Source organism: Dermacentor silvarum, chromosome 5 (assembly GCF_013339745.2).
Source record: "Dermacentor silvarum isolate Dsil-2018 chromosome 5, BIME_Dsil_1.4, whole genome shotgun sequence".
NCBI classification, from domain to species: domain Eukaryota; kingdom Metazoa; phylum Arthropoda; class Arachnida; order Ixodida; family Ixodidae; genus Dermacentor; species Dermacentor silvarum.
Window position 1 is genome coordinate 15,653,912 of NC_051158.1, and position 144,179 is coordinate 15,798,090.

Here is a 144,179-nt window from a genome sequence, read left to right on the forward strand (position 1 = left end):
TAGCAGACGATTTCAGGCGCAGGACAAGCTCCAGGCAACGTCACTCGTCGCTGTAAAATTTGAAGGGGCGTTAGAGGCTTGCACTAAATTAACTTAGGTTGGCAGTCTTTCCGGGACGCCTCTCGCGGGCTCTTATGACAACTACTGCCCATGAGGACAACTACTGTCCGAGCTATTGTGCCCACACTCGGGAAGCCCAGCTATCAGAACCGGACTGGCATCGTTGGAGAAAGATTGAGCCTTGGCTTTGGGGTGTCGGTGCCTTCTTTCAAGACCATGACCGAGCCAGGAAGTAACGTCCTCACGTCTTTATAAACTATATTTTCTTGCACTCAGTAGAAAAGGGTTGATTACTACTCAAGGAAATGAAAAAGTAATGTTCTTCCGTTTTTTTTTTTTTTTGTTTTGTTTTTTTCGCACGAGGGCCTCAGTGCTGGTACGGTAGTGTAACGCCATTAATATCAAAGCATTTTTTTTTCTATGCAAGCGGATTAAACTGAAGAAATATTCTCAAAACTTGCTATAGCTTTAGTACTTGGTTCCTTTATGATGCGATGTGTAGTCTCCATTAACCATAAAAATTAACGGTCCACGATTAGATGCACTCAAAATCTGTGATGGCACAGCGAACAGGTGCGTCCAGACGAGTGGCTAGGTGTATTTTCAAACTGCTCGAGCCACTGTAGTTTAGCAAAAATTGAGAAAAATTGCGAAGATAAGTGTTTGACTCTTTTTGAACACACTGTATAACTTTACTTATGAAAACTTCACTATTTCCAAGCAGGCACCGTCAAAATCCTTGAAGTCATGGCGAACTGATGCGAAAACTTCAAGGCGAAGGCGCCTGTTTTTTAACTGTGAAGCTTTTCTTTTTGTGATAACCCTGCATCGGTTTCTTTCTTTCTTGTTTTTATTTTCTTATTTTTCATTTTATACGAGTAAATAGCGCTGTAAACCAAGTTCTTTAGTGATTCAACCTCCACCTCTCCGATTTCTGTTGCACTCATTTTCTATTTAGTGTAATCAAAAGCCTGTCCACGTAGATTGCATCTAATCATGACTTTCTGCGCATGCTTATTGTTAGATTCGTCATACATTTACGTACAAACGTTTTCACGCGCGTTATTTATTAAACTCGCTACCCGAATGTCAATCTACGCTACATTTAAGGTCTATTGCAGCATAATCTCACTTGAACTCAATTTTGCGACAATGCTGTAAAGTTATAAAGCAATGACTCAGATTTTGAATCAATAACTTTTGGATTGTCGGGTAGCAGGAGACAAGCGCCATTAGCAGGGTACCGCGCAGATGCACCGTAAGGCGGATATGACGTCAATCCCAGACTTGCACACTGCGTGCTGCAGTTATATCAATGGTATTCTTTTATATTTCTCTTTCTTTTTTGCCCTTTTTATTCTAAAGCGTCTTGGATGTGTAGTCAAGTAGCGAGCAGGCATGTACGAGTAAGTTCCGGTGAAACCAGCGCCACCTAGGCTAGAATAGCAAAACCTGAGTCTGAGTTCGACGTCACTTCTGTTGCGCTGTAGTGACAACGCTTCTTCCGGTTTCGGTATGACAAACATGGATTTTTGAGTGTTAGTTCTGGAGCAGCCATTTGCGTTTCGCACATAGAAGTTGGCGCTTTACAAGCTCTTTACCTATGTGCTCTCATTACAAATACTCATTTGGCCGATGCAGAATGTCGTTGCGGTTGATATTTAGCACAGCACGCCGTCAATTTAGCTGCAAACAGCCAGCATCCGAAAGACCATAAGTGCCCTTAGCTACAGTGCAGACTTCAAAAATATGTATACAACAAATTAAGTAACTCCCAGGAAAGAAAAAAAAAGTGTGATAGCAACTTTGCTGCCAACTTTGACGCGAATGAAGTAATAGTTATTTACTCACCAGTGCTTGTCTCATTAAAGAACAAGCATCCACTGTTACACTGTTCTGTTTGCTGAAACAAAGAAAAGAAATTCTTGTGGAACGACCCTGTTAAGCGACTTTCGTTAAGCCCACATAAATTTTCGTCCCTGCCAAACTGACACTTTCTGCTCAGCATATGTCATGCCATAGTTCTAAATGTAGCCCTTTTTGATGATGATGATGATGATGATGATGATGATGGAACTGAACTATGACACGTACTCATTACTCGATCGTAATTGAGAAGTCAGACCAGGGGTATTATTGTGGATACAGTCGAGGAGGAAGGGGAATCTTAATGAAGAGAAAGGGGGAGAGGTCGGAGCGTGTCTGTAGCCCGCTGCTCCTCACGGGGGTAAGGGAGAGTGAGGGACACGGTCAAATTCAGCTATATTGTCTAGTTAGTCATCGTCATGCGACTGTGAACACGTGAATCGAACACATGTTTTCTTTCTGCTATTGTTCATAACGTTGAACGCGGCGCTCAATAGAGTGTGCTAAACGTCATGTATTAATTAATGAGTTCTAATCGTCCCTCCACTCAGCAGTCCAGCTCGACTATAGAAAGTTGATGGCAGCGCTGACCCTCGGCAGAAGTGATCACTGCTGTTCATTGGCCATTACCTCCGAAATTCGCTGCGTGCCGGCTGGTTTCGGGTGCGCGCAAATGTCGGAGGTCATATATTAGGCGTGCACTTTTGCGTCAATTATTAGAAGCGTAGCATCTTCTCCAGTCTAGGGGTGGCGCTGTGCTCAACTAGGTGGAGTGGAAGAACTTCCGAGTCGAGGATGGTTTGAAAATATGAGGGTATGCGTGGTTGACAGCCGCACGTTTTTTTTTTTTTCATTGCTAGTACATCTCTCCCTCCATCTGCTATCTATCATTTCATCTCTTTACCCTCCTTTCCCATGCGTAGGGTAGCAAACCGGGCGCGTGTCTGGTTGACATCCCTTCCTGACTTCCTTCCTTCTTTACCTTCTCCTTGTCATCTCTGATTGACCCCACAGGGCTGCTATGGCCTCTCTGTTTTACTAAATAAGCTAACATGGCTCAATTTTACAGTGTTTAGAACAGCACTGCAGCTGAACGTAAAATGAAATGGAGTTATACAGAACAAAGGAACGAAGGCTCCTACAATAAAATCGTTGGCCCTTCCCCTACCGGAAAATGGGGGAAAGCGAAGCTTGTCCTGGTGCACCTTGTGTTTGACGGTTATGTTTCTTGTGAGTAACTTGACCGTGACCAAGGGAAGGTCAGGTGATCTGCTCGGCGTTGGCGGAGTGCCGCAGCTTCAGCGGCTCGCACCGTAGGGTCGGCCCGTCGACGACGCGCCCTTTCACGGGCGATCTCCCGTCGGCACTCGGCGAGAGCTGCCTGTTGTTCGGGGTACGCACAATGTGCAACCGTCCCATCGGTTTCATCAGACTGAACTCAACTGAAGGGGGCGCAGCGCGCGCGCAACGCTTTCCAGCCATTTCTCTTCCCGGCGGAAGCGAAACTGCTCTGATTCGCTGCGCATGTGGCGTGAGCGCGCGCCTACGTAGCTGACACCGAGCCTAATGACTCACGCTCCGGCGCCGGCGAGCCGCAACTAGAGCCGGAGTTTTAGCGTTACATCGCCGGAGCAGGCTTGCTTATACAAGCTTCGCTTGAAAAATATCGAAGATCAGATAAGTTGAAATCAACAGCGATTAACGGGGAACAAATCAACATGAATTTCGACAGTAACCAGTGTTTCACGCTGGAAATTATATACTGCAAGAAAGAGAGTTGCTTCCGTGATGACCAGTGCTTATATTTCCCCCATTCCATGAGTTTTATCTCGCTTACCCGCTAGCATCCTACTATGTTGTAGTAAATTACTACTACGGGTTATCAAAAAGACTAGTTGCAAAAAGTGTTTGCTGTTGTACTTACGCATATCGCTCCGCAGCTTCCGTTCCGCTCTGAGCCGACAAGGCATCCAAAAAAGCACTGAAATGAGTGCCCCAACATTATTTTCATCCCGCAGATAGATAGATAGATAGATAGATAGATAGATAGATAGATAGATAGATAGATAGATAGATAGATAGATAGATAGATAGATAGATAGATAGATAGATAGATAGATAGATAGATAGATAGATAGATAGATAGATAGATAGATAGATAGATAGATAGATAGATAGATAGATAGATAGATAGATAGATAGATAGATAGATAGATAGATAGATAGATAGATAGATAGATAGATAGGCGACGGCGCTCCAGCGCAGACGCCCTTTTCCTCTCCCAAGCGCCCAGTCGGAGCGGTACTGCTCTCTCTCTCCCTCCTCCCCAGCTCCGACTGGCTCCTAGACCATCTACGCTGTTCTAAGCTCTCCCACTGATAAGTTCTTGTAAGCTCACCCATCTCCTCTCCCTCTACCGCGTGACCGGCTTCACATGCTTCACACGCCTACGCTTATTTCCACTTTGACACTGTTAATGCTGACGCTATAAAGAGAGAGAGAGGTTTATTGAAGAAAGGCAGAGAGGTCGGCTTGAGCGTTAGTTTGCTCTGGCCTGCTACTCTACACTGGGGAAGGGGGGGGGGGGATAAAAGGTTAACACTATAAAGGTTAACATTTGCGGCAGTGGAGCAACCGCAATGTCTGTCACTGTTAGGGCAAAATATACGGCGCGCACCTTGTTCAACCGTTACAGTGCGAGATGACGCCATCGTTCCCTGTGTATTGTACGTTTCTTTACTGGCGTCGCCGCGGACAACGCGTGCTGATCAGTTTACTTTGGACGAAACAGGCGATTAATGCACTCAAACGTGGTATAAGAACTGAATCAACCACGAAATGTGCGCACGTTGTGAAATTTGAGAACGAAATACAGATTGGCTTAACTGCAAGTGTCATGAATACCTGGCGCTTCTCTTTTTGTAACATTTTGTCTAACTCCCCTAACAGGTGAATAAACGTTTTTGTAGGATACCTGAATGAACGCACTAATTAAAATAAATGCAGCAGAAACAAAAACTCAGAAAGTTGAAGTGGTCGTATGCCAATATTCAATCTCGGTAGACACGTACCTCTCTGCAAGGCTCCATTTCGCACCTGGGAGGCAGGAGAAATTCGTCCGAGAGGTCGTTTTTCGTGGAAGCCTCTGTTCGAGGTTCCATGAACTGCTCGAAAAAAAAAAAGTGTTCGTTCCAGTTTCAGTTCAAAAAGACACTAAGAGAAATATTTGCATCAGTTTAGACTAATAAACTATGCTTTAAAAACTCAATATTCGTTAATTTGGCGATGAGATATATTGAGCATTATGGAAAATGAACGTGAAAATTTCACTTTTTTTTTAATTTCGCACCTGTACTCCAGGGATGGTACGTCAGTGTTACGTCATAAATTTCAAGGCATATTGTCGTATTTGGGCGCTTGCTGATAGGTAAATGTTTTTGAACCTTGTAAAGGGTTCTCTCTATCTTTTTTTTAAATGCCAGGTAGTCCCTTATTTACCGATAAAAAATTAACTTGGCTCAGGCAGACACGGTCAAAATCAATGACGTCACGGTGACCTGGTGCGGGAACTTGACGGTGGCATCGCCAGCTGAACGCCTTTCTTTATTGCTCCTGTCGTGGCTTACCAAACTTCTTCTCACGCTAGGAGAGCGTTTATTTGGTATTGCAAATGATAATTAGGGGTGGGATGGATACGGTAAAGACAGGGAATACATTTTTATTCTGAGCAATCGCGCTCTGCGTCTTAGGTGGGCGGCCTCCTTATTCCAGGTAGCCGCTGGCCACGGCCGGCCATCTCCCAAGCAAGTTCGATCAGCCTGCGCTCTCTCTTCGGGTCTGAGTTTATCTTGTTCGGTTAGTGTCGGGTGTCTAAAGAGGGTAATCACCTAGCCAGTGTGCATTTATTTCTCGCTACCTTCGTGTCCGCTCCATCATCATTAATACCTGAATGTGTGATGAGTGCAACGTTAAAGGATAGAAAATTCGCGCAAGGTAGATTATCGCCTAATGACCAGATAAGTTTCAAAACAGTGTAATATACCTTTAGTGTATGGCTCCCACCAGGCCCGTAGCAAGAAATTTCTGTCAGGGAGGGAAGGAGGGGGGGGGGCACTTTCTGAAGGCCTTTAATATTTGAAGAAAGCACCTATTTTTCAGTAATTATTTTGGTGAAAAATTGCAGTATGTACATTATGTGACTTTTTAACTATAATTTTTATTAATAGTAAATTTTTTTCAGTTTTGAGACGAATCTTCCGAATAGTATAATATTGCTATACGGACGATTCGTCTCAATATATTTCATTATTAAAAGTAAAACGGCGTTACTCAGAGCCTAAAATAAAAAGACGAAGAGTGGAAATATTCGTTTTATTGACGCACACTCAAGAAGAGCTTCACCCAGGCGTCTGGCATGGAACGGTACACAGAGGGAGAACTGCTCAGTTCGTGTTCCGTCAGTTGTGCCATCGGCGAGAACGGAGAAAAATCCAGACTTGTTCACAGCTTGAACAATTCCGTCTTGTATTTGCTTGCCGATTATCGCAATGAATTCATTTTGGATCGTTGGGCTTGTGTAAAGGACATTTCCACCAGACGTTTTTATGTGCTCGGCAAGAAATCTGATACCCCCCCCCCCCCCCCCCTCTCCCTGTAGTGCAGCAGTGCTCTAAAGTTTCCGTCATTCTTTGCAGGTTCTTCCAGTGTGAGTCTGGTGCAATCTGTGTCTCCGATGAGCGCGATTTATTGCCGACCACAAAGAAGTGCTGTTTCAATGACTGTCTGCAGCATTGCCTTGTTTTTTTTTTTCGGATTTGATTTTTGCTTGCTGGTTCAGCTGAAGACCAATGTTGTCCATTTTTCCATGAGTCACTTCCAGAAATGACTGGCCATGATCGTTCCGTCCTTGTGGTACTCTGTTTTCGCGTGGTTTTCGAATACTTCAAGGGCGTTTTTCCCCTTCGTAAAGGGTGAAATGACGAGACTCCACACAGTTTCACGAGAACCTTTTCCTGTTCCGCATTTCGAAGAAAATAGGACACAAACCTAAATAGAAGGGTCGCAGTGGCGGCAAAAGTCGGGAGTGCAGTCGCCCCTCTCTGTTTATCCGGCACCGACTGTCGGGTGTGGCGTCCTCTGCTCTTTTGTGATGCTCCGGGTCGCTTACGCGGCGGCCCGCTTGGCTGATGTACTCAGCGCCGTAGGACATAGGCACGGAAAGATACAAATTTCGAAGGTGGGGGGGAAGCGGGGTCGGGCTCCTGCCCCCCCCCCCCCTGGCTACGGGCCTGGCTCCCTCAGAATCATGGAAACCAATGGCACGTTGCCAGGAGCCTGAGATAACTGTAGGGATAGATGATTGCAAGAACGACCCTGCCTTCCCCGATGGTCAGTTAGAATGTTATATGGATTCATCATATTTTTATTAAGAGGAAGTTATGCCTCAGAACCTGCTATCCAATTACATAGAAACGAAAAAAAATAATTGTTTATCTAGGAACCACTGTACGAAATTGGAGGATGTTTGTTGAATTTAAAAGAAAAAATTAGTAGCATTTCCCCTGTCGAGGAAATGGGAATAAGCGAAGCTTGTCGTGTTCGTTCGGTGTTCCTCGGAACGAATTGCCCTGTCGAGTACCACGTTGTGCTCGAACCACAACCGGTCACACGCACTGCAGCTGGCTCCGAAGTTCCGGTTGAGAAACTCGCGTTGAAACCTGGCCGCCGCACCAGGGAAGTTGGCGCTAGCGTTGCCGAGGCGTGCACCACCGTTGTCAGGTCCCTGGAGGGCAAGACGACGCTGACGTTTGGCTTCAACATCGCGTTCTCGCAACTCAGGATCGGCGGCTCTTCGCTGACGTTTGGCTTCAACATCGCGCTCCTTCAACTCGGGGTCCGCGGCTCTTTGTTGACGTTTCGCCTGGGCTTCGGAAGCCCTCATGCTAGAATCGGCACGTCGACGACGAGCCCTTTCTTGAGCACGTTCATTCTGGATGAATTTCCATGAAAATTTCTTCAAAATTAAATACGTCCGTAACGTAAGACAATGAATGGCTCATATCCCCTTAAGCAATGGCTCATACCCCCGTAAACGTGGCCTCCCCATTATGACGACAGAAGTGAAATTCTATGCTGGAATGATTAGCGGCAACGCAGCCACCTGTGAAAGAAGACGACGACGAACGCAGAAGCAGTGGCACGAGCGCGTGCCGAGCACGAGTGCGTGCCGACCACCTGTGCAGCTCTGAGAGCAGCTGGTTTTTTTAACGTTACATCACCGGCGCAGGCTAGCGTATACAAGCTTCGCTTGAAAATGTAACATCAACGGACTCCACGTAGCATATTTCTAACTTGTCCTTACGACTTTTTAATAAAAATGCTTGTACATCGTGAAATTTCGGCAAACAACATTAACATCTTTACAACTCAGCGTCTACAGAATAAAAATGACACCACAATTATGCAAGCTGCGCCTCGCGAGACATCTAAAGCGGACGAAATTCCTGCGTTGTACGCCGCTATGAAGTACACCTCTCATTCGCGAATAGGACTTTTGCAAAGCCCACGTACGACGTATGCAACGCTACTACTTGACGCGAAATGTAAAGTCGTATATCATGTCTGTCTGCACGAGGTGCTGTAACAGACGCAATTTACAGAACTGTCATATCTGTTTTCGGCGAAGAGTCCTCATTTGTAAAGTTTGTGCTTCAAGTATTTTTTTTTTATATCGTGTAGCATGTCTCAGCAATATCGGTAAAATTGTGATGTCCTAAGGGAAAGTTCTCCTACTTGCGTTCGCTAGAATTTACCTTTCCCTCTTAAATGCCGCACATTTCATTTAAATCGGTTCGGCGATTGTCTGACGAGAGCATTTCTCCGTTTTGCATTGAAATCGCTATTCGACAAGGTCCTTCCTGGGAACCGGTTTTTCGTGGTCTGCAAAATTAGGGCATTCTAATCGCACGCCCCAGTGACGGCTCCCTCACAGTCACTTGGGATCAATCTAGAAGGTCATGCTTTTGTGTACTTGAACCGCCGAAATTGATTGCAGTTGCCGGAAAATCTTCATGGCCAGTCAACGACGCCACCACTCTTTATCAGACAAGATAAAAATGCGTCTCACGGGCTGCAGTACAGACACACACACAAAAAAGAAAAAACACAAAGTCTGATCTAGTCACTGAATTCAGAGCAGGGATGGCATTGCGAACCTTGTGAAAATCAGTTATATTGCCTAATTCTGCAACATTTTGAGCCAATCAAAGATGCCGCAGCATAACTCTGGGCCAATCGGAGCTGACAAGAGGGCACATTCGACAAGATAGCCGAATTTCACAATGTCCCGAAGAGCACTGCTGTGCATGGAAACGAGAGAGTGGGCGCCGTGTGCAACGGTGACGTCATGTCCGGGGTGTAATTTGGATACAAAGAACCTCTTGGCAGGACACGCTCCCCAAACATATCACACTTTGCTACATATACCAGGTGTTTCAGCGAAATTTTTTAAGGTTTCCTGTGGCAGATAGCACAATTCTAGTTCATGAGCTGGTCTACTCGAAGAGGCAGACATTACTTGCGCAAAAAAATGTAAACGCATAATCGACTAACAACAAAACATTCACTAATTACGTTTTTAGGGGATTACCTTATTGTAATTTCACAAATTCTAGCCGTGGAGCTCGCAAGGCGGATCCAGTTGGAAAAAATTATCAGGATGACACCTGTTTCGAGATATTAATTCCCGAACTTTGCGGAGAAATGCATTGGCGTTCTAGTTACTTTCCTAACAAAACGTCGTTTTATGCATTGAAGCACAAAAGTAACTGGAACGCCAATGCATTTTTCCGCAAAGTTCGGGAATTAATATCTCGAAACTTCAAAGTGACGCAAGGTCACATTGAAGATCGCACGCAGGTTTCATTCGTTGCAACTGTTACGTGCAGCATGTCGCGTCTGGCGTGTTCAGCTTCTGCGAAAGCCTGTTCCACGCGCCAGATGATTATGATTAATATTTAATGGCATCCTCATTGAAACGAGGCGGTGACAAATAGTCACCTAGCCTTCTTGAGTTACTCAGGTATGCTATACATGTTTTTCATTCTAACATTTTTGTGTTATCTCCTTAATCTCTTTTTTTTTTAATGCGAAGCATTTTTGGCAAACATTTGCTACTTTGACCGTATCTATCTATCTAGCCGCCTACGACTTTGTGCTCTTATGGTCGTTCGTTAACTTGGTATGTACCAAAATTGGCATACTATGACAAGAGTATATAACGAACGTAAATGATGCCATGACATGAATATCATGACATGCGTGTCATGTAGGTCATGAAAAAGCTACCTACGTCTTGGTCATGGTCGTTTCGTTAACTTGGTAGGTACCAAAATACATACATTGTGACAGGAGTGTATGACGAACATAAGTGATAGGTCATGACATGTGTGTCGTGTAGGTCATGGCAATGACCCAGATAGAAAGTTTAACACTCAAAAACTACTCATATGGGTTTGGACGTGGGCAATAAGTGAAGGAAACACTTAGTATTTCCTTCAGCATGGATTAGATGCTGGTAGAAGTAACAGTCATGAGCATGACTCAGCAAAAACGTCAATGACTCAGCAAAAAAATCATTAACACTCAAAAACCACTGGAATTGGTTCTGACGTGGGCACTAAGTGAAGGGAACACTAAAGGACGATGGTAGAAATCGTAGACATGAGCATGACTGAGCAAAAATTACAATGACTCAGCGAAAAAATATTAACACTTAAAAACCACTGGCATGAGTTCGGACGTCGGTACAAGTGAAGGAAACCCTAAAGGATGATGGTAGAAGTCATAGCCATGAGCATGACTGAGAAAAAAACGTCAATGTACTCAACGAAAAAAATATTAAAACTGACAAACACTGAAATGGGTTCGGACGTGGGTACTAAGTGAAGGAAACACTATAGGATGTTGGTAGAAGTCATAGTCACGAGTATGACTAAGGACTTTCGTCCTAAGGTCTCTTACGTGTAGCTAAAGAGACTCCTGAGGACTCATGACATGAACGTCGTGACATGCGTGTCATGTAGGTCATGAAAGAGCCGCCTACGTCTTGGTGCTCCCATGGTCGTTTCGTTAACTTGGTAGGCTCCCCGCACACTGCTTCGCATAAGCATCGATTCTCACAGGGCGTGGGATCTGCCGGCTTTTTTTTTTCTTTTTTTTTTGCAGCATACACATGCCTCATATAGTTCCGAATATTGGCTCCGCTATGTTTTTGTCCTTAGACAACACGCTCGAGCCTCATATAGCAAGGCACTGCCCTTTGTGTTATCGTACAGATTGTCCCAGAAGCAGCTCGCGCCAGCGCCATTCATAAGAAAATGATGGAATTTGTAGTTCTTTTCCTTTTCTTTATTCGCTGCCCTTGGCACAAGGAGTATGTACAAAAATATTAACAATATTCGTGAAACAAATGCATACAGCCTCCGTTTTATGCAGATACTGCAGCAATGAATTCGCGCACTTGTACGTTATCCAACAGGTACACTAAACACGAGTACACGGGTACACTCCGGGACATTCGGATTTAATTTGGCCTCACGAAGTATCTTGCGCTCAATGTGCTTAGTACCAGGACAAAGTCACAAGAAATGACGACTGCCCGCCGTGCACACAGGTGCTGGGCACTTAGGACACTTTGCAAGGTTGTCACTTGCAGATCCTCAGGCGCAGTTGTCGGGGCCACCCCATCCCGAAGCGTCCGAAAACGATTAAACTTCGTCCACCCGGGGAAAGAGGGCGGGACAGTAATCCAGCCGGAAATAATATGCAGCCGTCTCCAGAAGCCGTACGCGCGCCAGCATACACGAATCTGCGCAGTTCAAGAAAAATGCCTTGCAGGTTGTTGTTGTTGTTGTTGTTGTTGTTGTTGTTGTTGTTGTTGTTGTTGTTGTTGTTGTTGTTGTTGTTGTTGTTGTTGTTGTTGTTGTTGTTGTTGTTGTTGTTGTTGTTGTTGTTGTTGTTGTTGTTGTTGTTGTTGTTGTTGTTGTTGTTGTTGTTGTTGTTGTTGTTGTTGTGCGCACACCCCCAGTGGGGGATTGGCCATGAATGGAATGGTTAAATTAGGTGTATAAGAACAAGGGAATTAGCAATTTGAACTTCGGAGCTTAGAAGGTAACATTTTTGTGAAAGGAAAATAGCAATCTCCGTGAAAAAAAGGCGTTGATGCACCCACGCTGACGCCTGGTGGCACGTCTCCTCCATCACGACTACCAACGTCGATGACCATGAGCAACCGTCGTGCATATGGAAGCTGCACTACGCTGCACACGCTAGCACAACGCGAAAGACGAAGCACGTAACTGACACACTAATACAACGCGCAAGACAAAGCACGTAACTGAATCGTCACCGAGTCAAATCAGCGCGTACAGCGCGTCGTAATTGCAGCCTCCGCGATCAACTTCAGAAACATTTTCAGAGCTAATTGCGGAGGCCACGCTCCGCTGTGCTGAGTACGGTGAACGCCACCTAGGTGGCGTTGGTAGTGCTTCTTGATGCCAGCGTCCCTTCGAATGCTGGCATCGAGGCGTCGTAGTGCTGAGACCACCGAAGCGTTCACTGTCGGTGCGCGTTAGTGTCATAATGCAGTACTTCTCTTTTCTGCTCGTAGGCGGCGGCACCGCCCCGAGCAAGAGCGCGGGTACACGGAGGAGTGTTAGATATATAAGGCGCGTCTGTGTAGCTCTCTGCAAATGCGTTTGTGGCGCAATGGGTTAAAAATGAATAGAAAATATTGTTAAATAAATATTTAGATAAATATACAAAAGAAAATATGGTGGTGAGGGCGGACGATCAGTCTAGCACGGTAATCGATTAGATTCAATCATGTTTCACTCTTGCATGGTTTTGTCCTCGTCTTCTCGTGAAGGAGGGCGTGGTGATCCCGCAGGATGCTCAAGATGGGCCACGGCGTGGAGGGGTAAGAAACGTACTTACGGCATCCAGCGTGCGAGCAAGGCTGTGATGGATGATTACACCCCTACTGGCGAGACGCAGTATAGGAAACTGGGTTGCGGTCGTGTCGAGTTGAAATATCAACTAGAGTCCGTAGGCGTCCTTCGGGAAGTCGCGGATCTACGTGTTTTCATAGTGTTTGTGAAGATTGACTCTCCCGATGACTATCAGAAGCATCGTCTGTGTCGTCGTACTACTCACTGAAGCAAACTAAACTAACGTAGTGGCCTCCCGTGACAATGAAAAGAAAACGGCGGACGCAATGGGCTCAAGACAAAAGTCCCGCATTATCATTCCGGTCAGCTCAAATTATGGAACATAAAGGGGGAAAAAAAAGAGAGAAAAGGAACATTATATTCACAAAAGCAAAATAAGACAAAATAAACATACGAGTAGGAAATGTCACTTGTTTATCTTCTTTTCTTTTCAGCGTTCGGGCAAATGCGATACCCTAGCAAGGAGAAGCTACGCTAATTCAGTATATCTTCCGACAAACCGAAAGCGTTGTCAAACTCAGCCGGACCACTTGATACGCGTGTAAAAGCTTTGTCCGCGCAGCTCCCCAACCCTGTTGCTTATCTTGTAACAGTTTCTTTTCTTTTTTTAGTTTCTTTTTTTTTAAACGGGGTTTACTCTGAGCCCTAATCGGCGAGAGAGTCCTAATGTCCACGAAAGTACACTGACTTATCACGTAACGCCCTGCATGACGTGTCCTCCCCTCACCCCCCCCCCCTCTTGCCCAAATGCGCAAGTTTGGCAAAGAAAGCATCGCTTTGAAACAATACAGCAGATGCATGCCTATGTATATTTGTCGTATGTGTGCCCTGTTTTCCTAAGGACGCAGCTGCGCTAATCGATCCAGCGTTGCGTTCTTCTACGGATGACGATAAGGTATTCATGAGGGATCTTATCTAAAGGAGGCTCGAACACGTTGCCCACAACGATAACAAAAGGCTTAGTGATAATAAAGCTTTAGATTGGGGATCGCAAGCAGTTTGCCTATACTCTTGCGTCCCCCTCCCTCCCACCAACTTTATCGGGCATTTTTTTTTTTTTTCTATTTGCACGCGCGTGTTAAAAAATAAACTCTGGAGTTTTCCTTCCCAAGATCGCACCCCGGTTATAATGCACGCCGTAGTGGGATACTGTAACTTCATTTTGACCAGGTAGGTTTCCTTAACGTGCCCCTAAACGAGAGCTTTTACCTGCCTCGAAGAAAATGTGAACTTGCGGCTGTGTTTGGGTACGTGTGTGTGGGCGTGTGTGTGTGTGTACTTATGCAAGCACATTTTCCGTTATGCTGGCATGCCTGGAATGCTCCAAGCGAAGTCAGCTTTTCCTGGACAAGTAAAAAAGAAAGTAATAATAGGTGACAAGCTTAAAACAAATGATTGTAAATAGACGAGTCTAGACCAAGACAAAAGAGGAATCGCGTAGAAGGACTTAAGGTCATCGAAGCCATCGAACTGCAGTGCTCATACCTGGAACGCATGACTGCGAATTTTGTCTATAGAGATTTTGAAACACCGATCAATATACCCACTAACAGAAGCATTGCAATCGTCTTTACTGTATTAGAAGTCAAATCTTTTTTGTGTGTTTGAAATAGCCACAAGCGCAACAAACCTTCAGAATCATATCCATTAACCCGTTGACGGTTCTGGAAGACGGATTATTAGCGGAACAAATAGAAAACAGAAATTTGTACTCCGTATTCGTTCCCCTAACGAAGCTCTGGGATTTCTCATACGCGAGACTCGTCGGGCCTGCCACCTCGCTCTTGAGGAATGCGATTTGTACTCACGTGATCAAGGCAGTACGCTTGACATTGGGCAATCCTGAGAGCGTCCTCGTACGTTGCTGATCCCGGGGCGTCCCAGGACGCGCCACTTCCGGTCTGCGATTCTGGCACGGTCGCGACGGCACACCGTGGCACGAACAAAAGGAACACAGTCAGGCTCACCGAAGATAGCGGCCGTGTCATCACCACAGCGGAGCGATATCAAGAGGTCAAAGGTGCCGCGGACTTCGAGGGGGACGCCGATTAATCGACACGGACCAGATATTAGGCCTAGCGCGAGCGCGCTACACACAAATGCAGCCGACAGCCGAACACAAAGAAGCTTCACCCGCTGCACAACTGCCTGCAGACAACCGTCGTCTGTTTCGCATGCCTCGTAGCAGAAGGCGTTCCACTATCAGTAAGAGAAGCTCGTGACGTCAAAAGAATGTTTTCTGGAAGAGATTGGCTGCCCGAAACGGCGCTTGTTTCCGGTCCACGAATGCAAAACCGGACGCCCAGTGAGGCGGGTACTTTGCCATGTCGCCTGTAAAAGAGCTCAGGAATGGCTTCCCGAGGAAACAACTCGCGAGCGGTCGTTAACACTTCGTCCGCTCGAAACGTTGCCTTCGCTGTAAGACAATGAGACGAAAAGGGAAGGGGGGTTGCAGCTCTTTAGGGGGAAAACTAGTTACGTGTTGTGAAGTTATGCATAGTTGAGTTAGTCGTCTCGTTTCAAAAACTGTGAACCTCTGTTCCTGCTGTCGGGCTCGAGCTTTGTATGGAACTGCGCTGAGCATGATCGCGTGCAGTGACTGGGACCGTCTCTCATCGTGTGCTCGCTACAATGTTGTTGTTGTTGTTTTTTTAATTTCGAAAGCTTGCCCTTAGGCATAATACTTGTTGTTGGTGGTGGTTGTTGTTTTTGTTGCTAAAATGAAGCTTTCTATGTCTCACTGATTCGTCCATGAGCGCCGGAAACGCACTGCTACGCCACGCTATCCAAATGAACTCTATATATCTGCATTGCATTACGCGCGTCACGCAATGCATTCCGGGCCGTCGCCATGGGTAGGCCACGGGTGCCGCACACGGCAGGAGAGGAAGCTGCCATACGCGAACGCAAGCGCGATCATGCCCGTAAGGCCGATCCTGTGTGTTGGCAACGGCAGAGCCTCTGACCGTCTACCACAGCGATCACAAGGCAATACTGTGCAAATGTAGAGTGGTCCGTGAAAGTGTGAGTTTGTGCGTTTAATCAACGGCTACATGATCTAAAATAAAGGCTATGCAACTTAAAGAAATGCGTCTTCATTCAACTTCAACGTTCAAAAAATATAATCCTAAACAAGCAATGAAATCACGTAAGCATCACATCGGGTCGGTCAGCATTTCTTGGGTCCGTTGCGTGGTCGTTTGCTTTGGACTTTGACTTTGATTAAGTTTGAATGAGAGAAAGCTTTGCGTTCAACCATTTTTCTTTGAGAAAGGGGCTTTGGTTTTTTGTTGACTTTGTTATCTTTATACCATATTCTTCCTCATCCCCTACGAAGTGTAGGGTAGAAAACTGAATTTTCGTTTCTGGGTAACCTCCTTGCCTTTGCATTGTTTTTTTTTTTTTTCTTTTTTTAAGAGAAGCTTTCCTTGCCTCTTCGACTTTTCCAGTGCTGCTGCTATCGCTGCCTGGTACACCACGTCGGGAGGTGGTTCGGAGCGTTTGTATACATGGAGGGAACGCATCAGCGAGAAAAGGTGACGCGAGAAACTCGTCTGGACCTTTCCATCACGTCACCACAATGCCTCCGGGAGCTCCCTGGGCGTCACCACAATACGCTCTAGACGGCAGCAATGCGTTTAGCATTGAATAGGTATAGCGACACAACGTATTGCCACCATCGAAAAGATTTACGTACGAGACGTGTACCGCAGTGGGACTACTCTTTCGCGCTTCCCTAAGAGCACTCGGCGCCATCTAGCACCACCACCGCGAAGCCTTTGTGTGTCCTCCGAAATGCATGGCGCTCCGGTGCGTGGCGAACGCTGAGAAACGCATCAAGCGGCAACTGGAGTCCTCTTTCGTGCTTCTCTAAGAACACTCGGCGCCATCTAGTAGCACTGACGAGAAGTCAGGGCGTGGCCTCCGAGGCGAGAAGCGTGGGGCCCAGGTGCCTGCGAACGCTGAGAATTGTTCCCTCGCTTGCCGCGCACTCAGTGGCACCTACTCAGCATCCCAAGTTGGCGAGACGTTCATTGAAGGGCGGCACATACCCAGTCCATTCATGGCGCAGCTCGCTAAAGCGTTGGCGTGAAAGGCGTGCACTTAAAAGCGGCAAATACGTGGTGAATTTGTGGCGCAGCATGGGAATGCGTCGGGTTGCTGTGCTCTTGACGAATCCTTGCGACGTTGGTTCGATTCCGCTCAGGGTCGGAGAAGTTTAAGGCATCTTTCTTTTGTCATTGAAGAGCGGCACATTCCCAGTGACACATACACAGGGACTCAAGTTGGCATCACAGAGGTTCATTGGAGATCAGCACAGACTGAATGGCACATACCCGGTACTCCAAGTCAGCGTCAAAGAGTTTTTTTTTTCAAACAGCGGTACCTACCTAGTCCCACATCTAGAGTGATCGACCCAGGAGTTTGGTTGAAAAGTGCACGTATGTACACACTGCCACATGCTCAGTAACACAAGTTTGCCCACAGTTTGGTTTGGAACCCTGTTACCTCACCACAGTGACCCGATGCGCTACCATTCGACCACGAACCAGGTAGACGGGAAAACGGTTAGATACAAACATAGATAGCACGCTTATAAAGATAGAAACATACATACATATCCCCCGGAAAGTACGTGAACTACCCTAAGAATGCTAACGCATTATTGAACAAATAAAGGCGCCATGGATGACTGCATGTTTAGAAACAGGAACGCTACCCTGACCACGCCCCTTTGAGCGTTTCCTTGCGTGAAGATACCGCTTGAGGCAGCAGGAAATCAGCCGGAGATGAAACGACGTGGTGCTTGACATTTTCAGCCCATCGGTTGGATTGTTTTACAAGGAGTGTAAAGAAGGTCGGCGTTCCGAACCTCTATCACTCGCTGGACCAGGATATCCTTTCCTCCGGAGCTTATAATGTCGCCGCCAAATTAGGGCTTGGAAACCATAGAAGGTCAAGTTATCCATCTATCTCTTGAGAACTTTTTTTTCCTCGCCGCATCACTCTCCAAGCTGCATATTTTAGAAGCAGATGGGCCAAGAGTCCTCTTCGTAAATGTCTCGTTACTCTCCACAACATGGCTGAATCGATTTCCAAAGTAGTTTATGTATAGCTTCTTTTACATGAACTCCAAGCAAGTGGGTCGAGTTGGAAGGCGAGCTGACCCAATTCGACACAACCGCGTTTGCTTGCCGCTTGCCAAGAGGGTGAAGTGAATCAAGCCAAGCCCTTTAAGGTGGACTCGTGGAACTTGCCTGGACCCTCGCTCGACCCGACTTGCTAGCGTTTACATGAACCAAAAGACACGTTTTCGGCCCGACGTGCCGAGGCAGCTCGACTTTATCAATTTCATGTAAATGTACCTTGTGAGTCATTGCTGTCAATTGTCAGAACGTCGTGGGCAGCCATGTTTATTTCAATTACTTTCAAATCATTTTTTATTCATTCAAGAGAAAGGACCACCACATAATACCGGTGTTACACGGGGAACTTTCGGTCACGATCGAAGTCTATCCGGATCGAACTTCTTAATCGCGATTGACTCGCTTTCTCAGCCTGCCCAAATGAACCAATCGCAATTGAGAAACTCGATCCGGATTGGGCTCGATCGCAATCGAAAGTGCCACCGTGTGGCACCAGCATAAGTCTGCTCCACTTATAGTAGGCTGCCGAAGTGACCTGACCCACATCCTGACGGCAACGGACAATTGGCGACAGTTAAAAAGTTCGCAAGCTTTAATTTAATTATATTGTGGTGTTTTAGATGCCAGAATCTCAATCTGGTTGTGAGACACGCTATAGTTGGGGATTTTGGATTTATTTCGTAGAAATGGTGTTGTACAAGGGCTCCGCACAAGACCAGTGAAAAGCTGCTCCTTCGCTCCTCGCACCCGGTGACGCAAATTCTTGTCCTCGGTCATTCCTGGGTCCGCTCGTCTGTCTTTGTATGTATGTATGTTCCTTCCGTATGTATGTATGTATGTATGTATGTATGTATGTATGTATGTATGTATGTATGTATGTATGTATGTATGTATGTATGTATGTATGTATGTATGTATGTATGTATGTATGTATGTATGTATGTATGTACGTACGTACGTACGTACGTACGCACGCACGCACGTACGTACTTGAAAGAAAAAAACGTACGTACTACTCAAGAAAAAAAAGAAGGAAAAAAATCACAGCATATCCACGAAGTGAATGATGATGAGTGGGCGAAGCACCGGGGGATCATTCGGGTAAACCACAGCTACGGACGAGAGATAAAGAGAGCGCGCGTCGGGAACGAGAGAGAAAATTACACCATCTTCCCGTAGGGGAACTCTGAGTAGTATGCGAAGCAGCCATGGGGTCGACTCAAGGTAGTTCTATCAGCTGTATAAACTCGGACATGCAGCAGCACCAGCAACGCGCAGAACTGTTGTCGACGCCGTCGGCGTTTTGCCCGCGTTCGCACCGAACGCGCGCAAAGTGGAACCGGAACCGGAAGCGGAACCGGAAGCGGAACCGGAACCGGAACGCCATCTAGTGAACACTTCATAAAACTACAGGTGGCTACGGACACACAACGCCATCTATTGAGCAATTCATAAACTAGAGGTGGCTACATACTACTACTACTACTACTACTACTACTACGGAGGAGGAGGAGGAGGAGGAGGAGGAGGAGGGAACGACCCACACCCTAAGGAGCTTCGCCCCTAAAAATAATAGCGTGAATAGAAGAGCTGAGTAATGTTTGAAGCGTCCTAGGCAAAGTCGATAAAATTAAAGGTTAATATCTGCACCAATACATTTTCTTTTATTGCGATAGCAATTATATGGACACTCAAAAGCAGATTTCTGCCGTCGGCGTCGCCGTCGGCGTCGCCGCCGCCGTCGCCGTGAGGTTCCGTATGACGTCAATGGAGATGAAATCGTCGCCGATGATAAGTGGTTCTTGAGGGAAAGGGAAAGGTTGGCGCTATCTTCTGCAGCCCTTGAGGGAGCACGGCTCAGCGCCGGTGGTAAGTGGTTCTTGAGGGAAAGGGAAAGGTTGGCGCTATCTTCTGCAGCCCTTGAGGGAGCAGCGCGCCGAACGCTGTATGTGCGAGTGAAAGGGCGCGAGGGGCGCGCGCTTTCACGGGGAGTGAACGCACGGCAGAGAACAAACGCTTGTTCTGTGCCGTGCTCGCTTAAGGGCTGCAGAAGTAGGCGTCTCTTTCCTCCTTTACAATCACCATATATGTAGAGCAAACGCGCCTTCTTCAGACGCGCGAGAGGCCGTGGGGGAGGGGGAGGGGGGGAAAGGGAGGCGACGTTTAGCTGCGGCACCAAGTGCCTATTTATATCAGAGGCTCCGGCAACAGTCACCAACGCCGCACGCATTTTGAGCGAACGCGGGCAAAACGCCGACGGCGTCAACAACAGTTCTGCGTGTTGCCGGTGCTGCTGCATGTCCAAGTTTATACAGCTGATAAAGCTAATATCATTGCTCCGTATAGCTCTCTACAATTTTGCTATCGCAATTGATGCTTCGCCTTTCAGGTGAAACTGCGACAACTTTTTTTTTCTTCTTTGTTTACAGCGAAGCTGTTGGGGGCTAGTTCCCCCAGGATTGTGTCCGCATGTAAAAAAAGCTATCTTTAGTACTTTGGCTCCATATGCGTGTTTGTTTGGCTCCATGTGCGTGGCGGTTTTCCGTCAGTTGTGCCTTCGCACAGGTGTCAAAACGGATGACTAACATGACTGATAGGTCATGACATGAATAACATCCCATGGTCACCAGTTACGTCACGATTAACGATAATAAAATCACATGTGGCGCATACCCGCATTGGATATGCGCGTGTGAGCCAGGGACACGAAAGAAAGGAAGGAAGGAATGAAAAAAAATAAAGAAAGAGAGAGAGAGAGAGAAAGAAAGAAGGAAACAAAAAATAGAGAAAGAAGGAAGGAAGGAAGGAAGGAAGGAATTTTGGCGCTGAGCCGTGCTCCCTCAAGGGCTGCAGAAGATAGCGCCAACCTTTCCCTTTCCCTCAAGAACCACTTATCAAGGAAGGAAGGAAGGAAGGAAGGAAGGAAGGAAGGAAGGAAGGAAGGAAGGAAGGAAGGAAGGAAGGAAGGCAAGAAAGAAATCGCGTGTGGCTCATACCCGCGTTGGATATGTGAATATGAGCCCCCGAGAGCAGCAGCGGGAGAGATTTCGCAGGATCCTGACGCTGCCGTGCAGTGTGCCACGGCTGTGAACGCTGTGGCTCATACGCTAGTCTATGACGATGGGGCGGAGTTGGCGCGTCAAACGCACTACTTTGCCATCGCGCCGGGCGAAAACAAGACGCCGGCGCCCTTGCTCTTTAACAAACATGTCGGATGCGCTCAATATAACCAGTAATGATAACATATAAATTCGCTATAGCAATATTCACTACAGCAGACCCACCATAGTCACAGCTTAGCTGCTTTCCATCTTCACAGTAGTGAAAGGGCTCTGAATTTTTTTTTTATATATAAAACATCACGTCACGTGATGAGCGGCCTCGAAGTTAGGTAAGAGCCTTGTTGGACACGATTTATAAGATACAAACATCCTTTCAAGGTCCGTTTTGCCAAGCGAAGAGCTTAGATGTGGTGGAGCGTTTTCATGACCACCATCAATGCATCACTCGTTCTGGCGTGTGCACGTGGGTAGAAGAGCTGGAACTTGCACATGAATGCAGGTGCTATTCCTTCAGTTAGTATCACATTGTCAAACTTCGTCCTGTGCTTTGAGTTGCGCCAATCAGAGATGACGTATTGGGTAAGGTGCTTAGCCCCACCATGTCGCTGTATCATTTTCGTTTCAGTACCACCTCGTTAAGCCCCGTTTAAAGCGATACTAAAGAGAAAACAAATTTTCTGTGTATTGGTAACTTGCACTCTAACAACAACAAACTACTTTTGGTGTGAAAGGAACCTTAATGAACCAGAAAAAAAAACGCTAAAAAAGAAAGAGAAAAAAAAAGATAAATGGCGACGATGCCAAGTTGAAGTTTCCGCACATGCTTCCCACCATGGTACAAATGTTGGCGCCGTACTCTCGGGCCTATTTCCTTTTTTCTTTATTGGTAAGTATAGACCACGGTGTAAGAAGATAGGTGCTCCGACGGCGCGCCCGCGCTGGGGCGAGAGAGCGGCCACTTCGTGTGACCGGATGTGAGCGCCGCCGCTAGGGGCAGTACGTGTTCATGCAGGAGACCTTGGAGCAGCGGCACAAGAGTGGATAATTTACGACCTCCGTCAGCATTTAAACACCCATACCTAAAGATATGCAATTTTTCGTTATTCTGACGCCAAATCCTGTGCAGGTAGAAGGTTTCATGCCACTTAGTGTCAAAATACCGTCATTTCCAACACGAGAGAGACGCGTCGTCTGCTCGAGAAGACTGCGCGCTGCGCTTGCCGCTGCTAGGTAGCCGCTTCTCGCCGCATCGGAGTCAATCGGAATGTCGGCAGAAATATAAACGGACGTTCCTCCAACCAAATAGAGTCGTTTTAAGCAGGCGAACGACATATATGCATCGAAATAAAGCACCTCTGCCGCGCGTGCCCATAGAAGCGCCAGCAAAGCGAGCGAAATAGGGGACCCCAGAACAGGTGCTGCCCCTTGCGGCAGCAGCGTGCGCAGAGTCACACTAAGTGGCCGCGCCTCGCGCCGCCGTCGGAACATCTACCTTCTAACACCGTGGTATAGACTATACTGTATTGTGTAAGAGCCAAGAACAAAATTTAGCAGGTTTAAGGGGCTATTTCTGAGCCGAAACGACGCGAATACGAAAAAAGTATTTGAAATCCTGAAACACACTGGCGTACCAGCCCTGGTGTTCAAACGAAAAATTAAGAAAAAAATTAAACATTTATCTTCGTTTGTCCTTCTCATAACCGCCCATTTATCGCAAAATTATCCAAGGGACAAGTCTCAAGAAAAATTGGAGGACGCTTAAGCTCCGCCTTTAAGAGTAGAACGCGATAGCGTTATCGGGACCCGTTCGCATCACATCGTTCACATATGGCAAGTAGGCTTCATTCACTGCAACATTGAACGTGGCAAAGCCAGCTTACAAAGACCAAGCTTACACCGATCCCCTTAAAGTCGGATTCATTTTTAAACTGAAATGGATTGCTGGAAAGACGTTTTTCTAGGGGCAATATAAGTGTTCTTATATTAAATTGTGAAGGCCCTAGCACCTTTTTTTTATTATTTTATTAAGTGTTTGCTATTGCCCCGACGCGCGCAGGTCGGGTAGAAATGCTGGAAAAGGGGTTTGTGTTTGAGTTTCCTCGTAGCAGAATTAGGTTTTTCGTACATTCCAATTACAATCGACGCCGATTGGTAAACAATCCGACCGTGAATCCGACGCGGAATGGTAAAGTCGTACCTCACCATTTTTGTGACGAATTTCACCGTCAGAAATTCAATTTTTGTTCACCAAAACTTTGCCCCACGTGGAGGGCCTGCGCGGTCGATGTGGTTGGATGATTTCCTCCGTCACCCGCGATCACACGCCGGTAGCCGACGCCGGATTTTCCGCGACACGGGGCCCTAAACGCTATCGCGTTAAAAATGCTTTATTAGTCGAATTTGATTTTGGCGTTCCCTTTAGTGCGTCTCATACTTTTCGATAAATTGTACGATCACCTATAGAATGACAGAATGACCTCAGGCCCCACTATCTGCCTCGTCACAGTTACCAACATCACGAGACAAGAATAGATTCATCTCGACAAATGCGCGTCGGGTCTGAGGACGCGAGTAGGAAAATGATGTCGTAGATACCTCCTGTTCATCGTCACTGGACGACATGACGGCAGCGCAATCTGGTGGCCACCACTTCCGATTGCCTTCATTGACACCACTGGATTTTCCACTAAAACTTGAGATGCTGAAATTTAGCCCATGTTGTTATTGATTCAATGGCATCTCTACGGATTGAATATTTTCGATATCTAATCGCTGTTATGTGCGCAACTACTGGAAGAACCGATATTACTGCGTATTTATTTTTTATTTATTTATTTATTTCACATACTTTCAAGGCCCGAAGGCGTTACAGAAAGGAGTGGAGTCAAAAAACAAATAATGCAGTAAAAATACAAACAAAAAATATTAACAAATGGCATTCTGAACAGCGGTCTTGAAGTTGGTAGGGTCGGTGATGAGTGCGACTGATGCGGAAAGGCGATTCCAGTCCATGCTTGTCCTAGGGATGAATGAGTCACTGTACCGGTTTGTGCGGCACATAGGCACCCCGACTTTGAGGCTGTGGTCAGTGCGGGACGAAATATAAGACGGAGGGGCAAGAAGGGTTTCTTTTAAAAGGGGGTTCAAATGAAAAACTTTGTGAAAAAGGGAGAGACGGGAACATTTGCGGCGTGACGAAAGATCAGGTAAGTTAAGAGTTAGTTTCATTGATGAGACACTTGCATAGCGAGAGTAATTAGACAAGATGAAGCGTGCACTGCGGTTTTGAATACTCTCTAGAGTGGAAACTAATGAGGACTGAGTCGGATCCCAGATGGCTGAAGCATACTCCAATTTGGAGCGAACTAAAGTTTTGTATAAAGTTAGTTTCAAGGAGGAAGGGGCAGGGCTAAAATTACGGCGCAAGTAACCAAGCATGCGGTTAGCGTTATTAGTAACATAGTCAATATGCGAATGCCAAGAAAGGTTATTTGATATGTGAAGGCCGAGATACTTGCAAGAGGTAACTGACGTCACTGGTGCACCATTAATAAAGTACGTGTGAATGGCAGTGTTACGAGATATGCGCATGACCTTGCATTTATTTGAATTTAGTTGCATACACCAATTAGAACACCACTCAGTTATGCGGTTAAGATCATCCTGCAGTTCTTGGGAATCGGAAGGATTAGTAATTTTATGGTAAATAACACAGTTATCCGCGAATAGTTTTATGGAAGAAGAAAGAACGCAGTTCTTTCTTCTTCCGAAGAAGAAAGAACGCGTATATGGACACTTCAACCGGATTTCTGCCGTCGGCGTCACGGTAGCCGTGAGGTTCCGTATGAAGTCCAAGGGCGGTAAAATCTTCGCCGTGCGCCGTATGTGCGAGTGAAAGCGCGCGGGGGACGCGCGCTATCACGTTGAGCGAACGCACGGCGGAAAGCGAACGCGACCGTGGCGCGGAAGGTCGTGGGGGTATGGGAAGGAGGGAGGCGGGGCGACGCTGTGCGGCGGCACCAAATGCGTATCTTGCAACCGGGCGCAAGGAGAACTGGCCACTCAATCTCCCACGCGAAAGCAAGAAAGCGGGAAGGCAGCGCGGGAGAAGCAAGAAAGCGGGAAGGTAGCGTGGTAGGGAGGGGGGGGGGGGCAGCTTCTACTCTGCCCGGCTGTGGCGGTCGCCCGCACCGTCTCTTATCTCCACACGGTTCTGACCTTTGTATGCGCTGTGCATTCGTCGCTCAGTTTCCGTTGAAGCGATAGTCCGCACCAAGCTTCGCCCGCTGCGGCAGCTGCGCTTGCTGCCAGTGTTTTGACAGTCGTTGTCTGCGGTCATTCAGTGTGATCTATTCATGTTTGCTTGTGCGCGCTGATACCACGCTTGATAATTCATTTAGTGAGCGAATGTGTCCAAGTTTATGCAGCCGATAAAACTACTATCCCTACTCCGAATAGCTCTCTACTAATTTGCTATCGCACTTGGTGCTTCGCCTTTGGGACGAAACTGCGACATTTTTTTATTGGTCCACTCAGCGATACTCGCGCTAATGAATCTGCCATTTCGTTTAAATGCCACCCACAGTGGCCTGGTACCCATAATAGTTTTACAAAATTTAACTGTGGAGGAACTAATGCTAAAAACGTCTTTAGAGCTGGTCAATTGAATGAAGCTGTAAGCGAAGAACAGACAGAAAGCGAATCTGTTATAATAACCGCACTGATTTCGTTCAAAGGGAGTTTCCTTCGAGTGACGCGTCTGTTTCTTTGTTTGCTTGTTTGCAAGAGTGGCTCATACGCGTTTTAGGGGATTGGCCAAGAATCGGGTGATTTAAGAAACATATTATAAGAGTCTAAAAAGAAACACTACTAAGCAATTAAGAATATCTAAAAAGAATGAAGTCTCAGCGCTGTTCGTCGTTGTTGTTGAATATCGAACACATGGATCCTACCCACAATGGGCAAGCTATAGTAAAAAATTAAATTTCAGAATTGCTACGGATGGAGTGGCGTAGAAGGTGAAGTTATCTGTTAAAATGAAGGCAATAATACCGAATCTTGGCCTATGCCCTCAGTGGGTGCGAGCTATGATAAAGGATCATCATCATCATCATCATCATCATCAATACTAGGAAGAATGAATAATCAATAATTCAAAGGTACGCAAATAATTAAATATAAAATTTTAACAGGGCATTCTGTTAGATTCCATTAGAAATTTCTCGACAGTGGACCAAATATCCCTGCGGTCGAATTCCAGAGTGGAGGCCCCAAACAACAGAATAGCAGGTTATGTTAAGTCCAAGCCATGTATTCAAAGAGGGTGTTCGAATATTCTTTGTCTTGCCGCAGTGCAGTGGTGACAAGATAGAAGGAAGTGATGAATTGTTTCTTCCTCACCACAAGAAGAGCAGGAACAGGGGAAGGGGGGGGGGGGGGGGCACCATACCTGACCCGTTTAAGTAAAAGTCCAGGGAGAGAATGCGGCAACGTAATTTTGTGAGGGAGGCCTCAAGCGTCCTTGTGTTTCAAAATTCGTGACGTTGCTTATAATCTCAAAGAGCAACCAGTACTGGGTCTGTTAACGTTTTCATAATTGAACGTATACGAAATCTAGCCACCGTGATGTGTGCTGTCAGAGGTAGAACATCAAGTACTGGTCCTCAAAGCGCCGTCTTTGCCATTGAATTGGCAGTACCGTGTAAAAACAGCCATTTATGACAAGATGCCCAAATCGAACGAACGCATTGCGGATGGACAGGAAGTATCGAGTAAAATGGTTCTAGCATGGGCGAGTCACTACACGCGTAAAGGAAAGAGCAAAAGCATAGTGAATTGATAAGAATAGCCCAATTTTTTTCTAGAATAGTTTATTTACGTAGCGCTAGAATTGCTGCCATAAACCCAGACAGAAAAATGGGCACAAGATCCCGTAACCTTAAAGAAAAGGCCAGTCGAGTGTACGACAAAATATTCCACTGCTAGCCGTTTCCTCGCATTGTGATGCGTCTGTTGGAATGTCTACGTTCATTTCATTTTTTTGTGTGTTTAGACGATCTTGCAAAGGTGATGAAGAAGATGATGGCGATGATGATGAGCGTCCAAGATATGGCACGTACGATGATGATATTGATTACGTTATTTTATGTCTCGTACCCACTAAGGGGATAGGTCAAGAAGCGGGTGACGGGTGGTGGCTTAAGATAATTCTTACTAGAACAAGGGAAGCACCACTTGAAAGAGAAAAAAACGTAATGAGATACTGAAATAACTAGACAAGTATGCGAGCGACCTGTCCGACTAAAGGGAAAATTTTAAAACAGGTTGTAATCAAGAAGAAAAGTCAATGTTAATAAAGAAGTTGGAGAAACCAATTCCAGTGAAATGAATGCTGGAAAGATAGGTGGAATATTATTAGAATAGTTAGCATTGTAATTGTTTTGTGTCAGTTAAAAAATCGAACACTGCGCAACAAATATTTATGTGACTATAGTGTCGAGGCACCATGTGATAATATTACTGGTATACTTATTCTTTACTATATTCTGCAGGGTGTAGCTTCGAGTAATATCTCTGGTTTTAATACAGTCGGCATGATAAAAAGAAGTGGTTACGATATCATTCGCGCGAGCGCGCGGGAATTGGAGAACGAAGAAGAAGCCGATCTTTCTTTAGGCCTCAGTGTAATTCTCAACTGCATCCCTCGTTTATCGCAACATCAGCGTGTTTTGGTACTGGGCTCAAAAGATAAGGTTTCGAGGACGCCCAACCAACCGAACCGTACGGAGGGCTGCGAGCGAAATGAGCAAGCGGGGACGTGGCAACGAGGAGCGACCTCTGCAGGACGTTTCCAGTGGAGGTCGCATTGGCTTCCCTGCCAAGAGGTCGTCCGAGATGCCTACCTCGGCTACAGACCGTAATCTTCCCGACCATAGCGCGCGATCTGCAAATCTTGTGACGCCCATCCAGGACAGGTCATCGGTTGTTGCAGATCCTGACAAGAGTACGTTCCAGGGCAGTACTTCGTGGTCCAAAGTGATGCCCGAGTCCGCACCCAACTTGGTCGTTTCTCAAGGCGTATCCTCTGACCAGCGAGGTCTTACAGCCACCGACCATGAGAAAGACCGCACTCCCTCAAAGTCTACTGACCAGACCACGTCAGTGTCTTCGGGCATGCAGGTTGCGCGCAGGACCAAACGAAGCTCGCTAGCAGGAAAACCGGTTGAGCCAGTTCAACACAAGCCACCGGTCCTCGGAGATCCCGCCAAGAAAGTGCCACAGAACAGCCTCTCGCGGTACGAAGAATTATCGAAGCCACGATTTTCTGCAGGCGTCGGCAAGGATGATTCTGCCGGCCATGAAAACCTCCTCAGCGGCAGAGAGGTGTTCGAAAGTCCGGGCTCCGTCGACCTGGCTGCCCCAATGACCAGTGGTATGCGAGAATTGCACGAGGCTGAACGAGACTCGCAAGTCCCAAAGTTATTAGACCCTGCCGTGGGCCTGTCGCCTGTCCTAGGACAGCCGATCAACAATGTGTCTCTGAGCTCTATTTCCCGGGACAACGAACTACCGAAGCCCGGACGCTCCGGCGTTCACAAAAGCGATTCACCCGACCGGCAGTGTCTCTTAGCCGGCAAAGATGTGTCGGTTTGTCCGGGGTCCATCGGCCTGCTGCCATCGACGACCAGTGTTTCGCGGGAAGGGCAAAGGACTCACAGAGAATCACAGGGTCCTAAAGTGCTAGAGCCTGCCATGGACATGTCACCTTTTCTAGGAGAGCCAGTGAGGAAGGCGTCCGGGGGCTCTATTTCGCGGGACAGCGAACTAGCGATGCCCATACGTTCTTCTGGCATTCCCAACAGCGATTATCCCGAACGGCAATCTTTCCTAGCCGACAAAGAGCAGGTCTTCGCTCGGCCGGGGTTCGTCGACCCGGTGGCACCGACGATCAGTGGCACTCAACTGCACGGGACTGAACAAGACTCGCAAGTTCCGAAGCTGCTGCAGTCTGCTATGGATATACCGCCGGTACCCGAAGAACCTGTCAAGACGGCATCCCAGTACAGTCTTATGCAAGGCAAGGGGATACTCAAGCCGAGACGCTCGTCGGGGTTTACAAAGGACGACGTTCTCTACCAGCAGGGTCTCGTGGCCCTCAACCAGGACGACACCGGGTCCCGTGTCAGGCCCATCCCGAAGGCCGTACCGGGGCGCCACGGAAGCTATCAAGTACGCAAGTACCAATGCACCGCACGTCAATCTAGAACCGAAGCCTGAAACAAAAATAGCCGAAGCAGACGTTGCCTGTTTTGTATGAAGCGCCACGAGAAAAATGTTGTAATACATAACCGTAACCATTATTTGTGGTTGCTGTTGTGCAATAAAGATGTGACGTCGCTGCATAACAGATGTGCGAATTGCGGGATCGAATCCCGGCTACGGCGGCCGCATTTCGATGGATGCGAAATGCGAAAACACCCGTGTACTTAGATTTAGGTGCACGTTAAACAACCCCAGGTGGTCCAAATTTCCGGAGTCCCCCACTACGTCGTGCCTCATAATCAGAACGGGGTTTTGGCACGTAAAACCCCATAACTTAACTTAGATGTGCGAATTGACGTCCATAATTCTCTTTGGAATGCAGCGTAACGTATGGTAGACAAGTTACAATAGATTTGGCGTTCCTTTATTAGTGTCACGTTGGTCGTCCAATTCTGCGTGATTTCTTGCCCCATCACTCGCTTGCGAAAGGCGCCGAGAATAAATGTTGGGCTACCTGATTTATTGGTCGATGCTAACGTTGAAACACGTCTGCATTGCAAGAACCAGGAACAATTAGGAGATTTAACGGAAATCTTGCTTGTATGTGCAATTGTACATTGCGTAGTTTAAATTCTATTCGAAAAAATTCGTGGGGCCGCAACATTCATATGGGGACGGATTACCTGTGAAGCTGTTCAGGCTGCATACATGGGCTGCACATATTATGAAATCATACAGCTTTTTCATACGCCACCACAATACGCACCTCCTGTGCATCTGCCGTAATCGTGGCTGCAGCCGCGCTGGCACCTCCGACGAGCGTGACGTTATAACCACAGAAGCGCAGGCCACGTGCACAGGCGCTGTGCCCACTCTCTTTCCTCCTCTCCCCCTACCCTTCTCCATTGCTCTAGCGCTGTCGCCGCACCTTTTCCCCCTCTCCACACGAACGCGCGTGACGTTGTAACCACAGAAGCGCAGGCCACATGCGCAATCCTGTCCGATCGTATTGTCTCTATTCCTGTCCACGTGCCATGATACGGACGTAAGCCGCCCCGGGGTACCCCCCTTGGCAATGCATGCGGGCCAGCGTATGAGTGGGAAGAGGTAATCAGCTTCACTGTAAAAAGCAATATTCGGCAGAGACCCTTAAGACTGCTTATGTGTGTGAATGCGAAAGCTTTATACCGTTTGTATAGACCTGGGAATGTCATGAACACACTCAATTTATACATTCATGACGTGACGCCACCGCCTCCCCGGTTGTTTGCGTCGTCACGTGCCCAATGACACGCGCACTATAGGCCACACCTTTGGTCAGCCACATGGCTACGACGTGACGTGTGCAATCACGCACGCACTAGGCACACCTTTAGTCAGCCAGAATTGTGGAGCCGCCATTGCGCCGAATAATGAAGAAAGAAAACGCCATTTCTCCGGGGAAGCGGGCTCGTCTGGCACCCCGGTTCGATTCCAACCTATACCGAAATGTACCAAAGTTTCTTTTCAAAGCCATTAATTTACTTTGTTTACAGGAACCTCTCTGAGAAATGAGACGTTAATCCGAACAATTTTTTTACGTTTTAACATTTGCTGAGTCGCCATTTTTGGTGCCATCTTTAGGTTTCGCAGACGCCGAGGGATGTTCGCGTAATGGAACATATAATGCTTTCGGATATAAAAACGTAAGGCATCAAGCATCACCTCTTATTGCTGTTGCGTAAACGGCGTTCGTTGCTTCAAAAGTGGCCAAAGTTAATTTTTCAGTTTACAGTTCTTGTCACACGTTTATCGTGTGCCCAAGGAGGTATAAAAAATTCTGGAGAAGCTGCCGTCTCAAAAGTGAAGCCGGACAGCCGCCATCTTACCATAGGCAAGCAATAACGTTCGGAAATAGCGGGGAATATACGGAGCACTTTCTTCCCACGCCGTGCTGTTTTTAGGCGGATAATTTAGCCGTGCAGATATCGTTGGACGTCTTCCTTTCTGTCACTGGTTTCAGAAGAAAGCCTTAAGTTATTTTCAAATTTTATGGCGCATCATGATAATAATACACAGCCAAAGGTAATATTTTAAGCGAAAGGTTCAAGCTTTTAATTTAAAATTAGCCTAGCATTTTGCAATAACTGACCAAAAGGATGTGAGCTGCTAGCAGATTTGAGCGGTCACGATCCTCTTTCAGAGTAGAAGTATAGGCAAACTGTGGCTTCACATGTGCTGGTAAGAAACTGCGGGGGCTCCTTGTGTGTGCCCGACGTTATTCGTAATTGTTGTTTACAATTTTATTCGCTACCCTTAGCAGAAAAATAAGATATTATTTGTCGCTGCAATGTCCTGATGGATGTCGTTTACACAAGGCGGCATAAATTTTCACTGCGATGTTACAGTTGGAAGCATGTTTCTTTAGAGATATAAAGAGAACAATAATAATGAATATAATCTGCTGCAAGTACTGACCACTTCCAGGCATCTCATTATACAAGCTCCTGCAAAGAAATGTCGCATTTAGGCCCTAAAAATGTAGTAATCTGTTTTCCAGCGTCAACTGCCTATAGGTATTTGTTTAAGTCTGTATCGTAAAAATTTTCGAAAGTTGAGCTTTTCCATCCTTGCTTACATTTAGACGCATTTAGTTTTACAATAGCAGTGTGAAGCTAGTTGGTATACCATGTGTATTTTCAAGTAATTGTTGCTCTCTGATGTGAACATACATAAATATAAAATGTAATATGGGATGTACCGTTCATACTATACGTACAGGAACCAACATCATGCAAGTAGTGTGCCTCGTTTAGCTCCTACAGCTTTTCTGAAATCCGGAAAGCACTCAATATATCAGTTTAATATTTATTTACTGAAATATCAATTTAGGCAGGCTTTACCGAACTAATTTGCTCAGATTTTAACAAAAAGACGCCTAGTACGCCTGTTGAACGTATATAGTTATCCCAGTAAACTGCACTGTTGCAGCCAAATCAAGAGTCTCACACCTTTATTTGCTGTCTCGATGCAGGAGCTAGAAGACAGTCTGCGGACCAGCGACCCGTTTCCAACCAATCTCAATGTCTCGAATTCATTGATGGCCTGTAAGAGCAAACGAGTTTCCATCGATCCACGCCCATCCGTCGATCTGTTCACCCCTACACTGACACCTACCGGGATGATCACGCCACCTCACAGCGCTTCCTCTGCCGAGTCGAGCTCCGCGGCTTTGGATCTGTACAGGCGCTTGAGTAAGACAGTCGTCTCTACCCATGTATACTATTTAATGCGAGTAGCAATCTTTGCCTACTTCTGCCATTTTGTCAGTCAGTCAGTGCAGTGCAGTGCAGTGCAGTGCAGTGGAACTTTTTTCAAGAACATAAAAATGTATACAAACATTATTTGAACCGATAGCCTAAATTGGCTAGTGGCCAGTCCAATACAATATACAGCAAAATATGCACAGGTCAGTTAAGAGGGGAAACACGAAATAAAACAATAAAATATTTTTAAAATTATGTATACATACATATTACGCGTATACATGTAAACTAATAATACATACACTCGTATTTTCAAGCGAAGCTTTTATTGGCTCACAAGTATCGGTGGCGTTGTAGTCATGCAAAAAGTCACGTGTGGCGCATACCCGCATTGGATATGCGGGTATGAGCCAGGGATATGCGCGTATGAAACCATGGACAAGGAAGGAAGGAAGGAAGGAAGGAAGGAAGGAAGGAAGGAAGGAAGGAAGGAAGGAACGAAGGAACGAAGGAACGAACGAACGAACGAACGAACGAACGAACGAACGAACGGCAACTGCGGGGAAAGCTGCGCCGGCGCCGGATCACGTGACGCGCGCGACCAATCAGGGTCGTTTGGTGTATCGCGGGGAGGAAAAGGGAAAGAAAGGGGGTTGGTGCGTGCTCCGCCGGGCTTCCCTCGCCTCAGATCAGTTTCGGATCCCGGATGGGAAGGCCTCGCGTGGTGCTTTCCGCTGAGGAGCAGGCTGCGTTTGAGCAACGGTGCCGCGAACTCGCTCGGGAAAGGGCTCTTCCTCGACGTGCCGATTCTAGGGGAGGAGCCACTCTAGGAGCCAGGTTCAGGTGAATTCTAGGATCCAGGTGCAGTGCGCGTTATCGGTTGTGGCTCGAGCACAACATGGTACTCGTCAGTGCAATTCGTTCCGAGGAACACCGAAGAAACACGCGACAAGCTTCGCTTAGCCCCATTTCCTCGACAGGGGAAGGGATGCAGATTTTTTTTTTTCACATACGATGGATATAAACGAGAGAGATTGCGCGCATCGTGCGCTCTGCTCGGGAGAGAGAAAGAGAAAATGAGAGCGAGAGAGAATGCGCGTGTCGAGCGCTAAACTCAGGAAGGAGAAAGAGAAAATGAGACCGAGAGAGAGAGAGAGAGAAAGAAACAAATTGTAGCAGCACCAACGAGGCAACGCACAGAGGGCGACGCCATCCGCGCTTCTCCGTTTCCCCGCATTGGCTCCGAACGCTCGCGGTGGCGGTGTCCGTGACTGCAGCAGGAGCCTCTGGCGGCAGCTCGGCCGAGCTCCCACCATCTGCGCGCTAATGCGCATGCGCCGTGACGTCATCCCGGCGTGTCATCTGCTGCGCGCCGCCCGTACACTGAGCATATCTTTCGCCCCACTTCCCCTACGTGTTCTCAGACTGCAAGTGCTTCGCGAGGCGTTCCCCGATGCCACGGACCACGAGGAAATGCAATCAGAGCTTCACCGATTGCTGTTCGCCTATTTTGATCCCTTCTGTTGCGAAGTTCGACCGTTTACATTTTTACGTGCAGGATTAGTAGAGGGTGTACACGCATTCTGTCCAAGACGCACGTCGGGCCTTTCTTAGATGGTCTTACGAGCTTTGAGGGTATCGACGGGTGCTTTCTGCGGGAACAGCGACAAGGTACCATCGCGATATTGCTTACCTTCGAGCGGGAATTCCACTTAAATTTAGTAAGTGCAGTCGGTCAGTTAGCCAGTCGGCCAGCCAGCCAGCCAGCCAGTTGGTCGGTCGGTTGGTCGGTCGGTCGGTCGGCTCACTCTGCTTTCTTTTGTGCAGGTGATATGCAAAGAAAAAGCTCTTCTACCCAGCCACATTTCGAGTCGGGAATGACTGCTGAGCAGAACCCTGCCGACTTCGACTCGGCAACAAGCAAGCCATGGATTAGACGACAGGCATTGGCAGTCCGGAGAGCTGTCATGTCGCGGCCCCCTTGGACCTCCTCGGACAGGTGGTGCTCCGATGCTGTTCCACATATCGTAAGCTGCTTTGCTGTACCAAAAGCAAAAAAATCTTCAACTCTAATAACGTCACTATAGCGTCCGTCTTAAGTCTTTCTTCCGCATCTAGACACCGACGCGAGGTACATCCCCCCCCCCCCTCTATACCTTTATTTTAATTGTTTCTTATTTACATAGAATACTTTTCGTCCATCAGTGTCGCCGCTTCGCCACCGTCACACAGGCGCTCACTGTGCATTCAGTGCCACCCTGTTGCGTGGGCCCGCAACCCCTCGTTTGCGAGAAGGCGAAACAGCGCTGAACAACAGGACGAAAGGAGAGCACAGACACGGGCGCTGTCTGTGCTCTCCCTTCGTGCTGTTGTTCAGCGCTGTTTCGTCGTCTCGTAATCATGAACCAGCCAGCCCAAATGCGTGCCCTCATTTGCATTACAACAGAGTACTACTGATGACGTAATAAATCACGCCAGCTGCCAACACCTCAGCTGCCTTCCCCACACGTGCAATTATTGCGCGCTTTGTCTTTACTGCTCTGGATCATCGGTGACGTCATCGCTCACGCCACGCCAGCTGTCGATGGTGCACTGATGCCCTACCCTCCTCCTCCTGGCGCTTGCGACCCCTCCACTAAACCAGAGCGTTCTACATGTGACGTCAGTGCCCGTGCGGACCAGTCAGAACGTTGAGAGGCCACTGTCTCTTCTCTTAGGAGGGATGGGAGTGCGGCGCTAGCGACAGAAATTGTTGTGCATACTCGTGCCTTCTTAAGTGGGCTAACACCATGTCCTAGCCATCGCTATATCAGTCTTATGAACGTACGTGCCCAGTCCCTCTACTACTCGCATAGGAATTCAATTTCCGATCGACGTATGCGTCTTCTGGTTTGCCTTTTACGCTAATCGATTCGCCCAATACATTAGACTATTTATACGTAACCGTGTTGGCACAGAACTAGAACAAAACGAACTTGAGGCTCCAAATTTTGGTTAGATAATCAAACAAATCAATCCCCATCGTTTCGCAAACGGGTTCCCATTCGTAATCCGTGCTAGATACGCTCATATGGGTCCAGGGACATTGCGGCGACCAGGCAGATTGCTAACATATCGGAGGCGATATTTAAGTGAGTGTCAAAATATGGCTATGCTCAAGTTACCTATGGTTGGTAGAAATGGTGGGAAACGTGCATTTCACTTACTGCAGAGCATACAGAAAGGGATAATAGTGCTGAAATAATATTTTCCAAAATCAAGATTTCAGAGCACCCTGCAGTCTCAGGTTTTACGGATCAACCCAGATAAGTGGGGTTTTATGGCGCAAGGGCCAATAATGGCCTGTGAGCCCCAAGCAATAGTATGATGTAGTCGTTTATGTGGTCAATGACAAAAGGTAGATTTAACGTGGCTGTACGTGGGCCTAAGAACAGTCGCCGTAAACTACGCAACTTATATACGTAATAAAATAATGACGATGACCGGTGAGGTGTATTTTGAACATAAAACTTGTACTTTGAAGAGATTATATGCTGAAAGAATAAATGCCAGTAGCAATATTACCTCACCAGGACCCTTGAACGCAAGGGCTTGGATGCACGTACTATACCGGATGCAACTAATGCAGCAGCAGCAGGCTCTGGGGAAGAGGCTGTGCAATTTCACTGTTCTACTGATAATGTGCAGTGCACGAATGTTATTCAAAAACTTAAAGCAGATTCGGTGTCAAGTAATGGGTTTGTGCCAAGAAACATTGGTGAGTGTGATGGAAGCTTGTGCCTGAGGAGCTGGTAATGGGATACGCTACCCATATGCTCAATGATAGTGCATTTTACAGCGTAAGCCGTTATGGGCTCATTCCAATAGCCGTTTCGGTTCGCGATGGTGTCCGCCGCCGCCGTTGGGGACCGTAACCGCTATCGCCGGAAATGCGAAAAAAAGTACCCGGTTCCCGCTGGGATCGAACCCGCGCCCGCTGCGCGGGAGCCAGATCCTCTTCCACTGAGCCACGCAAGCGCTAACCGAACGGGTAGTGAGAAAATGCCCTATAAACGTTCCCTAGCCAGGCGCACAGGTGCAGACGACCCAAGCCTCCGCCAGTATGGTGGCGCCATCTAGGTAAGTCGCCTGCAAACGCAGCGTGCGCAAGCGCAGACGACGAGATTCGATTCAGACGAGGCGCGCAATCAACGCGCCACGTATTCTGGATACCACTTCGGTACACGTTATGGCGTCTCCTCTCAAGGTGCGAACCGCTGATGAGGAAGCGAATCGTAGAGCTACGTGGGCGGCTACAACCAGACATCATCGGACTCAGCAGACTGCTGTGCAGAGAGCATTACAAGCCGCGTGTCCCCGTGCTAGAACGAATTCAAAATAGGGTAAGCCGTTTCATCTTAAACGATTACAGCTACCAGTCCAGTGTAACTCAAATAAAACTTAAACTTTCAGTACAATCCCTAAACACTTGCCGAGACATTGCCCTGTTAATACTGTTTCACAAATTCATTCATTCCACTCGAGCACCGGCATGCTTGAAACGACCCTACTCCATGTCACACAGGCTTCATAATCATTTCAGCTATGCCCGCATTCACGGTACTACTCAAGCATTCCAATACTCTGCCCTTCCTCGTGCCGTCAGGTTTTGGAATTCTCTCCCGGATACCTTCGCATGCCTGTCCAACCATGATTCATTCCGCGACGCCTTGATAGACTATATGTCTAATAAAATGTGAAATTTCATGATTGTCGCACCACGCATTCTTGTATTTACACTACGATCTTGCACCTTATTGTAGCGATAGTACAGTTATGACGCCGTGTTTACTGCTATATTACTATGTCGGGTTAGTACTCCGGTTGAGGATCCGGTTGTGTTATGTCAATTGCTTCTGTTTTATGTATGTCAAATATTCTATGCATTTTCTGTGTGCTTTCTATGTACTGCCCCCCTTACTCAATGCCTCAATTGATGCCTGTAAGGTATTTTTAAATAAATAAATAAAATAAATAATTGCAGCACTTTTTTACGCTTCTTGCAGCGACACTAAAGCCTTGACGGCGCTTATAGAATCTGTAAATAAAAATGGGCCTCCTGTGGTTTTATTTGATGGACGTTTTTCAGAGCCGACGTGTTTGTTAATCTAATGTATTGTCAACAAAAATTATTGCTATATCTATAGAGATTTTATTTGTTGTCTAGTTCATTGACTGCCCTAAATGTTAAATAACCGACCCACGCTACTCTTGAGAAGGTTCTGGAGCCCTACCTGTGTAAAATAGGATGATATACTCGTATATTCGTAACAAACAATAATGATTTCTAAGAAATATTAACAAGATGAGAAAAAAGCCAGAAGTACCCGTTTACCTATCTTCCCTCTCTGCACATACTATGTCAGCGAGGAAACTCGTCGCAGGAACGGATTCCGGTCAGGAGCCTAAAAGAAACGCAGTCGCCGACGGAGCTAAAAACGAGTCCGCCGACGCGGACAGTGGGTTCATCCATGCCATCGTGGCCTCTGCGGCTCAAACACCGATTCCCGCGCCTGGTGTTGGCGGCCATCGTGGTGCCCGTGCTGGCAGTGATGGCCGCGCTTCTGCTGTTCGTGGTCAACCGAGTCCGGCACCCCGCAGTCGTGGACCGCGGCGTGTGTCGTACCAGCGACTGTGTCCAACACGCGCAACGAATCGTGCGCCGAATGAACACCTCGGTCAACCCTTGCTACGGTGCGCGGCGTTTCGTTGGTTGGTGAATCTTGTCTCGCTCGTCTGCACAGTGGCTGCCGTATATGCGGAACACTAGACGTTGAGGCACTCAGTTCAAACAAGGCACGTGAGAGCAAGAGAGAGAGAGAGAGAGAGAGAAAGGACAAACAGCTAGGGACGTTAAGATACACCAGAGAGTTCCAAGATAAGAATAAACTTACAATGTGCTCTTTCAAAACTCTATTTTGTTAATTTCGCGGCAATGGCTTGAATATTACGAGAGAAAATAAGGGTCTGCGTTCCATGCATTCTTTAATTTCGCGGTGAAATCTCAGCGTGCGTACGTCACTTGTGACGTCAGGGACATTAAAAAATACTTCCTGGTATTTTGGCCGTGGTGTAGCATTAGAAGTTCTTCAAGCTCGCTAAATTCAGTCTTTGGTTCCTCTTTAACGCGGCGTTGTCCAAGTTTGCTGATAAAAAGCACACCGCACATGTTCGCACGCTGTTTGTCCGCTTTTCAAAGGCCATCGACTTTGTTATGCAGAGCAAGGTACTAGTAAAAACGAAGCTCCATTTCCAAAACTCTGAGACTGATAAATTGGAATGGCAGTTCTGTTAACTGCGCGTGTCATTCATTGCATTTAATTCTGCACAGAAGCGATTAACTAAAGTTGGGTACGACGCACGCCGTAGTGGAGAGCTCCGGTACAGTTCTGGCTGCATGTGGTTCTTTATTGTGCACCCAAAGCGCCATTACAGGAGCGTTATTGCATTCCGCTCCCACTGTAATGCGGCCTCCGCGGTGAAGAGTCGAACCCACGTCCTCGTTCTGCGGCAGCAGTAGACCAAAGTCACTGAGTAACCTTAGCGGGCTGCCCGCGGATTCACCTTGTCGAACGGGTTGCCCTACGCAGATTTCCACGCTTACGTGTGTGGCTCATCCGGGACACTTGCCACGCACGTTGTCGACCAGGCTCGACCGGTGACGATTGCCCGCGAGCAAGGCCGCGAACTGGTCGCCGCGCTCAACCACTCGGCCAGCGCCTTCTCGCTCGCGTACACGTCTGCGGCCGCCGTCAAGGCACTGAGGGCCCTGGACGCGTGCCTCGATCGCCGAACTGCGGACACGGCCGGGCTCTTCGCGGCCTTCATGCGCGAACGGGGAATCCCCTGGCCGGCATCGTCGGACACCCTACTCAAGGTATATTTGAGTTAAGGGCGTCTCATCGGGCCTGGGCAACACCAGCTAGGCAGTATAAGGCCTCCACACTCTGTTGAATGTCGTCTTACTGCCTGGCCCGACTCGCATGTAGATTCAGATTGGCACGCTCGAAACCGACATCACCTGTTCACTCCGATCCACGAAGTCATGCTATCTGGCCCGAAATTTCCATTTCCAACCCTAGCGGGACGAAAGCGGTGACGTCGAAATCACCGCGGCTTACTCGAGAGGGTCCCCATCAGATTCTATGGCAGTCGGGCCAGACAGCATGACGTCATGGAGCGGAGTGAACAGGTCTTGTGCTGTATAGGTGGCGTTGTCGAAACGCAGCCGTGCCGAATATTACGTCCCTGGTTTCGTCACGCTGCGCTTGGCAGTGGATATTTTGGGCCAACTAGCATGACGTCACGAAACGTTGTGAACGGCTGGTCTGGGCAATGCAATCAGACGAGCGCAGTGCATGCTCAATTTTCGTTCCGGAGTAGTTCAGTTGAGAGGCAGCGTTATTTCTTCCGTCTTTCTTGTTGCCACCTTTTGTATACGCCTACAGTTTTGAAGATCCTGGTCCGTATTTTCTCAACTTTTCCATTTTTAATTATCCTTTTGTTAGCACGCAATGTACAGTGTAGGCGATGGAGGAGAATGAAACATAAAAATTTATTATCTTACAAAATATTGTCCCATGATTCAAATTTGAATCATGCTGCAATATCCGAAACACCTGTTCTTGCACCTATTCTAGTACACGTGGTTTTGAGAGTTGCCAGGCTGAATCAAGGTTATGTTAGAGGAGAGCACACGTACGAGCCCAAGAAGTTCTCATTCCCTCTTTCTTCTCCTAGCTATATTAGTCCGTAGTAAATGACGGTGATCGAGCATAAAAACGAAAAAGAAAAAAAAACTACCTGGAACCACCTTTCTTTGTTTCCGAAGAACTGTGGCGCAGAGTTGTGGCGCAGAACTGTGGCGCAAGACTTCATTGATTCATCCGGATCTGAAAGCAATAGCAGCAGGCTCTCACGGCAGACATTATCATCTTGTCTTAGGAGGTTAAACCCCAATATCATATCTATTCTTCTGTACTACTGTAGTAGAATGCTCAATCTATATGTCCATCGCCCCCTGACGTAGCGCGTGCAAGTTCTTGACGTCATCATGGAGCTGGTCATCAACTGGCGCGCCGCGCTCTGGTTCGACGTGCGCGTGGAATACCACAGCCTAGACCATGGGAGCCCCGTGATCGCCGTTGGCGAGGCTGCACCCTGGCTCTCTACCGCATGGAGCAGCTGTCCGAGCTGGACGAACGCGCGTGCGCAGAGACGGTGCGCGCTGTGGCAGCTGTCATTGCGGGCGGTACGTTTGTGATCAAGTTTATAGCGTAACTAACTGTTCAATCCGGTTAATGCGACCTCGCACAGTGTGACTTTTCGCTTAAGAGAAAGCTTTAGCTCGAGGGCTCCTATCTAACTACATTGTAAAAGAGAAATCGTCTTTCTCGGCAGCCACTGCACCAAATTTGTTGAGATTTGTTGCATTTAAAATGAAGAGTTAAAATCTACTGATTGTTGTAAGCGAAACATTGATTTAAGCCGTCGGTCGTTTTATAAAAATTGTCCAAAATTGCAAATTTGTCAGAGAACAAAGCTATCAGGTTTACAACTCTAACTCAGCAATCAAAAACGATATCACGCTTTTGTAAATTGCACCTAATAGTACATTGAAAGCGGACAAGTTTGATCTATTATACATCGCTATGCAATATTAGATACTTATGTGAGTATAACTGTTTTCATAATCACGTTGAAAGCACGACGTTGATAGTTTCAACGTTTGCTATCGCTGCCATTGCTTCGTCTTCCGGGCGAAACTGCGACTTTCGTTTTTAAATATATTTTTAACATATCAGACCAGACGAACCTCGCGGACGCTGATGTATACCAGCTTCTCTCGGACGAGTCGCCTATCAGAAATTCCCTGCTGTCTCCCGAAGACCCCGAAGACTACGACTCGATGATCCTGGCAAGCGCGCTCTACGAGAAGCTCAACGGGAGCGTCCTCAATGACGTCACCATCGGCGAATGGGCGGATTTCCTCGACAGGCACATGAACATGTCGTCCGACACCAGAGTCCTGCTGACCCGCGAGCGCCGGTTCCAGGCCGTGGCGAGCCTCTTCGGCAACTTGCCTCCCGCCCGACTGCTGGACGTCGTAGGATGGACGCTGGCCTACACCTACGCCTGGGTGGTCAATCCTGAACTGGACGTCCTCGGCGCAAAGACCGGCTCGGCGGCTGACGACCAACTCACCGCGCATGTCCTGTGCTTCCTGACTGTGCACGAGTCGTACGGCATTGCTCAGGTATAGCGCCTGTCTGTTGTACCTGTCTTCTTTTCGTCCTCGTCTCTCTTGCACTGTTTTTTTCTTCAAGTATGTTACACCAACTCGCCCACATCAAGCTCCTTCTGCTTCAGGTATAGAAAGCTTTATTTTCTACTCATGGGTGCCGCCATCTTGGGCTCTTACACGAACAATTTCTCAGTTCTTGTACGCAGGGACGTCAAAGGAACATGGTCATGAAACACGCAGCGTACCCGTAGGAACATTGTCTTGAATACTCGTTGGGCTGTAGGGCTGGGCATATTTTGTTACAGACAAGGAAGAGGCACCGTTATGATTCCGGGATGGCGGCACAGATACGTTTTAGTAAAATATCCTGTCCGCATATTGATACTCATATTTAAATTCCTATGACACTGAAAGGAAAGCTACAGGGGAAATGCTTCCGCAGATATGATTGTTACTGCGCCAAGTAGTCCGGCAGGGTCTGACGGGTGCTCTGTTTCAGTTTCTTGAAGCAGGCACTGACTCAGCTTGCTGTAGACCCTTGTGACAGTGCTTTTGCAGCAGTGCATTTGCGAACCCTAAAGTGTACGGTCGGGCATTTTTGGCAGCCAAGTTTGTAAAAAAATAGTAGTATCTTATCCATTAGTCCGGCCATAGATACATACATGTTGTTGATCAACGACATGCATACCTTGATATAAGAAATAAGGCTCTTGATCGCGCTCATGCATGTAGTTTTTTGTGGATTTATCCGTAAAAGTAATTCGTCAAACAATATTTTACTGGAAAAACTGCTGACAGCCTGAGGGTATACTGTATGCTTCAATGATCACGACCACTGGCGCCGCCCAGTCCGAGGCGGAGATTGGCTCGATTGTGCCTTGAGACTGGAGTTTGTCGAGTTCTCGACATAAAGCGTCTCGCAATGGAAATGGCACTTGCCGGCACTTCAAAAACTTGGGTGTCGCGTCTTCAGCAAGGTCAATGCGTGTAGGTGGCCCTGAATGTCCAGTGAGAGCTTCATTGAACACCGCACATAACTTGGCTAATGTAGCGTCGATTGTTGTGCCCGTGAGATTTTTCAGTCCATACAGCGTAATTCCCAGTTTTTCGAACCAATTTCTTCCTTACAAGCTGGCTCCAACTCCTCCAGCCACGAGCAAAGGTAGCTGTGCTTTGTTGTTGTTGAAACATTGATAAGCACGGAGCCTATTATTTACAAACATTCTCCCGACCATGTCCATTGAGCGAGCTTGCGTTCTCTTAACACCGGAGCATTGTCAGGCCAGAGGCGAGCGAACGCCGCTCCACTTATTATAGAAAACGCTGCTTCCGAGCCTACTTCCATATTGAGTGGCCGACCAGACAGTCGCACTGTCGCGACGAACCTAGCTGTGGTTGTCATCTCTAGTCCCGTGTGAAAAACAGTAAGGAGGCCGCCTTCCTGTTCCTCTAAAACTTAGTCCTCGCCTAAACACCGGCTTCCTTGGTACTTCTGTGGTTTAGCCTTTTTCGATGGGCAAGCTTTCGTGATGTGACCCTTTTTGCAGCATAAGTTACACGTAGCGTTCTTGAAGAAACATTTGTCGGCCTTATGATCTGCTAAGCATCGGAAGCACTGAGGTGCCTTGCTTGTAAAGCACTCACGAACATTCTGATAATGTACATCGAAATTGTCGGCCTGTTGTTGGCTGCTTTGAATATCTCTGCTGATACCTTGCTGATTCAGCAGTCAAAACGAGCTCGTATGCTTTCTTAAATTAGCTTATCCTCAGCTAGCAACTATTGTTGAAGATGACATTCGTGGATCCCACATACAAATCCGTTTTGTAGCATAACTTCCAAAGGAAGTCTTGTACTCCCTGCTTGAGACTGGACTTCCGCACTTCCGCCCTACGTATCAGGACCCATCGTCGTGGAGTCTGCGTTGCCAAAGTAGCAGTCCTTTGCAAAAGTTCGCAGAGCTGTCACATATGCTTTGACGATTTCATTAGCAGGCTGGTCACGTTTCTAGAAATGATATCGTCCACGTAACTCGGAAGGCCGAGGGTCGAAGTGCAGGCTCAGTAACTTAATGTCCACAAAATCTACATCAAAAGGTTTCCGTGGTGCCACTAGGGCCCTCAGCGTCTCGTAGGTCTGCTCACCGCAACGCGTGAGGAGAACCGCTCGCTTCTTGGAAGATTCGACGATGTCGTTGGCTTCATAGAACTCTAGGTGCTCTACCCACGATGACCAGTCGGTGCCCGGACACAAATTCTGGTTTCTTGCCTTTAGGCATCGTCTTCAAGGAAAACTTGCTTCGCGGGGTCTCGTTCCCTTGTCGCCAGTATTGTAAAGTGCCTTTTATTGCTTTTTAGAACGCTGCAAGGCAGGCTGCGTCGTCACGAGCTCAGAGTCCTTGTTCGCGCCTTGTCCCGACCTCTAGGACAGCGACACGTCTCTGTGGGTCTCGCACTCGACTCTTCCCACTCACTGAGTAGTCACGTTGTGCTCGCGAGTCTTTCGACGGGCCTTCTGGGCGCGGGCTCCTTTTCCAAGCTTATCACCTCTGAGGAAGCCAAGTGCCAGGCCGGGGTACGCTTGTGCCCATTGTGGCCAACCGGTGGGTGCCCGGCGGCAGCGAGATTGTTCGGCCTGTGGAACAGCTACACGGCCTCGCATGCGATGAAATTTGAATGTAACAGTAACAAAGTCTTCGGCGTGTGCAACAGGAGACTCCTCAGCTCCTGATGCAACATCCTTTAGATAGCTGCCTTCTGTTCCAATCTGATGGTCTTTCGCTTCCGCTTTCCACTTGGCTCGTCGTCGCAGCCGAGTAGCACGCGGCGCGCGACACAGCGTTCCGCTGTGTGATCGGAAAGGCAAGCGAACTTCGCCGCGTCAGCTTGGTTTGGCTGGCTCGAGACCTCCGAGATTGCACAGGTGAAATGCGATCTCGGTTGCGATCTCGGAGCCCATGCCGCAGGGAGAGGGAGAACTGAATGCACCAATCTTTCGCACCGCCGCGCGTAGCCACGCAGGCGCGCAGGCGCGACCTGTGCTTGCACTCCCGATTAGAGCACTGCACGGGCCGATTTTTTCAGCCCGGGCCCGGCCCGGGCCCGTTTTTACTTTGGGCTGCCCGCCCGAGCCCGATCAAAACTTCTATGGCGAAACCCGGGCCCGGCCCACCACCCCTTTACCTTAGGCCCAACCCCGACCCGAGCCCGGCTCGAAACCGGCCCGAACCCGGCCCGAGACCAAAAAATCCATGTTTTTCAGAGTTGAGACGCCCAAGAATAACTCGCTGCACGTTACATGCACACCACCAGAAAGCCCGAGCCCGGCCCGGGCCCGCGTCAAAAACCCTGAGCCCGGCCCGGGCCCGGGTCAAAAAGCGCACGCCGTGCCCGAGCCCGGCCCGAGCCTGTGAAAAAATTGCTCTACCCGGCCCGGCCCGGGCTTTCGGGTAAGCCCGAGCCCGTGCAGTGCTCTACTCCCGATATTGCGCCTGGGGTATCTTGGAGGCCAGGCCCAGCTGCGCCTGCTTGCGCGACGTGACGCAGAGAAAAACGTGCAACGGTCGCGTATTTTTCGGTTTCGTAGACCACTCTAGTTCATTATATCCATTGGCACAACAGTTTAACTTCGTTAAGTCGATGTTTTAAATGCATGGACCTCTATGGGGATTTCAAGGAAAATTTCAGTTACTTCGTTGTACCCATTATTTCCTTATATCCTGCTTCGTTATAACGAGGTTCGAGTGCAGTTCCTTGAGACGTTTGGTAAGTGCGTCACGTGCCAGTTTCTCGTGTTCTTCCTCGTGACCGCTCGCGCTTTGAGGCGCTGTGTTGGATTGCACCGTCTCCGGGATCGGCCTACATTACTCAGTAATTTCATTATAGCAGCTAACGCTGTACGTACTGCGAGACGCTGTACCGCCTTCGTGATCGGCCGATGTCGGACAAGTTTCAAAATTTCATCGCCCAAGTGCCCCCCCACCAGATGCCATCGTCGTTTCACACTCCATCACATAGCCATAGGTACGCACGATTCTATGACAGGCAGTCACCGAAGACGTCACAATCCATGTTTCGCTCGCTTACGCTCCTAAATACCTCTGCAGAATCCAACAACTGGCATGTCGCAGGCTCGCGTCGAACGGCCGGGGTAGAAATTATGCCGTCGACGCAATGCGATCGTCGTCACCGTCGCGTGGTTGCTGTCGTCACACATACGCTCGCGTCAGACCGATAGCTGTTCGTCATGAACACGTTGCTCCACCTGGTAACGCTTTGCGTAATCCCAAAGGATGATGGGTAGCCAGCCACCCGCAAAATGCCTCACAAAACATCGATTCCCAGATTGCGTGGAATCTGCATCGTTGTTCTTTTTTCCTGTGCTCTCGAAGGTGGCGCCGTTCTTCCTGGATGCCTTCCCGGCCGAGGAACGTTTCAGCGTGGAAGCCGTGGTAACACGGACGGCACAGGCGCTGACTGGCATGTTGCGCTCATCGGGCCATCTCACCGACCACACCTTGGCACAGGCGGCCATAAAGATCGAAGAACAATCAGCCGTGCACCCGTGGCCGCTCAAGGCATTCTTGCGCCTTGAGGTGTGTACATGTGCGTTTGTGTGTGATCCCGAGCTATTCTGTTTATGTACATTGTAGTGTCATAATTAATAATAATGTTATTATTACAATAATTATTATACAGTGAATCGCTGTGTATAGCCGGCACAATTTACTAGAGATTGAAACTTTGAAGTTGGAACCCTGTTAGCGAGTGTGCGTCTGTGTATGCGAACGTGCTTACGCGTCGAAGATACGTCAACGAGAGAATAGACGAGACAAACGTAGCGCATACTTTTACATCTGCGCGAGTACACGCTCGCAATGCTCAACCAACTTGCCAAATTAAGCGTGTCTATCATTGTATGCATTTCACACATGTCTGTGTGTGCGTGTTGGCGTTTGTTCACACTTCGTTCGCGTGTATGCGGCCGCCTTGAATCTCATGTCAAAATTAAAGTATGGGGTTTTACATGCCAAAACCACGATCTGATTGTGAGGCACGCCGTAGTGGGGGACTCCGAAAATTTGGACCACCTGGGGTTCTTTAACGTGCACCTAAATCTAAGTACACGGGTGTTTTCGCCGGGATTCGATCCCGCGACCTCGTGCTCAGCAGCCCAACACCATAGCCACTGAGCAATCACGGCGGGCAATCACATGTCAAACGCCTATATACCATCATTTGTCCGTCGCCGAATCTGCGTGAGTGAAGTTCATCGCTATTCATGGAAAACGTCAAATTCTACGACTTTTATAAGCAGGTCTTTGATTTAGGCATTCAGCCCCTTTCAATTGATGGCTTTCACGTCACGTCACGCACCCACTTTATCACCGTGTCGGTGCACCAACATGGCGACTGTGAGCACTTCAGTTCAATCCATCTTATTGAAAGCTTTCACGTGACGTTACGGACCCAGCTTATCATCGTGTCGGTGCACCAACATGGCGGCTACAATGACGTCAGTGCAAGCCATCTATATAAAACTAGAGACAGCGCAAAATTACAGAGAGCGCTAGACATCTCAGAAAAGTGAAGCATTGAATTCATGCTTCGATAACCGCACGAGTGTGCACGGGCAATTGCGCAAGCCATGCGCTAACGAAACGCCTAAAGATCTACGAACACCAACATAATGCAAGTCGTAGTATACTTCTACTGTAGAGCAATCGAAGCGTGGGTCGATTACGTACAAATGATGACGTGATGACGTCATCGCAATTGATGACCAACGAAATCTTAAAAGCCAGCGAGGGCGGAAACTACGCGAATATCAACGAAGGCAACAGTGATGAAGATCCCGTAAACGAACGAAGCATTTCGACGGCAAGGGAGGCGATAGCGGCATTCGATGATATGCAGCTTTACTTTGCGTGGCTACGGTGTTTCGCTGCGCAGAATGCCGTGAGAATCCCGCGCGATAAGGTTGGCTGTTCCAACGCCTCCTAATTACCACAAATTAAGGGCCGTGCACTCAGATCCATGACGTCATTCTATCTTGGCCGACTGCCATAGAATCTAATCTTGATGCTCCTGAATAAGCCGGTATGATTCTGACGTCACCGCTTTCGTCACGACGGGCTTGGCAATGGGAATAGTAGTCCAAGTAGCATGAAGTCATAAAGCGGAGTGCACAGGCCTGCTATCTAGAGGCGTTGGCTGCACTCGCACATTCTGTCAAACTGTGCAGAAAAAAAAAGAAATTAGCAACTTATTTCAATGTCCCTCTTGAATTCCTATTAGACAAAGGCTTTCTTTTATTGAAAGTGCTTAGCCAGCTCTTGTGTGAGCAGTAAGGTGCACCACCTTTACAACGAAGTGACCTGAATAATGAAGAAATTGGGAGGTCCCGAGGCACTTCGTTCTGAAGGCGTTTGACTGTACTACGTACTATATGCAATAACTGACATTGCGACGCTCGAGTCTTCATTGGCCCATCCCAAAACACCCGTGTGCATTTGTTTCCATGCCTTTCCCAAGATTCTGGACCTGCTGTACAGCGAGTTCCCATTGGAGAGTGCGTCGTTCTTCGCCGCCTGGGTGGAATCTCGCAAGGCGCTCAAGAATGCTCTCCACAAGCGCTACTACGGGGCATTCATGCTGGTCAGGTAACTACGGCGTGGAAGAGGAAATTGTTATCAACCAGACTCTGGCACGAAGCTATATACAAGAAGAAAGCGGCGCAGTTGAACAAATATTCGTCTTTGTCCTGCGGACCATCGTACGGTGATTGCAAAGTATATGCTTACAGTCGGCTGGATGACAGTGTTTCCCTTTCGTGGTCCTTCCTCCACTTTTGGGGCTGATTTGCCAACTGTAGCGTGGGTTCTAACACTTGCAGATTAGTGCCACTTGCTTAGCGGCTGCGAACCTTATACATTGCCTTCCGTGTCGTCCAGCATAAAATAGAGCGACTAAGAAAATCATATTACCCGTACTCCTTTGCCTTGCGCCACTTACTGTCCGAGCGGGCCGCCTATGCATTGCATGACATCGTATTAAGCGACTATTCTTCATCATCATCATCGTCATTTATTGTTCCCTTAAAGGCCCCTGCTTGGGGTATTACATAAGAGGGGGGGGGGGGGGGGGAGTACACATACAAAATACACTAAAGCTGGTCAGTGAGCACAATATCAAAGCGGGAAAAACACATGAGAAGTCATTCAATTAATAAAAATCAGTTGTAAAAAACAGGGTAGGCATGGTTTAACAAGGATCACTAAGACTTACTAGAAAAAGCGTATTATGCACAGTATACACACGGCGGAGCGAAATACATTTCAAGAACAGCTGGTATAGAGGATCGAAATTTTAAAAAAGCATGATTGAAACAAACAAACAGAAAGAAAGGCGAGCTGTAGTTAATACAAGGATTACATAGGTTGTGTGGATAATAAATCACGAAATTTTACGTGATCACGTTCAAGGACGACCGATTCGGGTAGTTTATTCCATTCCGCTATCGCAACAGGCAAAAACGAGTTGTTAAAGGCGTTAGTAGAACCGTGAAGATGCTGAACGCTCAGTGAATTGAAAAGACGTCGAGAAGTGCGGATCGGCGGGCGAAGGGGCGATCCATGTAAATGCGGAAACGTGTAGTATAACCTGCGAAATAAGCAGAGTAGGGCAATTCGACGTCGGTATGCTAGGGAATAGAGACTGAGGGAGTTTATTTTACTTATGATGTGCTTGTAGTCATAATTATAACATATAAATCGTGCTGCGCGGTTTTGGGCTGCTTCAATGGTGTTATAGTGGCTCTAGGGTAGAATGGCGTTTCTGTATATGCTCCTGGTGCTAGCCTAGAACAGGGAGCCTAAATGAAATCGTGCTTGACTTTAGGCTCCTTAGCCTAGATAGGTCTCTAGATAAAACTTGTTTTACCTGAGAACCTTAGGTTAGAACCATTGCGAGCGCCTCCATGCCGCAGACAGCTGAACGCGATCCTCGCAGACTGCACGTACACTACCGACTCCCAAAAGACAAGATTAGATTAGACGGACGGACGGACGGACGGACGGGCGGACGGACGGATTTGTTATTTGATTGCTTATTCGTGACACGTTTTCTGTTTACTATTCATGTTTCAATCTGTATTATCGCTATTCCAACAGCGCTGATCCTCGCCCCAATGCATTCTCTTCTCGTGCTCCCTTGGTCCAGGTACCGGTGGCGTCACTCGCGAGTTCAGTACCTGTACTCGCTCAACCGGTTGCGTTTTGGCCTCGCCGTTGTGTTCCCGCCTTCACACCTGCGTCACGGATCTCAGGCCATGACGTACGCGGGATTGGGATTCCAGCTGGCGCGTCAGCTGGTGCGAATCGTGGACCAGCGTGGACGCGCCCTGGACAGTGACGGCCATCTGGTCTCCTGGTGGAATGAATCTGGTGGTGTGCGTAAATACTATGCCACTTGTTTTGCTAGAGTATTTTAGCGTAGAGCTATCGTTCTAATGTTAGTGCGGAAAACGCTCGCGTGGGTCGTTGCTTTGGCCCAAGAACCCCACATGGTCAAAATTATTCTGGAGCACGCCGTTGTTGCGTTCCTCACAATCCACTATGCAGTTTCAGGACGTTAGCCCCCTATTCAGAAACGCGCCTTAAGTTGCAGATCATGCTTGACTTGATAAAGATAACGCCTGACGGGAATGTGCCCAAGGAAAGGCAATGAGCATTTTTAGCACGTTTACACCAGGCGTAAAATTGACCAAGTCCAGCATATACATCAACTTGAGTCGCATTTTTGAATGCGGGGGTAAGTCACACAATGTCTGTACCTACGTGGCAGAACACGGTTCAAGTTCGGGCGCCGGCATAACGTGCGAAAGTTGGTCGCATCATACATACATTAAATGATTCTAGGTGAGCGCTCCTGCTTGAAAGTGAAGCCAGTTCGCCGTAGGTAGTAGCCACCACCCCGGCACCATCTAGCAGCCATTCCTGTCCAGTAGCCGTGGTGTCGGTACGTTGCTCCACTCAGGAGCTTAGGGTGGGGTTTGGAACAGGACGGGTTTTAGGAATGTCTTGGTATATGCCGGGGCATGTGCAGCAGGGTGGGTCGCTCGTCGCAGTGCAGGGACTCGGGTGGGCTGCGGCAAAAGTAGATGCACTAAGAGTAGAAAAGGGGTGTTGGGGAAAGTGATGGTCTGCAGTTTTCACCATCGACCGGTCCATCGGCGAGTTGAGGAAGGATGAGTTGGACGGTAGCGTTGGTAGAGTGAGGCGTGGCTCGTCAATGTGAAATCTGTAGCAGAGTCGTCCAAGGCGACTCGGTGAGACAGTTCTCGGTACAGAGCGTCAGAACGCGTCCAGGCACCCAGACTAGTAGAAATGTATGTGAAGCGGACGATAGGAAGGATTCATGTATGAACGTGTACTGATAGGATTCAAGGTGTTGGAAAGAAAACGCCCAATAGTCACCTGGGATTAAGCAAGAATCTTGAGAGAGGTGGTGAGAGAGGTGCAAAGGAAGAGAGAGAGGTGGCGAAAATATTTTCTTATATTGATCGCACGCTCTTCCAAGGTGAGGAACATTGGCCAGTCCGCCTTTCAAAGCTGCGTTATAGATGAACTTGAGATGAGAGTTCTCTGGGAGGAACAAATACAGGGATCCTATAGAGTCCAATACAATACCGTGACTCCGCTACCCCGCCTCTCCATTTCCCCAACTTTCGTCCTTCTGGCGGGTGCCTGTGAAGAAGGCACGAACGACGCTGTAGCCGTCGTAACTCTCGTCGTAGCTAGCTTGACGGATGCTTCCGATGGGCCACATGGAGAACGGCGCATATGGTGGGAAAATTGGAGACAGAACAGTGTGCCACGCGCAGTAGGGAAAATGTCTGCAACAGTGAGGACAGCTGGACTAGGCAAGTAGCCAAGGGCAGCAAGACAATTATGTTCTTGGCTCGTGGAATGCAGCGCGTAAACTTGAGGCCTGGTTGGCTTCTTTGAGTCCCCACAGAGTGATAGTCACCCCGAGGCGCTCTAGGCTGCCGGTATAGGTGCGCGCATATAGTAATGTCAAGAGCAAATTGCTGCGTCCGCACGGCTAATGACTACTTGCCGAGTGCACACCGACACATCCGTCCGTCACATCAGCCAGATGCCTCATAGCAATAACCTATAGAGTTAACCAATAAATGTTCTACAAACATTTCTCAGCAAATCTACGGGGAATTCTAAGATGGTCTGTGCTCAATTTTGGGTGAGTGCGTTTAAAAAAAATGTCAGTTTCGCCCGAGAGGCGAAGCATCGATTACGATAGCAAATTTGTAGACGGCTATACGAACTAAGGAAGGTAGTTTTATCGGCCATGTAAACTTGGAAGCATTCGCTTACTATAACTAAATGAACAAGCACGGTGTCACGCGCGCACAGGTAAACAAATGCATATCGCTCGATGACCGCGCAAACTCGCTGTCAAAACGCTGGAGGAAGGAAGCGCGGCACAGCAGCGGGCGCATTGACCTTCGTACCGTCTATCGCTTCAACGCGAACTAAACGTCGAAAGCACAGCGCAGGCTAAGCTACCGGCACTACTTGTACTTGGTCCACATCGCAGATCGCTTTAAAGATGAGGCACGCGCAGGCGCGGACTTCTTTCACGTCGCAGATCACTTACAAGATATGGCGCCGGCGCGGCCGCGCCGTAAGCAGCAGCTGCCGGAGTAGAACCCCCACCCTCTCCCCCCCCCCCCCCTACTTGCCTCGCGTGCGACGAAGACAGCGTCTACTTCCGCGCCGCCTTCCTCCTTCGCGTGCGCGAGATCGAGCCGCGATAGTCGGCTCACACTGGCAAGCTTTCACTCAGAGATACAGCGTACAGCGCGCGGCGACGATGTTACCGCATTTGGACTTTATAAGGAACCTTATGGCGACGACCACGACCACGGGGACGACGACGGTAGAAATGCGCTTGGAGTGTCCATGCAATTGCTATCTCAATAAATGGAATGCGGACAAGCAACACACGACGTAAAAAGTTCGAGCAGAATATGCTATACGCTGTCTAATACGTCAGGTTGAAATATCGAGCACACTATAGGGCAGTCTTCCCATCTTGCAGCACGCCGAGTGCCGCCTGTCCACGGCGACCAGCCCGCGAGAGCGCCGCGCCGTGGCCGACCTTTTCGCCCTCGACGTCGCCCTCGCCGCCATGGAAGACGCCGCCAGGGGGAACCTCTCTCCGTTGAGGCTCAAGCACCTGGAATCGATGGACGCGGTGCAGACGTTCTACATCAGCTATTGCAGTCACTACTGCGACAGACAGCCCCTGCTTCACGCCCGCTCAATGTGCGATCTGGCCATCAACGGCTCCGGATTTGGCACCGCTTTCGGCTGCGAAGCATCTCCTGGAGATGCTCGACAGTGCCTATTCGTCTGACTCGCTTGGCTTTTACGATGCGCCAGATTGTTCCGCCATTGCGAGTGTCTTTATAACGCCACAGTTTCAGTATGAGTGGACTTGGGCTAACGCGGTTTTACCACGCTGATTTTGGTGCGGCGCTATGCCTATGTAAATTTAATCTCGTGCTTCGCTTCAAAAACTCTGATTCATGCCGTGTTAAAGTGAAATCTGAAATGACTATCTGGCCACTCGCACCGCTATTGACGGAAACGTACAAATGCCTCGCGCTTCAATCGTACAATCGCTCACCAGCATTACCTATCCTCACTTGATCAGCTAACATTGATGACTTCCGAATCGTTTGTCGCACTGTAATTTGTTACGAACATAAGTCGTAACTGTATGTGATCTATGTCGTTCGTTCTACTTTACAATTGTTCGTTTATTTTCCATGAAGTAGCAGAACAATTTCGCAGCGTCATTAACTTCTCTCTCACGTGAGCGGACCGTATTTCGTCACTGCTGTATTTAAAGTTTGTCCTTTTTCAAACTATTTGTGAGAAAAGTACTTTTCTCTCTTATCCCAGAGTGCTGTCGCTGATTTTTCAGTTCGTCACACAGTAACATTTCGCGCTAAAGTTGTCACGGCGAAATTATGCCAAAAGCTATTTGTAAACACATGAGTCGATATCCATAGTTCAATGCACTGAGCACAGAAAAAGACTGCAGCGTGTCCTGATAAAGTCTGCGCGTTTTCTGTGCTTTATTTTATCCGGGCTAAAGTGCTATGCGCGATGAACTTAGCTTACAGCTATTGCGTCATACTGCTGTGTCCAAACAGCTGTGCTGTCATTCGGCCTTGGCACAAAGCTAACCTTAGTGGAATGGTTTTATAAGACAAGGGTACGTTTGCTGGAACGTCCTAAGTGGCGCTGCACAACAAATCATGTATCGCAGTGGACCGGCCCTACTGAACTATTCCGTATGTCATTCCAACAATTCCGTATATTATCTATATAATTCTTACGCAGTCTATACTGACACGTGTACTTATATTTTTCCTTGGACTGTATTTCACCGTCTAACTTAACGATATACCACTCAGCGCAAGACATGCTTGCATGATTTGGAACTCCCTTGAATGTTATTGTTGATTCTATCTGGTGTGTATGTTCTTGCCGAATTTTGCGTAATCAGATTGTTTGCGTGACACGTATTGTGTAGTACTTTTCCTGGAAGGCGGGCGCCAGCAATTATTATAGAAAAAGAAATTCAACAAGAGGGGACAGTCGGCGAAAACTGGCCACAGGAATACGTCACGCTAGTATTAATGCCGTTCGTTAGCTGCCTCGAGCATCGGAAAAAAATAATGTGAAATTAAGTTACCAGACATTGCTTTACTTTTTTTATTCTTTCCCGCTCAAACTAAAAAGCAGTGCGTGTAAATGAAGTTACACCAAGGTTGATCCAAATAGGTCGCGAAGCTTCTGGTCGCGAACCTCATAGAAAAGGCCGGCCTAACCCTTCTCAACGAGCCGGCCTCCCACACGAGAGTCGGTGCGAGCCCCCATAGCGATACCACACCGGACCTAATGCTGTGTAGGAGCGCCGGCAGAATCACCTGGGAGAACACCTTTGAGGAACTGGGGAGCGATCACAGGATCCTCGGTATCGCCCTAGGAGAGCCTCGCGCCAATAAGGGGAAAAAACACTGCGCATGGTTAGTGTGCTATTGCATGACAGTATAAATAGCGATGCTTTCTGGAAAGAAAATAAACTGTTGGAAGTTCAGCGCTCTGTTCTCTCTTCTGTCCCCTCTGGTGGCCTTGCGCTGTTAACGTACCTTGAAGGTGTAAAGAAGGCCTTCGACAGAGTCGAGCACGTGGTAATCCTCGAAAGAATCACGCAACTCTGCCTGGGCGAACGAACGTACAATTACATAAGAAATTTCCTTACAGGAAGAACAGCCAGAATCAGGCTGGACGAGGAGGAGAGCATCCAGGTGGACATGGGCAGCGCGGGCACACCGCAAGGATCCGTCGCGTCACCGATGCTCTTCAATATCGTCATGATCGGACTATCGGAAAAATTGGAGCGAATAGAAGGCATTGATCGCGCAGTTCATGCAGATGACTTTACGATTCGGACCACGAAAGACGCGAGCGAGGGCGAGATGGAGAACAAACTTCAAGGGGCGATGGAGGCAGTCGATAATCATTTGGAGGGCACCGGACTAGAATGTTCGCCGGGTAAATCGGAACTGATACTCTACCGCCCCAGGAGGCTGGGCGGTAGAGTAGAGATACCCATGGTCCACAAGGTCGCAGTCCTGGGTCTCTGGATTTAGGCCAGGAGAAGAAACGCGCAAACCGTAGCGTGCCTGGAAAAGAAAGTGACGGCGACCGTTAGACTAATACAGAGGGTCTCCAACAGCAGAAGGGGCATTAAAGAAAGAAATACGGCTTGTCCAGGCGTTCGCGATCAGCCACATCGCGTACGTGGCGGCGTTCGTCCACTGGAACAAAGCTGAGGAAGACAAGATCGACGCAATCATTAGAAAAGCGTACAGAACGGCACTGGGTCTCCCGCAATACACAAGAAACGAAAGGCTACTACAACTCGGGGTACATACCACGCTGGACGAGATCGCGGAAGCACAGAGGGATAGCGCAACTCGAAAGACTCTCCGGAACCAAGGCGGGCAGAGAAATCATGAAAAACATCGGCATAAACTATCACAGAATGAAGGGCCCCAAGACGCCGATTCACACGGGCGTCCGAGCCGCAATAAACACGGAAAACATCCAGAGGAACATGCACCCTATGCACAATGTCGAGAGAAGAATATGCCGCACGAAAACGATTCTCTAAAACCACGGCGCGCGGGAGGGGGGGTGCTCTTCGTAGACGCCGCCTGATACCCCCGAAACCGGGTCGACAATGGTGGTGTCTTCGCAATGGCGGTCGTAGACAGGAAAGGAAAGACGATGACTGCGGGCTCCGTCAGGACCAGATCGTCGAAGGCAGCGGAAGAAACGTCGATCGCATTGGCCATTAGGAACTTCACAAAGTGCGGGATCTCCACGGAGGCGTCCAAAATCCTGAACCGCAGAGCAGTATAACTTCAAAAACGGCAAAATCACACCCAAATACCTCAAATGGATCCCGGTACATACGGGGCAAGTAACCACAGAAGATCCGAGCACCCCTCCAAACCTCAACGAGAAGGACCACCGAGCCAGGAGAGAACTAACCCACCGCGGCTTGGACAGTGATGGCCCGACACCCCACACCCTCCGCGGAGGGGTGAGGACTGTGGCGGGGGCGATGGAGAAGACTGAGGAGGCGACGACGACGAAGTAGCGATACAGGAAGACAGGGACAGACTAGTCCCGTACCACGACATACTGACACACTGACACACTGTAAGAAACAAATAGAAGCGTATACCCGCAACCGCACAAACAACTAGACAGATCTCAAGAAACAGATTGGAGAAGGTCGCAAACCAGAACCTTCAGAAACCCAGTGCACTTAAGGAGAGTAAATTCCAGACAATACCCAGAAGTGAGCTGCAAGCTCTGCAAGCACGAACACGCAGACATGGCACACGTCTTATGGAAATTCAACAGAGATCAGAGCAATATACGCAGAGGACAACATAGAACCGGACCGTCTCGAGGAGCGATGGCTAAGCGCTCTGACTATCTCAGATCTACACGACCAACTATGGGCAGTCCAGCGGGCCCGGGCAGCGGTGGAAAGGCCCACCGCCTCACCACACGTACTGCCCGGGTGGCCTGAGCCCGGGCCGGCAACCTCGCAGGTGCTTTTATCAATAAAGGTTTTTTTTTTTTCTTTTTTTTTTTCGTCCGTCCGTTCATAACGCGAGCCAGCTAGCGTTCAAAACGCGCGCGCCCATACCGAAACCGGAAGTGGCGTTCAGGTATAAGTGCCGACGGCTTGGTACGCTGCCGTCAATTCGGCCGCTGAGTTCTATGGGAGTGTCCGCGCTCGTTGAATTTCTTTCTCTATGCGCTCTAACTTTCGACGAGTCATGTATAAAAGCCTACGCGCTTGACACGCAGATCAGATTTTCGACGCTCGCCTAATGTGTTCGCCGCTATCGTTGTGTTGTAAATGTCCCTTGCTTTTAGGGGCACAAGTTCGCCCAATAAAGAGTCAGTTTCGCCATTCACAGTATCGCTACTGTGTTCTTGACAGTCGCTACCACGTGACGATATGCACTCCATACAAGTTCCGTGTAACTTGTATAACAATCATACGGAAACATGAACTTATCGGGCTGCATAGGGAACGTTTGAGTAGTGCGCGCGCGTCAGGCCTAACCAAGGAGTTTTTAAAAAATTGGCTAATAAAGGCGATGCAATCGCTTCGGTACCGGCCGTGGCCGCTTTTAATTGGCGGCTAAGGTGTTGCGCTGCTAATCACGAGGTCGCGGGATCGAATCCCGGCCGCGGCGGCCGCATTTCGATGGGGGCAAAAAAAAGAAAAAGAATGCCGGTGTCTCCTGCATTATAAAGATCCCCGGGTGGCCAAAATTTCCGGAGTCCTTCACTATGGCGTGCCTCGATCAGAATCATATCGCGGTTCTGGCACGTAAAACCCTAGAATTTTTTTATTATTCACTGTGGTTTGAGAAAGACGAGAACAAAGATCAACACGTGCAAAAGGCAGTTGCGCGCGCGGCTGCACGATTCTCGTTCAGGCCGATCCACTGAGCGAAGCAGCTGTGGTACCGTGTTAACAACTGCCAGGAGGTGCAGTGCCGTCCCGTCCCGCATCCGTAGGCACTCTAGGAGTCACCATGCATCCAAACGTGTCTCCACAGCCTGCCTCTGGCGCCGGCACCCCGGCCGAATCCGCCAAGTAACGACGTCCTAGCTTGCTCTTTAGTTGCGCTCGTTGAGTCCTCCAGATATGCGCCATCGTTTAATAGGGCTGTTCGACACTTTTTTATGAAAGCTACGGAATGTGTTTCGTTGTAACGCGCACATGGCCCTATATATGTATATATATTTTTTAAATCCTCCGTATCCGACGCACTGTGGGAATCGGGTTAAGCAAAGCACTGTTCTGTCTGTCTGTCTTTTTTTTTTTTTTTTTTTTGCTGATTGACGCTGACTTGCGCCAACATTGACGCCGAATTCGGGGGTGTTCAGTGCTTGGCGCAATACGACAGCGGTGAACTGATATTTAACATTAATTTGGGTAGAGCCTTCAGTGTTTTTCCACACAGTACCGAGAAAACACAAATCTAGACGTCTTTGCTTGCGGCGTTGTTGGCGCCAATGTTCGTAACCAGCGAGAGGATTTGCGCGGTTACCGCCTCACACGGCATATCGCGTCATGGCGCAACTGCTGATGAACTGGATGGCCGCTTGTGCATAGTGTCATCTTGACGTTGCGGCGCGGATATGGTGAGCAAGGGCGCGTAAACAGAGAAGTATGAAACACACTGCTTAACTTTTACGTTTGTGGTGCCGCGAAATGTAATGACAACTTAGTTGTTAGAGCTCACAATAAAAACTACCGCGGAATAAGGCGCCACCGTGCGAGCGGCGACGCAACGTTTGGAGGAATGCATGGCCTCCGAGAACCTGCAGCGCGCGGTGACAGCTCGTGCGACCCGATCTCGGAGACTACGATGAATGTGCATCTTGCCGTGCAGCAAGCTAGCGCCTACTGTGTTTTTTTTTTTTTTTTTGTAGAGAGAGAGAGAGAGAGATAGAGATTGTAGATGGAGAGGAAGAGGTGCTCTTTTGTGCCGCCCTTTAGGGCAACCAAATGAAAGGGGAATACTGCCATCCACCCGTCTCAAGCCAACACCACGTAGTGGTATGGCTGTAGCACGATGCTATTAAGGAAACCCCGTAATTATATGGGTGTCTCAGAAGAAAAAAAGCTTCGTGGTTGAAGAAAAATTGGTCTTGGTCCAGGGAATCGAACGCGGGAATAACGATGTGCAGGGGCGGACTCCCTATACTATTTGAGCTAACCATGTAGTAGGCTGGCAGCTCGCAGCGCGAAGGCGAATCGGTCGAGAACTCGAAGCACAAAGACACTTGATATGTCCCTATTACCCAAGTTATCACCAAGTTATCCGTATAACAATTCCACTAACTCTGGCACGCCAAAATCGGCAAAAAAAAAGAACGACATTCGTAGTCTGTGGGTGTTTATACTGTAGTCGCGTCAATGGCTCGAGAAAAGGCGGGTGGCGTACTGGGCAAAAGACGTTCAACGCTGCCCAGCCCTGTGCCACGGCCGCTGGACAAAAAAAAAAGTGACCTTTTTTTTATCCAGCGGCCGTGCCTGTACGAACATGGTACAATGGCCTCATATTTGCACGCGCAGGAGCGGCGTCGCGTCGCAGGACAAGAAGGGAGACGGAGGAGGAGGGCAAGAGGAGAAAAAGTCTAGCCCGCTGATCACCGAGGAGCCCAAGCAAGGAGGAGACCAGGCCGGCGAGGGCAAGGAGGGCAAGGGATTCATGGAAACATTGATGGGCTTCAACCCGGTGCGCGCTCACTGATCCATTGATTTCGTTACTAGGCTCAAAGGCCAACTGCAACGAATTTTCACTTTGGCTAAATGTGTCGGGAGTGGTGCGTACGTCGTACAGTAGTGCAGAATAATTCTTGGCAAATCTACATGCAGAGCTGGTAATTCTCTCATTTAGTTATTGGCTGCAATTAAAGAGCTCATAAGCAGAATCACGCACGCAGCTGGTCGTTAGCGGGTATGATGCAAGTCCCAGCACGTCGCCTCCGTGATATTGAACGCGCCGCGGGCATCCCCGGGCGTCACTTAATCTCTGAGGTCATGCCGGGAAGCCGCACTGGTTCTCAACCTTCTGGATCGTTTAATACTTCCGGCGAACGGTAATGGCGGAACATTTTAGAGCGCAGCTCTTAGGCGCTCCCTCGTCGGCGTCCCACGGCGTAACCGAGCGAACGAGCAAAGCGAAACATGAAAGGGCGATTGCGGAGCGCAGCAGGGAGTGAAAGATGGCGATAGCGAAGAGAGCGCGATGAGGAAGGCGGAGGAGGATGGTGCAGCGGAACCATGAGGCTAAAAGCGGAGGAGCAGGGTATGGCGAAAGCGTGAGAAAAAGAGTGTAGTGCCCCGCAAGACGGGCTTTGCGGCGACGACCACTGCGAGATGGCGCCAGAGTAGCGCGCCTTCGTCTGTTCACCGATGGCATGCGGCGAGCGCGTCCACCGATACCATATATGGAAACAAAGCGCTGCATGGGCGGAGGTCTGTCTGCGGCGGCTGCTGCGAATCGCCCCCATGCGCTGCCACTCGCGATCTCCCGATTTGCGAGGCAGTCGCGCCACACTTCGCTCTGTTTGCGATGTGCCGCACGAGACAGCTTGTCCGCACCAGCCGATATATAGAGAAATGAAAACACGTATACAGCTGCGCTCAAATTTTGCATTAGGGAGTATCGTAATCATGTTATTTTTTTTGTGATATCAAAAATGTCTATTTCTTTCGAGATTACTGTGACGTATTCACTCGTATTTCATACGAGAAATTTTGAAAGAAAGTATTGCTCTATTGCAGACTATCTGAAACTCGGCTTATTATGCGGTCCAAAACTTTTGTTGCGGTTGGTTTAAAAGCAGTGAGAAACGCCGCGTGCCCGCTGAACGCCAATATATTGCCTGGCGGACTGATCTGTGAACCTTAAAAATAAATACTAAATATATTTACACTAATAGCAAATTATTTCGTAACTCTAGTTTTGTTTCGCGGTAAGAGGTTAATTACTCTAGAAAGCGGAAACCAGACTTTCATTATTTTGAATTTCGCGCTCAAGTCCCAGCACCGGCTCTTCACTGTGGCGTCAATGCATCTTTGGAAGCGAACAGCGCGAAACAGACGATGGACAAAGATTCAAACACGAGTGCTGTGATGTCTTAATCTTTGTCCGTCGTCTGTTTTGCGGTGTTCGCTTTCGAAAATGTTCATCTGCCAACTCGCCCAGCTAGCTGTTTTGATCCAGTCGGTGTATGTAGTCGTACTTGGGCCGTTGTGGACGCTGCAAATAGTTATCTAAACTGACTATGGTAATGAATCTTGGGATACTTCGCAATGCAATGTTGTTTCTTTTTACCGATAAAAGATTAGGTGACGCCGAAGAGAAGCCGTCAAGATCCTTCACGTCAAGACGAGCTAAGTCACCACTAATAAACAATATTCACATTCTAGTGCTCACAACATTAAAATATGTCCGTCATTACACCGCACATGCCATAACGTATGATTCATTAAAACATAAAGCGAGCATTATGCAGAATTACCTGAGCATGTTTGTTCTCAAATTCAGGCTCTTCGAAGCATACACGATCATGCATTATTATATAAAGTTTAGAAAGTCTTCATTATTATCCAAATAATATCTCTGTGCACCTTCGCGACAAAAGCGTAAATGCGTGCCATCTGCAGCGATGGCAGAGCAAAAACCGAGCCCTTACTTGGTTCGAATGGTCGCGGCAGATGAATTGTGGCAAGAACGATTCATGCTCGTTTGTCGGTTAGCGTATGACCTGTGCTGCCTTTATCAGACACTAAAATCTCTTCAGGACCAGCATCCTCCTTTTTTTCTGTTTTTTTTTTTATTTTTTATTGCGCTCGAAATGCACCAAATGTCACGATGTCAAGATTCCAACAGACCAGCTCTCTGTCATAAGTAACTGTGACTTCAGGACTTGAAAACCCAAAATTTAGACAGACACTAACGAGTAACGCTTAATCTGTTGAACTATTAAAAATTAAGAGTTCAGAATAGTCAATAATTTTCAGGCAAAACATTGCTTATTGGCAAAGAAAGTGAAAGTCAAATATTCCCGTCTTGAATGTAGTGCCTCAACTCAGGAGCCCGTGCGTCAGTTGACGTCACGAGTTTCAAGGTACGTGAGCAAGTTTGGGCCGGTAATTTATGGGGTTTTACGCGCCAAAACCACGGTCTGATTATGAGGCACGCCGTAGTGGGGACCCTGGAATAATTTGGACCACCTGGGGGGTCTTTAACGTGCACCTAAATCTAAGTACACGGTTGTCATCGCATTTCGCCTCCATCGAAATGCGGCCGCCGTGGCCGGGATTCGATCCCGCGACCTCGTGCTTGGCAACCCAACACCATAGCCACTAAGCAACCATGGCGGGTATGTTTGGGTCCTTCATGGTGAAGAAAATGTTCGCGAAAATGAATAGTCCAGGCGTTTGGGGACTTCAGAGTGCAATGTGCTGTTTGTTCGTCCGTAATACCTTACTATTCTATGGACCGGATGCTCTGGCCATCTGTGACGTCAAACGGTGCGAATGCGGAAACTTCAGGGTGGCGTCGGCACCCGTATTTTTCCATCAATTCGCAGCTCGCCTATGTCCGCCGCCAGAAAGTGGAGAGGAGGGACTCCCTTGAAGTCCTGCGGTAAGTCTCGGTACAATTATGGAACAGTTAAGCTTGCAAATTACTCGATTGCAGCTATTTAGAACCATTTCGAAGCCAACAGCACGACGGAGTACGCAGTGCAAAGAAAATTTACGAACTTGACCTAACCTAACCTATCCTCACCATGACGGTATGGCTGGGCTGCAGTGGTGGTACACACCGTAATACTAACACGAAAAAAAAAAAAGAAAGAACAAGTGGCGATCACATCGACCTTGCGCACTAACGGCAGTTTATCGCGTATACGTAAACAGTTATTCGTGCGCAAGGTCATTGTTCGTCTCTCGTCTTTCGTGTTCGTGTTCCTGCGCGTATCATGCACATTTGCAACGCTACCGTACACCACACAGTCATGCCGCACCAACTTCCGTCGAAGCACTCCTAGGTGTGAACTAACCAGCTACGTTAGCTTACTTCGGCGAGCGTACTACGTGTGGCCATAGCAGTTACGCTGGCTGTGGTAACAAATTTCACCAGTGTCACTTATTCGCGCGAGAGGTGATAACTAGAGACCGGAACTTTAGACAAAATGCCAATTTTTCTTCGTTACGACCTTATTGTGCCTGTTTAACATGTAAAGCGTTTCACTTAATTTGGGCCAAACCTTAAACATATGCAAATGCTACGTAGCTGGACAGAACCGAGATAATGTTGTTTGTAGTCGCTTGGACATTATCATTAGATAAAAAGTGTCAATGTGAAAATTATAGAGCAACATGAGAAACTCCCGATACAGTTTTCTGTTGCTCAATACGTGCTACATAAAAGCTAGGTCACAAAAGTCTGCTGCATTAATGTGTTTTCTTTTTTCCTTTTTTTTTTTGTTTATTTGCCGAGTGTAGCAAGCGTCGTATGAACAAGGAGGACACGGCCGAGCCGTTCCCTTTGCAACAGTGCCTGGCGTTCGGCCTCACCGCCATCTTGGTGATCATCCTGGTCATCTACGTGGTCGTCGGATCCTGTGAGCGAGCCCTGCGCGGGCTGTTGCTAACTTGCTGCATTCTTCAATCGTGTTTACCAACGAGACAGAAACAAGACGCAAAGTTGACAGTCACTTTAGCTTTAGCGTACGCTAAAGAGGGTGTAGGCGAGAGCCTGCGTGCTCACGAGACATTCATTATTTGACATTCTCATTGGAAGGCGTTACGACTTCCTATCGCTTGTTTTCTTCCACAACGTCGTGGATTCGAGTGTTTTAATTAACTCTACCTTAACTAATTGTACCTTCATCAACTTTGCCCTAATTAACATCAAAGGTCGTGGGTTCAACTCCCAACAAGGCCGTGGGATCGAATGCTTCAATGAACTCTATCTTAATTAACTGTGGCTTAATTAACACCAAAGATCGTCGGTGCGACTCCATCAATGGTAGCAGCATCTATTATGGTGCCATTGAATTTTCCGGATGGTCAAATTTTCGACCCATGAGCCATCTAAGGCTTTCGCCTTAAAAGGAGACGCAGACACCACGAACGCTGGACTGCAACTGAAATTTACTTCACGCTGACCTGGCCTGAACCAAAAGCGTACCATGCACCGCGTACGCATGTGGAAGCAACGGCAGGGCTAGGAAATCTTGCTGGTCCCAGCCGAAGACGTCAGTGCAAACCGCTCGATAGCACACGTGTCTTACGTATACGTTCAAATCAGAACACAGCAGGTCGGCTTTGCGGGGCTTTTGCATTAAAGGCGAATGTGATAGATGCGTTAGGACTGCTTCTGTTGACATCACACAGAATGAAATGACGTATCTAAGCCTTGAGTGGTGCATGTGCCATAAGAGCTGTAGGCTTTATGATTCATGCTTGATTAGCCTAGTGGTAAGTAAATTTCATTTGTATAGTTCAGCGTTCCTGCGTCTCCTCTTTGAGTCCGGTTTCTATCGTGCTGGTAACGTGAGTATACAACCAAAATGCGCTCAGGTCTCTTGGATTTGTCGTACCAGACTGTCCAGGACTACCCGAGACGCTCCTCACTGGCTGAAATCACCGCTTCGGGCAGTCCGGGGCAGTCCAGGGCTACGCATCAAAGAGCCCCAGGGAGGCCCTTATAGTCACTTGTCATATTTGCCCTGCTTCAGCAGCGTCGCGATTGCTCCAGCGTACCAATGCATACATTAGGTATACGTTCAGGACTTGGACAGGCTGTTAAAGTGCGCGTCTATAGGGGTTGCAGATGATCTGTGCACTTAGCAGGTATGGACGCGTGAAAAAAATGTTGTTTACCAGTTGATGGAGAACCGTGTCTCATTGGGCCGCCGCGAAAACATTGAACAAGCTAAGAGTCTTTAAATCGGAGGGCAGCGCCCGAATGTTGCGTTCAACGTTTCAGTAATATCATTCTCGTATGCGACGCTTTGTCGTGTAGGTTAGGTTAGGTGACTGTATGACTGTCCATTTAGCGAACAATATGGTACGCGAAATTCTAGGGGTTTACAGCCCTCACGAAAGTTAACTGGCCAAGAACATAGTTTCTTACAGATAGCTAACTGGAAACTCTTGTTCTAGTGTACTACAGAAGCTGAAGGCATGATGCTTCAGCCATACAGCATGGGTATGGCTGATCGACGAAAAGGGGAGAAGAGGCTGGGCAGTCGGCATCCAGGCACGCACAAATTTCGGAGATGGGGGAGAGGGCAGGTGTCTGGCGTGACCCCCCTAGCCAAACCCTTGCTATAGTGCGTCGGAGCCATAGCGTTTCCTACTAAATTTAATAGAAGGAACTATGGTGTTGCAATCGCGCAGCCACATTGGGAATGATGGGACATGGATTTGTCTGATTTTCGTGCCTGTTGCTTCGGACGTTCTTGTCGTTATTTATTAGCGCTTCATTTGCCTGCATTGACCTAAACTTCGAAGCAGTCTTATTTTCTGAACGCTAGAAAGCACTACGATTTTGTGTGCACGCACAATTGTTGATCATTGTTTCATTTTTTCTTGAACATAATCAGTTTACGAAGTCAAACAGCCGTCCGAAGCCACAAGAACAAAGCTCAGGCAAATCCAAGCCATACTAACCATCACTTCCATTCTATATGAACCGCCATGCTTGCAGAGACGCAATCGCCAGAGTTCCCACTAGGAATTTTTGTACTCTACGCTTCGAGCAGACGCGTCCGTAAGCTCAAGAGTCTACTGGGCCCTGTGGCGGGGCCTAAGGAGAATACAAGGGCAAATTCAATTCATACTCGTAGGATACGCGCACACATTCGCAAGTGACCAAGGTCGTCTAATTCTCTCTCTTTTTCCTTCTGGCGTCGGTGACCTGCTGTGTTGTGATGATTGATTTCATTCATTCATTCATTCATTCATTCTCAATGAATTACCTTTATACACAGCGTCAACTGCTATTAGCTCCTCCTCGACGCCTGTTGATAAGGAGCCACCAAACGATCCTGACAATGGTACGATGTTTGTTTATTGTAATTTTTTTATTATGTTGTTATTGTTTACATCCAAACCAAAACATTATTTTTCTATTTAGAACCCACTGCCACGCTCAATATGAGTTGGAACATGATGCCCGTGGTCCAAGGTGGTCCGAGACCGCACGGGGGTGACACCAAGTGAAAAATTGATGGATTAGACACTGTCCCAGTCACGGGTGTTTAGCGGCGCCGCAGTGCAGTTTCAAATACTGCGCCTCGTCTCAGAGCCCTTTGTACCACGATTACTGCGCTGCAGCTCATATTGAGCGTTAAACTACTTGTTAAGCAAAGTAGCTTGTAGCACATAGCACAACTCCGCCTGTGGTCACATTAACAGAAGGGCACGGTGTAAGGTTTTACTCAACTCCTAATGATTGAGTATTACAAACATACCCGATGCGCAGATCACGCGTTGACAGTTGTGTTCGCTTTTCGTGCACCTTCACTTCCATTTTCCTTATTCCTACATTTCTATCGAAAGCCGCAGTTACGTGACTGATTTACATGGTTGGGGCTAACGAAAAAAATCAAGACCGTCATTTCCCCTTCTCGTTCTGTGCTTCAAAGAACAAATACAAAAATAAGTTAAGCTGTATTAGTAAATTACCTTTCTACACAATGCCAACAACGCTACTCTTGCAATGGGAAGAGGTTGTAGTAAGCCAGAAAAGACGCGTGAACAAAATACTGGGGTGCTATGCAGGATGCCCCGAGTTTGACGAAACTCGGGATCTTCACGAGCTCTGGCGACGCCCCAAGATCAAAGAACAAATGGTAACAAGACGAAGTTTGTCCATCGGCACACCTCCAATTTCATTGGTTTATCTAGATTCACTCTGGGTGGCTATTATTCCTTGGGCGTTGCCATATGGGCGGTCGACAAACTGGGGCTCACGTGATCATACGGTCGGTGCATGGTCGTGCCTTTTTTCACTTGTTTGTCGTTCCACCGAGTGCAATACAGGCACAAGCAAGTTATAAAATAAATTCATTTAGTACAATAATATTAGTCACATTAACGTGGGTTGTAAGCATTTTAATGTTTCCACGATGTACACGGAATGTGTATTAGACTAATTTGTATTTAAATACGTTTCGCGTTATGCCATGAGGGGACGCTCGCCCCCCTCTTTTTTTTTCTGGATTCGATTGGCACGGCTCGATACGTGCTTGCTCTAGCATTTCCGAGCACCGATTGGTGTGCGCTTGCTTTTCTCACTGGGTTCCCAACAGATCGTTCGTTGCTCCTTTGCTCTTGATTGGATTGGTGCGGCTCGCTACGTGCTTGCGCTCCCATTTCCGAGCAGAGATTGGTGTGCGCCTGGTTTTCACACTGGGCTTTTAAAAGATCGCTCGTTGCTCGCGCTAAAGGAAAGCTGCGAGTAGCGCGCGCATCCAGCTACAAGACGAAGTGAGCGTCGGCTATATATAGCGCATAAGTGGTTTGCCGCGCGCTTACCGTGTAAGCACACAGGAATGCCGGAAAGCACACATACAAGGGTCAGAAAACTACGCTTTATTTTCTTTTACTTTGCAATACACCTCCATACTGGCAAGCGTCGAGCGATGGCTTCTAACAACCGCAGGAAAGAGTCTTTGTAGTGGCTATCCCGAGCGATCCGTGGCTTCTAACAAACGCACGAAAGGGTATTTGGAGCGCACGTGGATGTTGACTGCCACCACATGCATCCCAGGTGGGACTCCAGCATCGGTGCAGTTACCCTGTACCCATCGCTGACGAGGGAGTGCTCCACTTTTTGACAATAACTTTCTTTTTTTGCGTGTGAACGCCCGTGATGGGGTCCACAAAGTGCACGCTTTGGTTGACTGTCTACCAATGCGGATTGAGGCATAGCCCCGTTAGCATCCACTAAATTTGGGATACATTTGTATGCGGCCAATTCGTCACTATGAATAATGGTCCCCGGTTGAACATTGGCTGCAATAATGGCGCCTAGCGTCGCCGCCTTTCGTCGGTAGACTTTGAAAGTCGCAACACCCCTCTGGTCGCGCAGAACATGCCGAAGACCCATGGGCCCCCAACTTTAACACCACCGTAATTTTGGCGGCTGGCGGAAAGTTGTCGCCCGTCATTAGGCGGCCTCGATTGTATACTTTTTCTCGCCGCGAAGAAGGCACTCATCAATTTGCGCTATCTACCCGGGGTACCAAATGGAGGTCGCGCCAGCAGCTCGTCCCTCGCGACCTTACGGGGATAGTTCGTCCTGTCGGCGATGGTGTGCTCCTATAGAGGAAACAAGTCGCCGGTCATCTGCTTCAACAGCCATATGTCTACGCTTTTGCTCACGCAGTACGTGAGCCAAATCATTTGCCGCCTGGAGAGGTGGTCGTTCGGATGGCCGAGGCGGTCCGTGTTGGCGAAGTAACGTCCTTCGCCTCTCTGACCGTGCAGTGCAGCTTTACCGTGTAACTGCGAAAACTGATTTCGGCACCTGTTGCATCGGAAGGCAGCCCGGCTTCCATTCTGAGTCTTCCAATATAATGTGACCACTTCGCCTACGCAGGTTGGTTGGCCCGGGTTGAACCCCAGGTGCTCACAGGTGCCCCAGTACTCCGATGAGGATGCCGGACCTGGCCTGGGGCTAGGGCGCGGTGGACGAGCAGCGCTTGAAACAGGAGAGAGCCGAAGCGATCGCAAGAACTTTTCCTCCGCAGCCTAGTCACATCAGTCTGTGCTCGGAAAGCATAATATGCCCGCCACGCAGTCTCCGCAGACAAGGGCGCTCGCCTAACTCGTCACACAGCCAGCGCACTGACGTTTTGGAAAGGCAAAAACGACGCTGAAACTCTACGTCGGTCATGTAGCTGAACGGGTCCAGATGGTCATATTTACGCTTGCCGCCGCTGGATGCGATGACACAGGCTGCTGCTGCCGCCGCCATGCTCCCGAGTTTAACTCGAGGGGGGTTTCGCGATGTACGAGTTTGGCCCGAGTTCGCGTGTCAATCAAAACCATAGGTCACGCCCCGAGCGAGGCATGTAACTCTTGTGCGCGCCCACCACAGTTGGGCCACGCCCAACTTATTTTTCGACAACAGCGACGTGGTGCGGAACTGAGAGGCATTAACAATCTTGACCGGCGAAATAAAACACGCTCAACGCACTGTAATCGGTGATGTACTCAGCACCACTATATAAAAAGAGCGTCGACTTTCGCTGCCTTATGCATATGTCTTCTTGGGCTGTGATGACCCCACAACACGGTTCATTGCCTGCGTTGTGGCTACGTAGCGCACAGCAAATAATTATCCGCACGTCACTGTAGCTGCTTGCAAGGCGTCGATGAGCCGTGGTGGACGACGATCTTGAGCAGTGCGTAGTGTTTTCCAACGACTACGTATCGCAGCTGTCATTTGAGATGGCTGCTCTGTCAGTGATATAGTGCAGCAAACACGGTCAGCGGTCAGCGCAAACACACCCAGTGCAATGGCATTTTGTCATCACAAGCACGGCACACTAAACAATTGCAACACCTTCCTGCGTTCGAAGTCTAATTTCCTAACTGCACACAAGAGCCCTCATCCACCAAAATGCGATTGCTGCGCTGTCGTTACGATATCCATCTGCAATCGCTGTTAGCTCAGCAGCAGAGGCAATCGGCAAGCACATTGGAGTGAACAACACACTCAAATTCTGCGCACATGCGCACGGAGGCACCTTCAATGGACAAGCGGTGACAAGCGACGAACTGTGTCGCTGGACAGTACGCTCGTGTTCGCAATGCATCGCGGAGACTTCGAGCACGCAGATAAACTGGTGCATTTTCATTGTGCTGCGTCACTACGGACCCAGAATACCGCACAGCCATTTTGCAGCGACAGCCGTTGCTCCTGTCTCTTTGGCTAAAGTGTCGTTTCAGTTGGTAAAGCGGCGGCCTTAATAGCCGCCGCAGTGAAGCACCTGCGGTGAACAGCCATGCCGCAGCGCTGCGTTGCCATTCCCCTATTAGACAGGGAATGGGCAGATCGTTGTCATGACTGACTTTATTGAACATAGCACTGCAGCGCCCCTGGCGACTGCTCACCGCATGAACTCCCTCGTGCGTGTGACCCTCTAGAATGTATCCGCTTGTAAGCTTTCGCCTCACTGTCGCCACTCGCGGCAAAAAAGTACAAAATTTAATAATTCATTATATGTCCGTTTGTCATCACAAATTTACAGCATTCAAAACAAAAAAACTGATACTTTAAGAAGTAAAATGTTGGTTATTTTATTTGTTGTATTTCAAAGTATTCGATTGAGGGAAAGTATAGGTGCAAGAATGCACCGCATGTGCCCTGTTCGCATTCGACGGAGGATAGAAAGATAATGCCCGAAAAAGGAGGCACGCCCTTGACGCGCCCGAGAAAGGCGTGGCAAGCGGCTCACGGCAAGTGTGCAGACAGACAGCGGGACAGTGACGGTATTGCTAAATTGCGATAATACGTTGATAACAATACGCGGCGCAGGCGCGTTTTTTTTTGCGCAGTCCTCTGTGCTTGAAGCCCGGCAGCACTGTGCCGCGCAGGGTGCGCTCATGTTGTCATACGCGGCTTTATCTCGACATTTCTTTTTGCCTGCTGTTATTGCACGTTCCTTGCTATCTCCGTTCACTGACTGCCATCGAGCAAACTCGGGTAAAACTCGGGTGAACGAGAAACTCGGCGCATCCTGCATAGCACCCCTGGTGGCGACACCACCGTGTAGTTCCCACACAACACCAGCTCGCCCGCCATGACGTCACAAACTTGGCACCGTCGGCTGGGGCCTAGTTAAATATTGCTAAAAATTTACTACATTGTATTGTAAACGAGATAAAGACTGAATTTGGACAGTTTCAAGATTTTTGATTAAGGCACAACGCCCCAAATACCTAACAATACTTTCGAATCAGCTATGTCACAATGACGTTGCGGCGTGGAGCTTTATCGTGAAATTCGAAAAGTGTAAGATTGCCTAAGCTTCCCATAATAACCCTCTTTCCGTGAGATTAACGGAACTAGAGTTTTGAGAAAAAAAAGCCCAAATAATCAAGAATGACTAAAAAGGACTTAAGCGTCCTTTTAAAGATGGCATTGGGTATTTGTACACTTTTGGAATGGAGTGCACACTTCTCTTTCTTTCTCTGAAGGACTCTTGCGTTCGTCATAACCAGTAACACTGGCTCTTTTACAACTTTTTTTCAGATACGTGAGTATTTTTTTCCCTTTTGCCATCTATTAAGCAGATGTATTAGACGAAACGATATGGTAAGTGTCAGTGTTCGGCAGGAAGCCTTATTTAGCGACCATCGGCAGCAAATTAATGGTGGTTTGATGGTGGCGATGACGTTGTACCTGCACCTGCCTATATCCACCCGACAGTAGCACCACTGTACCACCGCTGCAGCCGTGCCAGTTGCAACCGGCACATCTGCAGTGGTGGCGCAAAGGGAGCCGCATATAAGCCGATTTGTTATGTGGGTGACGGTGGCCCACCCAGAATTTTTTTCGGGGAGAGGTGGGGAAGGGGGCGCGTGCTTGGTGTGCCACTCAGTAATGCTGTCCTGCGTGTGAGCTATTGGGCTAGACAGCAGAAATAGTCACTTAATTGCGGGATTTTTCGCCTAGAAAGCTTCACTTCAAAAAAATGTCACCGACATTGACAAGGAGCCAGTTGCTCTCTGTTCAGCGATGACCCAAGGAAGCCTGTCGCTTGCCTGTCCGGTATTACCTGTAGCTGTAGTTCCATGTTATTTTTTTTTCTATTGCGCTAAGCGTGAATGCCAACAATCTTTAGAAGCCTGGCGAAGATGGAAGTTGTAAGCAGCGTGAAAACGGACGACGACGACTACGAACAATCACATGACGAGTGCTGCCTGTATCGACAAAAAAGAGTATTCATGAAAACGTACTAATATGATTACGACATAACCTACACCTAACCTAACCTAACCTCAGCCTAAAAATAAAGCTTAGCTAACCTAACCTCACCTAATCCTAAACACAACCTAAACCTAACCGGAAGAAAAACTTAGGTATCTTGAGGGTTGCAAAAACAGAAAAATTATGAGTCATCAATAAAAACTATTTTCCTTCTTTGGTCGCCATAGTCCGCGTGGACGCTGTTTACAGCGAAGGTCTCCTGCCATAATATTTTGAGAAATGTGTAGAGTTAAGAGTTAACCACATCCATGTAGTGAAGTACATCGAAGCCTGTCGGATTGAACGTTGCCTTGCCTTGCAGGGAGGACATCGTGGTAAGCAAGACATTTCATTTATTTCAAGGAGAAGCGCGCTCACAATTTTCTATGTGAGACGAGTTAGTTGATAGTGCCCCATGGATTGCGTCACACGTCTACGTTAGTTCGTCAACGCTGCGCTAAAATTAGAACATTTCAGCTTGGCTTGCACGCACTATATAGTTCTATAGCTGAGACGTGGGGCCTACCCCAAACAAAGTAAAGGCTGGTCACCAGTTTAAAAATATATATAATTTAGAATTGTGACCTTTATCACCGCGAAACAGCATACAGGGTGTTTCACTTAGCTTGGGCCAGACGTTAAAAATATGCAGACGCCACGTAGCTCGACAGAACCGACGTAATGTTGTTTGCCGTAGCTTGGATATACTCAGATTGTATATTGCATTGCGCCAACGACTATTTCGTTACGTACCAGTGCGTCTGACAAGCTAAGATCCGGCAGCTATTGCCCCGTTTTGCGCGAAGCCAGAGCGAGAATGCGAAAAGAAACCGTGTGCAACGCGACAACCACGCCTTGAAAGGGTGAAAGTGCAAGGAGAGCGGAAAACACGTCATCTTGCCGGAAGCAGCCAAAGCAAGCACGAGCTCCCATATGCATACACCGTCGCCTAGAGTGCAGCGCGTAAAGCACACTTCCTCATCATGCACCTGGAGTCGCTTCGGCCGTTAAGTTTACTTAAAGCGCGTTCTACCAACTAAAGAGTTAAGGAGCTCGAGCTCCTTAACTTAACGCGCCCATTACTTTTTGACCAGAACACTGGTTTGGAGTGGTATGGTTGGTATACATAAAGGGAACTTAAGAGGCCGGTAATGAACGCAGCGGAAAATGAAACTAACGCCCGCGTGATGCCATCATCAATCGTGTTTCAAACGGGGTGCTCGTATTAATATCCATCTATCTACCGCCTTCATCTTCTGCTATACGTCTGCACTACGGCTGCACTTCTGCTATACGTCTGCACTATATGTCGGCACTGCATTCGCAGGAAGACCTTATGGGTCCTCCCGCCCAAGCTGTTGCAGACGACGCCCGCGAAAGAGACTTGGTGTTCCTGCTGGCCGACTGGAATACGACTACGGCCAAAACCGCCACGTTGGCCGTGAAAGACACGGCGGCGGATGAATTGAATGACGTTGACGACGAAGGTGTGTCAGACGACACAGGGAGGACGACGTCATAGCCCCCTTAGTTATCCAGGACTCTGCGCGTTTTCCTCCCTTCTAACGAAGAAATTTCCAGTTCTTCGATCACGTGGCAGCGACTCCTGATTTCCTTTCCTCTAGCGATACGAACCGATCTTGATGTTTAGCATATCATACTTGTCAAATTAAATATTACTATACATGATTCGCAGTAATACAGTAGGACCCTCCTGATGCTAACCTCCCACCATTGGAGTACTTTTGCAACAGTTCACGATGTACACGTGTAGATAGAATAGCGTGTAGGTTCGTTGGAAACAGTCACTTCTTGTATCTTGTACAATATTTTATTTTTGTGTATATGTAGCTCCTGATATTCTAAAATATATTGTTTCACTCTTCCTTTAGTTCGAGTGTTTTTTGTCTGTTACTAGTGTACAAACCATTTCATTTTTGAAACACTGTTGTACATGCCACTCCTGTTGTTCTCCTGTAGATAATTGCTGGCATGTGAAATGAATTGCTTGATCGATTAATTTGATTCGCTTTAACGTCCAAAAGCAGCACCTGAGACACGGCATATATTAATCAACAGGTTTTTTTTTTTTTAATCAAGGTAGTCAACGCTAGCGCCAACTCCCCCGTTGCGACGGCCACGTTTCAACGCGAGTTTCTCAACCAGAACTTCGGAGCGAGCTGCAGTGCGTGTGACCGGTTGTGGTTCGAGCTCGACGTGGTACTCGTTAAGGCAAATTATCATGCTGCGGTGCTGAAGGAACAGGGTTTTTAATGCGATTAGCATTCTTTAGTATGTGACACTCTTCAGTGAACCTCTTTCACGCCAACTTAGGTCCCAGGGTTACGGTGGCTAGATGGGTAGGTGTGCCGACCGGCGCGTCTGGAGCGTAGTTCACCACTTCTCCGCGTCATGACGCAAAATTGGCGCTGCGGTCAGTAGAACGGTTCCGCAGCGCGCGTCGTCTGCTACAGGGGGCTGGCAGCGAGCAAACAAATAAAGCCCGTATTTTAATAGTTGTATGTCGTCTGTTCGACTCAGTTTCAAAGGTGAAGAGCTCCGCGTCTCTCGTACTGTTGGCAAGTTCCTAAGCGATGTGGAATGTTCCAGGTCGGAAAAATGACCAGCGAGATTAGCGGCGGCATTGCTCCACCAAAGAAGACCACAAAGGAGACTTACTGCTTCGCTCCGAACTGCAAGTCGGGCTCTAATTTTGTGAGAACGACATCGAAAGTGTTCCGCTGTCTGACAGCGGAAATGTTCGCCCCGGGCTGCTCAGTAGCTTGCTCAGTATCGGCGACGTTAATGAGCAAGCCGTACACCGAAAAGCGTCCGTCTATGAGCTCCTCGACATTGGAAATTTGCAAGCCGCACATGAAGTGCTTAGCGCCTGCGATATCGAGCACCGCTGTGCTGCTACAGGGAAAAGAAAAGTGACTCTAAGCAGGCTATGTAGCAAGGAAGTTCCTGCAAAGAACCAAGTGCTCCGATTGCTCAGGGACATTACTGATTTCAACAGAATGAGTAGGTCAGGGCTGTTGCTCCCTTTTGAAGCACTAAAAAAATGGTAGCATCGCTCGAAGACGCCTTCAAGCTGTGCTTCAGTTTAAATGAGTTACGAAGGAACAGTATCGCCAACTTTACATTCTTTCTGCAGGTGAATATTCCGAATTTGATCGGCTGTGAGCGGCACAAGAAAGAGCTCACAAACGATGTTGTGAAGTTCTATTCAATTACACGCCTTTACTTTCTTGTCAAGGACAAGAACATGGTGCGTGAAAGCAACAGGGAGAAGAGGAATCACCTGAAGCGGAGGCGTGTGCTGTGAATAATGTTATGATGTGGTGGACCAACGTTGCGACCTTGCTGGCGCTAGGCTATTTATGTTGGTGCGTCAAGTTATGAGAGCGTTTCTTGTATTTTAAATATATTCATGAATCTAGCCCAAGACGTATTGCTTCATTTTATTGCAACTAAACAGTGAACCATATGCACTTACCAACACAATTCGTCTAGTAACAATTGAAATACCGCAACTGAGGCAGCAATAAACACAATAGCTGGATTTCTCAAAATTAAAACTTTAGAACTCCCTAAATATCACGTAAACACGTTTCCATATACCGTATAAAACCACTGCAGTTTTGTTTTATGCATGGAAAAAAATGCATCTACGTACTTAATGCAAGGGGCTGGAACGCCACATTTGTACCAATAAATGTGACCAATCGCCAAGCTAGAAAATTTACTTCAGCATATCGTGTCTTCTGAGTAGACGACAGTAACGAATTCCCCATTCTCTCTTTGCTTACTCTGCTCGAAACGCCATTGTATAACGCGTACTTCAAAGCTAGAGCAGAGGCAGCGATACTATCAAACACGCTGCTCGTCTACACAGCGCAGCCGACGTGGCGCGCAGCTCAGCCGTTCTACTGTCCGCAGCGCCACTTCTGCGTCATGATGCGGAGAAGTGGTGAACTACGCTCGGTCGGCACACCTACCCATCTAGCCACTGTAGCAGGGTGTGTGCGCCACTGTTCAATTAATTAGCCTCTTTAACGCAAAATTGCCCGACTGGGTATGTGCCGTTATTCAATGACACGCGCCGAGCGTAGACATCACGGCGGCGGCACTAGATGACGCAGTGTGTCCATGGGAAAGTGCGAGAGAGGAGCTGGGTTGCAGTACGCGCCTCATAGGGAGTGGCAATGCGCTGTGGCGATACTTCGCATCAAAAGCTAGTCGCATTAACATCGACAGTCGTGCCGAGATGCTTCTGCCGCATTTTTTACAGCGAAGCTGTTACCTGCAGCTGGAAAAGGAGTTGGTCAGATCATCTTTCGCACAGCGCCGGCTGCGACCGTAATCCACCTTATGGCAAACACTGTCCGACCAGCAGGAGTCTTGAGAAATTCAATTAGTTCAATAACGCACTCGTATTACAATCGGAAGATGTCATGGCTGTAGCTTGTGTGCACGTTTTCTGACGCAATTTACTTTAAAACGTTTAGTTCACTAAGGCACTTGCGCTTGGCGGACGGCCGGAATAATGAGGATTTATGCTTCACTTCCGCACACGTGCGTGCTCGTTACGTACGTCGCTTGTGCATCGTCGTCTAACGTCTGCACCAGCTTCGCTGCACATTCATTTTCACGGGGTGGAATGGAGGCGAATTCTTTCAAGCGCAGCTTGTGTTGCCCCACAAGTGTCGTCGGGTTGTGGAATCGAATCGCCGACCTCCGGGTTGCGAGACCACCACGCTAACCGATTCAGCCACTGTCGGTTCATCACACGATCCCGAAGCGGGGTTTTATACGCACAGGTGTTCGGCACGCGCTCGTGCCACTGCCCCCACTTTCGTCGGCGTCGTCTCCTTCCACAGCCTGGCTGCGTTGCCACGTACTAATCATTCCAGCGCAGAATTTCACTTCTCTTCTATCGCCGTAATGGAGAGGCCGCGTTTACGAGGGTATAAGCCATTGTTTAAGGGGGTATGAGCCATTCAGTGTCTTATGTAACGGACAGATTTAATTTTGAAGAAATTCCATGGAAATCGGTTCAGAATACACGCGCTAGGGAAAGGCCGCGTCGTTGAGGTGCCGATTCTAGCGTGAGGGCCTCCAAAGCCCAGGCGAAACGTCATCGAAGAGCCGCGGACCCCGAGTTGAGGGAGCGCGATCTTCACGCCAAACGCCAGCGAAGAGCCGCCGACCCTGAGTTTCAGGTACGCGATTCTGAGGCCACATGTCGGCGTCGTCTAGCCCTCCAGGAACCCGACAAAGGTGTTAGACACCTCGGCAACGCTAGCTCCAACTTCCCCGGCGCGACGGCCAGGTTTCAACGCGAGTTTCTCAACGGCAACTTCGGAGCGAGCTGCAGTGCTTGTGACCGGTTGTGGTTCGAGCTCGACGTGGTACCCGTCAGGGCAATTCGTTCGCAGGAACCCCGAAGAAACACACGACACGCTTCGCTTACTCCCATTTCCTCGACACAGGAAGGGCTACTATTTTTTTTATTAATCTACCAATTACATACCCTGATGGAACTTCTGTTTCTTTTTGTAAGCAATAAATTTAATTCAAATTGTTTCAAAACAGGGCTTTTCATTTAACATAAGATCGAATAGTACTGCAGCCTGAGCTAAACGCCCCTTGAATTAATTCTGCACGACATTTCGCCTCGATTCTACAGCAATCGTAGATAAACGCTCGAAAGTGGGTTTTGTCTACGCATTCATATTTTCTGTCGCATCGCTGTCGTCATCGGGTGCACCCTCATACTAAAATTTACCTTCGATTACCCCTCAGTGGGAAAGGGTTGTGGGGTGTTGCTAAATGTAAGTTTTTTGTCTTTTTTTTTTTGACCATAAGTCACGCATTTTAAACACGAAGCTTCCTTTGCAGACATCCCGCTCTGCATCCGCCTTATTTGGGGTTTTGCAGTTCGGCCCAAGGTCATGAATGGTGCAGTGCATAACCATACGTGTTACACGAGGAGGGGACGTGTTCAGTGCGTCAACAGAAATACTGCACGAGGGCACAGACCGCATAGCACGAAAATAAACAATTGCACGCGGTAAGTGCGTGTGTGAAAGGTGTGAAGCCTTTAATGTATGAATCTTTAAATGTATTTATACATGTGTCGTTCTCATCTGTGCTTTCACCTCCTGTCAAGTTTCTTCTGTCGACGAGCATCGTGGACATCACCTTCATACTCAGCTAACAGTGACAGGAGAAAAAGCTGGGTTCGTGTCATCCGCTGCTGCTAGCTGCTACCTCGTTAACTCAAAACAAGCTTCCCGTGATTTTAACAGTGTATTGGATATGCTTTTCTTTGATAATTTATTCTTTTTATTTATTTATTTATTTTTGTTTTGCTTTTTGTTGCGACGGCAATTATCCGAACACTCAAGCCGCTCTGGGTCGTCACGTCCGGCCTTTGATCGGCGAAATAAAGTAAGAGAAAAGAAAGGGGAACCCAAGTGTCGACGCCAATTGCGTCGACCTGGATTTTTTAGCGTCGACGCTTTGTTGACTATCTCTTTTGACCGAGAGGCCAGGCGGGTCGATCCCGAAGGTTGTGCCGTCTGTGGTGCAATGTGTTTCGTATTTTATTACATTTGCGCTAATTACGCCCATGCCGTTAATTTTACTTACTGTCAGACTAATTATCGCTTCGTGTAGGCACCGCAGAAGCCGCCTTCAAGACACCATTACCTTGCGCGAGCTCAGCTTAGTTCAAGCGAACTTGCTATATTTACCAAAAGCGTGCTTTACGGTGGCTTTGCCTCAACATGTATACATATACGGCGGTGCACCCTTTACAGGGGTATAATACAATTCGCTTGTTCTTTCACCATGTGGAGGCTAATTAAGCCCGTACTGTTAACTTTACCTACTCGGCTACTGATTCGTGCGTCTTGTCTTGTTGAGACCTACATTGTTATATCGCTTGCGAGTCGCTACGACGATCGGGAAGCGCGACACTGCTGTCCTCTGCTTCTTTTTTTTTTCCAAGAAGTGCAAGATTCCCAGAAACGGCAAACCCGCATCATGTAAGCTAAGATTTCGTCTTCAATAAGGATACTGCTGGTATATTTAAAGGCGCTGCAAACATACCACGATTAGGGTGCATCGATGCCCTCCTCGCCCGCCATCCGTAACTGGGGAGGAGGTGCGCACTCGGGCATTCTAACAGCAATGTAACTACTACAGCTACTACCTCTACTGCGACAACTACTATTACTACTATTTCTACTACTACTACTACTATTACTACAACAACAACTTCTACTACTTTTAACTACTACAACAACAACTACTACTACGACAACTACTACAACTACTACGACGAAAACTACTACTACTACTACGACAACTACTACGACAAAAACTACAACAACTACTACTACAACTACGACAACTACAGCGACAACTACTACTAATCAATCCACTTCGATCGCAGCGCCGCCACAGTATTTTTCCACGTCGGCCGCCTCACTGGAAAGCATGCGCCGCCCCAGCCGCTCGTCCCACTCGACCGTATTCTAGTACTCTACCTCAATGTAAAAGTAGCGTCACGCTTTGAAGAATGCCGCCTCCTCCTCGCACGCCCTGTCCGAGGCCGACGCCGCGTCGGTATTGGCCCAAGGCATCACGTGGGCCGTTGCGCCGCCCTGCGCTGGCTGCGTTTGTTTACGATCACGCTTCATCGCCATTTTCGCCTGAGAATTAAGCATCTACCGACTGGCGGGGAGCACATGTTGGCGCCTCCACTCTTCCATGTTGTTCCTGTTTGCGAACACTTTGAACTAAGTTTTGCGGCAAGTATGACATCGTTTCACGGCATTTTTCATCACCATGACCTGATGCGCCTTCACATGCCAAAATAGTTTCAGCAAAGGCAAGAAGCTTAATCGTTTTGTACGCCAACAGGCTTGAATTCGCGGGCACGTGCAGCTGCGTGTGAAAACGTGATTACGAAACGTTTTACGATTCAGCTCAATCCCTTTGACATTTGAGGATCGAGCATGAAAACTCATCTTAGGAAAGCAACTCTGCCTTTAGTGGTTACTTACAAGCTTTCTTTAGAGCGAACAGCTTTGTTTGCCTCTTTTATTCTTGTTCGGCGTTGGCGGCCGCCCGGTGGATTTGCTATACAAAGGCACCGATGAAAAGCGTGCGTGCTCTCCCGAAACGGAGTTACTGGGTGCGTTCGTCGCCGAACGACAGCGTCATAGGTCTTTAAGACGTACGTGCTAATTCGTGTGAGCTTTAAATATGCGAAGGTTACGATGCGGGGGTGGAGCACTCGCAAAGAAAACATGCGGTCGCCCGCTCGTTCACTGGCTGGTTTAGTCGTCGTTCATTTAGTCGTTTACTCGTTCGTTCAACTATTAGTTCATACGGCCACTATGTCTCTGAGACGCACTTGCTGTAGGACACTAAGGCTGGTGCGTCCGTGCCCTCAGCCAGTCTTCGAGTGTCATAGCTTATACGCGCCGCGAATTCAAGTGGCAAGGACGGAGCGAGCTATTTAGGTTACTGAGGGTTTGCTGGAGGCCACGATGTTGGCATTCGATCGTAAACGTGGTATTTACAACCATTCGCAACAAGATCTTGTGACACGCCTTTGACAAATGTGGTGCACGCGATACATTCGGAATCGTCATAGTACAGCGTCAGCGCTCGTTTAGATATGTATAAAAATAGTTATCAAAACAAGAAAAAGAATCTGCCGTCATTGAATTTGCATATATTGTCACGTAGTAGTTGCGGTGAAGAAAACAGTCACAAGACTGCGAATGACGAAACGGACTTTTTATTGGGCGAGCCTGTGCCCACAAAAGCAAGTTGCACTCGAAGCACAAAGATAGCGGCGAACACAGTCGGCGATCGACGAAATCTGAGCAGCGGCGAAACGTGTCGGCTTTTATACACGAGTCATCGAAGGTTCTAAAGTAATCCCTGGTGCCAGCGTCACTTCGAGAAAGTACTAGACAGTTCGCGTCGCTGATACAATCAGATTAAATAAGCGTCGGTGACAACAAACAACGGATAGAAGCATCGATAACGTTCGAGAAACTTCCAATACATGCAGGCGCGTCCTGCGCCGAGCGATAACGTTCAACATTTGTTAGCCGGTGAAAAGTGGTCACCGGTGAAAGTAAACAAGTGCACGTGTCTATATATAACCCTCCGTATAGAAATCCTATGCTATACACAAAGTTACTTGGATCTAGAACGCGAACGCGTAAAGCGCACCGCATTGCTATTCGTGCATTCACTCCATAGAGAAAGGAATTCAACAAGAGCGGACACTGCGAAGACTCGAGCCCGGTGGCCGAATTGACTGCAGCGCGCCAAGCGGTCGGCATCAATCACTTCCGTTTTCCGTTTTGGGCGCGCGCATTTTGAACGTTAGCTAGCACGCCGGCTGCCCGCCCCACCCCTTTTCTTTTTTCTTGCTCGACCGCGCACGGCCTGTGCGGAATCGGTTTACTATTTGGTAAAAATTATTGCGAACGATGTTGGCAAGTCCCATCGAATCTGTGCCACGTGCAATTTCACAAAGTAGACGCAAGACCCCTTGTGAAATGAGGAAATATTTAATTTGCTCTTTATAAAAGCTCATTCCGTGCTTTTGTGCGTTCATCCAACGTTGTGACCCCAGGTAAGCAGTAGTTCCCCTATGAAGCTCCACCAGATGGCATCAGCTGAAAAAAAAGTAAATTACAAGCATGTAACAGCATTCATTTTTTCTTGCGCTAAGTATAGTAGGACGCCACAGGCATGGAACAGACTTACTTAGCGCTAGAAAACACACAGGGATGGAACAGACTATACTTAGCGCAAGAAAAAATGAATGCACACCAACTAGCCCAATTCATAGCTCTTCTAAATGTAACAGCATGTTACAAGCATGTGTCATTTTGGTATTTAGACATAGGAATACTGCGTGTAGAGGCGAAACGTGCGAAAGCGGTGAATGGGCGGCATTACAAACAAAGCAATTCGCTTTTATACATGGCGTAGAAAATACCCGACTCATCCCAAATACCATAAAATATGAAAACATCTGATTTCCAACACACTTCGCCGCCGCGAAGTGAGTTCGCCGAACACACACGCCGGCGAGTGCACTCTGCAGTGAGTGTCACTAAGCGTTCCCGTGTGGCAGCCTGCGAATGACACTAGCCGGGAAGTGCACTCGCTCAAAGTGCACTTTACTTTGCCCGTGTGGCACGGCTATAAGGTTCATTACACGCCAAACTAACTTTATCACCACGGCCGCTAACTGCGTCACAGCGCGCTGTGCGGCCAGCGTGCCTCAAAAGTACCCCAAGAAGTAACTAAATTACTTTTCAGTAATGTCTGGAGTCAGAGAAAGCGGCACAAACTTCTAGCAAGATGCAATAGACTACGCACCACGGCCGAGGTGGTTCTCGCTAAGTGCGTCACAGTGCCCTGTGCGGCCAGTGTGCCTCAACAGAACCGAAATAAGTTACAATAATCCCCTATGAAGCATCGGAAACATGTCCCAGCACGATTCGTTAACTCAAATTAACTGCGCCAGGACGGCCGAGCTGTTTTTCGCTAACGGTGTCTTAAGTCTCGGTCCCGTGCCGTATGCCTAATTGCGTCGTAGACTGTGAAACACAATTCTCACTTTGCCGTAGTTCAATAGTGCAGCGGTGTCTTGTCCCAGTGCAGAAGGAACGCAAGAATACACCGGGAGCCCAAGAAACCGGGCTACATTAAAGAAAAAAAAAAAAGGAGACAGACGGGTCGCGTGCCATCGTGGGCGGAGCCACCGACTTGACCTGAAGGAGCCTTCGGCTCCCCCTGGCCAGTTTCTCAGGACCAATAAGAGTTCTTGTTTCTTGTCACTGTCATTGTCAGACGGGTCGCCGCGGGCGAGTGCTCAAACGCGTGCGCAGCCGTCCTCGCTAGCTTCAGTGGAGTGTCTGGCGGATGACGCATGCATCTGGCACGTCATTGGCCTGTCGCTAGCTAACGCAAGAAAAATAAGTCGCAAAGTTTAAGTTCATTTATACGCAAAACGTATTAGTTTTCGCGGCAAAGAATGAAAAAAAAATTTAAAAAATGTCTGTTAACTTAATTTCACTTTCTTTTTTTCTTTCGATGCTCGCGGCAGCTAACGTTCGGCATCAATACTATAGCGTGACGTGTTTCCTGTTGTCAGTTTTTGTCAAGTGTCCCCTCTTGTTGAATTTTTTTCTCTATGTTAACTCTGCGAAAGGTCATCTCCCACGCTCAAGCGGTGTAGGTGGCGCCACGGTCGAGGACGGAGCGCGAAAGACAGGAGAAAGGAGGAGGAGTGAAGGTGGAGGAGGAGAGGGTCGCTACTTTCCGAAGTTTAAGGGGCTTTATATCGATGATATGCGGCCGCTTCTCAGCCAGGCGAGTCGGGCTGAGTCACTTGCGTTTCACGAGATAGCGATAACGCGGCCTAGAGCGTGCGCTGATAATCACTGGTAGGTCGTGTACGTTGTCTCAAGCTCTAAAGCAAGCGCGTAGGCGCCAATATACGATGACTCATTCCGTTTCCCGAGGACACGCATCCTAGCTTATGAAGCAGACGACAGCTTGTGCGCATGCAGACACGGAAGCGAGAAGCGATTTTGATGGAATAATCGTACGCTTAGAGCTAGCTACTTATAGGAGGATGTTATTCTGCATGATCCGCATTCTAAATGGGGCAAGCGGCGGAAAGCGGTTTCGAGGGGAGGGGGGTGTTCAACCTTGGAAGGAATGTAATAAAACCTGTGAGATGAAGTTAGTCACGACAGCTGTGCGGTATACTTACGACGTGCCTACGGCGATACATACACGACTGCAGAGATGGGAAAGAGCTAGGCTTTAGGAAAATACGTTAAAGAAAGAAAATAAATGCATAAAGCTCGTCGATAAATGCACGGTCGCGGGAAGGGTCTTGGAGTACACCTCCTTACATTCATTCATCCCAAGAAACGGAAGCCCTAAATGTACACGGGCCCGGCCTTTCACAAACGGAGTCTCGTTTGTCTGTTGATTTCGTTCACCTAATCCGCAGTTACTTACAAGATAGAAAACAAGTCGTTAACATTTCGGGGTGCTACTCTAAAGCTACTACTAATATAGGTGTACCGCAGGGGTCCATATTAGGTCCCCTACTTTTTCTAATTTATATTAATGATCTGCCTAGTTGCCTCTCCTCATCGAAGTGTATTCTGTACGCTGATGACACTACTATATTTAATTCTAACAATTGTGTAAAAACACTAACAAGTAAACTAAACGAAGATCTTCTGTCAATCTCCGCGTGGTGTGACCAGAATAAGCTGCAGATTAACCATAATAAGACCAATTTTGTCGTCTTCACCTCGCATCAGAGATCGCCTGACCACCGTCAATCCATTTCCATCAACAATCACCTAATCACTGCAGTTCATAATTGCTCCTATTTAGGTGTGGAATTCGATCGCCACCTTAAATTTAATCTTCACATAGCTAACGTAAAAAAGAAAATGGCATATGGAATACGCGCTCTAATTAAATCACGACCTTATTTCTCATTTTCTACTCTAATGTCACTGTATTATGCTTTCGTTCATTCTCATATCAACTATAACATTGAATCATGGGGAAACACTTATAGCAGTCACCTAATGTCATTGCAAGTCATTCAAAATCGAGCTATTCGTCTAATAACATTTTCATCTCGTAGCATTAACGCTAGTGAGTTATTACATGCTCATAACATTTTGAATGTGACTGATCTTGTTAAATACAACCTCGCCATTTTTATTTTTAGGGCCATAAACAATAATCTTCCAGTAACCATCATACCAACGACGTCTCTTATTAATATAAATAATACTAGATTTGCAGACAATATGAACTTTATATTACCCAGCGTTCGCACCAACTACGGCAAGCAGTCATTACACTTTTCAGCTATATCCCTCTGGAACACATTACCATTTCCTTTAAAATTGTTGAAATCTCACCGGTTTCATACTGAACTTAAGCGCTTTCTTTTAGCTTTATCCGACTCCCATTTTTCGGTGTAGTACGTTTTTCTTTGTTTTTTTCAAACTTTTCTATATTTATTTCCTGCATTCTTTTCATCGCCTTGGAAAAGCACCCTTTGTAGTTCTACCTATTATTCAGTGATCTGCAACCTTGTTCTTATGCATTAACTGCTGCATTTTTTTTATTTATGCCTTGTCTTTCAAAAAAACCTGTATTATCGTAAACTTTACATGTTGCCATTGTTTGTTTGTATTAATAATTCTTGTCATCATGCATAGGAGGTCCCATTTCAGTTTTTAACTACGGGACCTCCTTCTGTATATACTTACCATGTAATTAACCCCGTTTTTTGTATTGAATAAACTGATTCTGATTCTGACCTTGCATATCGGCCTCTTGCGTCCTCTGTGAAATTCCCCGAGGTGAATTGTCGCAGTTCTGTCCTCTTTCGTGATCCACTCGAACCGCGTCGGTCGGTTGTAAGACGTGTCTAACGCGATGGGGTGGTTTGTCTCCAGGTTGTTATTTCGTTTTATTGTTATCCCCTTTCCCGTTTGCGGGTCGTCGCTATCATCTGATCGTGCTTGCTGCGCGAATGCGTCTTACTCGGAATAAATCTGTGCAGTGCCGCTCTGACAAGACATGGCATCAGTTAACGAAGCGAGCGTCAGCGTAACTGCTCTGGATTCTTACGATCGTGACCGGTGTCGTCTGCAGCTGAGAGCAGCGTAAGCAGACGACACTGCAAAACGAGCGCCCGCCTTATGGTAATGTCTTGCGCGAATTAAAAGTGAGCTGGACGAAGATATTTATGTATAAATTTCTCCAAAGTCTACACTAACGAGTGTAATTAAGCGCAATTAGCAAGCGGCGCAGAATTTTCCACGGCGTTCTAGCAAGCGCGCATTGTATCTCAGCGGGCTTCGTAGCTTCCGTAACGCTGCGCACTTCTGTTTGCGCAGGTATGGAGTACAACCGCTTGCATGTTCCTTGGTTGTTTTCATTCTTGTTCATGTTTCTCTTTTTCGAGTGCGTTTGCACTTAGCCAACGCAGGTACCTCTTGCCACGGTAGCAGAATATCGTGAAAGTGCCAAGTTACTGCTTCCCGTCAAGAAATGGCGCCGGATACTCGAAAAGAAGAAAAGTGGTAAACAATATCACTTGAGTCGGAATTGCCTTCTGCTCGGAGCAGCAGAAGAGTTATTATTCCACGTCGTTTCGTCTGCGGTCCGGATTATAGCAGCGCTTATCGGAGGTGACACCCGATTAAAGTGATATTACGCGGTTCCCACAGCATGTTTCTCTTGGGAAAGCAAGAATTCAAACTTACGGTCCTCGCACACATCTGAGATGTGGATGCCCTTGTAGATGTGTCTCACAGCGTCTCAGTGTTGTACACAAATAGAAGCAAAAAAAGAAGAAAGAAATAAAAAGAACAAAACCACGCGTGGACATTTTTTTTCTTGGCTACTCTGCCCTATTCAATGTTAATTGCACATGCCTTTAATTGTTTTGTTAGTAGACATGTAAAGCTGTCTCTTGGCATTTCGGAACTATATGGAAAAAAAACGAAAAAAAAAAACATAAGCGCGTGGACAATTTCTGGGGGGGAATCGTGCAGTGTTCATTGAAATTGTCATGGCTATAAATGTTTTGTTGATTAGACACGCAGCTACTTCTTCCTTACCTGCATGCTTGCTATCGGGCGTGTAGTTTGGAGCTAAAATGAAAGGCTGTTTTACCCTGCCCTAAATTTGGCTCCCATGCTAAGCAGCCGCCTTCGTTGGCCGTAGGCATTGAAGCGACGACCTCGTGCTGAGCACGAGAACGCCATAGTTCAATGAGGCCACTGCCGACAAGTCGCCGTACAAAGCAAGAACAAAATAATATTTAAATCAAACTACGGAAAAAAATTCAGAAGAAAACAAAATTAAGCCCAACATCAGCCAAACCATAGCGATGGAAGCAGGCGGTGGGATCAGATGCATTAATCTTTGGTAAAGTTTTGAACGAGGAATCGATGTGTACTTAAACTAACACATGCATGCTTTGTGCTCAATCAGGCACGTCAGCACTTTCCTCTAAGTACACTGAGAATGTTATATTTTGCACATACTGTGTAGAATCATGGGGATATACGTATTCTTCGTATCTAGCACCACTCATCACTTTGCAAAAACGTGCCCTGCACATTTTAACCTTTTCAAACTGCAGAGACCATACTGCACCACTGTTTCACGAACTACAGGTTATGCCCTTTATCGTTGCACGTGACTGTCAAACAGCACGTGCTATGCCTACAATTTTGTCGAGTAATAACCCGCTTCCCTCCACCATCTTTATCCCCCCCCAAGAGACACACAAGAAGTCAAGATAACCATAATTTCAACATACCATCTGTTAACAACTTATACAGTAAGCGACTGTTAGCTTATACAGGCACAAAGATATGGAATGCTCTCCCAGTAGAGATAAAAAGAAGCCCGAATTTTTCTCGCTCACTGAAGGACATTATTGCTAAAAACAATTTTCAATTTCTTGCCGAATTGTAGTGCTGTGAAAATAGTGTGCTATGTTGTTCTTGAAATACAGTGTACTAGCATTTTTCTACTCCTGCTATTGTATGTACTTTTGCGGATGTTGAAAAAAAAAGGGAAGACACCGATTCGGTTTGATTTTTTATTTATTGGTCACTTATATGATTATGATTATTTTTGTTGACTGTTATTTTCATGTAATCTATCTTTCATTTTATTTTATTATTTTCATGTAACCCATCTTTTATGCATGTAAAAGTTCAAACATTATATTCATGTTTTATTACTGGCGCCTGGGTGCTTTGATTTTGTGTACTTATTGCATGGGCCCGAACTAGCAAATTGCTAAGGGCCCAGATGCTTTTGTCACCCGTTTTTGTATGCATCTCTCGCAAAATAAATTGAAATGAATGAAAATGAATGAAGTGTTATTTGTGATTAGGTGCTTTGTTGAAAAATTCGTCATGGTAATTCTTTTGGTTAAGAAATCTTCGTGCGTGAGAACCGAAATCTCTTGCGATGTCTGTTCGCCGAGTCATCCAGTGTATGGGAAGAGCAGCATTCTTTTAACTATCTTCATTTTTCGTCTTTCTATTGCGTTGCTAAAAAAAAAGAAAAACACTCGTGTAGATGTAGATGCGCGTTGAAGAACCCCTAGGTGGTCAAAATTAAACCGGAGTCCCCTCCTACACGGCGTGTCCTTTAATCAGATCGCAGTTCCGGCATGAAAACGCCAAGAAATTTAATTTTTTGTTCGAAGAGAAACAGTGCGGCAAGAAGCAGGCGACGACGTGTACGGCGAACTCGAAACATGTTACGACGCGCGCTCGTAAGTTGCAAGTCATGCTCGCGGCCGGTGCCCGACGCGAATTCCAAGGCGTTCACGGAACCGCGAAGATTCCGTCGGCGAGTTTCATAACGATAAAACGACGGCGACAGCGCTAACGCCATTGCTGTCCACGAACACAGTGGATGCATGTGGAAGCTTCTAGAACATTCCGAGTTCGGCAACTGTATGCCAGCTACGGTTTCTTTTTTTTTTTTCATTTTATTTGTTCGTTTGACTTCACCATCACCAGTCACGCCGAGCGCAGTGATAACGGTGGCGCGGCCGCTAGCGAGCCAGTGACGTTGTTCGAGAAGAGACCAATGAGAGAAGAAAAGAAACGGCCGGGCGTATCAACGCATGCGCCAAAGTGCTTAGCATCGTGGTTGTCGTGGTCATATAACGAACATCCGGATGCTCGGGCCGCCATTTTGCATTTTTCTGTCGACTTCGATGGGCCTCGTGTCGGCTGCCCTCTGCGTCGTACCGTACCCCGCGGTCCTGCTGCTCCTCATTACGCGCTAACGGTGGCAGCGCTTGACGAACTCGGGCCAGACTTTGGAAGAACTATGGCTTAATCCCCCAAGGACTGCAAAATGTGAGGCACGCTTCGAGAGACTTTGCTGCCTCCTTCTCGGCAATTCGTCGTGCTCCTTTGCGAACTCCCGGAATATATGTGACGGCCAGCTGGCATTTCAGCCCTTGGGGCATCCCGGTTAAGCCGGCGCAGCGTATAAGTCGCAAGTCATGCCTGCCGAGGACTCGTTCTTTTGTTTGTGTGTGTTCCCATTCGTCGGCGACGCCTGGACCACGCCTGGACCATGAACTGTGGAGGAGCAACTCCGACCATGGCTGTTAACGGAGGACCTTCGCGGCAACCCTTCACGGCGAGCGTCGTCACGGCGAGCTTCCAGACGTCGAGCGTCGTCAGCGCTCACGAGCTAAGTCCTATAGATGGTCCCCAAGCTGGCGAGGGTGGCGCACGCCTTAGCGAAGTTAACTGTTGAGTTCCACTAGTTAGCGCTCGCTGGGATTGTATAGCTACATTTGAAAGTTACGTAAAGTTTTGTTGCTTAACTGCAAGCCCGAGGAGTTTCGTGGGCATGGCTGCGACCACATGGGTCTCCCCCGTGCCGGAATCGAAGAGGACGGCCACCGTGTTCGGGGTGGCGGCGTGTGTAGCTTCAGGCTTAGCTGACACACAGCTTAGCTCACACTAGGCAGGCTAGCTGATAGCGTCCTCTTTTCGACTGCGGCAAGGACATGGACCCGTTCCGAATTGCACTGCGACCCGACCACTATTTCGGGACAAGGTAGCCCGGGCGCGTCAGTGCTACCGAGCGAAATGTGGAATCGGGGGAGCACTCGGAATTACCTCGCCAGCTTTTAGCTACTAATCCTGCTTAACGCAGCCCTCGACGCCGGACGTCGCCTTCGGCTCTCGTCGGAGCTCGGCCGGGCAGCAGCGACAGTAAGCGGGCCGTTTCGTTGCCGTTGTTGCTGTTCGTTTTTTGTTTTCAGTGTGTACTTACTGTCCTCGCTGTCTTTCAGAGCATCACTCGCACCGCGGTCTACCGTGTTCCCTCGTTGGTGTGGTCTTGCTGGTAGGCGAGACCAGGGTCATCACCCTGCACTACTACGGGTAAGTACCACGTACTGATGACTCGTACTATAGGGCTACGCCCTGGAGTGGTTAATAAGCCTCGTTGTCGTTTCAGGATCCCAACGTTTGCTTGATTGCGGCCCACGAGTAGGAAGGATATCCAGTGTGCTGCTCCACGTTTGCCATCCTCCCAACGTCCTCGCACGGGAGATGGCCTTGAGCACCACTCGTACCGTGGCTGGCCGCGTGGGCTCCATTGCCTTCTACCACCCATGGCGCCCTGCTGGCAGACGGGACTTCCTTCGGAGCCCTGCTACTACTGGTAAATGTCACTTACACACGATTCGTTCTACCGCTTATGTCCTCTTAATATCATAATTATTTACAATACTGGCGCTATCGACTGGGTGGATAGCAGGTGGGCATACTGCGGGCACTTTCGCGCTCAGTAGGACCTACAGCGCTCGGCCGCTTTGCCACGCGCCTTCATATTGTAGCGCCTACTTAGCGCGGCAGTACATTAAAAAATGAAAATTGAAGAAAAAAATATTATGCGGAGCCCAAGCACTATTGGTATCGATGTAAGCGAATCAGTGTGCTATTTGCGTTGGTTGACGATAATTTTCGGTGATGTTTACGTCGAATGTTTACGTTCTTGAGCGTTCAGTGTGATACAAGAGTGGCGAGTTCGTATTAAACGTCACCTTGCGTATGTCTGTCTCCTTTGGGCGCAGGACACAGCAAGACGTGTCCTATTAACAATGTCGCTTGTGCGACATCGTTAATAGCCGGCGAGAAGGTTAGCGTAGTCATTGTCTCACAACTGCGCGTGGCAGAAGTGTTCCTTTAAATGAATTACGGGTATCTATATGCCAGACCCACAATTTTAAACATACCTGCACAATATTGTGGCAAATATTCACAACGAGCGAGTGGCCATGAAGTGGGTGGTGCAACGGCAATTGCCCAGAACGGGGAATCGCCAGAGATGCGGCCAGTGCATTTAAATAAATACTAAGTGAAAGAATACAAGTCGATTAATGTAACACTTTGCGTAGCACGGGTGTACGCCTGCTTCCATTGCGCGATAGACGCGCAATGTGAGCTATATACAGGGTGCTCGCGCGCATAGTAATGCAGCGTAATCTCTAAACGCACGTATAAAATTTGTGGCGTATTCTCGTCGGAATCTGCATTCATTCTAAGAGTCATGCTTTCTGGGTAGCTTGCGTGGATGGAATCCATGAGCGTTTATAACTGAGTGCTGACCAGTGAGTTCACCATGCTCTTTTAATGATACCTAACGTCTTGCATATGAGTTTATTTAATCCAATGAATTCATGGCTTATTTTTCATGTGAGCGAGCACCACGGCACGCCTATAAAAGCACTGTAGCGCGCTTTTAAACCGGATGTGTTCCGCTATGTATTTTAGTCCTTGTGCAATTATATTCCGAGCCGCATTTACTACTTGGGAACAAGATCAGAAAGGATGACTGCGTGTAGTAATGTTTTAAAAATTACATCAAATGGCGTATTCCAACACGCCAATTTCATACACAGGAATTTATGCACGCGGCACTATAACAAAGGTCTCTTCAATGCTTCGCAGTCGCAGTGAACATCGCATAGTGCGCTATTTATTTACGAAATCTTGTCGCTTTGCTGCAGTTCTAGTAGGGAACACTAACATTTGATCGCATGTCTGCGTTGGTTGCCGCAAACATTCAATTTTTCGTTCAGTGCGGTGATACGTTGCTAATCAAGGGGGTGTTCAGATGTGCGAGTAGATTGTGTATGAAAAAAAAAACGTTCAGTGGGGTCCCATATCGATTGCTAAGACGACTTTGACGGTGAATTTAATGCGTTGACGTCATTTCATTTGCGCTTGTTTGCTTATGTTGGTTAATTAAATTAAATAACCATTAATTGGTCGTATTTCGGTTTAATTGTTTTCTTACTTGGTGTCACGGAGTCTAATTGATCCTTATTAGTATGTACTGCTCTTAACTCTTAATTATTCTTAATTTGGCGTGACCACATTTATCACGGAGTCTAAATTGATGAGTATAGTCTCTACTACTGTTCGCAACCCTTACTTTTAATTAATCGTAATTATTCTTAGTTACTTAGTAATTCATTTTAGCAAGCCTTTAATAAAGGCGTGTGATGTCTGTATTGGTTTGTTAATTACCCTAATTACTTTGTCTTTGGGTCTCTTGAATTACTCTTAATTTTACGCACTTGGTGCTCAATTCACTTTTAAATGCTTTATTGAACGGTAGAGGTGTAGTATGCCACTGTCCGTTTTTTGCTACCGCAAGTGTTGTCGACGATGGCCACCATCCGCGACTAATGAGCCAGTTAAGCCTTTCGATTTAAAAGGCGCCGATGCCTGTTAACGCGCACGCACGGGCGCTTATGCTCCATCCCGTACACACACACGCGCGCGCGCGCAGTTTTACCGCATTCGTACAGCCCCCCCCCCCCCCTCCTCCACTTATGACAACGCTAAAAGGCATCCAACGCTATTCTTTTCGACCAAGGCAACACCTATTTAGATGTACTGGGGAGCGAGATGAGCTTACTAGGGAGACCGCGCATGCGTAGACCCTGGCACTAGTGTTTTAGCTGAGCGCTTGCTGTCCGCTCCGCTCAGACCGGCATATGCTAGCAAATGCCACAACTGCTTAGCTGGAACGCTATTGCGCTTGCGCACAACGCTCATAGCGGCATCGGAACGAAGACCGCATCCCTCGCTCCGCAACAAAGCCGACTGAGCGGAGCGTGACAGCGTCTCTGCGGCTTGGCCTCTTCGTCGTTTTGCAGCCGAGTTGATAGCACGTCGCTCCGTCTCGGCAAGCAAGACACGCTTATCAAATTCAAAATCTACGCAGTTCCCTGCAGTATCTCAGAGCGTGAAATCGGAGCGTAAGCGGCGCTCTACTAAAACTGTATTTCACCGGCGCGCTCCGCCGGCGTAAGGCCACCGGTGCGGCGTTCAGAGTTATTTTGTGGGCACCTGTACAGTGTTGCGCACGTGTAGCTGTTCAGTTTCGCCAGGTAATCCAACGAAATAGTTTGTGGCGTGCTTTTGAGCAGCCCAAGTCGCATCGAACCGCTCCGCTTGTCCCACGCCCGCAGGCAGAGCCGACGCGAACAATAGCTGCAGAGCGTAGTTGAACGGGTTAATTGCGACCCGAGTGCTGGTAGCGCTGCTAATGCCCATGTCTTAACGCGATAGCGTTCAGGGCCCCGTGTCGCCGAACATCCGGCGTAAGCGCCGGTGTCCGCGGCCGAGAAAGTAATCCCCAATGACGCAGGCCCTCCGAATATATTTAGGTACAGGTATATGGCACGCCTTATGATATGCGGTATATGCGGGCTATATTGCCACACCATTCTATCGCTAATGTTGCTCGTACCTTGTCTTGCATTCTTGACAGAGCTATTCCTCGGAATATTGAGCATGACAGTCTACAACCAAATGTCATGAAACCAAACACCCACAGCGCATGCCTTTTATGTTAAGCCTTCTCAGGCTGAAATATTATTGAACAAGGAATTAAACCAGCGAAGACGCATACAGAGCAAAGAAGCGCGCAGGAAGATCCTTGCTGAGTCAGTTGATAGTATAACCCGCATCGTCCTGTGCTATTTGTTCTGCGTATGCATCTAGTTAATGAGTTTAATTCCTTGTTCAATATGTACCAACTTGCCCGGTACTTGACGTCACTGCGTCCATGCCTTATTGTTTCAGAATCTTGACCTCTGCTTTCGGTTGCGGCCCACGATCGAGTAGGATGTCCAGTGTGCTGCTCCACGTTAGCCATCCTCCCGACGTCCCCACGGGAGATGGCCCTGAGCACCACTGCGGCCCACCGCGCTCCATCGCCGGTGTGCGGTCTCGCTGGCTGACGAGACTGCTCATCGCCCTGCATTACTACGTGTAAGTACTCCGTACCCATGACGTACTGCGGCTGTCCTCGAGTGGTTAAACATACGCCTCGTGGTTTTATTTGCAGTTTTTCAGTGTACTCTTAGCTTCTAGTTACACATATTCGCTTTATACTCATTTGTAAAGCAGATATACGACCAAGGGGAAAAGCAACCGAGGAAAATCGGCCACTAAATATGCTTGTCTGCACCTGACTGGGCCCCTGTCCTCGATATTTTGTACACTCGAACGAGAATGGTAACAGACCATTGTCACTGAAATAAACGTAAATGGAATAGAAATTTTGATGCGCTCTAGCAAAATCAAAAAATACATACAGAAAATGCATTTATGAGGTCGAACACCATACATCGAATACCTAAATAACTTAACATTCTATAAACAATTAGGCAAGGAACACAGGCTAACCGATTCTTGCGTAAGTTGAAATACTCTGGAAAAATGCCCTGGCATAAAAAAAAAGGAAATTGCCAAGCTGTGTAATATCTAGACCGCGGGACAAGAATTATCAGGATTGGTCCTCCTCCTGATCCCTCCGAGGTAGCTTTCTGAAATGTCTTGAAGGGGGAGGGAGGAGGAGGAGGGGGGGGGGGGGGAGTGTTCGTGTAGCTATATCCAAGTACACGAGTGTTTTCGCATTTCCCCACCATGGAAATGCGGCCGCCGTGGCCGGGATTCGAACCCGCGACCTCGTTTTTGGCAGCCCAACACCATAGCCACTAATCAACCATGGCGGGTAGCCTTTTGATAATAGTTGCGCCCCATATGAGAATACAATACAGCATCTGTGATTATATCAAAGAAATATAGGTTTGGCCTCAGCTAGTTGGTATTTGGTGTCATCCAAAAAAAAAGCGCCTATTATGCGTGACAGCTTCACGTTTAAATTGTTAACATGATCATTCTGAGAAACTCGTGAAGAAACTCATGAAAAATAAAATACAAAAATATTATACTATTTGCGCGTTCTATTATTCATATAGATATAAAGATTAAAAGGATTTACTCCAGTGCTTCGAGACCTAAATTCGTACTCGGTTTAAGTGACATTCAGTAGAAGTTCGTTTACATCTAGCAACTTCGCCAACTCTCTTAACCACCTATTTGCTTTTATCTCTGTTAATTCATCACCAGAAAAGAAACATTCATGTCATCCGCGAACAAACGCAGTTATTCGGTGAGTGGAATAAGTGATATCATGCATATGTAAAGGAAAACCAAAAGCTGCCTTAATGAGCCTTGTGGTGCGCCTGCAGTCACTGAGATTAGCCAGGACGATCAGCCCAGTGTAAAATATTGCTTACCATTTTGCAGATAGCTTCTCAGAAGCCCGCAGCCTCAAATTCCATAAGAATACAGCTTACTGAACAGTACTCAGACTGAATCAAAGGCTTTCTTAGGTCCAGAAATATTGCCACTGTACACAACCTTTGTTCGATATTTATAAGCTCCTTTGTTTGCAGTTCATCTCAGTTGATTTATCCTGTAGACAACGAAGCTACGGTGGCGAAATTCATGCTTTTTTCAAAATCCCGAGTAATATTCCGCGCAGTTAGCGTTCACATATATTAGTGGAAATGCTGAGTATGAATATTGTTACAGGATCCCAACGTCTGCTTTCGATTGCGCCCTGCGAGTAGGAAGGACAACAGTGTGCCGCTCCTTGCCATCCCCCCAACGTCCTCCCCAGGAGATGGCCTTGAGCACCACTCGCACCGTGGCAGACCATGTTTGTTACATTGCATTCCCTCACCGATGGCGTCCTGCAGGAAGACGGGACTTGTTCCTACTACTGGTGAGTATCGCGTACAGACCACTCGTGATTAGGCTCTGTCCTCGAGTGGTTATTAATAATCCCTCTGTCGTTTCGTGTTTCCAGTTGTTCGTTTTCAATGGCGGTGCACGAAGACAATCCAGGCAGTGTTTCCAAAAGGTGGGAAATTGTTTCTTGACGTCGGAAATGTTTTGTCCATTTATTTGTGATGCAGGGTACCAACAGTGGCAATAGTAATTGCTTTTGTTAGTAGCCAATCGAATTCAAGTCAATGCGGCATGCCCTAACCGTTACAGACGCTGTTCTGCATAGTTTCTAAATGTGAACATCGTACGTGTGGCCAGCTTTGGTTAAGCTTTGTACAGCTGACAGAAGTTCCAAAGACAGGCATTGCATAAGGCTCACGTAAGCGACTTTAGGGAGTTTTGTTTGGGTTGCAGTGCAGGTTATAAGACCGAATGTTGGAAGTGTTAGCGACGCTGCTTGGAGGGTCCTTTATTAAAAGGCGGAGTTGCTTCAGTTAAGGGCGACTACTAGATTCATGCCTTTTGTGCCATCATTGGGTGTTCAGCAGAAACGTACCCATGTATCGAACTGAATAACAAGTGATATCCTATTTCATTTTCTCGGGCAAGTATGATGCTTGAAACGTACTTCCCGCTTCTGTGAATTTACGGATTGCTTAAGATAATAAAATGCTTGAAAGCGTGAACGTCTGGCAATAACGCTTGATTTCTGATGTTTGAAAGATTTTTATCAAGGCACTGCACATGGTTTCGCAACTCATTTTAAACAGCCGGACACAGAGGAGCATTTATGTGGGACTCAGTCAAGCTTGGTTGAAATTTGCTTGTTGAATGGCCGTTAATTTCTTTCACGTCAGTGTGGAAGGAATTGATTAAGTGCAGATGCACCGAACGTGACCTTCTCGCTGCTCTTTTTTTTTCTCTGAACAAATGTGTTTGTGATAAAGCAATGTGAAATTTAGACCACAAATGTGGCAGAAATACACGTGACAATTTGGCTGCACTGCTTCCAGCACTAACCTGGAGAAGTATGTTCTTGCCTACGTTCCAGACGAGATCACATTGAGCAGCAATCGTCCCATGGCTGTCCACCTGAGCATATTGGCCGACAACTGTGGACATCGAAGTCTGAGCGGGGCCACAAACCGAGGACCTGCAAAGCAAGCCCTCGTCACAGCGAGCTTCTTTCTGCGCGACGAGCTTAAATGCTCATCAAGTAAGACAGATGCCAGATGTTCTCCAAGCTGGCGAGGATGTCGCACGCTATTGAGAAGTTGTCAGTTGAGTGTAGCTGTATTCGAAAATTACGCAAGTTTAGTTTAGGTTATTAATTGTAAGCCCGAAGTTTGTGGGCACTGCTGCGGCGACATCGGGTCTTCTCCGTGACGGAATCGATGAGGACGGACCACGCCCGTGGTGGCGGCGGGTGTAGCTTCAGGCTTAGCGAATTGCGGGTAGGCTTAGCTGACGCCCGGCAGGCTATAGCTGACAGCCGTCCTCTTTCGATTGCGCCAGGGACATTAACCCGTTCTGCATGTCCTTGCGACCCGACCACTATTTCGTGACAGGGTAGCCCGGGCGCGTCAGTGCTATCGAGCGAAATGTGGATTCGTGGAAGCAAACGACATCCGGAATCGCCTCGCCAGCTTTAGCTGCCGTGGCATCGCACGTCGCCTTGGGTCTCCAGCGGAGCTCGGCCCTGCAGTAGCTAATGTAAGTGGTCCATTTCGTTGCAATTGCAGCTGTTCGTTTTTGGCGTTTACGCTCCCCCCTTCGTTGCAGAGGATGCCCTTGAGAACCACACGTCGATGACCTTGAGACCATGCTCGCTTCGCATTCCCTCGCCGGTGGTCTTGCTGGTGGACGATGCTTTGTTCCTCGCCCGGCACAACTCCTGGCAAGTACCTTGAACACTCGAATCGTACTATGGCCGTGTTCTCGAGTATTTAATAAGCCCCGCGTGCTTTCAGGTTCCGACCGTCTGCTTTCGACTGCGGCTATTCCCAAGGATATCCGGCGCGCTTCTGCAGTCTAGTCTCCGGCCTACGCTACAGAGATGCATTTGAGCTCTACTCGTCCTACATGGCCGGCTGTGTTACGTCTGCGTTTTCTCGCCTGTGGCTTCCTGCTGAGAGTGTCGTTCGGCTCAGTGCGGTAGTTCTGGCTAGAACCACGTACACTTCAATCCTACCACGGATGTGTTCTCGCGTGGTTTATCAGCCCTGCGGCATTTCAGATTCCGAACGTCTGCTTTTGAATTAAGCGTCGCAGAAGTTGTTCCAATGACGGCTCTTGTTCGTTGCTGTCGGTTGCCTTTAATATGCAGGCTCTCGAGGTTTCGTTTATGCTTGGGAAAGCTTCTTTCTCCACGCATATTTTCCAAAAGGCTCTTAAATGACGCTCTCCACGGAAAACGATGTCGCCTTTCCTCAGTTCCTGGTGACATTTCTGAGCTTTCATTTTCGAACCTCTAAATGCTTTCGTGTAGTCGGAGGACCATATTTTTCAGGCTCCACGTGGTTTCCACATTTATTAAAGGCTGCCGTCCTATTCATCAGTCTCCTCCCAGTCTTGTTTCCGCCAGTCGGTTCCGAAGGAGTTGGCGTATAGGCTCTCCAGGTTCATCGTAAACCTATGTTAGCGACTGGTTGTTCATGATATCTAGTTCGTATGTTAAGGTATATATTTCTCCAATATGCGGTGCGTACACATCGGCCAATCGTTTTTCGCAGTTGACTTGAAACTATGGATTAGCCTTTCAGAGAAACCACCCCCCCACGGAGCGTTTTCCAGATGAAATCGTCACTTGGAGATTGGTGACGAAATCTCGAGCTGTTTCGCGATGTAATGTAGAGACCGCATTGAATTGTCAGCTTCATGAAAGTCTTTCGTTGTCGTTGAGCGCGTTTCTTTTCGAGCCAAGAAGCGCCGAAAAGCTTGTATAAAACTGAGCTGAAGCGTCTCAAGGTTTCCAAGTGTGCAGCTCTTGTCACGGCACATGTGAAAATTACTACGTAAATTTTGAGTGTCAATTTTTGTTGTAGTGGCTCCCAGAGCACCGGTGAAATGTAGGCCAGCTGTTTCAAACGGTGCGGTCTTCGTCGCTCTATCGGCAGGAAGAGGTACTTCCTGTTACAATGGTCTGAAATTGCACCGTCGCCACACAACGCACTGTCATGTTACGTCTTTCACTTATTTTCGTCCTCTGATTACCCAAAATCTGGTTCTTACGAGAGTCAGTGTCAGGCACTCAGCCGTGACAAGTTTGTCCATATACGTGTCGAAATTGTGTCGACAGATTTCTTCCATGTAATTGATCTGGTGCTGCTCGTCTTGTCATATGGGCCCTACCGAAGGCGCCCTTCAAGTCTCAACAGGCCTCCTTTGTCTTAAAGCATTTGGCATTCGCGTATGGTCTTGCTTGCTGAATTTCTTCAATTCTCTTGTAATTTTGGTCTAGCGAAATGAGACGTTTCGGCGGTATTTCGTCTGCTTTTAGTGGACCGTTGAGCTTGTCTTCTAATATCGTTTACGCGACGAAACATCCACGCAGTTACTCTCGAAATATACAAGTAACTGCCGAATCTGTCAACTTCAACTCCTCGTCTTACGATAATGTCCGACGTAAATGTAAGACGTGATTCATTGTCTGTCCTTTCATTGTTATCCGGCTCTTTGTAACACGGCTTTTTTTTTTTGTAGCACCTCTGATTCCTTCCAAAATTTTGATGACGAAATCTGTTATACGGTGACACTTGTCAGATCTGCTGTTTCTTCATTACTGCTGGTGTAGCCCCCTTTTTTGCCATTGAGTAATCCAGCTCATTTCTACGAGCATGTTCAATGGACGCTTCAGCGCATTGTTTCTTTATCCAATGCAGCACCTTTGTAGCAGTGGTTCAAAACTTTAGTTTGTCAATTTCTCGTTTTGGATTGTTCTTGATGCAGCTCCACATAACATTGTTGCTCGCAAGTTCTTTATTTGCGAGACTGACAACGGTCTTCATTAGAGCTACTCTGTTCTTTGCCAGAATCAGTTCTGTACGTCTGTCTCAGAACTGCGTACTCTGCACTTGCATACGCCACCGGCTTGCATCCCAGAAAATGTTAGTGCTTATGTTTCTTGTTGATATGCTCGGTAGGCATTTAGTCTGATATTTTTTTAACTTCCTCGATTCATTCCTACATAGATCATCTATAATCGGCTGGAAAAGGGTTGTCCCAAGTTATTCCGGTTTTTCCCAGTCATTGAATACCGCTATTAGCTGTTACAGTGAAGGACGTTAGGAATTCCAGCGGACCAAATACTTTTGCCCTGACTTGAAGTCGTATGCGTTTCGTGAGCATTTCTCTCAAGCCATTCGCCCATATTTTGATGGTATAGCAAAATATCGTCGGTCTTGTCCCAGTTCATTCCTTAAATACTGGTCTCGCTACGTTAGAACACCAGCTTCATGGGCATAAAAAAAATTCTTCAGTGATTGATGTTCATTTCCTACGGTTCATTGCAACTCGGCGAAAATTATTTTTGCTTCTATGTACACACATTTTGCCTGGTTTTCTGCTCATCCAAGCATAACGTCAACGCAAATCGAATTGCTCCTGCTGTCATCGAAAATGAATTGTTTCGAAAAATCATTATTAGTGTTCTACCTGGATTCAAATTTACTATTGCTTGAAAGTTTCTTTTCCACGTCTCCTGCCATTGCAACTGGGATGCTTCGAAAATTAATTACTGTTAGTACATCTGTATTCAAATTCCCTCCTGTCTGAAGGTTTGGAATGCGTTTTCCATGTCTGCTATCATTGCAACCATTGCAACTCAGTGGTTTCGAATTTTCATTCAGTGTTTGTATATCTGGATTCAAATTTTTTCTTGCTTAATGTTTTGCATTCAGTATATTCCTGATCTGGACCACGAGGCGTCAAATACTATGCTTTCTTCTTTTCTAGGTCTTCTCAAGTTGCTTGATGCAGCATATAGTATTTAACGCGTTCATATTCTTCCGACAGCGCTTGTTGTGCCATTCCAGGCGTGCAATATCTTGCATTGCAGTTGTACATTCCTCTCGGTACTGAATTTGTTACTCTTTGCGTGGGAGTCTCGTCTCTCTCCATCCTGCTGAACAGTCCTTGTGGATGATGTTGTAGGAGGACGCGTCGGCCGCTAAGGAGCCGTGCCGTCGTCCCTACCTTTACTTTGACAGAAGGGCGAAGGCGGCGAGCCGAGTGGCGGCTGCGACGACCAGCGTTCAGGCTATCTTCTAGAACGACACTGCGAGTGATGATGATCCTTTATCATGGCTCGCTCCCACTGAGGGGTGGGAAGAGGAGGAAACAACTTTAAGAGAAATTTCAGGGCGTTGTAGGTGGCCCTTGTCTGCGGCGACCTCTTCCGCCCAGGCAATGATTCCTTCTTGTAGCTTCTGGGCACCGTATTAGGGTCTCCTATGTCGTTTCAGAGGGAGCTGGCAGCTCTCTGGGTGGGGGAAGGCCCTCGCATTCCCAGAGGATGTCTTTGGTTTGCTATGGCATTTTTGGCGCAGTTTTTGCATATTGGGTCAACCTCCCCATCTGTAAAGATCGCTAAATGATGAGGGGGATAGGCCAAGAATCGGGCGGCAGTAGGTAGCTAAAGTGCCGAGCTTGCGCCTCGAGCACGAGGCTCTTTATTCTCTTCGTTGACAGACTGAGAGCGCTGACCAAAGCGCTCCCCATTTCGGCGTCGGCGGGCGCTACAGGGCCCCCGTCCAGACGCAACGTCGAGATGGGGAAGCAGTGGAACCACGTTTCAAGTGTCCGTGGACAGTCCAAGTTGTTAACGTGAAGGCATCGGTTCGCCACCACCACTCAGCCGGACCGCACTGGGTGCTCTTCAGCGGGCGAGGGGTTCACGGAACGGATGCTGTTTGCCGGAACGCGTCTACCCGTCGATATGACGGATGCCACATGTCTCTTGAGGATGGGGAAGCCTGTAAGGCGAAGGGTGCGTCGACGGTGCCAGCGCGAGCGTTGCCGAAGGCGTATCGCGGACCACACTATTACATGGCGTGTAGGGTGCGCGCACGAGCGATAGTGTTGCCCTGGACGGGTCGCGACGCGTGCCTTGCAGGTGGACGCGGCACACCCTGTCGGGAGGCGACAAGGATCGGGTGCAGTCGGCGATGGGGACGCATCGTGAGGAAGCCACGGGCCGGCCGGGCAAAGTGGGGTCAGGGGCCACAGGGGTGTCTGGTGGTTTGAGGACGCCTGAAGCGGAATGCAGCGCAGCCGCCACTGCGACATCGCAAAAGCCGCGAGCGGGACGAGGCCGTGAGGCGCTCAGCGACGAGGCGCGAATGTCCGCGCAGGCAGCACAGGTGAAGACCCGAATGGGCTGGATAGGTGGAGTGACCTGTGCCAACTGCGCTGAAGACTGCGCTAACCGCTGGAGATATGGCCCGTTCGATGTCGGGTGTCCACGGTGGCGATAACTGGCAGGGTCGGAGGCAGGGAGATCGGCACGGTGCGCAGCTCGCCCGCCGGCTCGGAGTCCTGCTCAGTGGACGGGTCGGGTGTCGTCGGCGGAGCGATGTCGTTGAAGACAGACCCGATGGCGTGCGGCACGGGAGCCGGCGTTGGGTCGGCGATGTCTCCACTGCCACGTGTCATCGTCGGTGGCAATAAAGGCAATGAGGTGGCCTGAGGACGATGGCATACGGGCGCAGGAGCAGGCGCGCTTGGTGCTGGCCGCGAGGGTGTTGGCTGAGATGAATCGCGTACCGTGTGGTCAACCTCTGGAAGAGGGCGGTAGACAGCCTCAAAGTTGAGGACGGACTGCCCCAGTTCGTCGTACGGGCGCATGTCTGGCGATGGAACGCCGAGGAGCTGGAGAGCCAGCGGCAGGACGTCGAGGAGTACCGCCTACTTGAACTCGTGGATCCATATGGGGTTCAGCTCCAGAGCCGCCTCGAACTGGGCGAACCATGCGCCGACGTAGCTGGACGAGAACGGCGGCAGTGGTGGGTTGTACTGTTGCTCCAGCCAGGTGGCCATGGCAGCGTGTCGCTCGGTGCAAGGCGCGTTCTTCCGGGTCACCACTATAGGAGGACGTGACGGCGGCTAAGGAGCTGTGCCATCGTCCTTACCTTTGACAGAAGGGCGAAGGCGGCAAGCCGAGCGGCGGCTGCGACGAACAGCGTTCAGGCTAGCTTCTAGAACGGCACTGCGAGTGATGATCCTTTTTCATGGCTCGCACCCACTGAGGGGGAGGACGAGGAAACAACTTTATAAAGGAAATTTCAGGGCGTTGTAGATGGCCGCTTGTCTGCGGCGACCTCTTTCACCCATGCAATGATTCCTTTTTGTAGCTTTTCTTCTGGGGACCGTATTAGGGTCTCCCATGTCGTTTCAGAGGGAGCTGGCGGCTCTCTGGGTGGGGGAAGGCCCTCGCATTCCCAGTGGATGTCTTTGGTTTGCTATGGCGATTTTTATCGCAGTTCTTGCATATGGCTAAGCGATGAGGCCAAGAATCGGGCGGCAGTGGGTAGCTGAAGGGCCGAGCTTGCGCCGATCGAGCGCGCGCTGCGCCTCTTTATTTTTCTCTTGACAGACTGGGAGCACCGACCAAAGCGCTGGTGGGTGCTACAATGTAACTACATGGCCCAATTCAAGCATTGTTTTTCTGAGGAGTTATGGCAATATTTTCCATTTTCCACAACTTCATCATTTCGTGAATTTCGTCAGTTTCTGCGGCGTGAAGAACCGTGAAGGGTTTCACGTTTCGTACTTATTCTACACCACATGGGCCATGGACAATCCAGTCAAGAATGTTTTCCATTGTGTGTTTAGTCATTTTACCCCTTTTGTTATCGGTTCCCAGTAAAAATCAGATCGAAGAGTCTCTTGCGTTTTTTCAGTTGTCATCCGCAATCAATATTCCCATCCTGTTCGTATATAAATTTTCGTTAAGTCGACGAAGTCGTCCTTTTGATATTACGTCTATTTCAATGGCCTTTATTAGTTACTAATGCACCGTCTAGATTTGTTTTGATAAAGATTTTACTACAGTCCTCTCACTTTATCTTCGTCCAAATGCTCCCAGCGTGAGTACCTGTGCGGTCGAATTTACAACCTAGTTTTCGTGCCACACAGGCCCATGTATTCTTGTTGACTTCCACATTAAATTCTTGCATCCTCTCCTCTATTTTAACATTCTGCCCATGCTGCGTCCGTGTATAGAACTGAACGGTATTCTTGCTGTTTAGGAGATGCTAGTTGCCATCAGCCACATCGCACTTTCTTTTTGCATCGTTTTACTTGCTCTCGTTCATTTTCGTTCTACACATTTCATTTGGCTTCGCAACGCTTGCAAACTACGGTTGCATTGCAAGATTTTGCACTATATTTTGGTCTCGCATACCGGGAGCATGTTTTCGTATAGAAGCTTCTGCTTCATGTCCTATATTGATCGGCGGCAGTCTTCAGTGAAGCGGTTTTTTATTCGCATAGCCACATAATTTTGGGATTGAGCTTTCAAGTCTTGCACGTGAAGTTTGGTCTATAAACCCATTTTCTTTGAGCATTCTTCACTGCCTTCGGAATAATGGAGTCACTCGATGCACCTTCTTGCAAAAATCTGTTTCGTGACTCTGCACTAGACATTCCTTTGTTTCTTCCTCGTACGGACTGTTCAGTGTGCCCGGAGAAGCTTGAACTATCTTTATAAAACTTGCAGTCCATGAATGGTTCTCGTGGCGTCCTACGCTTCCAAATTGGCATCATCGTTGGAACGTACAAATCTACATTCACTCCGAGCGCTTTCACTGCAATCATGTGTACTTAGACCGTCTGGCAGAATCCTCGCAAATCTTTGAAGTCATCGGGATTCTTGACTGGTATTTACTTGATCAACGCATTCATGGGAGTTTCCTTTAAATGTTCATTACCGTATTCTTCCTTCAAAAGCTACACAGCTGTCTAGTAATTATCGGAGTACTGCCGCCCTTAAATCAGTGCAGCTAGCTGCCTTGTCATCAAAGGCAAAGTATTGGAACTTGTGGCACATTCTGTCGAAGACGAATTGCGCTTTCAAACGGTCTCCACTGTCTTTGCCACATCAACTTGTTGCCATCAAACATTAACATCTTTAGGCAGTTTCACTTAACTGCCATGATCCGGGGACCGATTGACTGACACTGACTGGTTACTTTCTATTGCTGCATTATCGCAATCATTCGTCGTTTGTCAGCTTATTTATACTGGGCTATCTTTCAAATTGTAATTGCCGTCATGCCGTATTCTACTTTCTAAAATTTATCGGACACTGTTTCCTTCATGACGAACGTCTCCATCTGTGAATTTGCGGCTCGGCAACTGTTATGCCCTTGATTTGACTAAGGCTCGGGATTACAGAACCTACGTCGTCTCCATCGCTCACTTTTCTTTCTGCCTCTAATGAGGTTCATTATCTCCATCCTCAGTTTTCCCTCGTTTGCGAAACCTTTCTATTCATGTTCAAAATACAGGCTTGCATTCACAAAGTAGCGATGGCTTCTATTCTCTTTTGCGGTGGCTCTCGGCTCCACTCTAGCTGTCATGCCAATCGCATGACAGCTAGCTTTTTTTTTTTCTTCACTGTTGTCCTTGGTGGCGAGTCAATTGCGGATCACAAGACACCCAGCCCACTCCTACATATTGAATCTCCGGTCTACGCTCCAGAGTAGATTACATCGCGCACGAGCACCACCCGTTCCAGGAGCGACTGTCATCACTTCTACATTCTCCCGCCGATGGCGTCCTGCTGCCAGACTCGACTGTCCTTCTCACCCTGCACTACTACTGGTAAGTGTCGTGCACAGAAAGCTCATAATATTACGGCTATATCATCCAGTGGTTGACAAGCACTGTGTCGTTACAGGTTCTGAGCTCCTGTTTTGGATTGCGGCCCACGAAGGTACCCAGCCCGCTCCTGCACGTTGACTCTCCGGTCTACGCTCCAGAGGAGATTACATCGCGCACGAGCACCACCCGTTCCAGGAGCGACTGTCATCACTTCTACATTCTCTCGCCGATGGCGTCCTGCTGCCAGACTCGACTGTCCTTCTCACCCTGCACTACTACTGGTAAGTATCGTGCACAGAAAGCTCATAATATTACGGCTATATCATCCAGTGGTTGACAAGCACTGTGTCGTTACAGGTTCTGAGCTCCTGTTTTGGATTGCGGCCCACAAAGATACCCAGCCCGCTCCTGCACGTTGACTCTCCGGTCTACGCTCCAGAGGAGATTACATCGCGCACGAGCACCACCCGTTCCAGGAGCGACTGTCATCACTTCTACATTCTCTCGCCGATGGCGTCCTGCTGTCAGACTCGACTGTCCTTCTCACCCGGCACTACTACTGGTAAGTGTCGTGCACAGAAAGCTCATATTACGGCTATATCCAGTGGTTGACAAGCACTGTGTCGTTACAGGTTCTGACCTCCTGTTTTGGATTGCGGCCCACAAAGATACCCAGCCCGCTCCTGCACGTTGACTCTCCGGTCTACGCTCCAGAGGAGATTAGATCGCGCACGAGCACCACCCGTTCCAGGAGCGACTGTCATCACTTCTACATTCTCTCGCCGATGGCGTCTTGCTGTCAGACTCGACTGTCCTCACCCGGCACTACTACTGGTAAGTGTCGTGCACAGAAAGCTCATAATACTACGGCTATATCCTCCAGTGGTTGACAAGCACTGTGTCGTTCCAGGTTCTGAGCTCCTGTTTTCGATTGGGGTCCACAAGGACACCCAGCCCGCGCCTGCATATTGGCTCTCCAGTCTACGCTCCAGAGTCGATTACTTCGAGCTCCCCTCGTCCTGTGACTGACCATGTTTGCATTGCTACATTCCTTCGCCGATGGCGTTCTGCTGGTATACTGGACCTATCCTGGAGCCCTTGCACTTTGGTAAATATCACATACGCACGCCTGTACTGCGACTGTGTTCTTGAATGACCAACAAATAGGCCTTGTGTCGTTTCAGGTTGCGAGGGTGTTATCGCTTGTGGCGCGAGATAATTGTTTCAGCACGCTCATTTACGACAACACTCCTGGCCTGTCCTCAAGAGCGACAATCCAGCCTGATCGTCCTGCCGCAGACACAGCACGCTTGCTCTGACATGTGTAAGCGTCGTACGCCTCCGTCTTGGCGGTGTCCTGCACGGTGTTGGCGGCGTGTTAACTGTTCTGAAGGACTGCTTGTCGTCACCGTCCCGCAACCGTCCATCGGATGTACTTTAGTTTCTGTTGCGTTTTTTTTTACCTAAACAGATTTAATGTTTCGTTTAGCAAGCTTTTCTGATTTGAAATAGTGATACGTTGCTCAACGAATGGATGGCGCTTCTAGCAATTAAAATACGAAGCAGAACAGTAAGGTCTGGTTACGTGGACACCACCCAGTTTTCAGAAGGGTTGTTGAAGTCTTCATGATCAGATCTGCAAATTTTTGGTGGCGAGAGTAATGGACATTCATCCGCATTGCGCACTATCGTAGTAGTACGTTGATAGTGTGTGTGTGTGTGTGTGTGTGTGTGTGTGTGTGTGTGTGTGTGTGTGTGTGTGTGTGTGTGTGTGTGTGTGTGTGTGTGTGTGTGTGTGTTACCCGTTTGCACGCGATTCGGTTGGTTCATTTCTTATGTGCACACCGTTCGCTCGAGAACAAATCTGCGACAAAGCTTCGCTGCTCTTCGGGATCACTTCGAATTCGTTACATTTCGGTAGCATTTCCAGTGTCACCGTTGTATCCACAAAACCCGTTGATGGTTCACTTTTTCTCGGTTCGTCTCGGTTGAAAGGAGTCTAGTTTGATGGTTTACTATCATCCATGGACATCTGCTTTTGGATTGGTTGAACGACTCGTTTCTTTGGTTTTGTTTCTTGGGTTGATCTCGGTGCTCGTTTCAGCCTTCAGCGAATTCGTTTAGGCATTCTTCTCATATCGGAAACGAGGGCTTCGTACACATTCTCGATTCTTCCACGTCGCTCATCACTGGCTCAAAAGATCAACATACCGCTACAAAAGCGCACAATGCCAACGAATGGAAAAGAGGAGGGTAGTTACTCTCGCCAACAAAAATTTCCTGATTAGCTCATGATGGTAATGACGACTATTTTAAAAACTGGTTGGTGATAAATATCGCCATGCTCGCTGTTCCTACTTTTGATGTGCCTGAATCATTAATGATTTTATGGATGGGTGACGTTACGGATATGAGCATCCTCTATGAAATAATGTGGTGCCCATGCCGTGCGTTGTCTGATTCACTTACCGACCCGTAAAAACTGCGGTTCGTAAGATATGTGAACCGTGGAACCTCGCAGAAAAATGTTGCCATCGTAGACACAGGAGTCTAAGCAGCGTACTGCTCTATGACGAGGCAGAGTAACATGCATCACTGCGTGGTCTAACATTTGTATTGCCTGTCGTTTGTTCATCGGACAGTGCTACCCACTGTCGCCGCTTGTTCACCTGTGCCTAATTAGCGCCTTAGGTTGATTAGTATTGGTGTACATAATTATAAAGTACTGTGCAAGATTAGTAGGAACGGTGAACCGCCGTGGCGCCCTTGACGCGTCTGTGATGTCGTTGTCTGCTAACTGTAGAGATTACGCACTGTTCTGTCATTTCGTGCTTGGAGTATACCGCTTGAGCAATTGTCAAACGACTGCTTCAAATGGGCTGCCTGCATTTATTTTCCCTTATGCCAAATCATGCGTAATCGCGTCTAGACAAGAAGTGCACGAGCGCGCGCAATGAAATCTTTAAAGGAATGTCCGCTTTAGTTGTATGTTTTTAAGCGACTAGTTTACCAGTTTCCCTTCCACCTTTGCTTTACTGTACGCTGTGTTAATACCTTTACACTGCTCTTCGAGTTTATTTGAACGAGTTCCCTTGAAATAGTGTTTGAATTTGATCATGATTCCGCTGTTGTCCTAATGTCGCTTTAAGGACGCACACCTTGAGTTATTACGTTCAGTGTTATCAGTAACCTCTAATAACCTTGTCTCCACATTGCTTGAAAACTATATAAAAGGTGAACAATGTAAATGGCAAATAATTACCTGTACCGCTGTGATGGGAAGTCGGGAAACCACGAATGCGCGATGCTGCTCAATGTCGTGCGCATTTTTTTTTTCTTGACCCCGAACATGCACAAGGCTTTATGAAGCCTTTCTGTAAAAAGTGTATTTTTATTTTCATCGATTATAACGATAGTCCTGCAATTACGCCACACAATACTGCAAAAGCTGTTTACAATATGAGCAGTGTGGAGATTTGGACTTAGTCACGCAGAAAAGCTCAAAACAGCACTCGACAGTTTATAATACAATAGTGATGCACGACATTACTGCACATCGAGAGGCCTGTGTCATATGAGAGGATGGGATTCGGTACATATAGGATCGTCGTGTAGAAATGTTTGTCCCTTCTGTGCGTTTCACACCCAAGTGAGCAAGTTCGCATACTTGCATGTTTTCTCGTTTCCTAAAACAAGAATCGGACTAACATTCCTTCGATCTCCATGCGAACGTGCTGTACAACACTTGCTCGTTTAAAAAAAATAAGTTATAGGGTTTTACGTGCCAAAACCACGATCTCGTATGAGGCACGCCGTAGTGGGGGACACCGAAAATTTGGACCACCTGGGGTTCTTTAACGTGCACCTAAATGCGGTCGCCGTGGCCGGAATTCGATCCCGCGACCTTGTGCTCAGCAGCCCAACACCATAGCCACTGAGCAACCACGGCGGGTCGTTGCTCGTTTCAGGCAGTTGTAATAGCTTAAAACTGTAAAACATCTCTGCTATTCCTTGGCTTATGCTGTTTCACTTTCATTTGGTGTGTGTGGTACGACAACCGTGTTTTGCATTTTTTTATACGTTAAAGTATCTTGAAGCTGAAATTGTGTATGCTATGTACGCCCTGTTATATATTTGATGTGTTTGTATTCAAATGCCTAAAGGCTTATTCCCATTCTGTATATTAAATGCATTGTACGGTGCTCTCTGCAGCATGGTGAATTCCAGTCAGGGTGGCATTGAGTCGCTTTCAGTTTTATTTACTTGAGTCTTCTTTTGCGCCGATTGTATTGAACATGCATTGCATTAAACTGCACCTTGCGAATCTCCTGTCAAAATAAGACTTATGTTCTCCGTCTCGCTAACTCCATGTAGTGAATGGACTGTCGTGTCAGCCAACCACGATGTCGCATCCACTGCCTGTAACTGGTCTCGAGACACCGACTGAATGGGAGCTTCACGGACGGGTTAGTATATCGCACAATCGGCGAGGCCTGCTCATTTCTCTAGAACAAGCCGCCGGCTCCTGGATGAAACGAGCACTATAAGGCGTTAGGCTTCTCTGTACTCTGAGTAGTTCATTAGTTTGCAGGCATTTTAAAGACGTCTCGGCGAGCTACGCCCACTTTTACGTATCTGGTATGGGCTTCTAGCCTATTTCATGCCTGCATCCCGGAGATAGTACTCTAAAAAAAAAATGTTAGCCTGTCCCAAAGGTCGTGTGGTCTGTTTGTGCAACAAAAACATTTCAGTAGTCCGACATTCCTCCTCTCGCGAGGAATGACCGCGATAGTACCGTGCGAAGTGACTTGGCCACATTATCACCCCTAACTCGTTCAGGAAGGCATTGTCTTTGATCAGCGTCAACTAGTGGTTGAACTTTCTCATGCGTAGCGTTATAAGGCGAGTCGTTCGTAAAATTCCATCTGAAACCAGAAAGCATTTCCTGATAGGGCGAGCAATCTGAATCCAGAAAGCCCCTGCTCCAATACAGCGCGGAAATGGGAAGTTTCGGCCCATTGTGTGCGCCGTTGATAGCTGCCATCCAGAGTACAGTGGCCAACGACACATTGTCCGCGATAACAATAGGCGTGTCTGCGCAATACATTTAACGAGCCCGTGCGCTACGCCGTTTGCCATAGGTAGAAATGAAGCGTTTAGCCTAAACAGGAAATGCATAAGCCTATACTAAAAAGTGGATAGCAAGCAGTACGGGACGCCCTGGCGAGCCCCCCTACCTGTGAATTGAAGGGGACTAAAAAACTTAAGGATGCATTAAACAGGCTAATCTGTGTTCGGCACTAATTATGTGCATCTGTGTGCTCGTACTCGTGCATATATAAATGCATACATCACCATAACCCCCCCACACATCTCCACGCATAGCCCCCTCCGCACCACGCCGACCGCGATATAATGCTACGCATAGTACGGGCAGTTTCCGGTCAGGGAGGTTGCGCTTAACTTTTTGTTGTTTTAGGTCGATAGATGTTTCAACAATGTACGGGCTCGGCGATTGAAACGTGATGCTCGTGTCATCGACACTTTTTACGCCACCAGTGGGCGCTGGAGACTCCGAGGGCCTGCATTTCTGTATCGCATGGAAGCGAGAACCCTAGTAAAGTATTGAGTGCATTTTGCCCCCATCGGTCCAAGTATTACGTTTCAATCACTGAGCACTGTACGTGTAATTTATTACTAGAGTAGTTTTAGATTGTCCGTAAACAGATCAATTGGTACCACATGCCAGGTTACGGGAGAGGACGTCAGCAACGCTGGTAACGCCGGTAACGTCACCTCGCTAGCATTTTTTTTAACAGGGAGCACAAAAACCTATCGATGCCCTAGCCATAACATGCTTCTTATGCCGATGCAAAGCATTGGTAGACATACGCATTAATAAATGGTTGTCCTAGTTTTCTTCGACGAGAACATTCACGCAACACAAACGTTTCAAACGCATTGTAGTTGGACACAGTGTCACAAGGTGTCGCTACTGCTGACCACGGCAATATAATTCCCCAAGGGGACTCAGGGTGTTGAAAAATACACTTCCACCCCACACCTTGTCTTGTTTACACGTGTACTATTGTGAGCAGTAGGAGTTGGAACACCTGGAGCAGCGCGTGCCAGATAGCCTCAAAGCTAGAGTTATTGTATATGCTACCAAAGGATAGAAAGCATATACAGTAACTCTACTCAAAGCCAACTGACAGTGACACGCTGCGGCCTTCGTCGAAAACAAAGCGGAAAGGCACGGACTAACTGATGGCACATTCCACCTGCATGTCTAGAATGCAAGGAGCCTCTCTTCTACAGTTGACTTCTTTCTGGGGTTTTACGTGCCAAAACGAGTTACGATTATGAGGCACGCCGTAGTGGAGGGCTTCGGATGAATTTTGACCACCTGGGGGTTTTTTAACGTGCACTACAACGCAAGCACACGGACACGATTGATGCCCGCTGTAGTGGTGGAGTCTCGAATAATTCTGACCACCTGGGTTTCTTCAACGTGGCGCCCAATGCACAGTACGCGAGCCTTCTTGAATGCCGCCCTCTTCAGAATGCGGCTGCCGGGGCCGGAATGGAACCCATGACCTCGAGCTGAATAGTGCAACGCCATGCACGGTAAGTCGATATCGGAAAGGCTGGTAATGACGAGGTGGATGTGAACGTAGATGTAAACGGGGGCGGGCTTATCGTGCACGTCAATGTCGCTTGCACGAACTCTCGTGTGGAAACCGCTAACACTCGCCAAGTTCCGTATATCAAACTCCAAGATTTATGACGCGTGCTCCCACAGGCGCACCGGGGGCCAAGCCGTGCGCCTTAAATCCAGCAACCAGGTTGGAACATCGCGGTCATTAACCCGCGGTGCGCACGCAGAACGCGCTAGACAGCATGCGTGCAATGTGGACGTAGAGTTTGCACGGACGTCATCGCGGACGCCATCTTTAGGTATCAACAGTTCGAGAAGCGGCGTAACCAAGATACGTGACAGCACGACAGGCGCGTCTTGCGTCGAACGTCAAAGCGATAACAGGGATAAACCTGTGAAAAACAGTCGCCGTCAAAAAAGTAAAACAGTGTGCGCGTGATAATACGGTGCACCGACGTCATCGTAGCCACCATCTTTAGGTACTAGAACGGTGGGAGCTGCCTCCGTGACGTCACATGAAAACTGTCGTGTCTCGGCACTTGAAACGCGATACTCGGAGCACGTGTCATCCGGCACTCCTTGAATCACAGGTGAGCGCTGGGAACATCGAGATGATTCTGGTATATATATTCTTACGGTGCATTCGGACAGGACCGTGCGCGCAAGAGAGTGACAACATGAAGGCGAGAGCCTTTGTGACACATTGTGACTGCATTTGGTTCCTTGGGGATCACGGTGGAGAAAAACGCGCCGGTCGCAATGCGGTCTGAGTATCACGCTTCAATCGATGAGCACTGCAGACAGGCAGTATCACACTTATCAGTGGTGGAGTGGGTAGCTGCGGACTGCACCAGCGTCCACGGCTGCTACCTCGTGGTAGCTGCTATAGGTTCAACACATGTTTCTCTTGCAACTCATGGAAGCTGCATTCGAAGGGACCTTGCCTAGTTTCATTGCGGCGTCGGCCTTAGCTTTTCTTTCTCTTTTTGTGCTCAAGATGGCGACCAATTCGGCTGACATATACCACTATAGACAAGTGTGATTTCGTTTGTACAAACTATCTTCGTGTTCAGTGGTTCAGTGTTCGTGTTCAGTTAATCCTGCGTCATTTCGCATACTGCGGACACCACTGTTTCCTATACAAAAATCACTGAGGCTAACTCTGGCACTATAGCGTCTACGTGGTGCTGCAGATGTGGTGGCTGAACCTGCACATGTATACATGAATGTCCCTTTTGGCTTCAAACGGCTTCGCGACTCAACAAATTGATCATTTTCAACGAAATGTTGCGTGTTAAATGGGATAATCCTATGATTGAGCACTTGGATGTTTTGAAACCAGAGCGTGTAATAAATTACGTCACAAGAACGTGTAAAGCTACAGGTGCGAAGTTTACATAAATTCGTGTACTAGCCGCGAGTCCCATGGTAGCTGAGCGACCACAGTGCCAGAACTTCCCCTGACGATTTTTGTAGGAAATTTCCTAAGATGCCATGTGCACTCTGTATCAAAACTAATGGGCTGCATGATCGGAAAGCTTAGCTATACGCCCTTACCAACCTGTATACTATCATCCACAAACAACCAAACATTGCACGTATAACTGGATACTATGTGCAAACCGATTCACACCCTTAACGGTGTATTATGTCTAAAAATTGCACCTTAACACTTTTATAGGTACACGGGTGTGAGTTATAGATTTATTTGCACCCTTAAGAGTGCAAATCGGTTTAGATCCTGCGATCGCAGACGGCCCTAAAGCTATTGTCTTCTCAGTTGATCATATCTTGTCGTTAGATCGCTATGTCGGAGCGTTATATTGCAAATTGTCACCAATGCCTTTTTTTAAGTTTACCTCTGAAGAGAATACCCAAAATATGCGTGCCGGATAGGAAGTCGGCTGCATGTGGAACGACATGGAAGTGATTTGAATGCTCCTTAGCGCCCTCAATCGTACATTATATTGCACATTAACCTCAATCCTTTTCAAAGTTAATTCGGAAACCTTTACGCGAGATAATGATATTGTTAGATGCCTGCGGAAGTCTGCAGAAGTGCTTTAGGTAAGACGAGTTTGACCAGCTAAACTGAAATATGTCACAAAAGGAGACAGACAAGACGCCTCTAATCTATCAACTTTATTTTCGCGCATGCGGTTACATGTATAGTGCGCACGCAAAAAAAAAAGAGCTAAAAACATAAACGGCGTCTGCACGTCGTATATCGGTCACGCAAATAGAGTCGATGCGCGATCGGAAGCCAGAATGACCCGTTCTTTCGCAAGTTATCTAAGATCCAGAAGGGGTACTGACACGCCTGCTCCCTTCCTTAGAACTCTGAATGGCTTCCAGGATTTCCCGTTTTTGCTTGCCGCTGCTCTTTCTTTAAATCAGTCACCTCATAAAAATTGGTTTGGCACGCACAACCTCCGCAGTCAGCCGCTAGGTATATATAGTGTGCTGTTCTCTAGTCTGCTCATTGAGGCATTGTCCGGTTTATCAGGTACCGTCAACCGCAAAAGTTTACGTGACACAAAATCTGCCAAGAAGCTGAATTCTCGCGAGGCGTGGTCACACAGCCTTAAATCAAATGTTCAGGCACGTAGTAGCCTTCGCCACCTACACAGTGATTCATTAAATTGGAGGTACCATGCCTTAACAATGCAGTAATTCACATTTTCAGGGGAAACCGCATCCCGTTAACTTTTGCGGTTGACTGTTCATCATCATCATCAGCATATTTATGTCCACTGCGGGACGAAGTGGACATAAATATGTGATCCCTGTGATCTCCAATTATCCCTGTCCTGCGCTAGCTGATTCCAACTTGCGCCTGCAAATTTCCCAACTTCATCACCTCACCTAGTTTTCTGCCGTCCTCGACTGTGCTTCCCTGCTCTTGGTATCCATTCTGTAACCCAATGGTCCACCGGTTATCCATCCGACCCATTACATTGCCTGCCCAGCTCCATTTTTTTCTCTTCATGTCAATTCGAATATCGGCTATCCCCGTTTCTCTCTGATCTACACTGCTCTCTTCCTGTCTCTCAGCGTTAGGCCTAAGATTTTTCGTTCCATCGCTCTTTGTGCGGTCCTTAACTTGTTCTCGAGCTTCTGTGTTAACCTCCAAGTTTCTGCCCCATATGTTAGCACCGGTAGAATGCAATGATTGTACACTTTTCTTTTCAACGACAGTGGTAATCTCCCAGTCGGGATTTGGTAATGCCTGCCCTATGCACTTCAGTCCAATTTTATTCATCGATAAATTTATTTCTCATGATCAGGGTCCCCTGTGAGTAATTGACCTAGATAAACGTACTCCTTTGCAGACTCTAGAGGCTGACTGGCGATCGTGAATTCTTGTTCTCTTGCCAGGCTATTAAACATTATCTTTGTCTTCTGCATATTAATATTCAACCCCCGTCTCACACTTTCTCGGTTAAGGTTCTCAATCATTTGCTGTAATTCGTCCCCATTGTTGCTGAATAGGACAATATCATCTGCAAACCAAAGGTTGCTGATATATTCGCCGTTGATTCTCACTCTTAAGCCTTCCCAGTCATAGGGCTTGAATACTTCTAAGCATGCAGTGAATAGCATTGGAGAGATGGTGTCTCCTTGCCTAACCCCTTTCTTGATAGGTATCTTTCTACTTTTCTTGAGGAAAACCAAGGTTGCTGTGCAATCCTTGTAGATATTTGCCAAGATATTCACGCATGCCTATTGTGCTCCTTGATTACGCAATGCCTCTGACCGCCCGATTTTTACGAACTGTCGTCTCCACCGGCTGGATCCTACACTGAGGCTGCAGATTCCATCGAACTTCCTCCGCCGCGATGCAACTTTACTTTGCCGCCTCTGGTTAGGGATGGCTTTTACCAAAGCGTACTCATTCCTTTTGGGCATGTCTCACACACCAATCTGTGACTCGTGCAACTGTGAGGAGACGGTGGAACACGTGTTTTTGTCATCTTTATGAGATCGAACGCGACGTTCTCCGGAGTGTGTTAAACCGATTAGACAGCAGACCGTTTTCAGAGACATTCTTGGACCGTGGCCCCACGCATCGCAGGCTTACAAAGCGACGCGGGCATTGTTACAGTTCATGAAGTCGACTGGCCTCAGTGACCGATTGTGAAGTGTTGGACAACCGCACGTGTTCATACTGAGAGTACTTTCTTCCCTCTCTCTCATTTCTTTTCATCCCTTTAAACCCCTTCCCCTGTGTAGGGTAGCAAACCGGACGTGCATCTGGTTAACCTCCCTACCTTTCCTTTCTTTTTCCTCCTCCTCCTATGACTGCGGGTATCTCTACTGAATCAAATCTTTTTTCATAATCTATGAAAGCCATATAGAGAGGTTGATTGTACTCCACAGATTTCTCGATTACCTGATTGATGACATGGATAGGGTCCATCGTAGAATATCCCTTCCTGAAGCCAGCCTGTTCTCTTGGTTGGCTGAAGTCGAGTGTTGCCCTGAATCTATTGGAAATTATCTTGGTGAATATTTTATACAATACCGAGAACAAGCTAATGGGTCTGTAATTCTTCAATTCTTTAACGTCTCCCTTCTTATGAATGAGTAATGTTGGCGTTCTTGCAGCTTTCTGGTACACTTGAAGTCGTGAGGCATTGCGTTTAAAGGGCCGCAAGCTTTTCAAGCATTATATCTCCTCAATCTTTGATTAAATCAACTGTTGTTCCATCTTTCCAGCAGCTTTTCCCCTGGTCATGTCTTTCAAGGCCCTTCTAACTTCATCGCTAGTTATAGAAGGAGCCTCTGTATCCTGTTCATCACTACTTCGAATGAAAGTAGCTTGGCTACTCTGAGTACTAAACAGGTCGGTTTAGAATTCTTCCGCTGCTTTTACTATGTGATCAAAATTACTGATGATATTACCCTGGTTATCTTCCAGTGCATACATTTTGCCATGTCCTATGCCAAGTTATCTTCTCGCTGATCTCATACTGCGTCCATATTTTACTGCTTCCTCAATATTTTCCACGTTATAATTTCTGATATCCCTTACTTTCTTCTTGTTGATCAGTTTCGACAGTTCATCGAATTCTATCTGATCTCTCGAGTTTGACACTTTCATGTTTTGCCGTTTCTTTATGAGGTCCTTTGTCACTTGAGAGAGCTTACCTACTGGTTGCCTTGGTGCCTTACCTCCCACTCCCATCTGGACATAGACTCTACCAATTGTCCCAGGTTGGTGTGAAAGAAGTTAGGCGCGCGCTCACACACGTATATACTCACGCACGCACTCCTCAAACTGGGTGAAGTTTCCAAAGAGAGCTGAATTTCCAAAAATATCAGCAACCTTAACACTAGTAGTACTCACCACGCCATGGCCGAGCAATGCGACTCCGACCGCGGCGGTTGGCAGGCGGTGGGTTGCGACATCTCCTCGCAGCCGATGGGCATTCGTGGTCCTAGTTGGCCTTTACCGTTGGACCTCCCGCTAAAGGCTCGGTATGCGGTGTACTGTGCGAAAGGCATGATTGGTGACGCAACATGGCAGTGTAGGCACTGGATATGCGCTCATGCTTCGCGGGGGCGTGCGAGTCCCTCCTAATTGCGGTATGTTCCTTTCTAACATTCACGTGGCGTAACCGCTGTTGACTAACAGCTGTCATGACATGTGTGGTGGCACGCGGGCATGCGCTGTATGGCGATGTTGTCATGCACACCGCCGGTCGGGCATCGGTGGCGTGAATGGAAATTGGAAGAATGCTGATCCTATAGCCGCTCCGCAACACAAGCCCATTTGCAATAATATTAGCCTCTTCGGAATGGTGCCCCCAAATTTACAACAGCGAAAAACGAATTTTCCTTGAAACGTGTTGCATTACGTGAGATTGCCGCGGATGAACACTGTGGACTTAGCCAAGTCTAGCTACAATCGCTTTCTTATCAAATAGCTTTATTTTGACGTCCCTGTTTGACCTATTCCCTGTTTTTGGTCGGTGGGCGGACATTCTCTATTGATAGATCGAGAAGAGGGTAACCCGTGGGGAGGAACAGAGGCTTTCATGCTGCCGTGGCACTCATTCGGCAGTAAATAGGTTTTCATCTACGACGCCTTCCATGTGGTACTACATATTTTCGACATAAATATAGGAAACTTAGTGTTGCTTAGAATTACGGAGTACGTACCTATATCTTTTATATATGACGTATATATGGCCGCGAATGCGACCCGCCATGGTTGCTTAGTGGCTATGGTGTTGGGTTGCTGAGCACGAGGTCGCGGGATCGAATCCCGGCCACGGCGGCCGCATTTCGATGGGGGCGAAATGCGAAAACACCCGTGTACTTAGATTTAGGTGCACGTTAAAGAACCCCAGGTGGTCCAAATTTCCGGAGTCCCCCACTAAGGCGTGCCTCATAATCGGATCGTGGTTTTGGCACGTAAAGCACCGTAATTTCATTTTTAATTCCCTCGAATGCGAGCCATGGAAAACTCTATGGTTGCCTTTGTACTGGCGTCCGCTATGTGCGAAACTCACTATTGACATGCGGGCCCTTCCTATCAGATATGAACAACTGCTTATTTTCAGGTCCCATGGTCTTGCGAGGTGTCGGGCGTGACTTTGTTTACTCTTCACTGGCATTAAGGTGTGTCTAACTCTTAACTTACTTTCAGTTTTATGTTCGTGTCGGTCAATTATTCGCCTAAGAGGCCCCTGTACTTTGCACGTGCCACCGGCTTTACCGGCCATACAGTTCATCTGCTCTGATTAGTCAATTACGCAGTATTACCTTCTTACCAATGCGAGCTACATAACAGAGGCGACCTGATGCGCCTCGACTTATCATGTCTACTAGAAGATGGCGCCACTTGCCGCGTAAATAGGTGTTTTGCCCCTCATTCAAACCAGGCTACTGATTAAAGAAGAGAATCCAGATATCGTATTACAAGAGACGCATGGTCTAGCAAGATTATCAGGATACAAGCCGATCGGCAGTGCTGAAAGGGATACAAAGGCCTTAACCATATTAGTGAAAGGAAACCTCACAATCGTACATCATATAGAAATCAAATACATAGACAACATACTAATAGAAATAATGAATAATACCCACTAGAAACACGGCAGATAACCTCTTTATTCTTAACGTGTACAGCAACCCAAAGTGCAAAAACCACAATTTCCTAACATTAATTCGAAAAACTCTTGCATTCTCGGGAAAACGGGCGTTGTTAATAGGAGGAGATTTCAATGCCCAACGCGCGGCATAGGGATATAAGGTTGAAAATCCCAAAGGTCGAAACCTCCGGCTAGATGCGCAGCAGGAAGGCCCAACTCTAATAACAGATCCGACAACCCCAACAAGAAGAGGTACTAGCGTATGCGCAGACACAACGCCAGACCTAGCATTTGCCAAGAATGTAAGAGAAGCACAATGGAAAAAACACACTACACGACCTGGGTAGTGATCACAATAGAAATAGCAGTTAAAGCAGGCCCGCGCCAAATTAAAGGCAGAAAGCTCAAAATTGTTGATTGTGAGAGAAATGAAGAAGTATCAGGGGGAACGCCTGCGAGTAAATAAAAAATATCGAAGAATGGACCGAAAATCAAAAGAATGACGTAAGCAAGGCAACACAAATGGTCCCGCCTGAAGCGCAACTGGATGCCATAGACAGCAGGCTTCTCCATATGTGGGATGCGAAAGAGGGGCTACAAAGGAGATGGGAAGAGCAGAGACATAACAGAACACTCGGAAAATTGCCGAGCCAAATAGAGAGATAGAACATGCACAACACTTATGCAGACAGAAATGGAAAGAGACATGTAATGACATGGACAATCAGTTGGGATTAGCAAAAACATGGAATTTACTCAGATACTTGCTCAACCCGGATGAAACCAAAACAGCATACAGGCAAAATATTATTAAAATAATCCATGCCTATAAAGGAACATAATGGGACCTACTAAAAGAAGTAGAAGAAAAATACATTTCGCAAGCAGAGCCGATTGCACATCCAAATTGCACCGGAAGAACCAACGAAGATCTAGACGAAGAGTTCAGTGAATCATAAATAAGAGCTGCGCTGCATAAACTCAATACCAAATCGGCACCCGGACCAGACGGGATAACGAACAACATTAGGAAACCTAGACGACGAGTCTATAACAAAACTAACAGACTATATTAATCAATGCTGGAAAGCGGGCCAAATTCCAAAACAATAGAAGACAGCGCAGGTCATATTAATACCCAAGCCAGGAAAACGCCTACAAGTGGAGCATCTAAGACCTATATCACTCACATCTTGTGTAGGATAGCTAATGGAACATGCAGTCTTAACGAGAATTACAAATTACATGGAAGACAAAGATCTACTCCCCACCACAATGCTAGGATTTAGAATGAACACCTCTACCCAAGATGCATCAAATCATAGACGACCCAAATAGATCAACCAGAGCCATTTTTGAATTGGTTTAAAAGAGGCATTTGATGAAGTGTCGCACGCAACAATACTCGCAGATTAAAAGAGCTAAGCTTAGGAGAGAGAATATACAGCTATGTTCGAGACTTCTTAACTGGCAGAAAAGCAAAAATCAATATAGGAGATTTGGAATCGGAAGAAATAGCGCAAGCAAGCCACAAGAACCAGCGATATCGCCCATGCTCTTTAATCTAGCCCTAATCGGATTGCCAACCAAACTAAACGAAATAGACGGCCTAAATCACACCTTACACGCCGATGACATCGCCATATGGGCGAATAGTGGCAGTGATGGGCAAATAGAACAAACACTTCAGAACGCAGTAGAGGCAATATAACGATACTTAGAAGGGACCGGGCTGGCCTGCTCGGAAGAAAAGTCGGAATTATTACTATATAGGCCCACACGAAGAGGACGCAAACCAAATAACAAAACTGATTGAGCCAGAAGAAGCAGAAATACAACTAAGAACTGCGGATGGAACACTCATACCTAAAGTGGATAAAATCAGAATACTAGGACTAATAGAGGCCAAAGGCAACAACAGGGAAACAATCGGGAAATTAGAGGGAACGGTTTCTCAAATAATGAGATTAGTCGAAGGGATAACTAACAAACACAACGGAGTGAGAGAAAAGACACAAGAAGACTGGTACAGGCATTAGTTCTAAGCAGAATAGTATACGTAGCACCATACGCAGATAATATGTGGCTGAAAAGAACAAACTCGAAAGTCTAATAAGGAAAGTATACAAGCAGGCATTAGGACTACCAATAAACACTAGTACAGAAAGACTACTAGCATTAGGACTACACAACACATGGGATGAACTCATAGAAGCTCAGCGCATATCCCAGTATGAAAGACTGTCTAAGAGCAAGACAGGAATAAGTATCTTGGAAAGATTGGGTATTCACTACCACACACAACACGGAGAGAAGAAGGAAATGACAAGAGAGATCAGAAATATGATAATGGTCCCCCGCCCCTGCCAAATAACATGCATCCCACACAACATGAAGGACGATGACAAAGCCGAGCCAAGGAGATACAGACAAGATTTGGACAAAATCGGCAGTTTTTGTAGACGCTGCTAGACTCAAACACTGGAAAGAATTCACTGCAGTCGTAGTAAATCACCAAAAATAATTTGTAACAAGCGTCACAATAAAGACAGTACATACAGAAACAGCAGAAGAAACAGCGATAGCACTTGCAATAACACAAACTGAAGCATACATAATAATCAGTGACTCACAGGCAGCAATTCGCAACTATGGAAATGGCCGAATCTCCCCAGAGGCACTACACATAATATTGAAAGGAGCCAAAAAAAAATAAAAGACAAACATGTTCAATTACTGTGGACACCTGCCCATACTCCGACCTCGCCGGGGGACTGCGGAAACAACGAGGCGGCACACAACGCAGCTCTAGGGCTAACCGACCGAGTTACGACAAACATTGGTGCCGTGAACTCGGGGGCCACCGAAGAAGGTGAGGACGGATATTATGAGTGGGGAGACTGATTGACCAAATACGAAGATATAGCAACACATTATAAAATGCAGAGGTTTATTTATCCACCACCTCATCAAAAACTAAATAAATCGCAGTCTGTCCAATGGCGGCAGTTACAAACGAGGACATACTGTAATCCAGTAATGCGGAATATACTACATCCAGACATATACACGACAAACGAATGCAAGTCATGCGGCTCAAGAGCAACTCTTGAGCCTATGCTATGGGAAGGCCAAGGGATAACGAGTAGCAACGGGGGGACACCCTCTAGCGAAAGCCTCCACGCGCGTTGGTGTGTTGTGCTGCTCAGCTCAGCCCCAGAAGTGAGCGAGTACGGACTTTATTTAGGTCCTGAGGGGAAAGAATTAAAGCGGGGCCGGAGGCCCCGCCAATCAATCCGGTGACTCCACGCAGGTCGGGGCCGATAGACAGAGTTCTTCGGCGACGGCCCGGGCCCTCTGGACAGCCTTGAGCTGAGCGATGAGCTCTGTGCGTCTAAGCGCCGTGTCCCAGGAGGACTGGGTCTGTGGGCAGTCCAGCGGGCCGACGACGCCGCCAGAGCCCAAGGGCTCGTGGTAGACGCCTAGGCAGGGTGAGGCCCACCCTATTAACTTGCCGGACAAAAATAAAGTTTTAGATGCGAGAGCATCTTATGCTCGGGGCAGTGTCCGTTCTGCGGCGTCCGCACCCATACTGCGCATGCGCAACTCTCCCTCGTTCTCCTCTCCTACGCAGGTGTGCGCTCTCCTCCCCTCTCCCCTTCTCCGCCACAGGTGCGAAGCAGCAAATCATTGCATATAGCTCTCTCTCTCTCTCTCTCTCTCTCTCTCTCTCTCTCTCTCTCTCTAAGGGTACGCCGGTAGGCGGCGCAAGTGTCGCGGCGCAGTACAAAGCGCACGTTCGCTGTGCTATTCTAGCCACCATAACTGTGCTTCCGTCATTCTCTCTCTGTGCAACGCCATGAACAACGTCAACGTCGGCGCTAGTTGCAGCGGCAGCGCCACCGCCGCGAAGCAGAGGAAGGCTCGGGAAGCCGAACGAAAACGTCAGCGTCGGCAAGCTGACCCCGAACTCGACCCTCTGCAGCAAGACCCATTGACGCTACACTTCACCGACCACAAAGCCATCGTCTTCAAGTTACCACGCGCACCGACGCTAGGAATCACATACGATCTCTAAATAAAGACGCAACAGCCCCGTACAAACGTCTCCTCTCTTCTCAATACATTCTCTCACTCTAACTTTCATTGGGTTGTGTTGCCAAGTGAAACGAAACGGAAACTCGATGCGCACCACCCGCGATGCTTTCGCATCCCACCATGGTTGCCCGTAGGGTGAGATGATGTGAATTTTTTTTTTACCTACCTACCTACCTACTTCTGGGCTTAGACGACAGAGGATGTGCACCCTGAACTACTCTAGCAGCCCTGTCTCGCGCAACTTCAATGTAGCCGCAGTCTAGTAACTGCTGTGGTGCGCACTGCGCATGCGATCGGTCCTTGGTTCGATTAGAGTGTACTATAGTGCCTAGAATATACTTATAAGTATATTCTAGGCACTATAAGTGTACTAGATTGGGGGAGCGGGTCCAACGCAGGCTCCCCGTTGAGGCTTTCTTTATTGAAAAGTTGGTGGCGCCACCGTCGCTTCCTCCCGAACGCGTCGGAGACCCTACTGCAGCTGCATGGAGCTTTGACAGGCGGATACTCGGTGGCGGTAACACTGACATTATTCTCCACTGATCTATTGTAGATAAAAGTTGTCGCAGTTTCACCTGAAAGGCGAAGCATCAATTGCGATAGCAAACTTGTAGAGAGCTATACGGAGTAATGATATTAGCTTTATCAGCTGTATAAACTTGGACATGCAGCAGCATCGGCAACACGCAGAACTGTTGTCGACGCCATCGGCGTTTTGCCCGCGTTCGCTCAAAATGCGTGCGGCGTTGGTGACTGTTGCCGGAGCCTCTGATATAAATAGGCACTGCGTGCCGCAGCAAAACGTCGCCTCCCTTCCCTCCCCCTCCCCCACGGCCTCTCGCTCGTCGGAAGAAGGCGCGTTTGCTCTACATACATGGTGATTGTGATACTTCTACTCTGCCAACAACCGCGCTCGTCGCTCGTCCGCACCGTCTCTTATCTCCACACGGCTCTGACCTTTATGCGCCGTGCATTCGCCGCTCAGTTTCCGTTGAAGCGATAGACCGCACGTACCTTCGCCCGCTGCGGCGTATGCGCTTGCTGCCAGCGTTTTGACAGTCGTTGTCTGCAGTCATTCAGTGTGATCTGTTCGTGTTTGTTTGTGCGCGCTCACACCACGCTTATTCATTCAGTTAGTAATAGTCGGGTCACAGTTTCCAACGCACGCTACACATGCAATGCTGCCCGGATCGGCAGTGCAGCGCTACAGGTGTGTCCCTTCGCACACGCGCCTTCTCGTGTTCATCGAGTCTCTCTTCATGTCGGTCTACTTACGCCGCAGCACACCTGCTTACTTAATCAGCTCATGTTTACTACAATTCATATTGCTACCAAAGCCGCTCACCAATTACTTCGTATGACATTGCTGTGTTGCTATCGCATTCATTGCTTCGCCCTTAGGGCGAAACTGTGACATTTTTTTGCTTCACCCTCGGCGCTTGCCAAGGCGTCCGCCGGACCCACTTCCCCATTCTAGTACACTCCAGTTCGATCTTAATTATGGCGCTCCATGACAAATTCACCGGTTAAATCTCCTTCGTTCTTTTAACCGCTGTGTCCATCCATCTTGTCCAGTCCTCACATTACTGGCATTCCTTCGGAGCACGGAGCGGTTGAAACGCGCAAGACCAAATTTACCTTCTTTTTTTTTCTCTTCGTCTTGGTTTCATTTCTCCAAACATCCGATTACTCAACCATACTACGACTGCGGGCACGTGACATACTTAGAGACCATCATCATCAAGGAGAAGAACCATTCGGTCCGCGCGAGCGTGTTCGTCCAACGGCAGCGGACATCTTCGCCCGACGGAGACGTAGTACTCGCCCTCACTGTCTGTTACCGCTTTCCTTGCGTCGAGTGGCGCCCACGACGACAGCTCATGATGCAGGCCGCCATATCTACGAAGCGATCGCAAGCACCTCCTGCCGGTCCCGCCCCTGCTGCGCCTTCCACGGGCGACAGCGCACTTCGTGCACCCAGGTGATTAGCACTCTCGCACCTTATATGTAGAGAGAGAGAGGAAAATATTAAATAATATGCCGGGAGGTTAACGAGGTCTGAGTCAGGTTGGCTGCCCTGTACTGGGGGAAGGGCAAATGAGAGGAAGCGATTAAGAGAAGCGAATTATTTACTGTTGATGTCAGCGTCGTAGTGAAAGTTATCTGCTCTTATATCACAGAAGGTCAAGCAGTCCCGTGGACGTCAGAACTTGCTGCAATACCTTTGTGGCCTTCCGCGGCTATGATATCCGAGCCCAAGGCCGCAAAATCTTGCCCAGGGTGAAAGCTTTTACGTCTAGCTGATCTAGAGCTCTGCGGAGGCCAATTCCGTCATTTTCAAGGGATGGGCGGTAGCACAGGAAGTGTGCGATAGTCTGCTTACACCACAGGCACGGCACTCGGCGCTATCGGCCATTCTAATTAAGAATGAGTGCGCATTTGTTAATGCAACACAAAAGCGCTAGCGGCAAAGCACTGTTTTCTCACAGGGATAACGAGGTGGCAGGCGCAGTTGCATAGAATGGTAAAGAGAAGGCAACCGATGAGAGAGAGAGAGAAACTTTAATGAATAAAATGAAACTTTAGGTCCCGTGGTTGGGGCCCCTAGTCCAGGGCTCCACTGGCACGAGCGGTTCGCTGGGCTTGGTCCAGGAGAGCCAGTTGGCTGTCCTGGTCCTCGTCCGCAAGCCGCGCCTCCCACTGCCTGTTAAAATCTTGTGGTTTTAGTAGTGTGGAGTTTATATGTTTTGGTCTGTTTGGGCATATCCACGTACGTGATGTGCGGTAACGTTGGCGTGTCCCCACACCATGGGCATTCGTCAGTGTATCGTGCTTGGTGAATACGGCTAAGTGTATGTAGGTTTGGGTATGTGTGTGTTTGAAGTCGGCGCCAATTCCTCGCCTGTTGACTGTTTAACTTAGGATGAGGGCGTCCATATTGCCTCCGCTCCTGTCTTTGGTGTTCGAGGATGTCGCGCGGTGTAGAAGGAGGCTCGTCACTGGGTCGGTCCGCAGCTCGGATGCTTAGTACGCGAGCTAGCCGGTCCGCCCTTGTGTTGCCCTCCCGATGATGAGTGAAGTCAGGTACATGCCGCCTCTGCAAGGTTGCATTATGCGCTAGTTTCCTTGGGTGGTAGGCTGCTGCGTCAGTCCTCGATTAGGGCATGTAAAGAAGGTTTGTTCCTTCGAGCGCTTTTCTAGTTGCTTCGTCGGTGAGCTCGTCGCTGGAGGTGCCGCAATGACCCGGCACTCACTGAATCCCGATGTTGTGTCATTTCGCGATCATCTGTATCATTATGGCAACCTTTTTTTTTTTTCAAGCTCCCTGCAGCGAACTCTGATGCTAGTGCCTACGGGAGCTGTATGAACGGCGGGTCATTATCATTTGCTATTATGAGTGTAGTACACGGATTTGCTCCAACTTCCTCCTTGTCACATCAAGCGGCTTTACAATATTGATCATTTTAAACGAAATACCGCGTTTTAAGTGCAACAATTCGCAATGATTGTACCCGTAAGTGGTAACTTACTGCCTGCGCGCTTTGAGAGAGAAAACATTTATTTGGAGAATCAGCATGAAAGAGTTTTTCCTTCGCCCAGGCTGGGTGGCTCCCTTAGTCCAGAAAGCCGCTGGCGATCGCTTTTTGCCGTGCCTGGTTCCCACCCGCTTGCGCTGATCTTTCAAGTCGGAGGCTTCGAGCGAACGATTAACAACGGAGCGATTGTAGGTCGAGGCTACGCCGTCCGTCCGCCCGCCGGTGTCACGCAGATCACGTGACCAGAAGAGGATGAGCCGCGCCGGTGGAGGGCAGTTCACGTGACCAGCAGAGGAGGAGAGGCGCGCTGGGGGAGGAGGCGACCAAGGAGAGGCCGCTCTGGCGCGAGGAGGAGAGACGATGGGTATAAGAGAAGGTGTTTCTGTGCGGCGCGCCCTTTCTGATAACGCGCAGAGCTGCTGCCGACGCAAACGCGCCCGCGTTTTCCCGCGTTCGCGTCGAACGCGCGCGGTGTCCGTGACTGCGGCCGATGCCTCTGGCGGCGGCTCGGCAGGTTTCGGACACTGGACACTCGTCGAGAAGCGTCGGAAGTCGCTGCCTCTTTCGCCTCGCAACGTTTCAATATAACTTCCTGTTCTATATCTGTGTTTACTTGTATTTACGCAATTGCATCACGTGCAACACATGCACGTGTAACACTCGTAACATTCGGTGTAACTAACAAAGCTTCGCTGTTCGACCATGTTCACGGAGTGGAAGGGAGATATAATTTTTTCAATGTGCTCTTCTAATTCGTCTTGGTTTTCTGTGGCCTCTGCTTGGTTTTTCGGTTGTTACTGTGGCGTCTGCTTGGTTGATGGCATTACCTGTACGATGGCGCGGACACTTCACCACCATGTGGTGGAGAGTGTCCGGCACTTCGCAGCAGCGGCAGAAGTATGGGAAGTTGATGGGATGCAACCTGTGCATTAGGGCCGCACCCCAAAATTAGCAACCCAAAATTTTGAGAAAAATAATTTCCAATGGAGAAGCAATTGCGTTCGGTGCCCCGATCACGCGCGCGCTTATCGGAGAATTTTCGCGTGCTGCTTACTTCCGCGTGCCGCTACTAGATGGCGAGAGCCGGGGTCTGCGTAAGATCAGGGGTGTGCACAAGTCGCTGGCTACGCCGGCACCATTTTGACCAAAAGGTGTGGTCCCATGTAAGGGCCACACCTCATCAAAATTTTGTGGAAAAAAAAGCCCTGCGGCCCTTACACGTATCTATACGGTATGTGTTGACGCCGTAGGGCGACCGTCTCTTCCCTGCTTAGTTTGTAGTGATCGAGGCAGTGGATATGTTCTTCTTTCTAGTTGATGAAGCTGTAGGATATCCGTATATTTCCTTTGGATGACCTCGGGCCTCGTCGCCTTACGAGTCCCCTCTCACAGGAAGGCAGACAAAAATAATTTTGAAATTTAGAAAGCCAAACCGTAACGAACAACACCACGAGAACGTGCGAAGCCACACGCAACGTTGACCGTAAGCACTGAGATTAAACGAATACATGTGGTACTACTACTCATGATACCCATAGTAAAGCTAATTCATCACATCGCCAGAGTTCCCTCCAGTGATGTTGAAGGGACTACTGTGAGGATAGTGCAGCGGTGGCAACTATCGCGACACTCAAGGAGCTCTCGATACAATATCCCTAAAAACAGGAGCCAATAAATATGGGAACTGTTCTGCCTTCCACCACGGCTTGCGCTCTTTATAGTAAAAACTCCCGCAAAGTCATCTCAGGGTTATACTGTCGACGTTAATGCGATGAGCATTTAAGCAATCAAACGACACAGCATACTGCCACCGCCGAAACGCATCATGCATACGAGACGTGAACTGCATCCGGATTCCTCTCTCGCGCTTCACTCTGGACATGGTACGCCATCTAGGGGCACCACTGTGAACACCATGCATGGCTCGTGTTTGAATATACAGGGTGTCCCCACTATCAAGCACCCAGACTTTAAAAAAAAGCAATTCGAGTAAAACCTAGTGCATATGGTTTCCAGGAAAGTACAGTGGAGTAGTCGTCAGTAATTTTTAGTTGCTAAGATTTCATTCAGTAATCGGCATTAATTATCGAATTCAAGAAGTACTGCCATAATTATAAAAGTGTCAATGAGAAAATTGTAGAGCAACAATGAAAAACTCCCGTTACAACTTTCTATCGCTCAATACCTGCTACATAAAAACGTTTTTGCGAGCTTTTACGTAGTACCTATTGAGCAACAGAAAGCTGTGTCGAGAGTTTCATGTTGATCTACAATTTTCTCATTGACGCTTTTCATCTAATTATAATATTTGAGAAGTTAATTGAATAATTAAAACTAATTACGCAATTTAGGGCCTAATGCGAAAAAAATAAGCCGAGTATCTCCAAGCGACGGCAAACAACAACACCTTGCTTCTGTCCAGCTACGTGGCATTTGCATATTTATGAATCTTGGTGCATGATAGTTGGGACACCCTGTATATACAGTGTCACGTGTAGTGGATCAAACTGATCCGACGGGTGATTACGAACCCGTTTTCATCAGCACTAAAGCCAAAGTCAGTCTAAAGCCAACGACCACGCAACGAACCCAAGAAATTCTGAGCGACCCGATGCGATGCATATGTGATTTGATTGCTTGTTTAGGATTGTATTTTTCTGACGATGAAGGGGAATGAAGACACATTTCGTTAAGTTGCATAGCCTTTATTTTAGATCATGTAGCCGTTGATTACACGCACACTCTCACACTTTCACGGACGACTCTACGCTTGCACAGTATTACCTTGTGATCGCTGTGGTAGTCGGTAAGAGGCTCTGCCGTTGCCGGTACACGGGATCGGCCTTACGGGCATGATCGCGCTTGCGCTTACGTTAACGTACGGCAGCCTCTTCTGCCGTGCGCTGCACCCGCGACCTACCCATGGAATGCATTGCCGGGACGCGCGTAATGCACTGTAGATATATACAGTTCGCCCGGGTAGCGTGGCGTTACAGATCCTGTTATTATCAGTACAACTGCGAATGTAAACTGTAGTGTTCTACGATACGTATGTCGCGCGCCGTTGTTCTATTGTGCGCGGAGATTCACATCCGCTGTTCTATTGTGTCCGCAGATGCGCAGATAGTTAGTGTGTAAGTTTGCTTTCCTGCAGTGCATTGCAAATCAGTGAGACATAGAAAGCTTCGCTTTAAAAAAAAAAAACGGGAAACAAAAACGAGAGGCAGGTGTTGTGGTCACCCTTAAATAATTGTGCACGCAGCTGTCAACTACACCTGGTCATTGGTTTGCTATAAACACGTGATTTCCTTGTCAGTTAGCAAAACAGCCGGCGCACTAGCACAGTTCTCCTTCAATGCCGATATTCTCTGGCCTTCAGTAATTCCCGGGTCATTTGGTTGCTGTTTTTTTGTCGAATTCATGCCGGCAACCACACTGCTTACAATGTGCACCCCGATGGCTACTGATCACTGCCCTTGTCACGTTGCCACTGTGTCCGCGAAGCCTCTCGCTTTTCTCTCACTTGTATATGGACTCACGATCGACTAATGAGCGCATTAGGACCAATAAGTTATATCTGGGCCCTATAACAAACATTGATTGATGCATTATTTGATGTATCTATTGATTGAGTGATTGATTGCTTGATTGGTTGGTTGGTCGATTGACTTATTTCTTGATTGATCGATCGATGGATGGATCGATCGATTGGTTCGTCCATCCAGTCATTCCTTCATTCATCTATCCATCCATCCAGTCATTTCTTCATTCATTCATCCATCCATCCATTCATTCCTTCATTTTCGAACAGAAGGGACAGTCACGCCCTCCGGTCGATCCTGACGGACGCTGGTGACAAAAGGAAGGGCGACGCCACCAAGACGACCACGTTCAGTCCTTCCGCCGAAGCGACCCAGATAGCCCAAGAAGAAGAACCGGAGGTCAAGAGGAAAGCATCCGCGCCTTCCAAGGGAATCGTCGCCACGCTCCTCAGTCCGGTGCGCTCAGGTTTACGCATTGAATCAAGCATACGCATGCGAAACGCTCTCATTAAACAACCACTAAACCGGTTTCAGGGAAATGCGTAACATTCGCGTGAGAAATCTGTATCCTACCGACTGTAGGTAGCAAAATTTTGGTTTAAAACCAGATCTTTTCTCTTTTTTTTTTTTTACTAACTTTGCCAAAAGTCGGCACCTTTAAAGCTTTAGCTCAGGGCAGCCTATCTAAATACTTGGGAAAGCAGAAATCGTTTTTCTCTGCAACCACTGCACCAATCTCAACGAGGTTTGTTGCATATAAATGAAAAGTTAAATGTAGTGACTGGTGGTTTAGGTCGTCAACATTTTAATAAAGATTGACAAAAATTAGAAATTTTCAGAAGACGAAACTATCAGATTTGCAACACTAACTCAGCAATGAGAAATGATATAATTCTGTAAGTTGCACCTAATATAGTACATCTAAACCGGACAAAATTGATATATTACACATGGCTCTCAAATTGACCACTAATTTGTGAGTTGAACTCTTGAAAAACTCTTGTAAACAATGTAACAAATTCATGTTAGATATAAATCGACGTACCTGATTTGTTAGCTTTGTATGCTCTAATGGATGCAGTTTACAGAACTTCGATATCTGTTCTAGGTGCCATGCTACGAATTTTAAAACTTCGTGCTTCTATTTTCTTCAATCTTACCAATTTTTGGAAACTCTATAAACAAATTCAGGCCCTAAATCGAAATTTCGCTTGCAACAGTCGCTACAATCTAACTTTCTTTCTCAAATGCAACAAATTTCATTAAAATCAGTCTAGCGGTTAGCTCAGAAAAGCGTTTCTGCGTTTTACATCTATTTGAATAGGCGGCTTCGGAGTTGGGACCAAGCTAAAGCTTCCTTTTAAGAAAAAAACGATGCACATAGTTTACAAATCCGTAACCCAGTACCAAAACAATCTACGACAGTTCCATGAATTATATCTATTGGAGCATCTGAAGCGAACAGAAGGGATATACGAGTGTGCGACTTGCGTGAGATTGTTACAATAATTTACGAAGGTATTGTAGGAATCATACTCCCTAGTTGGTGGTATAATTCAGAGCGGCGTACCATACATCAATTTTATCCGTTTTAACCCGCCGCGGTCGCTTAGTGGCTATGGTGTTGCGCTGCAAAGCACAAGGTCACGGGTTCAAATCCCGGCTGCCGCGTTTTGCCGCATTTTGATGGGCCCCAGGTGGTCAAAATTAATCCAGAGTCCCCCACTATGGTGTGTATCATAATGGGATCATGGTTTTGCCACGTAAAACCGCAGAATTTAATTCAATTTTTATCAACTTTAGATGAATCTCAAGAATTGTTTACAAAATTATGACAGAGCTTTCTTCTCTTTTCCTTGCGACTTTCAATAATTTCTCTTAAACATTAATGGCCCAAATACCGATAGTGCTTCATTACGTCATCATCATCTTCAGCCTATATTTACGTCCACTGTAGGACGAAGGCCTCCCCTGCGATCTCCAATTACCCCTGTCTTGCGCTAGCTGATTCCAACTTGGCCCTGCAAATTTCCTAATTTCATCAACCCACCTAGTTTTATGCCGTCCTCGACTGCACTTCCCATCTCTTGGCACCCATTCTGTAACTCTAATGGTCCACCGGTTATCTACCCTACGCATTACATGGCCTGCCCAACTCCACTTTTTCCGCTTAATGTCAACTAGAATATCGGCTATCCCCGTTTGTTCTCTGATCCACACCGCTCTATTCCTGTCTCTTAACGTTAGGCCTAACATATTTCGTTACATCGCTCTTTCTGCGGTCCTTAACTTGTTCTCGAGCTTCTTTGTTAACCTCGAAGTTTCCGCCCCATATGTTAGCACCGGTAGAATGCAATGATTGTACACTTTTCTTTTCAACGACACTGGTAACCTCCCAGTCAGGATTTGGCAATGCCTTCCGTATGCACACCAACCCGATTTTATTCTTCTGTAACTTTCTTTCTCATGATCAGGGTCCCCTGTGAGTAATTTACCTAGATAAACGTACTCCTTTACAGACTCTAGAGGCTGACTGGCGATCCTGAATTCTTGTTTCCTTGCCAGGCTATTGAACATTAGCTCTGTCTTCTGCATATTAATCTTCAACTCCACTCTTACACTTTCTCGGTTAAGGTCCTCAATCATTTGCTGTAATTCGTCCCCACTGTTGCTGAATAGGACAATGTCATCTGGAAACCGAAGGTTGCCGAGATAATCGCCGTCGATCCTCATTCCTAAGCCTTCCCAGTCTAAGAGCTTGAACACTTCTTCTAAGCATGCAGTGAATAGCATTGGAGAGATTGTGTCTCCTTGCCTGGACCCCTTTCTTGATACGTAACTTTCTACTTTTCTTTTGGAGAACCAAAGTTGCTGCGCAATCCTTGTAGATATTTGCCAAGATATTCACGTATTCCTCCTGTAATCCTTTATTACGTAATCAGTAGAGTATGCGGTCAGTGGATACTAATTTTCTCTTGCTTAAATGTAACACAACTCGTCAAATTCCTATTCAGCGGGCGCTGGGCGAAACGATCTCAGCGGTCGCATCTATTTAGGAGCCCCTTAGGAAAAGGTTCCTCCTAAAAAGGCCCTCGCCATGTTTGGGCATTGGAAACAGGGTCGCAAAATCGGTGCATGGATCACGCGGTGACGATTCCATATCCAGATTATCATTATATCCAGGTGCTACTTTCGAATTCGTTGCACGCGGATTTGTGAAATCATTGGCTTAAATTCCTATACTGTAATGTGTGCGCTATTGTAGTTATTTAAAAAGTTGATTAGTTACATATCGGTAATTAGTCAATTCTGCATTTTGATTTCCAGTGTAAGTAAATGCCCGCCTCTTCGATAGTCCAACTCAATGAGTAGGTTTGTGCTATAAGAAACAGGCGATCGTTTCAATTCCGTAACATTAAAAAAACTGTGTACAGACGAAAAAGCGGTGAGTGCGCGTGTTTTGTTTCTACTTCTGTGTTCGTCTCAGTAGCACTGCCGCCGTAAAATGAGCGGTCACAGCGGTATGTTGTGTTACAATGAACAGTTTTCTGTTCTGTAATGAGGACCGCCGGCTGTACGATATGGCAGAAGCCAAGTAAGGAATACCGCTTGGTGGCGCTGGTTGAATCAATGGGAGAGAGCTTCTGCTGGGGGATGTTATAACGCATGCTCAACCTATGACCTCTCCTCATTTCATTTGAATATATATCCGCTATTACCAAACACTTCCTCTAAAAAATGTTGTGGTAGAACGCTTCCTACATTTTTCTTTAAGACTTCCGGTGTATCCTGGTGAGGAGTCCTTTAAGTATGCAATTGAAATGCCGCAGGGCTCTCATTAAACAAATGCCAAACTGGTTGGAACATATTTGCTGTATTGGAGAAAGCCGAGATTTCAGGGAGCAGAATTTAATTCGCCCTTTAACTTAAGAAGTAGAGTTAAAGGGCCTTGTTTTTTATACAGAAGTTGACGAACATCCCTAACGTTAAATGAAATTAACAGTATTTACAGTTGTTTGCAGAGACCACAATTACGTGAACTGCATCTGTTATGCATTTGGTTAAGTTGCTTTTCTGAAGGCCGAAGAAGGCCGCATCGACTAGAGTCATGATATCCATCTATGATATGTGTCGTGACCTCGATAGGCTGTAGCCGTCGTTGGCATCGGCGCTTCTTTCCACGCACATTTGGAACGTCAGGCATGGCCTCCTAGATGTGGCGGCGAGTGAACTCTGAGGCCATGCGTCACGTTCTGAAAAGTTGTCTACACTTCCATCATTTCTGCTCGTCTCCCATTTTCTATGCGCAGGTGCAAGCTATTGCCAACCGCTTCAAGAGTGGAAGGGTAGACTCCCTCGAAGTCATGCGGTGAGTCCACATTGAGAGTCGGTTTACTTTAGTCGAAAGAGGTTGCACATACTGTCCCGTGCACGTTCCTATTGTACTGGATGTGAAGCCTCCGAGATTGCGTCGGCGCACCTTTGTCCCGTTGCGATCCCGTAGTCCACGCGGATTGTTACGTATTGACGGTTTCTCACGCGACCCCAAGAAACCTTACGGTCGCATGTTTTATCGGTCTACTTTGGCGAGAAAATACACCTCTTTTCAAGTTAATTCAGCATGTGGGAAGTATATATTTACGTTTCCACATAAAAGTTGAGACATCGTGCTTCTATCACAGATAACTTCGTGTAACTTACGGCGAAATTGACTTCGGTACATATGGCCACCTATAGAAAAATTGAGTTTAAAATCGACGCCTGTCTGTTCTGATGCAGCACTACTGCTTAGATTTATTTTTTTGCCCGCTAAATTTAGCAGATCGTGTCACTGGGCAATACCAGGGACTGTTTGTAAACATATACGACGGAAATGTATACACTTCTCTTCACTCCTACACCGCTGATTCGTCCCTGCTCATATTTAGCGCTGTGGTGTCATTTCTCTGCATATTTTCATTATCGCCATGCATGCGCACGTTTCGAACGCAGTATATCCATCTTGAAAAATCAATCTGATGGACGATGCGGTAACAAAAGCAGATTTTAAGAATTCCTGCATGCCGAGAACTTCGCCGAGCTTTATAGATCGTCAGAGAAAAACTTTAATTCGGGGATGGAACCCGCGGAGTTGGATTGAGCGCGTTCGTCGCTAAGCCTAACCATGTTGACCACTAAGTCTAACCATGTCAACCGCTAAGCCTAACCGTGTCGACCGCCCAGCAAGCGCCGGAGTCAGAAAGACGAGGAGTCTCACCCATTCCCGGTCCAGCTGTGTCTGGCGGTGTGCTTAACGGCCGCCCTAATCAGTGCACTGACCATCTACGTGCTCATCGACTTATGTGAGTACATAACCATCGTCATGTGCATTGTAAAGCAATTTAAAGCTTTAAAATTGAATGAGGGTATACATCTGTCCATAAGTGGCACCCTTACACCATTTGTGCTTGTAAGGGTGTTATTTATAGCATGTGATTTACATGTGACATGTTGACTGTATGTTGTATTAATGTACTTACCCATTCCTTCTATGTGTCAGATCTGAGAGAGTGCTATTTCTAAGTAAATAAATAAAATAACCTATTATTACTACTACAGCAAACCAAACCTGGTTACCGCATAGCTCCAGTAACCAGGTAATCTGAAGTTCTTAAAAACTTTGAGGGACAAGCGAAGTTCTCTACTCTCGTAGTGGGAGATATTATTCTAAACAAATTACCTAAGACGGAGATATTAACTGGTGCATTTTTCAAAGCGATTAGCTTTCTTTGTCTGTTTCCCCGTCTTTGTGGTCAGTGGTCAAACGTTTACCACCGATACAAATCTTACCGATAGAAACTATCGATGAAAGATCGACATCGATTACTTTTATCGATACAAATTAAGGCGCCAGCGCAAAGAGTGTGTCTACTCATGCAGCTGAGTTGCGGGACGGATTTGTTGCCGAACGCCAACTATTATAGCTTTCTTTAGAAGAGTGTGCTTTACTACTAATTAACTAGTAATTATTACGAATAAGTAAAAACTACTTACTAATTAGCACTACCGCTACAGATGTGCTCGTTAATGGCTCTCTTATCTACGGAATCGCGCAATGAAATAACAAACGCTACGTAAATATCCTCGCTGCAGCAAATATACGCCGTCACGCTTTCTCGAGGCCTTCGGCTATTGCCTTGCATTGACAATCATTGTCAATAGTTTCACAATTAATTTTTGATTTGCCAATTCTCACTCCTCGGCTTTTCAATGATGTCTCTGCAGCGTTTTCCAGAGCTAGTACCAAGTGGACAGCAGATACCGAGCCTACAGAAAATGGTATGACCCCTGTTTTCGTCTCACTTTCTATACTTTTTTATTCGTCAGCAGACCACATAAGTCTACGGCGTAGACGTGCTTTGCTTGCAGAAATCTTCTTAGTTTGTCGCTTGTGCATTTCCATGTCTCGTGCAAGTAATGTCCTCCTGTTCGTGCAACGCAGCTTTGTGTCAAAAATGATATATAAAGTCTGAAGAAAACGACATTATACGTTTTGTATCTGCATACTGTGAGAAAAAAAAAAAAGGGGGGGGGGGGGGTTATATGTTGTCTTTTGTGTCGCTGCATACTGTGACGTTGTGGTGGATGTTGTAATAACGCAACTCTGTGTGAAATTGACAGATACACTGGTGTAAGTACACGTTTTTCAATAACTCTTAACGTCACTTGCAGTCTGTATGCACAATATAAACCTAGGCGCTGCAAGTACACGTCATCAAGCGTAAAGAAATAGCACGAACAGTTCTACTTTTGTTTTCCTAAATGTTTCTTTATGTGCTTTATTGAATGAGACTTTCACTGCCTCTCACTATTGCTTCCACAGCAAAAGAAAAAAAAGAAAAAAGGACAAGATACGCAGACGTGCGTTTCCCTTCTTAAACCGAAAAATAAATAGCTCTTGCAGTTACCGCAGCTTTCTTCTTGCAAGTTCTCATTTCATGGCCTTCAATTTGCCCGGATCGCCCAATATAACACGTGAAACTTTTTTTTCCTGGATTGTGAAAAAAAAAATGCGCAATAGCTTTTTTTTTTGTGTGTGTGTGTCACGTCATTTCGTCACGTGCACATCGCACAGCCTACAGCGAGTAATGGAAACCAATCTCTAAGGCCATGTTCTTCTGTACAGCAAGCGACAGAAGCGGCCAGTTGAGGTCAGAGCCACCATACGTTTTTGACATACCGCGAGAGGCCTGAACGAAGGCAACCTCGCATTTTCTTTCTTAACAGGCAAGTAATAGTGTCAAGGGTTACACTGATGATACGGACCACAAATGATGATCTTCCTGCGAAACTTGAAGAGCAACAGAGCAGCCGGAAATATATTTTTTACAATATAAAGAGAGAAACGCATGTCTCTGTATTAGCAGCTAAGTCGAAATATAGGGTTTCGTCAAAATAGGGCACGCTTTGATAGATTGAGAAAACAGAAAGAAAGAAAATGAAGTATTTCGAGCATAAAGTGGCAAAATAAGTGTCAACAAGAATCATCCATAGTTGCGCAAGTTCTTTGTTTAGTGAACAATTTTTTTTTATTGAAGTATACTATTCATTTTAGTTCACCCCGTAACTGACGACAAAGCGTGAAAAATATTTCTTGCACTGGAAATCACGATGTCAATTGGTGACGATAGCGTCTCTGTTCAAATTATAAAGCACCCTTCTAAACTGTTAGCTGGAACCTTAGCAGATGTTGACAACGACATCCTTGTATATGCTTGGTTTCCTTCGAAATTAAAAGTTCAATATCATTTGTGTTTTTAGGAATGGCAACAGAAAGAAAGTGTATAATTATCGGCCCATCTGTATTCTGACGGCATTCGCGTCTAAGTTGTCGAAAGAGCTTTGGTTTGTAAGCTCAATTAACATTTAGGAAACACACTGTATACACAAAGGTGTAATGTGGCAGTAGGAAAACAAATCAACAGAATTTTCACTACTTATTATTGTCGAAAATACGAAATTAATTATTAACGATAAATTACACTAGATACTTTCCTCGTCCTCGCAAAAGCGTTCGATACGTTAAAGAACCACTCACCTGGCAAGGAGGTTATAAATAGTAGTCACCAAGCCCCAGTGCAAGTTGTGGTTATGCACTGCAAGTTATAGAATGCCGTCCCGGCAGCGTTTTGCCGCAATAATTTTTCAAACTGGTTAATTGCTAAAGCAGACAGGATACATTGATATGCCGCGTTGTCATGCTGTCAGGAGGCAAGCTTACCCGCCAGCGTGCACGCTCTCCTTCCTCGACTAGCGTCCGCAAGTGACACCTCTTCCCGGTCTTCTCTCATGGCAAAGCGGAGGGATCGCGTCACATTGACGTCACGAGCCCCGCCTTCTGCAGTTCGTTTAAGGCGAAAGCCTTAGATCTCTGTTTCAAGGTCGCGTTGTGAGGTACAGAAAGTCACGTGATCCAAGGAAGGCCAGAAGCGAACGAAAGCATGTCCAGCCGTGTATAAGAGAGGGTTAATGATTAGCAGTTAATGATCGATTAATCAGTGGACTAAGAAGGATTAGGGTGCATTAAACGGTGAATTAAGGTCGATTAAGGTGGATGGAGGAGGATTAAGGTGGATTATGGTTGATTAAGGTGCATTAGGGTGGATTAAGGAGGATTTGGGTGGACTAAGATGGATGAAGGTGAATTACAGTAGGCTTTACAAGTCCTTCGCTTTCGCATCTCTTAGGCAATAGCTAAGGACACCTGGCAATTTTTATTTTGGGGGGCTACCCGGCGCGTTCTCGGTGGCGCTTTTGCGCGGTCTGCATTAGACGATTTATTGTGGACACGTGCCCTAAATTGTGACGTTTCCAGCAATGCGTCTTACGCAGGGGCAGTTGTGCGCGTGACCTTGACTCTCTGGCTGGAAGCGTGCCGCCATCGAGAGGAAGGGCACGTGGGCTTACTTTTGAAGTTTCCAATGATTTCGCGTCGTGGAGCTGTTTGATACTCTGTAGACACGATTGTCACAGCGTCGTCTACGCGCCGCGCATGTCCGTTTGCAATGCCTATCCCTGAAGATGAGGGGCTTTTTTTAACCACGTGATGCTACTAACTAAAATGGAACGCTGAGGTATCTGCGGTAATGTGCTAACGCCCTTGACTAACTATATAATTAATCGTGAGCAACATGTTTACTTCGATGGGGCGACATCATGACCCCGTACAATGAACAGTGGCGTTCCGCAAAGATCGACTTTTGGGCCATGTTTTCTCTTAACTAACATTGATGACCTGCAGATGAGGTGCTTTTTAACCACGTGATACTATTAACTAAAATGGAAAGCTGAAGAACCCGCTGAAATGGGCTAATGATCTGGACTAACTATATAATTAATCGAGAGCAACATGTTCACTTCGATGGGGTGACATTATGATCACGTGCACCGAACAGTCGTGGCCGCAAGGATCGAATCTTGAGCCATGTTTGTTCTTAACTAACGTTGAAGATCTATCATTTGCTCTGCCTGAAGAATGTATCCTTAACGCCGATGATACTAGCCTATTTATTACAGCTAAAACGCAAAATTAATAATACTACAACGCTAAAACTGTCTTACGAAAATTATCGCTCTGGATACGTGCAAATAAACTCTTCACTAACACATCTTTAAGTTACTGCGTTATCTTAGCCCCTAAGAACACCTATTTAACACCTTTTTGCAGCTAAATTTACCACATAACCTTTAAAACCCTCAAAGTTGCACGAGGGGGCCACACTGCGCGTCCTTTTCTTCGTGCACAATTAAAACAGACTCAGTCGTATATGGTCGCGCACTACTAAACAAACAACCGGTCGCATTTCGTACCAATTATCGCGTTTTGACTATTTCTTTATTAACTTTTACATAACCGCTGTTCAGTTCCCTTCGATAGCGCTAGGATATCAGAGGCTCGCGTATAATCACTGCAATCTGCCTCATCCGTGCCACTATGCGTACCACACATATAGGACTAACTATGGATTATTTTTATTTTCGCTCGTTGCAGCGAAATGTTGAAACGTTTCACTGAATATCCTCGCATCATCCGCATCATGCCATTTGTACAAGCAGCTTGTCTGCTTTCACGTATTCAACTTAAGAAAATAACTCCTACGTTAACAAGTAATTTTTTGATATGTTTGATAATCTATTCTGTACTGAACGAAACTTACTGTAGAATAAGTACCTATTTGTTTTGTCGTGTAGTTGCGTCATAGTTTCATATGCTGACAAACGTATCTCCTTTTAACCGTCGGAGAGGTCCAAGGGTCGTGCCTGTATAAAAATATGCTTTAAATGTATATCTCTAATCAACGATTGATTGATTGATTGATTGATGATTGATTGATTGATTGATTGATTGATTGATTGATTGATTGATTGATTGATTGATTGATTGATTGATAAAACCCTATTAATAATTTTGCCCAGCTCCATGGAGCTTGGCAGGCCATGTAATGCGAAGGATAGATAACCGGTGGACCATAAGAGTTACAGAATGGATACCAAGAGACGGGAAGCGCAGTCGAGGACGACAAAAAACTAGGTGAGGTGATGAAGGTATAGGAAATTTGCAGGCCCAAGTTGGAATCAGCTAGCGCAAGAATTAGAGATCGCAGGGAGAGAGAGGCCTTCGTCCTGCTGTGGACAAAAATATAGGCTGATGATGAGGATGACTTATTTTTGACCAGCGCCCGTATCACATTACAAATATTTAAGAAAAAATGTCAGTGAGAAACTCCATGAAATATAAGCGGGAGAGTTTTTTTTTTTTTGTTATTACCTTTATTTCTCAAGCCCGCACGTGATTTTGTCACAAAAGACTCACGGCATGACTTTTTGTTACGTTTACAGGTCTTCCTCGAACTCGGTAAGCAGGCGCCTCGGATTGTATAATGACAAATACATTCATTCATTTGCATAAGCAATGGACCTCGACCTTGTACACACATGGTGTACCAGCTAACTTTAACCAAAGTTTTAAAGTATGCTGCAGCACTCTTGGAGGACGCAACCAAATGCATGTCGTTGGCTACGTTAGTAAGTGACGTCACTTAGCACGCGATGTCATTCTACGAATCCCTGAAAACTTTACACGCTAAGAATGACAAGGCCACCTTTGGCAAAGGCAGGTCCACCTATCAGACCTAAGAGACAGGAAGAGAGCGGTGTGGATCAACGAACAAACGTGGATAGCCGATATTCTAGTTGACATTAAGAGAAAAAAATGGAGTGGGAAGGCCATGTAATGCGTAGGATGGATAACCGGTGGGCCATTGAAGTTACAGAATGAATACCAAGAGAAGGGAACCCGCCGTGGTTGCTCAGTGGTTATCGTGTTGGACTGCTGAGCACGAGGTCGCGGGATCAAATCCCGGCCACGACGGCCGCATTTCGATGTGGGCGAAATGCGAAAACACCCGTGTACTTACATTTAGGTGCACGTTAAAGAACCCCATGGGTGGTCCAAATTTCCGAAGTCCCCCACTACAGCGTGCCTCATAATGAGATGATGGTTTTGGCACGTAAAACCACATAATTATTTTTTAAGCAAGAGAAGAGAAGCGCAGTTGAGGACGGCAGAAAACTAGGTTGGATGATGAAGTTAGGAAATTTGCATGCGCAAGTTGGAATCAGCTAGCGCAAGACGGGGGTAATTGGAAATCACAGGGAGAGCTAGGCCTTCGTCCTGCAGTGCACGTATATGCTGATGATGATGCTGATCGAGTTTTTTATCCTGCAGCATGCTTGCATCTGTCAGCGCTCCATCTTCACTTTGGATTCGTAGAAACAAACAAGTATTACAGTCATTTTTAGGGCGCTTTGTTTTCCTAGTGTTCATGCGGCTTTGAAGCGCGAAATGACAAGCCGAAGAGGTCATTTCAGTGCTCCTTTAAATTTTCTCTACGCTCTGTTATTTCTACGTCCCTCTTATTCAATAGACGCTCTAGCTGTATATGTCGTGTTCAAATTTTAAGGCTAAAGCCTTAGATCTCTATGTTTCAAGGTTGCGCTCTGAGGTACAAAAAGTCACGTGACCCAAGGAAGGCCCGAAGCGAACCAAAGCATGTCCAGCCGTGTATAAATGTGATCAATGACAAGCAAAGTTAATTAATGACTGATTAGTGATTGTATTAGGGTAGATTAAGGTATGTTGGGGTGGATTAAGGGGGATTATGGTAGATTAAGGTGAATTAGGGTGGATTAAGGAGGATTAAGGTCGAGTAAGGTGAATTACAGTAGGCTTTACAAGGCTCTCGCCTTCGCGTCTCTTAGGCGATGGCTAAGGACAACTGGGATTTTTTTTTTTTTTTTTTTGCTTTAGCCACTGGCGGCGGCGATGAACGACTTCAGAGAAAAGGACGCGCACCATTTGGACGCGATGTACAAGCGTGCACGTGACACCGACGAAGCCAGCAGCGAGCCGCCGCCGGGTGAACCACCGGCAGACGATGACGACGACTTCGCCGATGCGCTCGAAGCAGGGACGACATTTAGGCCCCGATTGCATGGAGCGTGATGTCCCTGTAACGTTCTCCTCATTGTACCGTTACGCAACGCGTTTTCTTGTTCTCACCGCATGTAAAAGCATATCGATACGCACATTATCCTACGCACTTGATCATATCCAAGAATCGATCACTTAGCGTAAAGAAAATATTTCCATGTGAATACTGCAGCCCTTCAAGGCTGTCGCAGTGGAGGGGCACAGGAATAAACACGGTGAAAGACACTTAAAGACACGCGCCTTATATACCAACTGCAAGGTGGAAAAGAAAATGCCCCATGTAATGCATGTACGAATAATAGATATTATAAACGAAACGTGACTAAAGGCGAAATATGTAGAGGGTTATATGCATATTGGGCTTGTTTTCGTCTTCTATAACACTGCATACCACGTTTCCTAATTCCGCTAACGTATTAGTCTAAGTAATTCGCATTACTTGATTCACTTTACAATCTCATGCCAAAGGAGTGATCGCGTTTCACCAGGCAAACAGTTCTTCGGAGACGCGCAGTGCGTTTGGCTTAGTGTTGCCAACCGTTCCGATATTGGCGATACAGTCTCGATTTTCAAACGCAATTCTCCGAATCCCAACTAGACCCAAGTCGGGATGGCCAAATGTCCCGACAATTTTCTGTTTTCAACTCGATAACAATCAATAAGTCAGGCTTCATTTTTCGAATGCCTGACAGTTCTGTTGCGCATTCTTTTCTTTGTCATCCATCGCATTGTCATAAACATAAAGGTGACTTTTTCGTCGTGGTTCTAGCTATGTTTTAGGCCCTAACCCTTCATTACTTCCGTCTGCACTTTTAATTACGACATGGTATAGGATTTAAAACACCAGCAAAGCGCACAACTGTTCTCGACGCCTTCGACGTTTTGCCCGCGTTCGCACCGAACGCGCGCGGCGTTGGTGACTGTTGCCGGTGCCTGTGGCGGCGGCTCGGAGGTTTTCGACGAGATCAGAACGGGACA

At 47.4% G+C, this 144,179-nt stretch overlaps 2 protein-coding genes and 1 long non-coding RNA gene across 4 annotated transcripts; all 3 read left to right on the forward strand.

Moving 5' to 3' along the window:
* The first annotated feature begins 58,165 nt into the window (after positions 1 to 58,165).
* LOC125945439 (uncharacterized) lies at positions 58,166 to 73,673 on the forward strand. Its single transcript, XM_049667189.1, has 8 exons — positions 58,166 to 58,227; positions 59,716 to 59,878; positions 62,745 to 62,800; positions 63,664 to 63,782; positions 66,159 to 66,224; positions 71,435 to 71,438; positions 72,474 to 72,486; positions 73,479 to 73,673. The coding sequence occupies exons 1-8, from the start codon at positions 58,166 to 58,168 to the stop codon at positions 73,671 to 73,673; spliced, it is 678 nt and encodes a 225-aa protein (XP_049523146.1).
* Positions 73,674 to 88,692: 15,019 nt separating this feature from the next.
* On the forward strand, positions 88,693 to 110,060 carry LOC119452943 (uncharacterized). Of its 2 annotated transcripts, XR_005192167.2 has the most exons (13): positions 88,693 to 90,024; positions 90,105 to 90,195; positions 90,272 to 90,478; positions 93,916 to 94,104; positions 95,716 to 95,908; positions 95,993 to 96,046; positions 96,965 to 101,842; positions 101,899 to 105,613; positions 105,899 to 106,016; positions 106,093 to 106,297; positions 106,368 to 106,569; positions 106,646 to 106,843; positions 106,920 to 110,060. It is a non-coding gene; the product is annotated as an uncharacterized LOC119452943 (long non-coding RNA). The 2 variants fall into 2 exon arrangements; XR_005192165.2 differs by lacking the exons at positions 88,693 to 90,024; positions 90,105 to 90,195; positions 90,272 to 90,478; ... (3 more) ...; positions 96,965 to 101,842; positions 101,899 to 105,613 and adding an exon at positions 105,616 to 105,735 and having other exon boundaries at positions 105,812 to 106,016.
* A 15,357-nt stretch (positions 110,061 to 125,417) lies between these two features.
* Positions 125,418 to 143,471, forward strand: LOC119452779 (uncharacterized). Its single transcript, XM_049667405.1, has 6 exons — positions 125,418 to 125,572; positions 130,939 to 131,125; positions 134,980 to 135,038; positions 135,893 to 136,011; positions 136,934 to 136,987; positions 143,019 to 143,471. Exons 1-6 carry the CDS (start codon positions 125,472 to 125,474, stop codon positions 143,093 to 143,095), a joined length of 597 nt encoding a protein of 198 aa, XP_049523362.1. The 5' UTR covers positions 125,418 to 125,471; the 3' UTR covers positions 143,096 to 143,471.
* Positions 143,472 to 144,179: the final 708 nt, after the last annotated feature.

Bases quoted from the DNA above. Each gene is read 5' to 3' on its own strand.
- LOC125945439 (XM_049667189.1), top strand. From the start codon at position 58,166: ATGCATCCAAACGTGTCTCCACAGCCTGCCTCTGGCGCCGGCACCCCG. The intron at 58,228-59,715 runs GTAACGACGTCC...TTGCACGCGCAG, and splicing joins ACCCCGGCCGAATCCGCCAA to GAGCGGCGTCGCGTCGCAGG. The intron at 62,801-63,663 runs GTAAGTCTCGGT...TGCCGAGTGTAG, and splicing joins GACTCCCTTGAAGTCCTGCG to CAAGCGTCGTATGAACAAGG.
- LOC119452779 (XM_049667405.1), top strand. From the start codon at position 125,472: ATGATGCAGGCCGCCATATCTACGAAGCGATCGCAAGCACCTCCTGCC. The intron at 125,573-130,938 runs GTGATTAGCACT...ATTTTCGAACAG, and splicing joins AGCGCACTTCGTGCACCCAG to AAGGGACAGTCACGCCCTCC. The intron at 136,988-143,018 runs GTATGACCCCTG...TTTTTGCTTTAG, and splicing joins TACCGAGCCTACAGAAAATG to CCACTGGCGGCGGCGATGAA.